The sequence below is a fragment of the Rhinolophus hipposideros genome (genome assembly GCF_964194185.1).
Source record: "Rhinolophus hipposideros genome assembly, chromosome: X".
Classification (NCBI taxonomy): Eukaryota; Metazoa; Chordata; class Mammalia; order Chiroptera; family Rhinolophidae; genus Rhinolophus; species Rhinolophus hipposideros.
In genome coordinates this window covers 36,644,534-36,788,712 of record NC_138046.1, presented here as the reverse complement: position 1 = coordinate 36,788,712, position 144,179 = coordinate 36,644,534, and the positions used below count along the sequence as shown (strand labels likewise).

At 39.6% G+C, this 144,179-nt stretch overlaps 2 protein-coding genes across 2 annotated transcripts; one reads left to right on the top strand and one right to left on the bottom strand.

The window, feature by feature from the left end:
• The first annotated feature begins 81,661 nt into the window (after window positions 1-81,661).
• Window positions 81,662-89,614, top strand: PGRMC1 (progesterone receptor membrane component 1). Its single transcript, XM_081042626.1, has 3 exons — window positions 81,662-82,207; window positions 85,506-85,661; window positions 88,319-89,614. The coding sequence occupies exons 1-3, from the start codon at window positions 81,883-81,885 to the stop codon at window positions 88,420-88,422; spliced, it is 585 nt and encodes a 194-aa protein (XP_080898752.1). The 5' UTR covers window positions 81,662-81,882; the 3' UTR covers window positions 88,423-89,614.
• Window positions 89,615-93,002: 3,388 nt separating this feature from the next.
• On the bottom strand, window positions 93,003-135,955 carry LOC308494706 (A-kinase anchor protein 17B-like). The gene is made up of 5 exons (XM_081042625.1): window positions 135,614-135,955; window positions 101,481-102,249; window positions 100,287-100,417; window positions 98,471-98,699; window positions 93,003-96,670 (listed from the first exon to the last, which is right to left on the bottom strand). Exons 2-5 carry the CDS (start codon window positions 102,231-102,233, stop codon window positions 95,048-95,050), a joined length of 2,736 nt encoding a protein of 911 aa, XP_080898751.1. The 5' UTR covers window positions 102,234-102,249; window positions 135,614-135,955; the 3' UTR covers window positions 93,003-95,047.
• Window positions 135,956-144,179: the final 8,224 nt, after the last annotated feature.

Genomic DNA, 144,179 nt, shown 5'->3' with positions numbered 1-144,179 from the left:
AAGCAACAAGAGAAAAGCAGTTAGTTACCTACAAGGTAGTTCCCATAAGACTGTCAGCTGATTTGTCAACAGAAACTTTGCAGGACAGAAGGGATTGGCAGAAAATATTGAAAGTGATGAAAAGCAAGACGTCATTAAAATGGCGGCATGAGGTGAGCCTATGTGAAGCTCCCCTTAAATTTACAACTAATCGAACAACAATAACTCCACAAAAAACTCCCTGCACAGCAGACAGGCAAGACCAACAGGCCCACTACTGAATTCACCTAAAGGTGGGAGAATCGCGCGAGCAGGGGAGGAGGGAAGGGAGAAGGGCAGACACGGAACTGCGTGGGCGCAGGACACAGACCTCGCTCAGTGCTCTGAGCTCGCTTCATCCCGGAACGACCGCAGCTGCGGGAGAGAGAAGAACTTGGACTGCTAGGGATCCGCTTATGGCCCACAGGGCTGAGGGGCAGGATATAACACGGCTGAAACCAACGCTCACAGTAGAGACCTCAGAGAAAAGACTGAGGGAAGAAAGCTAAAAATGGTGGTTTAAGCCCTCACTGACGAGCAGAGAACGGAAGCCTTAGGCACTGAGACTAGCCACCCCCACCCTATCCTTCAGAGCTCACCCCACCCTCACCTGCCTGGTGCTAGAAGCGGAACAGTAGCACTGTCAGATCAAAAGAACAGAATATTTGCTGTACTGAGAACTGTGGTACACATACATAGATTCGCAGCCCAACTAATTCCGGCAAACTGGAGGGAACTGTGGAAGCAGGACCAGCTGTGGTGGTGGTCGCCGCAATAGCTCTAAAACACCTCTCACAATTCACCCCGCCCCTAGCCCCACCTATGTGGGCGGATCTCTGCAGGAGTAAACAGAACTGCTGAAACATACAGGCTCTGAATCTGGTGCAGAAAGAGCTTTGAAACGTCAAAAGCTCTCCGCATCCCCACAGGGACGTGGCTTCCTATGACCCAGGCGAACTTTTAACAGAGGAGAAGCCCATTTACCAGGTAATCCACCCATTGTGTGAGAAGCTGGATAGGGCAGAGAAAACATAGCACTACTGTGTGAGAGAGGAATAAAGAGGCTGCAGTCGGAGAGAAAATAAAACATTCTACCAACAAGTATTGGAAAACAAAAGAAAGACCTCTTCCGATCAACCTGTTGCAGAAGCCACTCCTGTAGATGTCTAGGAAGAGAAATAATAAATCAGTAATTGCCATGAATAACCAAGGCAACAAGACAGCTCAGAAAGAAAGTGAAAAGTATCCAGAAAAGGAACTTAAAGAAATGGAAATATGTGACATAAATGACAGAGAATTTAAGATTGCAGTTCTGAAAAAACTCAACGAGATGCAACAAAACACAGAAAGGCAATTTAATGAACTCAGAAACGCAATCAAGCCACAACATGAGCGTTTTACGAAAGATATTGAAATTTTAAAAAAGAACCAAATGGAATTTCTGGAGATTAAGAACGCAATAGAAGAAATTAAGAATGAAATAACCAGCTTAGTTAGTAGAGTTGACCAGATGGAGGAAAGAATCAGTGACATCGAAGATAGAAACCTGGAAATTACACAGATGGAAGAAGAAAGAGACTTGAGACTTAAAGAAATGAAAACACTCTATAAGAACTTTCTGACTCTATCAGAAAGAGCAATATAAGAATAATGGGCATACCAGAAGGAGAAGAAAGAGAGAAGGGAACAGAGAACATATTCAAACAAATTGTTGATGAGAACTTCCCAAACTTGTGGGCAGAACTGGATCCTCGAATCCAAGAAGCAAATAGAACACCTAATTAGCTCAATCCCAACAGGCCTTCACCAAGGCATATTGTATTGAAGCTGTCTAAAATCAATGCCAAAGAAAGAATCCTCAAGGTAGCCAGGAAAAAGAAGACGGTAACCTACAAAGGAAAGCCCATTAGAATATCATCAGAATCATTAGGAGAAAGTCTACAAGGCAGGAGGGAGTGGAATAAAATATTCAAACTATTGAAGAGAGAAATTATGAGCCAAGAATAATATATCCAGCAAAGATATCCTTTAGATATGAAGGAAGAATAAAGACCTTTGCAGACATAGAGAAGCTGAGGGAATTTTCTAATATACGACCTGCGCTATAAGAAATTCTAAAAGAGGCTATTCGACCACCATCAACAGGGACAATTTGTGGCAAGATTAAAAGGGGGAGCGTAAAGGCCTGAACCGGAGTATGGGAATGGAGAAAGTAAGCGTGCTGAAGAAACTGGAATATTCTAAATATCAAACTTTCTTTTACATAAACTGAAGGGTAACCACTCAAGAATAATCCAGAACTGAATTACATACTGTAATGAAACAAGAAACAGAGGGAAACATCATAGAATACCACCACACAGAAATAATAGACAACAACAAAAAGGCAAAGAAACAATGGAGACAAAGTCTTACCAGAAAGCTAAAGATAGAATGACAGGAAATCCTGATGTATCAATAATCACACTAAATATAAATTCACTGAACTCACCAATAAAAAGACACAGAGTAGCAGATTGGATCAGAAAACTAAACCCAACCATATGCTGTCTCCAAGAGACACATCTCAGCTACCAAGGACAAGCATAGACTCAAAGTGAAACAGTGGAAATTGACAATCCAAGCAAATGGTACCCAGAGAAAATCAGGTGTAGCCATAATAATGTAAGATGAAACAGACCTCAGGGTGAAAAAGGTAACAAGAGACAAAGATGGACATTTCATAATGGTAAAGGGGACTATACAACAAGAAGACATAACAGTCATCAATATTTATGCTCTGAATCAGGGAGCACCAAAATATACCAAGCAACTACTAACAGAACCAAAGGGAGAAATTGACCAAAACACAATTACTCTTGGGGACTTAAATACATCATTGACAGCTATGGATAGATCATCCAAACAGAAAATAAACAACAAAATAGCACCCCTAAATGACACATTAGATGAAACGGACATAATTGACATATATAGAGCACTTCATTTTAAATCATCAGACTATTAATTCTTTTCAAGTGTACATGAAATATTCTCAAGGATAGACCATATATTGGGACATAAAACTAACCTCAGCAATTTTAAGAAGATTGGAATCATACAAAGCATATTCTCTGATCACAAGGGTTTGAAATTGGATATCAACTGCAAAAAGGAAGCAGGAAAAAGCACAAATACATGGAAGTTAAACAACATACTTTTAAAGAATGACTGGGTCAAAGAAGAAATTAGAGGAGAGATCAAAGATACATAGAAACAAATGACAATGAAAATACATCCTACCAAAATTTTGGTTATGCAGCGAAAGCAGTTTTAAGAGGGAAATTTATATCATTACAGGCCTATCTCTAAGAAACAAGAAATATCCCAAATAAATAACCTCATGTTACGCCTTAAAGAACTAGAAAAAGAACAAGTGAAACCCAACGTCAACAGAAGAAAGGAAATAACAAAAATCAGAGCAGAACTAAATGAAATAGAGAACAAAAAGACAATAGAAATAATTAATGTGACAAAGAGCTGGTTCTTTGAAACGATTAACAAAATTGACAAAACCTTGGCTAGACTCACCAAGATAAAAAGAGAGAAGACACTAATTAAGAAAATCAGAAATGAAAAAGGGGAAGTTATCACAGACACCACAGAAATTCAAAGGATCATGCAAGAATACTATGAAGGACTATATGCCACCAAATTCAATAACCTAGAAGAAATGGACAAGTTCTTAGAAACATATAGCCTTCCTAGGCCGAACCATGAAGAACTGGAAAATCTAAACAGACCAATCACCAGTAACAAAATTGAATCAGTCATCCAAAACCTTCCCAGAAGCAAAAGTCTGTGACAAGATGGCTTCACTAGTGAATTCTACCAAACCTTCAAAGAGGACCTAATACCAATCCTGCTCAAACTCTACAAAAAAATTGAAGAAGAGGCAGTACTCCCTAACTCATTTTACGAGGCCAACATTACGCAGATAGCAAAACCTGGTAAGGACAACACAAAAAAAGAAAACTTCCGACTAATATCTCTGATGAATACTGATGCAAAAATCCTAAAGAAAACTCTAGTAAATCGAATACAACAATGCATTAAGAAGATTAGTCATCACGACCAAGTGTGGTTCATCCCCGGGGTACAAGGATGGTTCAGCATCCACAAATCCATCAATGTGATACATCACATAAAGAAAATAAAGGACAAAAATCATATGATTATATCAATTGATGCAGAAAAAGCATTTGACAAGATACAACATCCATTTATGATTAAAACATTGAATAAAATAGGTATAGATGGAAAATACCTTAATATAACAATGCCCATATATGGCAAGCCCTCAGCTAATCTCATAATTAATCATGAAAAACTGAAGCCCTCTACTTTATGTTCAGGAACACGAAAGGGCTGCCGCCTATCACCTCTGCTTTTCAACATAGTGTTGGAAGTCCTTGCCAGAGCCATCAAGCAAGAGAAAGAAATAAGTCATCCAAATTGGGAATGAAGAAGTTAAATTACCACTCTTTGCAGATGACATGATGCTATATATAGAAAACCTTAAAGACTCCATCAAAAAGCTGTTAGAAACAATCAACGAATACAGTAAAGTTGCTGGCTACAAAATCAACATACAAAGTCCATTGCATTCCTATATACTAACAATGAAATCTCAGAAAAGAAATACAAAAAACAATTCCCTTCACAATTGCAGCAAAATTATAAAATACCTAGGAATAAACTTAACCAAGGATGTCAAGGACCTATATGCTGAAAACTATGAGATATTTTTGAAAGAAATTGAAGAAGACACAAAGAAATGGAAAGACATTCCGTGCTCATGGATTGGAAGAATCAACATAGTTAAAATGGCCATATTACCCAAAGCAATATATAAATTTAATGCAATCCCCATAAAAATCCCAATGGCATTTTTTATTTTATTTTATTTTTATTTATTTATTTATTAGTTTCAGGTGTACAAGACAAGGTAATACTTAGACGTTCAGCATTTATATCCCTCACACTGTGAACCCCCCTCCCCCCATCCACTATCCCTCCGACCTCACACTGAACCATCACATTATATATATAAAATTATAGTTGGCATTCATTAATGTTTAGCTTCTGGTGTACAATGCCATGATCAGGTATCCACAGTATCCCTGAGGTGGTCTCCCAAATAGGACGCATGTCCATCGGATACCCAACAAAATCTTTACAACATTATTGAATAACTTCCCCAAATTAATTTTCAAAAAAACCCTGAGGCCATCTTGTGGTTACCAGCTGCTCCCAAATCCCTTCACCTTTCCCCTTATCCCCAACCCCCCCCTACACCCATCTAACAACTCTCGGTTTTTTCTTTGTGTCCCCAAAACTGTTTCTGATTAGTTCATTCACATAGTCTTTTCTTTAGATTCCATATATAAGTGAGATCATATGGTACTTGTCTTTCGCTTTCTGACTTATTTCACTTAACATAATGTTCTCTAGATCCATCCATGTTGCTGCAAATGGTAAGATTTCTTTCTTCTTTATGGCTGCGTAATACTCCATTGTATAAATGTACCACAGCTTCTTAATCCAGTCATCTACCGATGGGCATTTCGGTTGTTTCCATATCTTGGCTATTGTGTAAAGTGCTGCAATAAACATAGGCGTGCATACAGATTTTTGAATTGGAGTTTTGGATTTCTCTGGGTAGATGCCTAGGAGTGGAATTACTGGATCATAGGGTAGTTCCATTTTCAAATTCCTGAGATACCTCCATACTGTTTTCCATAGTGGCTGCACTAATCTGCAATCCCACCAACAGTGCACTAGCGTTTTCTTTTCTCCACATCCACGCCAGCATTTGTTGTTTGTTGATTTATTGATGATAGCCCCAATGGCATTTTTTAAAGAAATAGAACAAAAAAATCATCAGATATGTTTGGAACCACAAAAGACCCCAAATACCCAAAGCAATCTTAAGAAAAAAGAACAATACTGGAGGTATGGCACTCCGTGACTTTAGCTTGTAACTCAGGGCTACAATAATCAAAACAGCATGGCATTGGCAGAAAAACAGACACATAGACCAATGGAATAGAATTGAGAACCCAGAAATAAAACCACATAAATATGGACAGATAATTTTTGACAAAGAAGCTAAAAACATACAATGGAGGAAAGACAGCCTCTTCAATAAATGGTGCTGGGAGAATTGGTTAGTCATGTGCAAAAGAATTAAACTGGACTGTTATCTGTCACCATATACCAAAATTAATTCAAAATGGATCAAAGACTTAAGCATAAACCTGACACAATAAACTGCATAGAAGAAAATTAGGTACTAAACTTATGGACCTTGGGTTCATAGAGCATTTATGAATTTGACTCCAAAGGCAATGGAAGTAAAAGCTAAAATAAACGAATGGGATTATATGAAACTTAAATCTTCTTCTGCAGAGCAAAAGAAATCATCGACGAAATAAAGAGGCAACATAGTGAATGGGAGAAGATTTTTGCGAACAGTGCCTCCGATAAGTGGGTAATATCCAAAATATACAAGGAACACATGAAGCTAAACAACAAAAAATCAAACAACCCAATTGAAAAATGGGCAGAGGACCTGAAGAGACATTTCTCCAAAGAGGAAATACAAATGGCAAATAGACATATGAAAAACTGCTCCACATCACTAATCATCAGAGAAATGCAAATAAAAACCACAATGAGATATCACCTCACCCCAGTCAGAATGGCTATCAGCAACAAGACAAATAGTAACAAGTGTTGGAGAGGCTGTGGAGAAAAAGGAACCCTCATACACTGTTGGTGGGAATGCAGACTGGTGCAGCTGTTATGGAAGGCAGTGTGGAGGTTCCTCAAAAAATTACGAATAGAATTACCATATGACCCAGGAATCCCTCTCTTGGGTATCTACCCAAAAAAAATTGAAAACATTTATACATAAAGACAGGTGTGCTCCAATGTTCACTACAGCTTTGTTTACGGTGGCCTAGACATGGAAACAACCAAAATGTCCTTCGATAGATGAATGGGTAAAGAAGTTGTGGTATATATACACTATGGAATACTATTCAGCGGTAAGAAAAGATGATATAGGAACATTTGTGACAATATGGATGGATCTTGAGAGTATAATGCTAAGTGAAATAAGTCAGACAGAAAAAGCAGAGAACCATGTGATTTCATTGATATGTGGTATATAAACCAAAACAACAAAAGAACAAGACAAACAAATGAGAAACAAAACTCATAGACACAGACAATAGTTTAGTGGTTACCAGAGGGCAATGGGGTTGGGGCATGGGTGATGAGGGTAAGGGGGATCAAATATATGGTGATGGAAGCAGAACTGATACTGGGCGGTGAACACACAATGAGATTTATATATGATGTAATACAGAATTGTACACCTGAAATCTATGTAATTTTACTAACAAATGTGACCCCAATAAATTAGAAAAAAGCAATTGAAAAAAATTTCTTCAAATCAGGATTTCATCCGTATCAGAAAAATTATGACCCCATCACAGAGAGTTTCTTTCGTCCTCCAACTCTGAATAAGCAAACAGAGGCCATTTGTGCATGAAATAAGGTCTTTGGATCACTAACATTTGGCTTCTGGAACCACAGGCACAGAAGAAATAAACATTCCTTCCACATAAAATAAAATCATGTCCTTCAAAATTAGGTGATGGAAGTTTAGTGGGGATTTTTCCCTACCTCATTCCCTTAAAAGGCTTTTGGAGACCCTGTCCAAATATTACAAATGAATAGTGAACCAATGTAGAAACTTCTGTCCCTATGCTTTATGCAAACTCACAAGAGTAGACTTTGCATGCTCAAAATTTGGGCAGGCAGATGTGCCTGGGCTCCAGGACCTTTTCCTTTCCCCAATCCCCATGGGTCTCAGAAGTCTCCGTTTGACCACTTTTCTCTCCATTTTTCCAGGATATTTAGGTTTATGTAAAGGGAGATCTGAAAGCCAAAAGGAAGGGGACGTTACATAACCCACAATTTATTGGATGGATGTGCTGGTCCTTGGCCCATGAGGTTCCCAACTCAGGAAATAAGATGTAATGACCTTGTTGATATAAAAATGCGACATGACTTCACTAGTTTTTAATAGCAATCTTTTCTGAAATAATAGTGTCTACATTTGTTTCTTTTTTAAAAAAAAAATCATATCTGGACTTTCCCTTGTATCTCTTCCTCCTCTTTTATTTCCATTCCTCAGTTTGAACATCTCCCTTGTATGCCATAGTAGATAACTGAATTATATTGTTATAATTCGTTGTGTTTGTAATAAGGAATATAGTTCCAAATGTTCAAAATTAGATGAGTAAAATGTTTTATGTTTCTACTATCAAAAAAAGTCAAGTAAGTTAATTTAACAATATGGGGCCCTTTGTTAATTATTTTCCCATTTAGCCTTGGCCCCAATGGATACAACTCTTTCTCTCCCTAAAGGCTCTGAGTCTTTCAAGGACTAAGTCTTCTAACTAGTGAAGATCTTCACAAGCTGTGTGAACTTGGACAGATCATATAATTTCTTCTTTTTAATTTTGTTTAAATTTTTAAATTACAGTTGACATTCAATATTATATTAATTTCAGGTATACAACATAGTGGTTAAACATTTATAAATGTGATCCTCCACTAGTCTAGTACCCATCTGGCACTATATGTAGTTATTACCATATTATTCACTATATTCCCTATACTGTACTTTACATCCCTGTGACTATTTTGTAACTACCAATTTGTATTTCTTACTCCTTCACCTTTTTCACCCTGGTCCCCAAACCCCCTGCTGTCTACACCCTGATAAATCTAGTACCCATCTGACACTATACATAATTATCACAATATTATTGATTATATTCCTTATGCTATATACCTTACATCATCGTGACTACTTTGTAACAAACAATTTGTACTTCTTAATCATTTCATCTTTTTCATGCAGCCCCCCAAACCTCTCCCATCTGGCAACCATCAGTTTCTCCTCTGTATCTATGAGTCTGTGTCTGTTTTGTTTGTTCATTTATTTTATTTTTTAGATTCCACATATAAGTAAGATCTTATGGTATTTGTCTTTCTCTGTGTGACTTATTTCACTTAGCATAATTCCCTCTGGGTCTATCCATGTTGTCATACATAGTAAGATTTTATTTTTTATGGCCAAGTAGTATTCCTTTGTATATATGTACCACATCTTCTTGATGGGCACTTAGGTTGCTTCTGTATCTAATCTATTGTCAATAGTACTGCAATGAACGTAGGGGTGCATATGACTTTTTGAAATACTTTTTTGGATTTCCTTGGATAAAGTCCCAGAAGTGGAATTGCTGAGTCATAAAGTAGTTCTTTTTAAAATTTTTCGAGGAGCCTCCAAACTGTTTTCCACAGTGGCTTCACCAATTTGCAGTCCCACCAATAGTGCACGAGGGTTCCCTTTTCAAAGAACCAGCTCTTTGTCACATTAATTTTTTCTATTGTCTTTTTGTTCTCTATTTCATTTAGTTCTGCTCTGATTTTTGTTATTTCCTTTTTTCTGCTGACCTTGGGTTGCACTTGTTCTTCTTTTTCTAGTTCTTTAAGGTGTAACATGAGGTTATTTATTTGGGATTTTTCTTGTTTCTTCAGATAGGCCTGTAACGATATAAATTTCCCTCTTAAAACTGCTTTCACTGCATCCCAAATATTTGGTAGGATGTATTTTCATTGTCACTTGTTTCTATGTGTGTGTGTGTGTGTGTGTAGTTACAATGTGTATATATATGTAGTTACAATATGTATGTGTATATATATATATATATATACATATATATATATATATATATGTATATATATATATATACACATATACATACATATCTTTTTAGTGTAAGGCACTTTCCAGTTTATTTTTTTCAAAATACTTTTTATTGAGGTGAGATTCACATAAACATAAAAATAACCATTTTAAAGTGAACAATTCAGTGGCACTCAGTGCGTTTACAGCATTGTGCAGTCACCATATCTATGTAATTCCCAAAGATTTTCATCACACCCAAAAGAGACCCCAGACCCATTAGGCAGCTGACCCCCATTCCCCTCCCCTCTTGCCCGTTAACCACTGATATGTCTCTCTGGATTTATCTTCTTTGGGTATTTCACATAAATGGACTCATAGATTACATTTCATGTCTGGCTTCTCTCACACAGCATAATGCTTTTGAGGATCATTCATGTGGAGGCTGTGTCAGTGCTTCACTCCTTTTGATGAGTAATATTCCATGTACATATATTACACACTTTGTGTGTCGTTTCACCCACTAATGGCCATCTGGGCTGTTTCGGCCTTTTGCCAATTGCAAAAAGTGCTGCTAGAAACATTTGTGTATAAGTCTTCATTTGAACATCTGTCACAAATTCTTTTGGGTATATATTTAAGAGCATTTACTGAGTCACATGTAATTCTATGTTTAACTTGTTAGGAACCATCAAAATGCTTTCCACAATTGGCTGCACCGTTTTACATTCTCACCAGCAATGTATAAGGGTTCTCATTTCTTCACATTCTTGTCTACATTTGTTATTTTTGGTTTTGATTATGATGATTCTAGTGGGTGGGAAGTGGTATCTAATTGTGGTTTCGGCTTACATTCCCAAAGGACTAAATATGAGAATCTTTTCATGTGCTTTTTGGCCATTTGTGTATCTTCTTTGGGGAAATGTCTCTACAAATCCTTTGCCTGTTTTTAAAATTTTTTTCTTTTTGTTGTTGAGCTATTGTGGGGACAAAACCCCCCAAAAAAACAGTTTCCAGGCTCTCGGCCTCACATAGAAAGGTGCTGGCTCGGGTAGTAAATGGCCATCAACTGTGATCAGATGGCCAGCAGCTGTGGCTAGTTGGCCGTCAGCTGTAACCCGTAGGCCATTGGCCACTAATATAACGGCTGTGGCTACGCTAGCAGAGAGGAATGGGGGCTAGCAAGAAGATGATGGCTGGCAAGCGCGGACTGCTGTTAGGCAGATTATGTAGATCCTGCTTCCTGTGTCTCCAGCCCAGCCGCCAGCGAGAATATATTGGTTTGACTCCCCTATCTATGGCTCCGTGGGTGTTCCTTGTTGGCCTTACCGTGTCCTGCGTTCTTGGGCGGGGAGCGGGAGCAGAGACCCTGCACGACAAATGGCGCTGTGAGCAGGATACCCCGCGTGACAGCTATACAAGTTCTTTATGTATTCTGGATACTTATCAGATATATTTGCAAATATTCTCCCATTTTGTAGGTTTTTCCACTCTCTTGATAGTGTCCTTCGATGCACAGTTTGATGAAGTCCAATTTTTTTCTTTTGTTGCTCATGCTTTTGATGTCATTTCTAAGGATCCAAAGTCATGAAGCTTTCCTCCTAAGTATTCTTCTGTTTTATGGTTTTAGCTCTTCTATTTAGGTTGTTGACCCACTTTGAGTTTACTTCTTACACGATGAGAGATAGGAGTCCAACTTCATTCTTTTGCATGTGGACATTCAGTCATTCCAGCACCATTTGTCTCACCATTGGGCTCCAGAGCCAATCGGTTTCAACTGCTGGTAGCGTTTTAGGACAGTGAAAGTTGAGTCTGCCACTTGCACACTGTAAAACTGACTATCACATTTACTGTCACTCATGATGTAGTGTCATGTAATACTACAAACGCTGGTCAGTCAGATTCCTCGCCTCCCACCGTCGGGCCAGGGGAGGGAGCGAGCAGGCAGACTGCAGGCGCTGGCGGCTCTTGACCTGGGCTCAGCCGGCCACCCCGCCCGCTCCACCCCGCCGCCACAGTGGGTGTCAGGGGCGCCAGGCGATTCAACCCTTCTGGTCTGGCTCCCTTCGCCCCCTCTATGTATATTTTGATCTCTCCTCTAATTTCTTCTTTGACCCAGTAGTTCTTTAAAAGTATGTTGTTTAATCTCCATGTATTTGTGTTTTTTCCTGCTTTCTTTTTGCAGTTGATATCCAATTTCAAAGTCTTGTGATCAGAGAATATGCTTGGTATGATTTCAACCTTCTGAAATTTGCTGAGGCTGATTTTATTTCCCAATATATGGTCTATCCTTGAGAACGTTCCATGTACACTCCAAAACAATGTATAGTCTGATGTTTTAGGATGAAGTGCTCTATAAATGTCAGTTATGTTCATTTCATCTCATGTGTCATTTAGGGCTGCTACTTCGTTATTTTCTATTTGGATGATCTACACATAGTTGTCACTGATGTATTTAGGTCCCCTAGTATAATTGTGTTTTGGTCAATTTCTCCCTTTAGTTATGTTAGTAGTTCCTTGGTATATTTCGGTGTTCCTTGATTGGGGGCATAAATATTGATGACTGTTATGTCTTCTTGTTGTATAGTCCCCTTTACCATTATGAAATGCCCATCTTTGTCTCTTGTTATCTTTTTCACCCTGAAGTCTGTTTCATCTGATATCATTATGGCTACACCTGGTTTTCTGTGGGTACCATTTGCTTGGAGTGTCAACTTCCACCCTTTCACTTTGAGTCTATGCTTGTCCTTGTAGCTGAGATGTGTCTCTTGGAGACAGCATATGGTTGGGTTTAGTGTTTTGATCCAATCTGCTACTCTGTGCTTTTTTATTGGTGAGTTCAGTCCATTTATATTTAGGGTGATTATTGATACGTGAGGATTTCCTGTCATCCTATCTTTAGTTTTCTGGTAAGGCTGTGTCTCTATTGTTTCTTTGCATTTTGTTGTTGTCTATTATTTCTATGTGGTGGTATTCTATGATGTTTCCCTCTGTTTCTTCTTTTACTACAGTATGTATTTCAGTTCTGGATTTTTTTTGAGTGGTTACACTTATGTTTATGTAAAAGAAAGTTTGATATTTAGAGTATTCCATTTTCTTCAGCACACTTACTTTCTCCATTCCCGTATTCTGGTTCACGCCTTTACTCTCCTGCTTTTTATGTTTCGGTTGCCACACATTGTCCCTGTTGATGGTGGTCGAATAGCCTCTTTTAGTATTTCTTGTAGCGCAGGTCGTGTATTAGAAAATTCCCTCAGGTTCTGTATGTCTGAAAAGGTCTTTATTCATCCTTCATATCTAAAGGATATATTTGCTGGATATATTATTCTTGGCTCATAATTTCTCTTTCAATAATTTGAATATTTGGTTCCACTCCCTCCTGGCTTGTAGATTTTCTGCTGAAAAATCTGATGATACTCTAATGAGCTTTCCTTTCTAGGATACTGTATTCTTTTCCCTGGCTGCCTTGAGGATTCTTTCTTTGTCGTTGATTTTAGACAGTTTCAATACAATGTGCCTTGGAGAAGGCATGTTGGGATTGAGGTGATAAGGTGTTCTATTTGCTTCTTGGATTGGAGGATCCAGTTCTGTCCACAAGATTGGGTAGTTCTCATCAACAATTTGTTTGAATATATTCTGTGTTCCCTTCTCTCTTTCTTCTCCTTCTGGTGTGCCCATTATTCTTATACTGCTCTTTCTGATGGAATCAGAAAGTTCTTGTAGCATTCCTTCAATTTTTAAGTCTCAAGTCTCTTTCTTCTTCAATCTGTGTAATTTCCAGGTTTCTATCTTTGATTTCACTGATTCTTTCCTCCATCTGGTCAACTCTACTACCTAAGATGGTTATTTCATTCTTAATTTCTTCTATTGAGTTCTTAATCTCCAGAAATTCTATTTGGTTCTTTTTTAAAAATTTCAATCTTTTTCATAAAATGCTCATGTTGTTCTTTGATTGTGTTTCTGAGTTCATTAAACTGCCTTTCTGTGTTTTCTTGCATCTCGTTGAGTTTTTTCAGAACTGCAATCTTGAATTCTATGTCATTTATGTTACATATTTCCATATTAATAAGTTCCTTTTCTGGAGACTTTTCACTTTCTTTCTGAGCTTTCTTGTTGCCTTGGTTATTCTTGGCAATTACTGATTTATTATTTCTCTTCCTAGACATCTACAGGAGTGGATTCTGCAACAGGTTGATAGAAAGAGGTCTTTCTTTTGTTTTCCAGTACTTGTTGGTAGAATGTTTTATTTTCTCTCCGACTGCAGCCTTTGTTTCTCTCTCACACGGTAGTGCTATGTTTTCTCTGCACTATTCCAGATTCTCACACAATGGGGGGATTCCCTGGGAGACGGGCTTCTCCTCTTTTAATAGTTTGCCTGGGTCATAGGGTGCAGTGTCTGTGTGGGTATGCAGAGAGCTTTTGAAGTCCAAAGCTCTTCCTGCACCAGATTTGGAACCCGTATGTTTCAGCAGTTCTATTTACTCCTGCAGGGATCCGCCCAAATATGTGGGGCCAAGGGCGGGGTGAGTTGTGAGATGTGGCCTAGAGCGATGGCAGCAACCACCACCACAGCTGGTCCTGCTTCCTGAGTTCTCTCCCCTTTGCCAGAACTAGTTGTCTACGAATCTGTGTCTGTGGTCCACAGTTCTCAGAACAGCAAATATGGTGTTCTTTCGATCTCACACTCCTACTGTTCCACTTCCAGCACCGGGCAGGTGGGAGCGGGGCGAGCTCTGGGTCGGTAGGGAGGGGACGACTAGTCTCAGTGCCTAAGGCTTCCGTTCTCTGCTCGGCAGTGAGGGCTTAAACCACTGTTTTCAGCCTTCTTCCCTCAGTCTTTTCTCCAAGGGTCTCTGCCGTGAGCCTTGGGTTCAGCCGTGTTATATGCTGCGCCCTCAGCCCTGTGGGCCATAAGCAGAGCCCTAGCAGTCCGAGTTCTTCCCTCTCCTGCAGCTGTGGTAGTTCCGGGATGCAGCGAGCTCGGAGCACTGAGCTAGGTCTGCATCCTGCGCCTGCCTGGGTCCATCTCCACACTTCTCCCTTCCCTCCTCCCCGACTTGTGCAATTCACCCACCTTTAGGTGAATTCAGTATTGGACCTCTTTCTCTTGCCTGTCTGCTGTGCAGGGAGTCCTTTGTGGAGTTATTGTTTGATTAGTTGTAAATTCCAGGGGAGCTTTACAGAGGCTCACCTCTCGCCACCATTTTGATGATGTTAGAACTCTACCTTGAATTTAAAGTCAGGATACCTTGAAGCTCTGATCTTAATCTGCTTTGTGACCTTGGTCAAACTGCTTAGCCTCTCTGAGATTCCATATCATTACCTGTAATATATGAATATATGATATATGAATACCATATATCTCAAAATATGAAGATTAATTAAAATGTTGTGGGGACAAAGCCCCAAAAAGCATTTTCCAGGATCTCGGCCTCACATAGAAAGGTGCTGGCTCGGGTAGTAAATGGCCATTAACTGTGATCAGATAGCCAGCAGCTGTGGCTAGTTGGCCATCAGCTGTAACCCGTAAGCCATTGGCCACTAATATAATGGCTGTGGCTACACTAGCAGAAAAGATGGGGGCTAGCAAGAGCAGATTGCAGAGAGGCAGATGCTGGCAGTGAGAATATAGTGATATGACTCCCCTACTTATGGCTCCGTGGGTGTTCCTTTTTGGCCTCACCATGTCCTGTGTTCTTATGTGGGCAGAGGGAGATGAGACCCCGCAGGCCTCCCCGCACGACAAATGTGGCAACACTTTATTTAATAAATTGTAAAGCAATACACAAAGTAAAGTCTTCTTCCCTCTCTTACTCCTTTCTTGTCCTCATTATCTCAGTTGAAGGAAGGCGCTGTGTCCTAGGACTTCTTGTATCCTAATGGCTTAGCCCTGGCCTAGTAGGTTCTTAGGAAGTGCTTGTTAGTACTGATAATGGCAGAATGCTTAAAACCGAGGTTGGCTCTAAAGAGAGACAAGGAAGTTTCAGCCCCCAGCAGGACAGAGGTCTTTGCTCAGGGAGACTTCGAGGAGCCCTTTGCAGTAGCCTTCCATGTAGATAGCTCCTGGCTTGGGGATAACTCCACTCAGGAACGTTGTCGTGCAAGGTGTCAGGCAGGGTCTCAGCTCCCGCTCCCCACATAAGAACGCAGGACATGGTGAGGCCAAACAGGAACACCCACGGAGCCATAGATAGGGGAATCAAACCAATATATTCTCGCTGGCGGCTGGGCTGGAGACACAGGAAGCAGGATCTACATAATCTGCCTAACAGCAGTCCACGCTTGCCAGCCACCATCTTCTTGCTAGCCCCCATTCTTTCTGCTAGCGTAGCCACAACCGTTATATTAGTGGCCAATGGCTTACGGGTTACAGCTGACAGCCAACTAGCCACAGCTGCTGGCCATCTGATCACAGTTGATGGCCATTTACTACCCGAGCCAGCACCTTTCTATTGTGAGGCCGAGAGCCTGGAAACTGTTTTTTGGGGCTTTGTTCCAAAAAATGGAATGGAAGCCGAAGCCAAGGCCCATGGAACAGGCCAGCTGCCAGTTTGAGAGACCAGAGAGTACTGCAGTAAAGAAAAGCATCTCAATTTTACAAGAGGTTTCCTCTCCATTATCACCTTTGCTCCTCACTGCCCTCCTGAGGCAGGCATAGCAGGGAGCAGCCGTGGTCCACATTTGTAAACCCAGGCCTGAGACCTGTCCAAGGTTCACACAGTGAGTGAGTCAGTGGCACTGCTGGGGTCAGACTTGTGGGCCAGACATTTCCACAGCTCGGAGAGTGTCCAAAAGGAAAAGTGAAGACAAACAAAATGCAGCTCTTCCTTGCAACAACCTGGAACCTCTCCTGAGGAAATTGTGACCAGGTCCCATCATGCCTTTCCACACAACTTCCTATGTGAAAGACCTATTGTCACAGCAGGTCTGGCAGTCTCCATGGGGTGCTGCCTCGGGAGATGGCTTCCCTCCCTTTCTGCTCTGAGTGTTCAATGACCTACTTAAAGGCAGAGAAACCAGTTCAGGGTTTGAGTCTCTCCCAAGTCTCTCTCCTGGAGTTGGCTCTCCAGAGCCTTCCTAGGCACCTCTTCCAGCCTCTCCTCAGTAGGGACAGCTGGAGGTGGAGTGGGGAAGGTGCTTTCTTCTTACCTATCCCACAAGCCCAGAGTTTCGTGGGAGGCTCACTCAGAGACAGAAGAGAAGCAAGTCAGGACTTCCTCGGAAAGCAGGCTGAAGAGGAGGTAGCCGCCCCCCACCCACCCCCACAATCCCAGGCCATCCACTCAACCTTCCACCCAGCGTCTGGATGTTTTCCCCTTCAGGGTCCCATCTCTTCACAGCTGACCCCCCCAGGTCTCTGATAAATAAGACCGAAATGTGAGAATACACATGCTGCTTGGGAGAGGGAGTACTGGAAGCCATTTGCTTGGATTAGTTCATCCATTTGCAATGCACTCTGCCAACTTGGAAAGCAGAGAGCAGCTGTATGGCCAGTAAATGTTGAATGGGAGAGAGGTTGCATGGTGTAGGCAGCTGTTGAGCAGTCAGCAAGTCATTCAGCAAGTGCTGAATGGCCCCATGTATCTGGCCCCATGCTGTGCCCCCAGGGCCACTGTGCCTGCCCTCCGGTTACTCCCAGTCTAGCATGAGGAGACAGAGCTCTTAGGGAAGTGGTATGAGGACAACAGCATATGCTCAGGCCAGTCAGTTTTGGCTTCTGGTTAGCCTGTGAACCTTCAGCAACTCACCTAACCATTCATTTATTCATTCATTCACTCATTAACCATTCCTTCACTTAATAAATGCTCATAAAGTAACTATTATGTGCTGGGCACTAGGGATACAGTGGTGAACAGGACAAGCTCTCTGCCCTTCTGGAGTTTATAGCCTAATGGGGGAGAAAGAGGAAGGTGGGTCTTTAGATAGGGTAGTTAAAAGAGGTCTTCATTACCATGAGGCCACAAGCTACCTCTTAAAGACCCACAGATGCTTTCCAGTTAGTGCTGCCAAGCCTGAAATCTAAATGTTTTGAAGAAACTGCCAACATTTTGCAGACATATAAGACTCAAAAATGGGTCCCTAGCACCTCATAAAAACCTTCTCCCTTCACAGGGCCTCTCACCCATAAAGGAAGGTTTGAAGAGGGAAGAAAGAGGAGGGTGAGTTTGCAGTGAGGCCTCTGGAACATCCAGCTTTTCAGTCAGTGTCTCATTTGGTAACCCCTTCCTCCCAATAGCTCCATAAAGTTCTTCCCTGTCTTTTAAAGTCACAATAACTTATGACTAGTTGGTTCTACTTTCCTTCATTCATGTACTCAAGAAGAATCCACTGAGCAGCCACAAAAAGCTGACATTTCTCTGGGAGCTGGAGATTTAAGGATGAACTAGATAGCAATGGCCTCTTGGGGAGCCTAGAGTGTAATCACTGGGAGTGACAGAGATTTAATTAATTTCATAGATAACTAATTAATTACAATTGTGCTAAATGCTTTGAAAGAGACTATAATAGGGAGGACCCGATCAATGGAGGAGTCAGGGTAGGCTTTACTGAGGAGGTGACATTTCAAGCTGAAACCTGAAGGATGAGCAGGATTTGGCTAGGTGGGAAGGCAGGAGAGGGAGAAGTGCCGTCTTACAGAGGACACAGCAAGTGAAAGCCCAGAGGCCAGATGGTGTGGTACTTTCAAAGAATGGAAAGCAGTCCAAGGTTTGGGGAAAAGTGAAGTTAAAAGAGAGGCTCTTAGTGCAGCCACTATGGAAAACAGTATGGAGATATCTCAGGAATCTGAAAATGGAACTACCCTATGATCCAGTAATTCCACTCCTAGGCATCTACCCGGAGAAATCCAAAACTCCAATTCAAAAATCTGTATGCACTCCTATGTTTATTGCAGCACTTTACACAATTGCCAAGATATGGAAACAACCGAAATGCCCATCGGTAGATGACTGGATTAAGAAGCTGTGGTACATTTATACAATGGAGTATTACGCAGCCATAAAGAAGAAAGAAATCTTATCATTTGCAGCAACATGGATGGATCTAGAGAACATTTTGTTAAGCGAAATAAGTCAGAAAGCGAAAGACAAGTACCATATGATCTCACTTATATGTGGAATCTAAAGAAAAGAATATGTGAATGAACTAATCAGAAACAGTTTTGGGGACACAAAGAAAAAACTGAGAGTTGTTAGATGGGTGTGTGGGGGGGGGGTTGGGGATAAGGGGAAAGGTGAAGGGATTTGGAAGCAGCTGGTAACCACAAGATGGCCTCAGGGTTTTTTGAAAATTAATTTGGGGAAGGTATTCAATAATGTTGTAAAGATTTTGTTGGGTATCCGATGGACATGCGTCCTATTTGGGAGACCACCTCAGGGATACTGTGGATGCCTGATCATGGCATTGTACACCAGAAGCTAAACATTAATGAATGCCAACTATAATTTTATATATATAATGTGATGGCTCAGTGTGAGGTCGGAGGGATAGTGGATGGGGGGAGGGGGGTTCACAGTGTGAGGGATATAAATGATGAACGTCTAAGTATTACCTTGTCTTGTACACCTGAAACTAATAAAAATAAATAAATAAAAAAAAGAGAGGCTCAATATGAGTTCGTGGGAGATAGGCAAGGAGGGACCAGACAGATGGGGCCTCACAGGCTTTGAGAAGGTTTTGGGTTGCAGTTGAAGAACTTTGGGGAGCCACTAAAGGGCTTCTGGCAGAAGACAGGACCAGGTTTGCATTGGTTTTGGTTTGGAGGGACAGCCAAGAGTGGAAACGGGGAGACAGTTGGAAAGCTGCTACCGGTGGGAGATAATGATGGTAACCTCGATTAGTGGGGCGTGGTGTAGATGGAGAGCAGTGGACAGAATCCAGACACATTTAGGAAGTGGAATCAATAGGACATCTGTTGGATTAGCTGTGGAGCTTCAGGGAAAGGAAGATTCATTCTCATTCTCTAAAGTCAAGGGTGAGAACACATAAGAGAAAATCTTCAGAACCTTGGGTTTGATAAATTTCTTAGACATACCAAAGTACTCTCCTTAAATGAAAAAATAATCAAACTATCAATGCATGCAATGACTTGAATGGACATCAAAGGCATTATGCTCAGGAAAAAAAAACTCTAAAATTTATGTACTGTATGATTCCATGTGTATAATGTTCTTGAAGTGACAAAATTAGAGAGAGAGAACAGATTAGTAGTTTCCAGGGGTTAGGCATGCATGCAGTGGTGAGTGGATATGACTATATAGGGATAGCTGGAGGGAGATTTTTGTGGCAATGGCATAGTTCTGTGTCTTGATTTTGGTGGTAGGTACACATGTGATAAAATTACATAGAACTACATACACATATAACCATGTCAATTTCCTGGGTTTGATATTGTACTATAGTAACATAAGATTTAACCAATGGGGCAAACTGGATGAAGAATACACAGGAAATCTCTGTATGATATTCACAACTTCCTGTGAATCTATACTAATTTCAAATTTTTTTAATTAGAAAAAAAGAGAGACAAAATACAGTGCCTACCATGTAGAGTTTGATGAAATGAAGCTACTATTAAAACCAGGTATTGCCCCCGTCCCATTTTCAGGAAGCCTCTAGCTCAGCCCTGTGGGCAGAGAACTAAAAGGGCCTATGGGTAGGGTGACATTCATGAATCTGGGAGACTTAGGCTTTGCTAAATAAAGGGGAGAAGGAGAGAGGGTAAGGGCATCTAAAAGGGCTTTTTTTAATTAAAAGCACAAAATAGCCAAATTAGAAGTTAAGATTACAGAAGAAGTACCCTTTAAAGTTCTTCAGAATACCAGCCTGCATTTATGAATTCATTTACACACATTAATGCTTTAATGAAAAGTCTGAGGAGTGAAAGCCAGGGAAGTCTTAGCATAATAAGCCCTCTTGGTGACATGTCAGTTGAAATGACCATGTCATAGTAGGACCATGTTACTTCTTTAATAACTTCTGCTGGCCAAAACTCACTTTTTTTCTTTCATGTGGAATGGGCTAGGATTTGGGGGACACAGAGGTGAATCTTCTTCATCCAGTTCTTTCCCATGCATTGGTTGTTACTTGGTGTTTCCCCTTAAAGTTCCAGTCCATCTGCTTAAGACCAGACTTCCTGTTACAACCCTAATCTTACCTAAATGTAGATTTTGATAGGGGCAGACTATGACAGCACTCAGCTAAGGGAAGAAGGGAACAGAGGATATGGGTCAGAAGGGAGAATTCTTCCCTTCGTGGCCTTTGTGGACAACTCATCTTGTCAAGGCACGTTCCCTGCCCTTCTTTTTCATTGCTGAGAGCTCAGTTCAGTAGGGCAGAGCAAGCAGTCCGATGATGATGATGATGATGATGATGATGATGATGATACGAGCTACCACATTTTAAGTACCTACTATGTACTAGGAACTATACCTACATTTTCTGTAATTTTCACAACAAATCTTACAAAGAAGGTACTATTTTTAGCACCTCTTTAAAAATAAAGAAACAGCTTCAGAGAGGCCAAGAAACTTGGTATAGCCAGGTTAGGAACCCAGGTCTATTGTGACTCCAAAGCACTGTTTTGAAAGAGACTATAGTAGGGAAGACTTCACCCAGTGGAGGGGTCAGGGTAGGCTCTCCAGAGGAAGAGTCCAAAGGACTCTTCTCCACATACCACCTCCACATTCAGGAGCCAGCCAGAACTTGCTCAGCCACGGCTATTAGTCTCCAATTTCACTAGTTACCTGCTATATGATGGAGATCAGATAAAGAGCCAGGGAATGAACAGGACCCCAACTAAGTCACATGTTTGGTTTCAAACCTCTTGAGTTATCAAGTTGGGCATCCCCCAACCGTCACCCAGAAACCCATGTGACCTAAAATCTCAGCAGTATAATTTCAGGGTGCCTACCCCTCCCCTCATTTGCTAAACCTGAACTTCCATCCTGCCTTTAGCTTAGGGCACCCCTTTTTCCTACGTGGAGTAGGGAACCAGCTTGGTCCCCTCAACTGCCAAAATGTAACCCCGCCCCCTTGAGAGTACATCTTCTATGGTGTTCTCACAGTGAATCCCAAGTGAATCTCAAGTAGAAAAAAGCTTTTGATGGATGTGGAGATGAAGAGAGGTGGGCCAACTTGGAAGGGAGTAAGACCATGCTTGGATGAGGGTAGCCTCAATGGTGATGGTGGTGTGCTAATGAAGGTATTAACTTTATGGATGTCTCAGAGGGGAAAATCAGTGTCTCCAAAAGTAGCCAAATAGTAGGCTTAAGGTCTTTATGCAACGAAAACCAACAAATGAAAACCTGGGCATTGAAGACCACTAACCTTAATAGTAGTTGACTCTGGGATAGAGGAGTATGGAGATATATATATATATGTATATATACATATACATATATATATATAGTACACACATTTTAAGAAAGAAAAAACTGTGTTAAAATTGTAATACTCAATATATACCGATAACAAAAGATGAATACAAGTCATGTTTGACTTCTGCAATTACAAGAGGTTCTCAAAGTGGTTACCATCAGTGTCCAGACACTTTTGATTACAGAGAGCTGACTGCTTGAGCAATGCTGGCCAAAGTGTCCACTTGTATCGCTGCGCATGCCATTTCAATTTCTTCCCAAAGTACCACCATTGTAGCTGGTTTTCTATAGTACACCACATGCTTTAACATCTCCCATAGGTAGAAGTCAAGGGGTGTTAAGTCAGGAGAACATGGGGAAAACGTAACCGCACCTCTTTGTCCTAACCATTGTCCTGGCAAATTCTCATTGAGGTAAGCTGTCATGTCTCAGTGGTCTTGTGGTCCTTGAATGACAACCATGCTTCTCCATTTTCTTTGATTTTCCTGCCTGTGGCATGATGACACTAGCATGCATTTGATAATGCCATCTTTTTAGCAAATGTCATACTACACATTGTTGCCATAATTCAATTCAACTTCAAAAAGTAATACACAGATAACATCTCTTAAAATGTATATACATTTTTGGTGCCCCTAGTGTGTGTGTGTGTATAATTGTACTATAATATGAGGATTATATTATATGAAGATTAATATAAATTGACTGAGAAGCATCCTCTGTTTAATATATGAAGATTATAATATAATGTAACATAATATAATATTATAATGTAAATTGACAAAGAGAGAAGCATCACCTGCCATCCAGGAGCTGGCCTGGCACTATCAGTTAGGCCTTGTTGTAGCTAGCACCTGGCCCTGCACTCACAGGTGGGCCTTGGTGTTCTGTTGAATATAAGCAATTTCCAAAGTAGCAACTTCAGACAAAACCACTCTGTGACAGAGTAGCAAAGGCAAAAATAAAACTTCTCCTTAATCATGTCTGAACCCAGATAAAGCGCACATTGTCCAAGCCACAAAAATGACGAAACATTCCCCTTTCCTGGCTAATATGAGTAGCTGCTGCTTCTTTACCAATTATCTTTGGCTACACCCCAAGGCGCCCTCCTTCTAAATAAGATTTATTGCAATACCCAGTCATAGAATTCCTCTGCTTCCTGATGGTATCCAATTCTAGAGCAAACCCTACTCCCTTAAATGTTCCCAAAATCACAGAACACAAGTCCAAATCCCATAAGTACATTCTACTTTCCACCCTCTTCCTTGAGATGGCCACAATTCCCTATAGTTTACATTATTCCTTTCTGCCTCACTGTTAGAGAATATTGAGTGAGTGAGTGAGTGAGTGTGTGTGTGTGTGTGTGTGTGTGTGCACGTTAGACATGTTTAAACAAATATAACTGTATCTTTGGTCTTAGTCCTAAACTTTTCACTTAACATTAAAATGGAGCCTGGGTTGGACATCAGACAAACAGTGAAATCTCGTTAATGGAAAGAGCCATAATTCACTAGGAATAATCTTAACAAAATATGAGGAGGACCTTTACAGTGAAAATTATAAGACATTATTAAAAGAAATTGAAGAAAACATAAAGAAATAGAAAGATATTCCATGTTCATGGATTGGAAGAATCAATGTAGTTAAAATAGCCACATTACCCAAAACAATATACAGATTGAATGCACTCCCCATCAAAATCCCAATAGCATTTTTTGAAAAAGTAGAAACAAAAAAAAAAATCATCATATTTGTATGGAATCACAAAAGACCCTGAATAGCCAAAGCAAGCCTAAGAAAAAAGAACAAGGCTGGAGGTATCATGCTTTCTGACTTCGATTTATATACTACAAAGTGACAATAATCAAAACAGCATGGTATTGGCAGAAAAACAAACACATAGACCAATGGAACAGAATTGAGAACCCAGAAATAAACCGATATATATATGACAGATAATTTTTGACAAAGGAGCTAAAAACATACAATGGAGAAAAGAAAGCCTCTTCAAAAAATGGTGCTGGGAAAATTGAAAAGCCACAAGCAAAAGAATGAAAATGGACTGCATTTGTCACCATGTACCAAAATTAATTCAAAATGGATCAAAGACCTAAACATAAGACCTGAAACAATAAATCACATAGAAGTAAGTATAGGTACCAAACTTATGGACCTTGGGTTCAGAGAAGATTTTATGAATTTGACCTAAAAGGTAAGGGAAGTAAAAGCAAAAATAAATGAGTGGGATTATATCAAACTAAAAAGCCTCTGCACAGCAAAAGAAACCATAAACAAAACAAAGAGGCAACCAACCGAATGGGAGAAGATATTTGCAAACAACCAGTAAGGGGCTAACATTGAAAATATATAAAGAACTCATATTACTCAACAACAAACAATCCAATTGAAAAAAATGGGCAGAGGACCTGAACAGACACATCTCCCGAAATGACATACAAATAGCCAAAAGATGTATGAAAAAATGCTCAACTTCACTCTTAAGGAAATACAAACCAAAACCACAATGAGATACCACCTCACACCTGTTAGAATGGCTATAATCAACAAGAGAAGTAATGACAAGTGTTGGAGAGGTTGAAAAAGCTCTCCGCATACCAACATGGACACTGCTTCCTGTGACCTAGGCGAACTATTAACAGAAGAGAAGCCTGTCTCCCAGGGAATCCCCCCATTGTGTGGGCAGCTTGAATAGTGCAGAGAAAACATAGCACTACCATGTGAGAGAGACAGAAAAAAAGGCTGCAATCAGAGAAAAAATAAAACATTCTACCAACAAGTATTGGAAAACAAAAGAAAGACCACTTCCTATCAACCTGTTGCAGAAGTCACTCCTGTACATGTCTAGGAAGAGAAATAGTAAATCAGTAATTGCCATGACTAACCAAAGAAACAAGACAGCTGAGAAAGAAAGTGAAAAGTCTCCAAAAAAGGAACTTAAAGATATGGAAATCTGCGATTTAAATGACAGAGAATTCAAGATTGCAGTTCTCAAAAAACTCAACGAGATGCAAAAAAACATAGAAAGGCAGTGTAATGAACTCAGAAACACAATCAAAGAACACCATGAGCATTTTATGAAAGAGATTGAAATTTTAAAATAGAACCAAATGGAATTTCTGGAGATTAAGAAGGCAATAGAATAAATGAAGAATGAAATAACCACCTTAGGCAGTAGAGTTGACAAGATGGAGGAAAGAATCAGTGACATCGAAGATATAAACCTGGAAATTACACAGATGGAAGAAGAAAGAGACTTGAGACTTGAAAGAAATGAAACAACTCTACAAGAAATTTCTGATTTCATCAGGAAGAATAAGATAAAATAATAGGCATACCAGAAGGAGAAGAAAGAGAGAAAGGAACAGAGAATAGATTCAAACATATTGTCGATGAGAACTCCCCAAACTTGTGGACAGAACTGGATCCTCGAATCCAACAAGCAAATAGAACACCTAATTACCTCAATCCCAACAGGCCTTCTCCGAAGGACATTGTATTGAAGATGTCTAAAATCAACGACAAAGAAAGAATCCTCAAGGCAGCCAAGGAAAAGAAAACGATAACCTACAAAAAAAAGCCCATTAGATTACCATCATATTTTTCAGCAGAAACTCTAAAACCAAGGAGGGCATGGAACCAAATATTCAAACTGTTGAAAGAGAGAAATGATGAGTCAAGAATAATATATTGAGCAAAGATATGCTTTAGATATGAAGGAGGAATAAAGACCTTTGCAGACATACTGAAGCTAAGGGAATTTTCTAATACACGACCTGCACTACAAGAAATACTAAAGGAGACTATTCATCCACCATCAAGAGGGACGATTTGTGGCAACCAAACCATAAAAAGGAGAGTAAAGGCCTGAACCAGAATATGGGAATAGAGAAACTAAGTGTGCTGAAGAAAATGGAATACTCTAAATATCAAACTTTCTTTTACATAAACTTAAGGGTAACTGCTCAAAAAAAAAATCCAGAACTGAAATATACTCTGTAATAATATCAGAAACAGAGGGAAACATCATAGAATACCACCACACAGAAATAATAGACAACAACAAAAAGGAAAAGAAACAATGGAGACACAGCCTTACCAGAAAACTAAAGATAGAATGACAGAAAATCCTCACATATCAATAATCACCCTAAATGTAAATGGACTGAACTCACCAATAAAAAGGCACAGAGTAGCAGATTGGATCAAAAAACTAAACCTAACCATATGCTGTCCCCAAGAAACACATCTCAGCTACAAGCACAAGCATAGACTCAAAGTGAAAGGGTAGAAATTGACAATCCAAGCAAATGGTACCCACAGAAAATCAGGTGTAGCCATAATGATATCAGATGAAACAGATTTCAGGTTGAAAAAAATAACGAGACAAAGATGGGCATTTCATAATGGTAAAGGGGACTATACAACAAGAAGACATAACAGTCATCAATATTTATGCCCCCAATCAGGGAGTACCGACATATACCAAGGAACTACTAACAGAACTAAAGGGAGAAATTGACCAAAACACAATTATTCTAGGGGACTTAAATACATCATTGACAGCTATGGATAGATATTCCAAACAGAAAATAAATAACGAAATATCAGCCCTAAATGAGATGAAATGGACACATGAGATGAAATGGGCATAAATGACATATATAGAGCACTTCATCCTAAAAAATCAGATTTTACATTCTTTTTGACTGTACATGGAACATTCTCAAGGAGAGACCATATATTGGAATATAAAATCAGCCTCAGCAAATTTAAGAAGATGAAATCATACCAAGCATATTCTGTGATCACAAGGCTAAGAAATTGGATATCAACTGCAAAAAGAAAGCAGGAAAAAACACAAATACATGGAGAGAAAACAACATACTTTTAAAGAACTACTGGGTCAAGAAGAAATTAGAAGAGAAATCAAAATATACATAAAAACAAATGACAATGAAAATACATCCTGTCAAAATTTTGGGGATGCAGTGAAAGCAGTATTAAGAGGGAAATTTATATCCTTACAGGCCTATCTGAAGAAACAAGAAAAATCACAAATAAATAACCTCATGTTACGCCTTAAAGAACTAGAAAAAGAACAAATGAACCCCAATGTCAGCAGAAGAAAAAAAATAACAAAAATCAGAGCAGAACTAAATGAAATAGAGAACAAAAAGACAATAGAAATAATTAATGTGACAAAGAGCTGGTTCTTTGAAAAGATTAACAAAATCGACAAACCTTTGGCTAGAATCACTAAGATAAAAAGAGAGAAGAGACTAACAAAATCAGAAATGAAAAAGAGAAACTTATCACGGACACCACAGAGAAGGATCATCCAAGAATACTATGAAGGACTATATGCGACGAAATTCAATAATCTAGAAGAAATGGACAAGGTCTAACAAACATATAGAGTTTCAAGGCTGAACCACGAATAACTGGAATATCTAAACAGACCGATCACCAGTAACGAAATTGAATCAGTCATCCAAAACCTTCCCAAAAGCAAAAGTCCTGGACAAGACAGTTTCACTAGTGAATTCTACCAAACCTTCAAACAGGATCTAATACCAATCCTGCTCAAATTCTTACAAAAAATTGAAGAATAGACAGTACTCCCTAACTCATTTTATGAGGCCAGCATTACCCCGATAACAAAACCTGGTAAGGACAACACAAAAAAAGAAAACTACAGACCAATATCTCTGATGAATACTGATGCAAAAATCCTAAACAAAATTCTAGCAAATCGAATACAACAATGCATTAAAAAGATTATTCATCACGACCAAGTGGGGTTCATCCCCGGGGCACAAGGATGGTTCAACATTCGCAAATCCACCAATGTGATACATCACATAAACAAAATAAAGGACAAAAATCATATGATTATATCAATTGATGCAGAAAATGCATTTGACAAGATACAACATCCATTTATGATTAAAACATTTAATAAAATAGGTACAGAAGGAAAATACCTTAACATAATAAAGGCCATATATGACAAGCCCTCAGCTAATCTCATAATTAATGGTGAAAAACTGAAGGCCTTTGCTCTACGTTCAGGAAAACGAAAAGTTTGTCCCCTATCACCTCTGCTTCTCAACATAGTGTTGGAAGTCCTTGCCAGAGCGATCAGGCAAGAGAAAGAAATAAAACGCATCCAAATTGGGAATGAAGAACTTAAATTATCACTCTTTGCAAACGACATGATGCTATGTATAGAAAACCTTAAAGACTCCACCAAAAAGCTGTTAGAAACAATCAACGAATACAGTAAAGTTGCTGGCTACAAAAATCAATGTACAAAAGTCCATTGCATTCCTATATACTAACAATGAAATCTCAGAAAAGAAATACAAAAAACAATTCCCTTCACAATTGAAGCAAAATTATAAAATACCTAGGAATAAACTTAACCAAGGATGTGAAGGACCTATATGCTGAAAACTGTAAGACATTTTTGAAAGAAATTGAAGAAGACACAAAGAAATGGAAAGACATTCCGTGCTGATGGATTGGAAGAATCAACATAGTTAAAATGGCCATATTACCCAAAGCAATATACAGATTTAATGCAATCCCCATCAAAATCCCAATGGCATTTTTTAAAGAAATAGAACAAAAAATCATCAGATTTGTTTGGAAACACAAAAGACCCCGAATAGCCAAAGCATTCTTAAGAAAAAAGAACAAACAATACTGGAAGTATCACACTCCCTGACTTTAGCTTGTACTATAGGGCTACAATAATCAAAACAGCATGGTATTGGCTGAAAAACAGACACATAGACCAACGGAATAGAATTGAGAACCCAGAAATAAAACCACATAAATATGGACAGAAAATTTTTGACAAAGATGCTAAAAAACATACAATGGAGGAAAGACAGCCTCTTCAATAAATGGTGCTGGCAGAGTTGGATAGCCATGTGCAAAATAATGAAACTGGACTGCTATCTGTCACCATGTACCAAAATTAATTCAAAATGGATCAAAGACTTAAACATAAGACCTGACACAATAAACTACATAGAAGAAAACATAGGTACTAAACTTATGGACCTTGGGTTCAAAGAGCATTTTATGAATTTGACCCCAAAGACAATGGAAGTAAAAGCTAAAATAAACTAATGGGATTATATTAAACTTAAAAGCATCTGTGCAGCAAAAGAAACTATAGACAAAATTAAGAGGCACCCAACTAAATGGGAGAAGATATTTGCAAACAGTGCCTCCGATAAGGGGCTAACATCTGAAATATACAAGGAACTCATGAAGCTCCACACCAAAAAAACAAACAACCCAATTGAAAAATGGGCAGAGGACCTGAAGAGACATTTCTTCAAAGAGGACATACAAATGGCAAATAGACATATGAAAAAATGCTCAACATCACTAATCATAGGAGAAATGCAACTGAAAACCACAATGAGATATCACCTCACCCCAGTCAGAATGGCTATCATCAACAAGACAAGTAGTAACAAGTGTTGGAGAGGCTGTGGAGAAAAAGGAACCCTCATACACTGTTCGAATGCACTGTTGTTGCCGTTATGAAAGGCAGTGTGGAGGTTCCTCAAAAAATTACGAATAGAATCACCACATGACCCAGCAATCGCTCTCCTGGGTATCTACCAAAAAAATCTGAAAACATTCATACATAAAGACACGTGTGCTCCAATGTTCATTGCAGCTTTGTTTACGGTAGCCAAGACATGGAAACAACCAAAATGTCCTTTGATAGATGAATGGGTAAAGAAGTTGTGGTATATATTCACAATGAAATACTATTCGGCAGTAAGAAAAGATGATATAGGAACATTTGTGACAACATGGATGGATCTTGAGAGCATAATGCTAAGCGAAATAAGTCAGACAGAAAAAGCAGAGAACTCTATGATTTCACTGACATGTGGTATACAAACCAAAAACAACAAAAGAACAACACAAACAAATGAGAAGCAAAAACTCATAGACACAGACAATAGTTTAGTGGTTACCAGAGGTCAAAGGGGTTGGGGGGTGGGAGATGAGGGTGAGGGGGATCAACTATATGGTGATGGAAGGAGAACTGACTCTGGGTGGTGAACACACAATGGGAATCATAGATGATTAAAAGTGTTGGAGAGGTTGTAGAGAAAAAAAAAACCTTCATACACTGTTCGTTGGAGTGTACATTGGTACAGCTACTACGGAAACAGCATGGACGTTCCTCAAAAAGCTAAGAATAGAATTACCATACGACTAGCAATCCCTCTTCTGGGTATCTACCTAAAAAAGTCTGAAAACATTTATCTATAAAGATATATGTACCCCCATGTTCACTGCAGTATTATTCAAAATGGTCAAGACATAGAAACAACCAAAGTGTCCTTTGATAGATGATTGGGTAAAGAAGATTTGGTACACATACACAATGGAGTATTACTCAGACATGAGAAAAGATGAAATAGTGCCATTTGCGATGACATGGATGGATCTTGAGATTATCATGCTAAGTCAAATTAGTCAGACAGAAAAAGTCAAGAACCATATGACCTCACTCATATGTGGCGTATAAAACTGAAAGCAACAAATGGACAAGACAAACAAAGAAACAAAAACTCATAGACACAGACAACAATTTAGTGGTTACAGAGGCTAAGGGGAGAGGGGAGTGCTAGAAGAGGGAAAAGGAAGTGAAACAAATGACAATGGAAGGAAAAGTGACTCTGGGTGGGGAACACACAATGCAATATAAAGATGATGTATTATAGAAATGTACACTTTAAACCTATAGCATTTTATTATCCAATGTCACCCCAATAAATTTACTAAGGATAAAAGTGTATAAAAATTTAACAATTCAGATGAAACATTCCAATTCCTTGAAAATCACAAACTACTCAAACTCACCCAAGAAGAATTAGTTAACCTTAATAGTGTTATAATTACTAAAGTACTTGGATTAGTAACTTAAAACATTCTACAAAGAAAATTCTACCAAACATTTAAAGAAGAAATAAAACCAATTCTACATAATTTCTTTCAGAAAATAGAAAAGAAGGAACACTTCTTAACTCATTTTATAAGACCAGCATCAGCCTGATACCAAAACCAAAGACAGTTCAAAATTCAGTCAAATTATAGACCATCATCCCTCATGAACATAGACTCAAAAATCCTCAACAATGTGTTAGCAGATAGAATTCAGGAAGTGAGGTTATCCAGTAATGTAATGTCAGACAGATTCTATATTTGAAAACCATTCAATGTAATTCACCATATTAACAGTCTAAAGAAGAAAATGTAGATTTATGGATCTCAATTCAGGCCAGATGAATCAGCATCTTTGGGAACAGGGGTAGGAAATCTGCTTTTTAATAAGTTCCCTGTGCGTTTCTGGTGTGTTTCAAGTACTACAATTCTTCAGGGTAAAGAATGCCCTTCTTTAGTTAATATATGTAATGTGATCAAGAACTATGGTGAATGTTTAAATTTAAAAAATTATTACAGGAAAAGACACATTGCCATTAATCCCCCTCAAAATACTCCCCCTCATTTTGAACACACTTATCCCATCATCCTTGCCACTTCTGAAGCAGTTCTGGAAGTCCTCTTTCATGAGTGTCTTTAGTTGTGTTGTCATGGCTGCCTCAAAGTCCTGAATCATTTTGACTTTGGGGAAGAGCCAGAAGTCGAAAGGCGCCAGATCCAGTAAATAAGGTGGAAGAGAACACACCATAACGTTTTTATTTGACATAAACTTCCATACCAGAAGTGATGTGTGACACTGAACCTTTCCATTGTGATCAAGAAATACTGTAAATGCTGCTGCTGAGTACCATCCAAAGGAAAGGCAGGGATATTCAATATGGGAAGTGGAACGTGGAACCTTAGTAACAGTGTGTGACAAGTTTCAACTTTTTTGGCGCAGTCAGTCTGGTGTGAGCTATGGTTGAAAGAAGGTGTGTTTTAAAGTGTGCCGTAAATCATCCTCTATCATGACAACACTCCATGTCACACAACAATTCTGGTGTGTGGCAATTTCTGTCAAATAAAAACATTACGATGTGTCCTCATCCACCTTATTCACTGGATCTCGCACCGTGTGACTTCTGGCTTTTCCCCAAAGTCAAACTGATTCAGGATCCCGAGGCAGCTATGACAGCACAACTAAAGACACTCACGAAAGAGGATTTCCAGAACTGCTTCAGAAAGTGGCAAGAACAATGGGATAACTGTGTTTGAAGCAACGGGGAGTATTTTGAGGGGGATTAATTGTAATGTGTCTTTTACTGTAATAATTTTTTTAATTTAAATATTCACCGTATTGTTTGGTCACACGTAGTACTTGGCCCTTCATGAGCAGGCCTCTACCTACCACTCTGTCCTTATCTTTTATGTCTCTTTTTCTGAAACTGGAGAAATACTCAACAATTTGGTGTTACCATTACCCTCCACACACAGGCCATACTATCCCATCCATCTCTTCTAGATTCTTCTCTGGTCTTAGCCTAGCCCAACTCAATCCAGCCTAGCCTTTGTCTTCCTAATTTCCATTGTTTTTTCATTACTAGCTCAAACCATCACCTTCTCTGGGGCCCCTTTCCTGACCTCCCAGGCTGGGCAAGGTGCCCTTCTTAGGGATCCCAGATTCCTTGGGCTTTCCCCTCTCAAATCCCCACTCAAATTATATTTGGATTGTCGGTTACTTGTTCACCTGAACCATCTCTTCAACTCAGGGCCAAAGTAGGGGCCCAGTACTGAACACTTAGACAGCTGGGAGGCAAGGGGTGCCTCCTACAATTGTAAGGCAAAGGGAGTTAAGCACTGGGCACCTCTAGAAATCCCTCAAAGGGCCTGTAACAGATGGACATCTGAAAACCCTTCCAATCCACGAACATGGAATATCTTTCCATTTCTTTGTGTGTTCTTCAATTTCTTTTAATAATGTCTTATAGTTTTCTGTGTATAGGTCCTTCACATCCTTGGTTAAGTTTATTCCTAGGTATTTTATTATTTTAGTTGCAGATGCAAAAGGAATTATTTTTTATTTCTTTTTCAGAAATTTCATGGTTGATATATAGGAACACAATGGATTTTTGTACACTGATTTTGTATCCTGCAAATTTACTGCATTTGTTTATTGTTTCTAACAGTTTTATGGTGGAGTATTTAGGGTTTTCTATGTAAAGCATCGTGTCATCTGCAAAAAGTGACAATTTAACTTCTTCATCCCCAATTTGGATGCCTTTTATTTCTTTCTCTTGCCTGAATGCTTCAGCTAGGATTTCCAATACTATGTTGAATAAAAGTGATGATAGGGGACATACCCGTCTTCTTCCTGATTTCAGAGGAAAAGCTTTCAGTTTTTCACCATTAAGTATATTAGCTGAGGGCTTGTCATATACAAGTTCTGACAATTAAGATCTCGAACTTGTCCTAAAAAAAGTGCTACATACCTCATTGCTGAATATCACTATGGTCACCTTCAAAGTACACCCGTTGGGAAGCTATGCACTAATGCCAGTGCCTCGTCCATGCTTCAAAGCAATTTTGGAACTATTTTTCTGGAGTGGCCATCAGAGCTGTCATCGTATTGCTCTTGATGACCTGAATGTCATCAAAATGTCTTCCTTTCAATATTTCTTTTATCTTTGGGTAAAGAAAGAAGTCGTTGGGGGCCAGGTCATGTGAGTATGGAGGGTGTTCCAATGCAGTTATTTGTTTACTGGCTGAAAACTCCCTCACAGACAATGCCATGTGAGCTGGTGCATTGTCGTGATGCAACAGCCATGAATTGGTGAAAAGTTCAGGTCGTTTTCATCTTTTTTATGCAGACTTTTCAGCACTTCCAAATAGTAAACTTGGTTAACTGTCCAGTTGGTACAAATTCATAATAAATAATCTCTGTGCTATCAAAAAAAGGTTAGCAACATCATTGCAACAAGTTCACGAACTTAATTGTCAAACTTCGTACAGTAGTCCTTTTTCTTCAGCCTGCATCCTGTCTAAGTTCCCCTTTAAAAATTCAGGACTTACCCCTCCTTTTATGTTTTTGTTGTCTCAAATTATCCGTATTTATGCTGTAAGTTAATTTCTGAATTTCAGTAGCAAATTGTCTTCTCTTTTTCTAAATCTCCTTTATCCTCTATTTTATGTTTAAGTGTATAGTCCCTATTCTGAGTATAGGTTAGTCATTTCCTGCTTCTGTCTGTTAGTAATCTTACTCATAGTTTTGTAACCTTTTGTCTTTTTGTTGCAGGTAGAATAATCTCCTTCAGTGTTTCCTGTAATGCAGGCCTTGTGGTGGAAAATTCTCTCACCTTCTGCATATCTGGAAAGGTCTTTATTCTTCCTTCATATCTAAAGAATAACTTTGTTGGATATATTATTCTTGGCTCATAGTTTCTCTCTTTCAATAATTTGAATATTTGATTCCACTCTCTCCTGGCTTGTAGAGTTTCTGCTGAAAAATTTTATGATAATCTAATGACCTTTCCTTTGTACGTTACCGTCTTCTTTTTCCCTGGCTGCCTTTAGGATTCTTTCTTGTCATTAATTTTTGAAAGCTTCAATACAATATGCCTTGGAGAGGGCCTGCTAGGATTGAGGTAATTAGATGTTCTGTTTGTTTCTTGGATTCGAGAATCTGGTTCTCTCCATAGGTTTGGGAAGTTCTTTTCAGCTATTTGTTTGAATAGGTTCTCTGTGTTCTTCTCCCTCTCTTCTCCTTCTGGTATGTCCATTATTCTTATTGCTCTTTCCGATGGAGTCAGATAGTTGTAGAGTTCTTTCATTTCTTTTAACTCTCAAGTCTCTCTCTTTTTTCGTCTATGTCATTTTCAGATTTCTATCTTCAATATCACTAATTCTTTCCTTCATCTGGTCAGCTGTATTTCCTAAACTCACTATTTCATTCTTCATCTCTTTCATTGAGTTCTTCATCCACAAAATTTCTATTTGGTTCTTTTCTTAAAATTTCAATCTCTTTGGGCCAGCCCAATGTCTCGGGCGGTTGGAGCTCCGTGCTCCGAACGCCGAAGGCTGCCAGTTAAATTCCCACATTGGAGTGTGGGCTCTCAACCACAATGTTGCGTGTTCGACTCCTCGACTCGCACAAGGGATGGTGGGCTTCACTCCCTGCAACTAAGATTGAACATTGGACCTTGAGCCAAGCTGCCGCTGAGCTCCCAGATGGCTCAGTTGGTTGGAGTGTGGGCTCTCAACTACAAGATTGCCTGTTTGACTCCTCGATTCCCACAAGGGATGGTGGGCTGCGCCCCCTGCAACTAACAATGGCAACTGGACCTGGAGCTGAGCTGCACCCTCCACAACTAAGATTGAACAACAACTTGACTTGGAAAAATTCCTGGAAGTATACACAATGTTCCCCAATAAAGTCCTGTAATAAAAAAATTTCAATCACTTTGATAACATTTTCATTTTGTTCATTGATTGTATTTCTGATTTCATTAAAGTTCCTGTCTGAGTTTTCTTGCATTTCATTGAGTTTCTTCAGCAATCTCCAGTTCTCTGTCATTTAAGTCACATAATTTCATGTCTTTAAGTTTATTTTCTGAAGATTTTTCATTTTCTTTCTAAGCTGCCTTGTTACCTTGGTTATACATGGTAATTGATGAATTATTTCTCTTCCTGGGCATTTACGGGAATGAATTCTACAGCAAGTTGATATGAAGAGATCTTTCTTTTGTTTTCCAGTAGGTAGCACTGGAACATTTTATTTTCTCTTGCCCTGTTCCAGCTTCTCACAGTGAAAGAAATCCTGATGCTGTGGGCATCTCCTCTGTGACTAGGTCATCTCAGTCTTAGGGCACCACCCCCATGGGAGGATGTGGTGGGTGATGGGGTTCTGAACCCCTGAAATCCCAGTGCTGACCCTGTAGCCCGATGCAGAGCTGTGTGTCTCAGCAGCCCTGTGTGCCTCCGCTGGGATCAGCTGCAAAAGGTGAAGGTAGGGTGGGCTCAGAGAAGCAGCTAGTGTGTTTGTGTCTTTGTTTTCCTCCCAGTAATTGTGACTGCCAGGCCACAGCTGCCTCGCCCCTATATCTCCTCCCTTGTCACTGGGACTAGCCACAGTGTGCATCTCCTGCTCAGGAACTGTCTTTCCAGGTTTCAGGGATGTAGATATTCTGCTCTTTAATCCAACACTGCTACAGTTTTTTCTGGGCCTGCAGCTAACACTGAGAGGGTGGGGGGAGGTGAGCTCTGGGAGGGTGTGGGGAGGAAGCCAGGTCCGTGGCTTTGTTTTCTATCTGGCAGTGAGGGCTGTTAGACCCTGTGGTAGCAGTTCTATGTTCAGTCTTTGCCCCGGGGCCTCTGCCCCAATCGCTGGGTTCAGCCATATTATATGCTGATCACTCAGACAGGATTGTTCAGGGCCCCAGAGAGTGCACCTGCAGTCTCAGTGCTTGCTTCTCCCAGGCCCACAGTGAACTCCAGTCTGCATTGGAGGCGTCTGTCTCTGCACTTCTCTCTTCCCTTCTCTTCTGTTCAGCTGATTTGTCCACCTTCAGATGTTTTGATGAGTGGATCTCTCAGACATGTTTGTGTGTTGAGTAGGGAATCCTTTGTTGAATTATAGCTGTTCAACTTGTAACTTCAAGGGGAGAGATCAAGGGAGACCCTTCATGCCACCATGTTTCTGACGTCACTCCTCTAAATTGTCAAATTTATGTGTAGAGTTGTTGGAAGTATTCCCTTATTATTCCTTTGATGTCTGCAGTGTCTGCATTAATATCCTCTGTTTCATTCCTGATATTAGTAATTCTTGTCTCCTTTGTTTCCCTTTATCCGTCTTGCTAGAGGTCTGTCATTCTCATTGATTTTTTTCAAAAAACTATTTTTGGTTTTAATGCTTTTTTCTTATTCTTTTTCTGTTTTCAATTTCATTGATTTCTACTCTTCGTTACTTCCTTGTTTCTGCTTGCTTTGGATTTATTTTGTTCTTTTTGTAATTTCTTGAGATGGAACTTTAAATTATCAATCTTAGACATTTGTTCTTTTCTTATGTAAGAATTTAATCCTGTAAGTTTCCCTCAACATGGCCGTGGCTGCATCCCACAAATTTTGATATGTTGTACTTCAATTTTCGTTGAGTTCAAAGTATTCTAATTTGCCTTGAGTCTTCCTCATTGATCCATGGATTACTTAGAAATCTGTTGTTTAGTTTCCAAATATTTAGAAATTTTCAGGGCCGGCCTGGTGGCTCAGATGGTTGGAGTGTTGTGCTCCTAATGCTGAGGTCACCGGTTCGATTCCCACATGGGCCAGTGAGCTGCACCCTCTACAGCTAAGATTGTGAACAACGGCTCTTCCTGGAGCGTGGCTGCCATGAGCAGCCGGAGATCAGCGTGAGCTGCCACAGGCTGCTGTCTGCTGCCATGAGTGGCCGGTGGCTAGCATGAGTAGCTAGCAGCCAATGTGAGTGACTAGCAGACAATGTGAGTGACTGGCAGCCAGAGTGAGTGGCCGGCAGCATGAGCTTCTGTGAGCGGCCTACTGACGACTGACTGCCTCAGTGGGGTGGGGGGAGCACAAGGCTCATAATACCAGTATGGGCCAGGGAGCTATGTCCTACACAACTAGACTGAGAAACAACGGCTTGAACTGGAGTTGGGGGGAAGGAGGCGGAAGAAGGAGGGAAAAAAGAAATTTTCCTCATATCTTTCTGTTACTGATTTCTAGTTTGTTTCTGTTACCGGGAACAGTGATTTCCTTGGTTCTTGTCTTCTGGAGAGAAATAATTCAGTCAAGAGACTAGAGTGAAGCAAGCAGCAGACAGCAAAGTTGATTTGCCAAGCAAGTACACTCCGAGCATGCAGCAGGCTGACCCGAGGGTGGGCAGCAGGCCAACGTGTCTGGTACCCTGGCCTTATATCCTATAGATGGGTTATATTCCTCCTCCCCTTTTCTGGCTTTTCTCCTCCTTCTGCACCTCCTCTTCATCCTAGTGTGTTTGCATTAGCCCAAGTCTCTGTTCTGGCTACTCACTTCAGTGGGTTTGTAACAGGATGCTGATGACATCACTGGGTTACCTGTGGGGGCCTCCTAGTTCCTCCACCTCCTGCTCATGTCCACCTTCCTACCTACTCTGTCAATTCTGTTGTAGTCAGAGAACATACTGTGTATGAAGTCAATTATTTTAAATTTGTTGAGGTTTATTTTATGGGCCATCTCAGTGAATGTTCTGTATACACTTGAAAAAATATGTGTCTTACTGGAGTGGGTGGAGTGTCCTAGAAATGTCAATTAAATCTAGTTGGTCAGTGATGCTGTTAAGTTCTTCTATACTCTTGTTGATTTTTGTCTCAAACATCTACATTTTCAACCAAATTTGGGAAAGTGAAGCCCGCACTTGAAACCCATTGCTCTGGGGACTGAGTAAGGAATGGTGAAAATCTGATTTAAAGGGCACCAGGAATATAGGACTCCCTTACCCCATATGTTTCCCACACAGGTGCAGAATGGGAGGGTTTTCACTGACTTAAAGCTCCATTTTCCATGGGACAAAGCATCTGAGATTTGATACATTTAGCTGATTAAGTGTTTTCCACTCACAGAGCAGGATGTTGAGATTGGTTAGTCTGCAAGGGAGTTTTGATTGGGGAGAGGGGGCACAAGCTGATGAAGTACTATACTAGAGTTTCTATTACAATTGTTTCTATTACAACTTTGCCCAAGGCCTGCTCCCTGTCTCTGTGAGCCTTTAGGAGCCTAGTGTAAAGGCCCTCAGAATGTCGGCAGCTACCATAGGGCATGTGGGAATGAAAAAAGCCTTGATGTTCCTCAATTGGCCTGGCCTGGCCTGGGCCTTCACCCCAGGATGGTCCTGCCCAGCCCAATGCCCATGCTCATCTGGGCCCAGTTATCCAAAGTGCAGGTAACCAAGAAGATCAAAGCCAAAGGATCAAAGACAGCACCTTACTTCCTTTTTTCCTTAGGGCAGCATCAATTAGGGCCACAATTTCACCCTAGCATGCTCTGTTTGGTTGCTCTAGCCTGGAGAAGCACACTGCCCTCTCCTCTTGTCAGAACATAGGCCCCATAAGACCCCAGCCCCAAACTCCTGGCTATAATTTTCCCTGGGAGCAGCAGGGTTGGGATGAAAGTGTGAGGAATTAGTGGACCAAAGTGTCCACTAATATACTGTATATACCAGGGGTGCCAAAAAATGTGTACAAGTGGACAATGTGGTCAATGTTGCTCAAGCAGTAGTTCACCATATTCAGAAGTATCTGGACGCTCGCTGATGGTAACCACTTTGAGCACCCCTTGTAATTGCAGAAGTCAAAAGTGACTTGTATTGGGCAGGCCCAGTGGCTCAGGCGGTTGGAGCTCTGTGCTCCTATCTCCGAAGGCTGCCGGTTCAATTCCCACATGGGCCAGTGGGCTCTCAACCACAAGGTTGCCAGTTCAATTCCTCGAGTCCCGCAAGGGATGGTGGGCAGCGCCCCCTGCAACTAAAACTAAACACGGCACATTGAGCTGAGTTGCCGCGGAGCTCCCGGATGGCTCACTTGGTTGGAATGCGTCCTCTCAACCACAAGGTTTGCGGTTCGACTCCTGCAAGGGATGGTGGGCAGCGCCCCCTGCAACTAGAAAATGGCAACTGGACCTGGAGCTGAGCTGCATCCTCCACAACTAAGACTGAAAGGACAACAACTTGAGCAACTTGACTTGGAAACAAGTCCTGGAAGTACACACTGTTCCCCAATAAAGTCCTGTTCACCTTCCCCAATAAAATCTTTTAAAAAAATGACTTGTATTGATCTTTTGTTATCGGTATATATTGAGTATTACAATTTAATACAGTTTTCCTTTCTTAAAATGTGTATACAGTTTTTTGGCACCCTCTATATATTCATACCGTGTTTCCCCAAAAATAAAACCTAGCCGGACCATCAGCTTTAATGCGTCTCATGGAGCAAAAATTAATATAAGACCCAGTATTATATTATATTATATTATATTATATTATATTATACTATATTATATTAGGCCAGGTCTTATATTATAGTAAAATAAAACTGGTTTTTATATTAATTTTTGCTCCACAAGACGCATTAAAGCTGTTGGTCTGGCTAGGTCTTATTTTCAGGGAAACACAGTATATAGTCACAGGATGTGAAGTACAGTGTAGGGAACATAGTCAATGGAAATGTAACAGGTGTATATGATGTGAGAGGGGCAGTAGACTTGCTGGAGTCATCACTCTGTAAGGGGTGTAACTGTCTAATCGTTATGTTGTTTTGTACACCTGAAACTAGTAATAAAAAATAAATAAAATTTTAAAAAATGACTCCTCTATAAAAGGTGCAGACCGGAAGTAGGAGTGCCTGTGTGATAATGGGAGGCTTTTGATTACTGATAAAATCTCTATTTGTTTTAGTTCTATTCAACTCTTCTGTTTTTTCTTGAGTTAATTTTGGTAATATGTGTTTCTGGGAATTTTCCATTTCACCTAAATTATCTAATTTATTTTGATACATTTTCTTAAATGTGTCAGTAAAAGTCCTTTGTAAGCATCATTTTGATGGCTGCATAACATCCTATTGTACACTTGTCCCATAATTTGTTTAACCATTTTCTTAATGGCTCTCCTCAGATTATTCACAGGGCTAAAAAGAATGTCTTTGTACAAAAATCTCTATCTGTATTCCTATTTCCTTAAGACAAACTCATAGACATGGGAATTCTGGAACAAAAGACCTGAGCTTGCTTGCAATTTCAGTCTCTTAATGTATTCTGCCAAATTGCCATCCAGAAAGGTCAGACCAATTTGTCCTCCTCATCAGTACATGAAAGGACTTTAAAATGTTAGGGGTTATGACTTTCAAAACATCTTTGCTGACTTGATAGATGGGAAATGCCATATTATTTTTACTTGTCATTTTAAAATTTCAAGTGAGAACAAAGTTTATTGATATTTTATTACATATTTGTATTTCTTCATATATGATTCATCTGTTCAGTTCTTTGTCCATTTGTCATTTGCTTTTTTAGTGTCTTTCTTATTGATATACATCATCTCTTTATCAACTGTGTATATTTATTGCAAGAATTTTCAGTGGTTTTGTTTTTGCCTTTTATTTTCTTTATGCTATTTCTTTTTTTTAAATTTATTTATTGGGGTGACAATTGTTAATGAAATTACATAATTTCAGGTGTACAATTCTGTATTACATCATCTATAAATCCTTTATGCTATTTCTTGATGTTCAGAAGGTTTAACTTTTATGTAAGCATATCAGTCAATTTCTTCCTTTGTTATCTTTTTTATCATATGTATTCCAAAAAAAGCACTTCTCCATCCAGAAATCAGATGGATAATTTTGCTTCTGCCTTTTAAAATTTTATCTTTTATACATGTGGAATTTATTTCAGTGTATGATGTGATTATTTTTCCCAAATCACAAATCATTCTAGTGCTGTTTATTGAGTAACCCATCCCTTCTCCATCACTCTGTGATCTTTCCTTTACCTTATACATTCATATATTTGTATATATACATAGGTACATACACACATATTGTTTTGTTTTGTTTTTCTGGGATTTCTATTCTGTTGCATTGATATGTCTCTTCTTGCACCACTATCACACTGTTTTAAATGTTGTGGTTTTATAATATATTTTGATAGCATTACTCCTCTGACTCAAACTTTTCTTAGGTATTTAAATATTACAATCATTTTGTCAGGAGAGCTAGTTCTGTCCCAGAGCCTACGTAAGTCCCATTTGGGGGGTGTCTAATTCACTTCTTTGGCTCATTAGACAACATCCTCAGAATGAACAACACAAAAACCCAGAAGAGTCAGGCTCCAAAAATGCCTTTAGCTTTCATACCTTCTTTAGCTCCTAGAGAGAGGGAACTAAAGAGGGAGAATATTTTGGCCACACTTCTCTGAAGAGCTGAAATGTAAAGGAATGGTTTACCATGCCAACCACTTTCAAAGTCCATTTTTCCCTCTCCCCAAAGTGGAATTAGTCTCTCAGGTGACAAATGTTGTTTTTTATTTAATGTACTTTAATTTTATTATTAACATTATGGACATATTTACAGACACTGTTGGATTTGTCCCTGTCTATGGAATATGAACTAGTTACTTAGCCTCTGAGTCTCAGTTCCCTCATCCTTAAAATGGCAATAATGACCTCATTATGCAACATGCCTGGCTCAGAATCTGGCTCAGAGTAGTCAATCAGTAAATGGCCACTGTAGCATAATTGTGAGAGGTAGTAGAGCATATGAGTTAAGACTACAGGCTCTGGGACCAGACTTCTTGGGCTCAAATCTTATCTTCACCACTAATTAATTTTCCGATCTTGGACAAGTTACTTAATCTAAACATGCTTTAGTTGCCTCTTCTGCAAAACGTGGATAATGCTTTATTGGGTGTAAGGAATGAGTTCATCCTATAAAACACTTAGAACAGTTTCTGGCACATGTTAGGCACTCAATTAACGTTAGCTAGTCTTATTAACAGTGCCTCTGGTGGTGGTGGTATTGAAAGTGTTGTTCTTTTTGCTGCAATTGCAAAAGGAATTGTTTTTTCTATTTCTTTTTCTGAGATTTCATTGTTGGTATATAGGAAAGCAATGGACTTTTGTACGTTGATTTTGTAGCCAGCAACTTTACTGTATTCGTTGATTGTTTCTAATAGCTTTTTTTTTCTAAGACTCTAAGGGGTGCCAAAACCAGACATCATTTGATACTTTTATTACTTATTAGGCAAACATTAATATCAATGGAAGCAAAAAAAGATTCACCCATACATAGTTCAGGCTCCCTAACAAACTAATAGGCTGTTTTCACTTTTCCTTGTTCCTTTCTAGCCCTTGTTCAAATCTATAAATCCATAAACATGATAATAATTGTGGATTAGATACAATGATATATTCTACATGTGTTCCAGTGACATGCTTCTTTGTCAGGGGCTTCACTGCCAGAGGCATAAATAACACAGGCAGAACAGGGTGTGTCTCACTGGCCTGCCAACATCTTCCACTGGACTGTCAGTTTACAGGCCTGAAGGGGCTGTTGTCACAGTGCCCTGGTTTTGACTACTGCTATACTTAACATCATTCTGAGTATGTATCTGGGTCTAATAGCTTTTTGGTGGAGTCTTTAGGGCAAACAGGCCTGTTCCTGTCACTTCCACCAGGCGGGTGGAAGAGGACGGTGGGCAGAAGACTCACCAGTAAGGGAGAGTGTTGTGGCCACCACTGCTGCCCCCTGCAGGTCACCTGAGAGCTCTCCAAGGTGACCTGGGAGGGATGCCTGCAAGAAGGGAAACCTAGCAAGTATCCCATTCCCTAGAAGGACAGCTCCATGAGCAGCCAGTGACATCCCCCCAAACCATTTGAACAGGACATCGGGGAAGAGGAATGAGTGGAAAGGGAGAAAAGGCTTTTCTCCTAAGGGGTGTAGTTCTGACACACCGAGAGTAGGATGCCCCGGGGAACGTTACCCCATCCTGGGGCAGGCTTGAGCTTTCTTTAGGGGTGCTCCTGGGTCTCTGCACCATCTGGAACCTGACAGAGGAGATGCCTTCTTGTGTGGCTCCTTCCAACCCCAGCTCCTCGTGCTGCCGGGGTCCCTTTGCTTCTGAGGGCTCTGGAAGGCTCCTGTGTCTACTCTCGGTAAACACACATCTTTGCCAAATGGTGCGAGGCAGGCTGTCCCTTCTCTCTGCCAGCTGTCTGTCTCCAATGTTTTTCTCCTTCTCAATAAATTGAGGACCCATTCCAGAAAGTCAATGTGCAAATTGTAGGTCATGTGAAGGATAAAAACAGGACAGTAATTATTCAATCATAATAGCCAAAAAGTAGAAAGAACCCAAGTGTCCATTAAACAACGAATAGATAAACAAAATGTGGTCTATCCATACAATGGAATAGTATTCAGCCATAAAAAAAATGAAGTACTGACACATGCTACAACAGGGATGAACTTGGGAAACATAATGCCAAGCAAAAGAAGCCAGACACAGAACACCACATGTTGTATGGTCCCATTTACATGAAATGTCCAGAATAAACATATCTATAGAAACAGAAAGTAAGTTAGTGGTTGCCTATGGAGGAATTCGGGAGGGTAACAGCTAAGAGGTAAGGGGTTTCTTTTTGGGAGTAATAAAAATATTCTAAAATTGATTGTGCTGGTGGTTGCACAACTCTGTGAGTCTACTAACAGCCATTGAACTATACGCTTTAAATGGGTGAATTGTGTGGTGTGTGAATTATAGCTCAATAAAGCTGTTCTTTAAAAAAAAAAAAAAGAAAGTGTTAAACCTAGTTATCTGGGCACACAATCAAGAATATATTACCTCATAGCACCATCTAGTGCTTATTTTGGGAAATTCCAAATCTATCCTTCAAGAAACAGTCATTGGGTTGAGAGAACATCTTTAAAAACAATAAGAAGATCCATTTTTAGGAACGCAAAAAAAAATGGTGGAAATATCATGATTCCAATTTTTCTTTCATCTATCTGTGCTTATATTTATAGCAGTTAGGGTTCTTGGTTGAAAACAACAGAAACTGTTTCTGGCTGAATTAAGCAAATTATTGACCATTTCACAGAATCAACAGGAAAGCAGATGAACCAGGCTAGGAAAATGGTCAAGAAACAAGGGAAGCTTAGCAGTGGGAATTCCAGTTAAGGTCATGCCCTAGAACTACTTTCGTTACTATGTCAGCACAGGTAACAGCTACCTCCACCTCCTCTAGATATCACCACCAAAAATCACTGCTGCCTCTGGACTCCATGGATCCAATATTGGCTACTGGGGACTCTGCTAAATACAGTTCCTATGAATGAACTCAAAACTGCCACTTTTTGTATAAATCTGTCAAGATTCAACGTATTTAATGAGAGCCTGGATCTCCTATTGGCGCACTAACCACCCAGGGCACGTGAAGAAGCAATATGTGCTTCCCTTAGATTCCATGCTAGGAGGTGAGTCTTTGCCTTCCAAATTCACAATGAAGGATTATCTCAAAAAAAAAAGAGAGTTTGGATATTCACTTCAGTAAGGTTACCAGGTAAAATACAGGACACACAGTTAAATTTGAATTTCAGAAAAACAACGAATTTTTTTAATTTATTGCGGTGACAATTGTTAGTGAAATTACATAGATTTCAGGTGTACAATTCTGTATTACATCATCTATAAAACCCATTGTGTGTTCACCACCCAGAGTCAGCTATCCTTCCATCACCATATAGTTGATAACCCTTACGCTCATCTCCCATCCCCCACCCCCCTTACCTTCTCGTAACCACTAAACTATTGTCTAAGTCTATGAGTTCTTGTTTCTCATTTGTTTCTTTTGTTGTTTTTGGTTTATATATCACATATCAGTGAAATCATAGGGTTCTCTACTTTCTCTGTCTGACTTATTTCGCTTAGCATTATACTCTCAAGATCCATCCATGTTGTCACAAATGTTCCTATATCATCTTTTCTTAAGACTGAATAGTATTCCATTGTGTATATATACCACAAATTCTTTATCCATTCATCTATCGAAGGACATTTTGGATGTTTCCATGTCTTGGCCACTGTAAACAAAGCTGTAATGAACATTGGAGCACACGTGTCTTTATGGATAAATGTTTTCAAATTTTGGGGGTAGATACCCAGGAGAGGGATTGCTGGGTCATGTGGTAATTCTATTCGTAATTTTTTTAAGGAACCACCACACTGCCTTCCATAGCGGCTGCACCAGTCTGCATTCCCACCAAAAGTGTATGAGGGTTCCTTTTCTCCACAGCCACTCCAAAACTTGTTACTATTTGTCTTGTTGATGATAGCGGTTCTGACAGGGGTGAGGTGATATCTCATTGTGGTTTTCATTTGCATTTCTCTGATGATTAGTGATGTTGAGCATTTTTTCATATGACTATTTGCCATTTGTATGTCCTCTTTGGAGAAATGTCTCTTCAGGTCCTCTGTCCATTTTTCAATTGGGTTGTTTTTTTGTTGTTGAGCTTCATGAGTTCCTTGTATATTTTGGATATTAGCCCCTTATCGGAGGCACTGTTTGCAAAAATCTTCTCCCATTCAGTTAGTGCCTCTTTATTTTGTCGATGGTTTCTTTTGCTGTGCAGAAACTTTTAAGTTTCATATAGACACATTCGTTTATGTCAGCTTTTACTTCCATTCCCTTTGGAGTCAAATTCATAAAATGCTCTTTGAAACCCCAATAAATTTTTTAAAAAATGAAAAAATAAAAAACAAAATGCTCTTTGAAACCAACGTCCATAAGTTTAGTACCTATGTTTTCTTCTATACAGTTTATTATGGCAGGACTTATGCTTAAGTCTTTGATCCATTTTGAATTAATTTTGGTACATAGTGACAGACAGCAGTCCACTTTCATTCTTTTACACGTGGCTATCCAATTCTTCCAGGACCATTTATTCAACAGGCTATCTTTCCTCCATTGTATGTTTTTAGCTTCTTTGTCAAAAATTATCTGTCCATATTTATGTGGTTTTATTTCTGGGTTCTCAATTCTATTCCATTGGTCTATGTGTCTGTCTTGCCAATACCATGCTGTTTTGATTATTGTAGCCCTGTAGTACAAGCTAAAGCCAGGCACTGCGATAGCTCCAGTATTGTTCTTTTTTCTTAAGATTGCTTTAGCTATTCGGGGTCTTTTGTGGTTCCAAACAAATCTGATGATTTCTGTACTAATTCTTTAAAAAATGCCATTGGGATTTTGAGGGGGATTGCATTAAATCTGTATATTGCTTTGGGTAATATGGCCATTTTAACTATGTTGATTCTTCCAATCCATCAGCACGGAATGTCTTTCCATTTCTTTGTGTCTTCTTCAATTTCTTTCAAAAATGTCTTATAGATTTCAGCATATAAATCTTTCTCATCCTTGGTTAAGTTTATTCCTAGGTATTTTATAATTTTGCTGCAATTGTGAAGGGAATTGTTTTTTTGTATTTCTTTTCTGAGATTTCATTGTTAGTATATAAGAATGCAATGGACTTTTGTACGTTGATTTTTGTAGCCAGCAACTTTACTGTATTCCTTGAATGTTTCTAACAGCTTTTTGGGGGCGTCTTTACGGTTTTCTATATATAGCATCATGTCATCTGCAAAGAGTGATAATTTAACTTCCTCATTCCCAATTTGGATGCCGTTTATTACTTTCTGTTGCCTGATGGCTCTGGCAAGGACTTCCAACACTATGTTGAAAAGCAGAGGTGATAGGGGACAGCCCTGTCGTGTTCCTGAACGTAGAGCAAAGGGCTTCAGTTTTCACCACTAATTATGAGATTAGCAGAGAGCTTGTCATATATGGTCTTTATTATCTTAAGGTATTTTCCTATTTTATTAAGTGTTTTAATTGTAAATGGATGTTGTATCTTGTCAAATGCATTTTCTGCATCAATTGATATAATCATATGATTTTTATCCTTTATTTTGATTATGTGATGTATCACACTGATGGATTTGTGGATGTTGAACCATCCCTGTGCCCCGGGGATGAATCCCACTTGGTCATGGTGAGTAATCTTTTTAATGCATGGTTGTATTCGATTTGCTAGAATTTTGTTTAGGATTTTTGCATCAGTATTCATCAGAGATGTTGGTCTGTAGTTTTCTTTTTTTTCTGTTGTCCTTACCAGGTTTTGGTATCAGGGTAATGCTGGCCTCATAAAATGAGTTAGGTGTACTGCCTCTTCTTCAATTTTTTGGAAGAGTTTGAGCAGGATTGGTATTAGATCCTCTTTGAAGGTTTGGTAGAATTCACTAGTGAAACCATCTGGTCCAGGACTTTTGTTTTTGGGAAGGTTTTGGATGACTGATTCAATTTCGTTACTGGTGATCGGTCTGTTTAGATTTTCCAGTTCTTCATAATTCGGCCTAGGAAGACTATATGTTTCTAAGAACTTGTCCATTTCTTCTAGGTTATTGAATTTGGTGGCATGTAGTCCTTCATAGTATTCTTGCATGATCCTTTGTATTTCTGTTGTGTCCGTGATAACTTCCCCTTTTTCATTTCTGATTTTCTTAATTAGTGTCTTCTCTCTTTTTATCTTGGTGAGTCTAGCCAAGGGTTTGTCAATTTTGTTAATCTTTTCAAAGAACCAGCTCTTTGTCACATTAATTTTTCCTATTGTCTTTTTGTTCTCTATTTCATTTAGTTCTGCTCTGATTTTTGTGATTTGCTTTCTTCTGCTGACCTTGGGTTTCACTTGTTCTTCTTTTCCTAGTTTTTAAGGTATAACGTAAGGTTATTTATTTAGGATTTTTCTTGTTTCTTGAATTAGGCCTGTAATGATATAAATTTCCCTCTTAAAACTGCTTTCGCGGCATCCCAAAATTTTGGTAGGATGTATTTCCACAGTCATTTGTTTCTATGTATCTTTTGATCTCACCTCTAATTTCTTCTTTGCCCCAATCATTCTTTATAAGTATGTTGTTTAATCTCCATGTATTTGTGTTTTTTTCCGTCTTTCTTTTCACAGTTGATATCCAATTTCAAAGCCTTGTGATCAGAGAATATGCTTGGTATGATTTCAATCTTCTTAAATTTGCTGAGGCTGATTTTATGTCCCAATATATGGTCTATCCTTGAGAATGTTCCATGTACACTCGAAAAGAATGTAAAGTCTGATGTTTTAGAATGAAGTGCTCTATATATGTCAATGATGTCCATTTCATCTAATGTGTCATTTAGGGCTGCTATTTCGTTATTTATTTTCTGTTTGGATGATCTATCCATAGCTGCTGTGGGGACAAAGCCCCAAAAACCTGTTTTCAGGCTCTCGGCGTCACATAGAAAGGTGCTGGCGCGGGTAGTAAATGGCCATTAACTGTGATTTGATGGCCATCAGCTGTGGCTAGTTGGCCGTCAGCTGTAACCCGTAAGCCATTGGCCACTAATATAACTGCTGTGGCTACACTAGCAGAAATAAAATGGGGGCTCGCAAGAGCGGATTGCAGAGAGGTGGATGCCACCGGTGAGAATATAGTGATATGACTCCCCTAATTATGGCTCCGTGGGTGTTCCTTTTTGGCCTCAACGTGTCCTGCGTTCTTATGTGGGGAGTGGGAGCTGAGACCCCGCCAGATGCCCTGCATGACAAATGGCGCAGCGAGCAGGGTCCTCTGCGTGACACATGGAGTAGTCGGCAGGACACGGTGCTGGCCAAAGCTTTCCGAAGGGCAGTGAAACAGTTTGTGCATATGAACACTCGGTCTGGAAAAGAACAGGAGGAGCGGCTACCAGAGAGCTGGACCCCCGTGGAGAGGTGGAAAGACGTGGACGGTTCCCCAACCATCAGACGCCGGAGAAAGCGAAGGTTGTTGTTGCCCTGTGGGCCGGGAAGTGCTTGCTGAGGCTGTCCAGATGCAGGACTTGTCCCGGGAGGAAACACTTGCTGAGTCCTCCGGTGGAGACGAGGGTGAGGTCAAGGTCGTCCCTCACCCCCAGGACAACCCTGGCGAATGACTATGGACTATGAGGAATTGCCTTCTATCCCTGATTTAATGGTCGCTTGACTATTTGGGAACATACCACCATGTAGTGGAACTGGTGGATGTTTGCTTTTGTGTCTTGACCAGCAGCCATCAAGAATATGTAAGCGCCTTGACTGTGAGTTGCTGTTGTTACAGCACGGTACCCCGAGAGGCCAATGATGTATTTAAGTCACCTAGTATAATTGTGTTTGGGTCAATTTCTCCCTTTAGTTCTGTTAGTAGTTGCTTGGTATATTTTGGTGCTCCCTGATTGGGGCATAAATATTGATGACTGTTATGTCTTCTTGTTGTATAGTCCACTTTACCATGCTGAAATGTCCACCTTTGTCTCTGGTTATCTTTTTCACCCTGAAGTCTGTTTCATCTTATATCATTATGGCTGCACGTGATTTTCTCTGGGTACGATTTGCTTGGAGTGTCAATTTCTACCTTTTCACTTTGAGTCTATGTTTGTCCTTGTAGCTGAGATGTGTTTCTTGGGGACAGTATATGGTTGGGTTTAGTTTTTTGATCCAGTCTGCTACTCTGTGCCTTTTTATTTGTGAGTTCAGTCCTTTTTGTTGTTGTCTGTTATTTCTGTGTGGTAGTATTCTATGATGTTTCCCTCTGTTTCTTCTTTTATTACAGTATATATTTCAGTTCTGGATTTTTTTGAGTGGTTACCCTTAGGTTTATGTAAAGGAAAGTGTGATATTTAGAGTATTCCATTTTCTTCAGCACGTTTACTTTTTCCATTCCCGTATTCCGGTTCAGGCCTTTACTCTCCCCCTTTTTATGTTGCCACAAATTGTCCCTGTTGATGGTGGTCGAATAGCCTCCTTTAGTATTTGTTGTAGTGCAGGTCGTGTATTAGAAAATTCCCTCAGCTTCTGTATGTCTGCAAAGGTCCTTATTCCTCCTTCATATCTAAAGGATATTTTTGCTGGGTATGTTATTCTTGGCTCATAATTTTTCTCTTTCAATAGTTTGAATATTTAGTTCCACTCCCTCCTGACTTGTAGAGTTTCTGCTGAGAAATCTGATGATTATCTAATGGGCTTTACTTTGTAGGTTACTGTCTTCTTTTCCCTGGCTGCCTTGAGGATTCTTTCTTTGTCGTTGATTTTAGACAGGTTCAATGCAATGTGCTTTGGAGAAGGCCTGTTGGGATTGAGGTAATTAGGTGTTCTATTTGCTTCTTGGATTAGAGGATCCAGTTCTGCCCACAAGTTTGGGAAGTTCTCATCAACAATTTGTTTTAATATATTCTCTGTTCCCTTCTCTCCTTCTTCTCCTTCTGGTATGCCCATTATTCTTATATTGTTCTTTCTGATAGAGTGTGAAAGTTCTTGTAGAGTTCTTTCATTTCTTTTAAGTCTCTTTCTTCTTCCATCTGTGTAATTTCCAGGTTTTATTTTCGATGTCACTGATTCTTTCCTCCATCTGGTCAACTCTACTAACTAAGCTGGTTATTTAATTCTTAATTTCTTCTATTGAGTTCTTAATCTACCGAAATTCTCTTTGGTTCTTTTAAAATTTCAATCTCTTTCGTAAAATGCTCATGTTGTTGTTTCATTGCGTTTATGAGTTCATTAAATTGCCTTTCTGTGTTTTCTTACATCTCGTTAATTTTTTTAAGAACTGCAGTCTTGAATTCTCTGTCATTTAAGTCACATATTTCCATATGTTTAAGTTCCTTTTCTGGAGACTTTTCACTTTCTTTCTTAGCTGTCTTGTTGCCTTGGTTATTCATGGCAATTACTGATTTATTATTTCTCTTCCTAGACATCTACAGGAGTGGCTTCTGCAACATGTTGATAGGAAGAGGTCTTTCTTTTGTTTTCCAATACTTGTTGGTAGAATGCTGTATTTTCTCTCCGACTGCAGCCTTTATTTCCTCTCTTACACAGTAGTGCTATGTTTTCTCTGCATTATTCCAGCTTTTCACACAATGGGGGGGATTCCCTGGGAAACGGGCTTCTCCTCTGTTAATAGTTCGCCTGAGTCATAGAGTCATAGAGTCTCTGTGGGAATGCGGAGAGCTTTTGAAGTTCCAAAGCTCTTCCTGCACCAAATTCAGAGCCCGTATGTTTCAGCAGTTCTGTTTACTCCTGCAGCGATCCGCCCAGATAGGTGGGGCCAAAGGCAGGGTGAGTTATGAGAGGTGGCCCAGAGCAATGGCAGCGACCACCACCACAGCCGGTCCCACTTCCACAGCTCCCTCCCCTTTGCAGGAAGTAGTTGGGCTGCGAATCTGTGTCTGTGTTCCACAGTTCTCAGAACAGCAAATATCGTGTCCTTTTGATATGACACTGCTACTGTTCCATTTCTAGCACCAGGCAGGTGGGTGGGGCGAGCTCTGGGAGGGGAGGGAGGGGGCAGCTAGTCTCAGTGCCTAAGGCTTCCGTTCTCTGCTCAGCAGTGAGAGCTTAAACCACCATTTTCAGCCTTCTTCCCTCAGTGTTTGCTCCGAGGTCTCTGCCGTGAGCTTTGTGTTCAGCCGTGTTATATGCTGCCCCTCAGCCCTGTGGGTCATAAGCAGAGCCTAGCAGTCCGAGTTCTTCCCTCTCCCGCAGCTGCGGTAGTTCCGGGATGCAGCGAGCTCCGAGCACTGGGCGAAGTATGTGTCCTGCGCCCACGCGGCTTCGTCTCCGCACTTCTCCCTTCCCTCCTCCCCCGCTCACGCGATTCCTCCACCTTTTAGGTGAATTCAGTAGTGGGCCTGTTCATCTTACCTGTCTGCTGTGCAGGGAGTCCTTTGTGTAGTTATTGTTGTTCAATTAGTTGTAAATTCCAGGGGAGCTTTACAGAGGCTCACCTCATGCCGCCATTTTGATGACGTCTCTCCGAATTTTTTAATATATTGCAAATGTTGCATGGAACATACTTACAAGTGTGATAAAAAAAAATATGATGAATGCTACTGCCAAGTGCCATCCAACAGAAAGGTGATGTTAATTGTGTTTTTTCACCTTGACGGAATTGTGAGAGCTGGGTTCGTACCCAGGAACAATACAGTGGGCTCTGAATATTATAAATGCTTATCAGAGTGTTTAAGAAATTATGTGCATACAAAGCAGCCAGAGAAATGGGCAAACAGTGTCATCCTCCATCATGACAATGCTCTGTGTCACACATCACTTCTGGTATGGCAATTTCCATCAAATAAATACATTACAGTGTGTCCTCATCTACCTTACTCACTGGATCTGGCACCGTACGACTTCTGGTGCTTCCCCAAAGTCAAAATGACCACAAAAAGTAAACGTTTTGAATTAATTGATTCTGGACATTGAGGCAACCATGACAGCGCAACTAAAGACACTCATAAAAGAGGACTTCCAGAACTGCTTCAGAAAGTGGCAAGAATGATGGCATAAGTGTGTTTGAAGCAAGGGGGGATATTTTGAGGGGGATTAATAGCAATGTGTCTTTTACTGTAACAATTTTTTTATTTGAACATTCGCCATATTTTATGATAACACCTTGTATATGTATTTCAAGCCAAAACTTGAAAAGGCAACCATGCCTAGTTTAGGTGAGGAAGGCACAGTGAAATGAATACTCTCAAATATTGCCAGTTGGTATATCCATTAGTATACCCAAGTGTATTAGGCAGAGTTCTCCAGAGAAACAGAACGAATAGGAGATAATCATAAAAGGAGATTTAGTATAGGAATTGGCTCACATGATCATGGAGGCTGAGAGGTCCTATGATTGGCCATCTGCAAGCTGGAAAGCCAGTGGTGTAGTTTAGTCTGAGTCCAGAGAAGGCCTGAGAATCAGCAGAGCCTATGGGTTAAATCTCAGTCCAAGGGCAGGAGACCAATGTCCCAGCTCAGCCAGCAGAAAAGAAGGGGTGGGTAAATCCTCTCTTCCTCGACTTCATGTTCTATTCAGGCCTTTTATGGATTGGATCATGCCCACCAACATTGGGGAGGGTCATCTACTTTACTGAGTCCACCAATTTAAAAGCTACTCTCATCTAGCAATACCCTTACATACACATTCAGAAATAATGTTTAATCTAGGCATCTTGTGGCCCAGTCAGGTTGATACATAAAAATCAACTGTCACACCAAGTGCACTAAAAATATTCACAACTTCTGACCCAATAATTCTAGTTTTAGAAATCAGATAGTCTTTGATCCAGGAGTTGAATTTTAAGGAGTTTATTCTAAGGAAATTATCAGAAAGAGGAAAAAAAATTGCATACATAGTGCTCATTGCACAGTTATTGTTCATAAGAAATGGAAATAAGCCTAAATATGCAAATAGGGGAATGGTCTAATAAATTATAGTTGATACATATGATGGTGTCTTATGGAGTCATTAAAATTATGTTTATGAAAAATTTTATTTACATAGAAAACTCTAACAAAGGAATGTTCAGAGGTAAAAGCAAAGCAGAAGAAACACTAGAACATGTTTATTTGCACATAGGTATGATCAAGTAAAGAGGATGGTATTGATATCCAGTAGAGAGAAGGGATAACTGTACAAACAGGTCTCAAGAGTATATGAGGCAAATGGATGCAGAGTCAAAGGGGAAGGGCCTTGAAAGGACAATGCACTGTACCAAGAAGAAAAACAGAGTATGTAGATAGAGATAGGGGTTGGTGGATTTGTTGGTGGGAAGATGAGGGAGTTTCCATCTAATTGCTTCTATTTTCTTAATGAATAAAATGCAAGATCATTTTGAGAGTGAGAATAGAAAGGAGATATTGGAGGTTTGAAAAGAATGCAGATAGTATGATAGAGTGCTCCCAGAGAAGAAGAGAGGAGAGAGAATGGAATGTGTGGGATAGCACTGTCCATTTGTGAATTATGGTCAAAATTTTTCAAGCAAGCCCCTCCTTGTCCCCTATCCCCAGATAGCCACTGATCTGTTTTCTGTCCTTATAGATTAGATTGCATTTTCTGGAGAGATATATCAATGGAATTATATAATATGTATACCTTTTTGTCCCTAAGTAGTTCATATTTTCAATGCTATCGTAAACGGTATCTTTTTCATTTCAATTTTTGAGTGTTCATTGCTATTACATAGAAATAAAATTGATATTTATATGTCAATCTTGTATCCTTCAACCTAGCTAAACTCACTGATTAGTTCTCATAGCTTATCTGTAGAATTCATTGGATTTTCTATATAAATGATCATGTCATCTGCGAACGAAAATGTTTTACTTCTTTTCCCCAAAAAAAAAAAAATTTTTTTTTCAAGTGAAATCAGCCAGTAGAGTACTGTGCTTTCTGCTACAATGTTCAATTGTTTAGGTGCGGTTAGGAAATGGGGGACAGCTGGGTGTAACCAGGGTTGGCGTTTTGACAAGGTCTAATGTGTGATCAAGAGAGAGGGTGGCCAATGTGGGGTAGAGAAAAAGATGATTGGAGATGAAGACGGGCAGCGTGTGGGATGTGTCATCTATGTGGATATTAAAGTTGCCAGGAATGATGAACCAGCATTAGCTTGGGGTGGATAATGGAGTCTGGAGGAAAAGGATCCCTCAGTAGAGTTTATACATTTGCTCTGGTCTTCTGGGGTGTGGATGGACCCAGGGCATAAATCCCAGACACTGTGCAACTCTGCCTCCCTCCCCAATATATGCCTATGCTCAGGTGACCAGCACTCGCTGGGGCTGGTCCACACTCCACTCCTCCTGGCCTGAGAGGCCTCCACTCTCAGACAATCCAAGTCTAAACTCTCAATAACCTAAACTTTTTGGAAACATAGGCCTCTTTACTGTCCTCCTGGGGCAAGTAGAGTTTGGACCTCCATATCACAAGCCTTGGCCACTATTTATGGTAAAATTGAGTAAGGGAGAAAAAAATAAATTTTATTTAATGACGAATCTATAGCAGAGAAAACAGGTGATAGCTAATTAGATTATCCTGCCACATAGAAAAAAAAATCAAAGAAGGAATAATTCCAGCATTTTAACCCTAGACATTTCTGTTTGGTGGGGTAGTGGGATCACACCTATACACATGCAGAGATATGAAGTGTGTGTGTGTGTCTGTCTGTCTGTCTGTCTGTCTGTCTGCCTCTGGACATGTACAAACACAAGGAGATAGGGGAAATTTGTCTTTGACACCTTACTGCCTGCCATTTACTTGATTCCTCCCATTTTATTTTAGTCTCTTGTCCCAGGAGTACACATACCCCCATCTTCTCATTAGGCTACAGTGGATGCCCACTGTGTGCCCTATAAAGCAGAATTGTCTCTATTTCCACCCCTACTCAACAATTTTCTTTTAGGTGGCAACAAATATGAATGAGTTAATAAGTTTAAAAACAACCTACTAATGCTTTACTAAAGCACTGAGTTCCCTAAGCAACATAATTTCTCCTGCTTCTTCCTGTTTCTAAATGCTCCTATGGGAGGAATGGTGAAAATATTAACCTTGGCCAGCATTCAAGGACCTGCTCTACCCCTACCCCTCCCCAACTCTACTCCTCCAGCAGTTGACCTTGCCTCCTACTTCATGGAAAACATTGAGGCTGTCAGTGTGAGTTCCCTCAACCTTGAAATCCCCACATCTCTCTCCCTCTCCTCCTAAAGGAAAAGGTATGATTCCTCTGTCTGTCCTTTGGATTTCATTCTCTCCTGTCTCACTTCCTGCCCCAGGGTTGGTTAATATCTCTTCTCTTCTGTATTTTCAAACCTTTAAGTATCTACTGGTTGTGTCGCTGCAGCCTGAATCTATTATAGCTTTCCTAAAAACAAATCAAACCAAGAAATCCAACTTCCCTATCCTGCATTCCTTCTCCCTTTAGTTGAGTTTCTCAAGCTTATTGTTTGAGAGCTCATCCTCCTCAGTCCTCACATCCCACTCACTTTCTGGGCCTTTTTGGAACCAGGCTCCAGTCAGTCATTCTCACATCACACCAAAAGGAATCTGGCATAGGTAACCCAGGACTTCCAAATGGTCTAGTCCAATTTATTCTTTAGTTTTCACCTTTCTAGACCCCTCTGCAGCAATCAACACTGTGAACCTCTCCTTCCTGGAAACTCTCTCCTTCCTTTGCTTCTGTCAGACTACACTCCCCCAGTCATCTTTCAATTGCCGGGGGATTTTTATTCTCAATCTCCGGGGTGGGTTCCTCTTCCTCTACCTATCCCTACAATGTTAATCTCCTCCCAAGATTGTATCTTGGCCCTCTTTTTCTGTCTACAATCAGCTAGCAACCTATAGATGCTAGGCAAGTAACATGAATAAATAATGCACGGATGGTAGATGCTTTCTCCCCTCCGCCTTTTTGAAGCAGTAACCCTCTTCTCTATCTTTCATTTACCAATTTCAATAGGGTAATGGGTACAAAAAAACATTTGACAATCCTCTTTACTATTAACAAAAAAAGAACAAATATGATAAAAGACAACTGATATTTGGTCTCAGCATTGGGGAATACAGCAGAGTGAAGAGGGCCTCCTTTAGGTATGCCCTATGAAGGCAATCAAAGCTGCCAATCAGTTTTGACCAGTTGCTGACATACAAGGATATAATGCTTTTAAGACAAGTCAGAAATATGGACTTTATGTAAAAATCTTTTAGTTAATTGTTTACATCTAATATTTTTAATTAACATAATATGAAAATAAGATGAACATGTATTCGAACCAGTTCTTATCATCAGGGCCAATAATTCTTAACCTTGGCTTATAAGGCACATTATGCAATGAGCCTTGGTAAGACCTCTGTCCTATATTCTCCCTGGTGATCTTATTCAATGCCAGTGATTTCAATCACCACTCACAGGTTGATAGCTCCTGTCTTTATCATTGCAGCCTAGACCTCTATCCCAGGCCACAAGCCCAGTATCCAACTGGACACATTACTGGATATCTCCACCAGGTTGTTCCTATGCCTGTCTTTTTCAAACATGAATGTGCATGTGACTAATGTGGGGGTCTTTTTAAAGTGGAGATTCTGATTCAGTAGGTCTGGGATGCTGCCCAAGATCATGCATTTTTAACAAGCTCCCAGCACGAGCCACACTTTAAGACACAACTCCCATTTGATTACAAGGTCTTTTCTGCAAGTTTGCTCTCCCCTGTTTACCTCCTCTTGGTAGAAGATACACCATCCACCCAGTCACCCAAACAAGGGCTTGGGCATAAAGTGGATGTAGAGGGAATGAGAGAAGTATAAGAGGCACCCTAAACCCTGTCCCATACAACACCTTAACATACATTCTATTCATCCATGCCTTTATGTCCTCACTAGCACAACCTTGATTTAAGCCCTCATTTTCTTCTACAGTAGGATCCTCGTTGGTGTCCCTGCTGCAGCATCCACCCCTCCAATGCATCCTCAGTGTTCCTACCAGCATGATACTTTTATTTTTTAAGACTTTTATTAAAATACAGCTAACAAAAAAAAAAATACAGCTAACATACTGTACTACATTAGTTTCAGGTATACATCATAGTTATTCAATATTTACGTACGTAAAGAAGTGATCACCATGGTAAGTCCAGCAACCATCTGACACTGAACCACACTATCATAATATTCTTGACTATATTCCCCATGCTGTATGCTATATCCCCATGACTTACTTGTTTTATACCTGGAAATTTAGATCACTTATTCCCCTTCACCTTTTTCCTCCCTTTAAAAATTTATCAATTACCGCTGACATTCAATATTATTTTATATTAATTTCGATGTACAGCATAGTGGTGAGACATTTATATAATTTGAGAAATGATTCCCCTGACGACTCTAGTACTCACTTGGCACTATACATAGTTATTACCATATCATTGACTATATTCCCTATGCTTTACTTTACATCCCCATGACTAGTTTTTAGTTATAGTTGATATTCAATATTATTTTATATTACTTTCACATGTACAGTGCAGTAGTTAGACATTTATATATTTTATGAAGTGATACCCCCAATAGGTCTAGTAACCAGCTGACACTATACAAAGTTTTAATAATATTATTGACTATGTACCCCATACTATACTTTATATCCCCGTGACTGTTTTGTAACTACCAATTTGTACTTCTTAATCCCTTGACCTCTTTCACCCACTCCCAATCCCCGTCCCATCTGGCAACCATCAAAATGTTCTGTGTATCTATGAGTTTGTTCCTGTTTGTTTGTTTGTTTGTTTGGTTCTTTAGATTCCACATATAAGCAAAATCACATTGCATCTGTCTTTGTCTGACATATCCACTCAACACAATTCCCTCCACGTCCATCCATGCCACAGATGGCAAGAATCCATTCCTTTCCCTGCATATATGTACCACTTCCTCTTTATCCATTCATCCATCGACGGACACCCAGTCTGCCTCCACATCTTGGCCATTGTAAACAACATGGCAGTGAACATATGGATGCACACGTCCCCTTGAAGTAGCATTTTGTATTTCTTTGGATAAATACCCAGAAATGGAATTACTGGATCCTTTGTCTCTTGAGGTTATTTTTGTTTGTTTGTTTGTTTGTTTTAGTTTCAGGTGTATAAAACAACATAGTGGATAGACATTTATATGAGTATACCTCACACAGTGATAACCCCAGTAAATCTATTACCCATCTGACACCATACATAGCTATTACAATACCATTGACTTTATTCCTTATGCTGTACTTTATATCCCTGTGACTATATTTTATTTGTAGTTTACATTCAGTATTATTTTATATTAGTTTCAGATGTACCACATAGTGGTTACACAAGTATATATTTTATGAAGCAATCCCCCCCAAAAGTCTAATACCCATCTGACACTATACATAATTTTTACAATATTGTTGACTGTTTCCCATACTATATATCCTCATTACCATTTTATAACTTTATAACTATCAATAAGTACTTCTTAATGCCTTGCTCATCCAGCACCCCAACCCCCCTCCCATCTGACAACCATCAAAATGTTCCGTTGTATATATGTACCACCTCTTCTTTATCCAATCATCCATTGATGGGAAATGTTTCCATATCTTGGCTATTGTGAATAGTGCTGCAGTAAACATAGGGGTGCATACATTTTGTTTTCGAATTAGTGTTTTGGATTTCATTTGGATAAATACCCAGGAGTGAAATTGCTGGGTCATAAGGTAGTTCTATTTTTTAATTTTTTGAGGACCCTCCATACCGTTTTCTATAGTGGCTCCAACAATTTGCAATACCACCAACAGAGCACAAGTGTTCCCGTTTCGCCACATCCTCACCAATACTTGTTTGTTGATTTATTGATGATAGCCATTCTGACAGGTGTGATGTGAGATCTCATTGTGGTTTTAATTTGCATTTGTCTGATGATTAGTGACACCAAGCATCTTTTCATATATCTATTGACAATCTGTATGCCCTCTTTGGAGAAATACCTGTTCAGGTCCTCTGCCCACATTTTAATTGGATTATTTGGGGTTTATTTTGATGCTGAGTTGTAATATTATATAGATAGATAGATAGATAGATAGATAGATAGATAGATAGATAGATAGATAGATAGATATAGATATAGATATATAGATATATAATATATATATGTATGTATGTATGTAAATTTTAGATATTAAACCCTTATCAGGTGTTTCATTGGCAAATATCTTCTCTCATTCAGTAGGATGACTTTTCCTTTTGTTGATGGTTTCCTTTGTTGTGCAAAAACTTTTTAGTTTGATGTAGTCCCATTGTTTATTTTTTCTTTTGTTTCCCTTGCCCAAGGAGATATATCAGGAAAAAAATATCACTAAGGGTAATGTCTGAGAGTTTACTGCCTATGTTTTCTTATAAGAATTTTATGGTTTTGGATCTTCCATTTAAGTCTTTAACTTATTTTGACTTTATTCGTCCACATGAAGTAAGAAGGGGGTCCAGTTTCACTTTTTTCCATGTATCTGTCCAGTTTACCCAGCACCATTTATTGAATAAATTGTCTTTACTACCCCAATGTATATTCTTGCTTCTTTTGTCATATATTAAGTGACCATATAGGCATGGATTTATTAGGTTAGTGCAAAAGTAATTGCGACTTAAAAGGTTAAAAAGAATTGCAAAAACCGCAATTACTTTTGCACCAGCCTAATATTTCTGGGTTCTCTATTCTATTCTATTGATCTATGTGTCTGTTTTTATACCAGTACCATGCTGTTTTGATTACTATGGACTTGTATTATTGTTTTGTTTTGTTTTGTTTTGTTTTGTTTTGTTTTGTTTTGTTTTAAGGAGGGTGCAGCTCACAGAAGCCCATGAGGGCATCGAACCAGCAACCTTGGCTATCATCACCACTCTCTAACCAACTGAGCTAACGGGCCACCCCGTAGTTTGATATCAGGTAGCATGATACATCCATCTTTGTTCTACTTTCTCAAGATTCTCATGGCTATTCGGGATGTCTTATGTCTCCATATAATTTTGAGGATTATTTGTTCTAGTTCTGCGAAAAATGCCATTGGTATTTTGATAGGGATTGCATTGAATCCGTAGATTGCTTTGGGTAATATGGACATTTTCACTGTAATAATTCTTCCTATCCATGAGCATGGTACATGCTTCCTTTTCTTTGTATTTTTTTAAATTTCTCTCTTCAATGTCATAATTTTCTGAGTACAGAGTCTTTTAATTCCATGGTTAAATTTAATCCTAGGTATATTTTTATGCAATTGTACATGGGATTGTTTCTTAATTTCTCTTTCTGATAATTTGCTATTGGTGTATAAAAATGCAACCAATTTCTGAGTATTAATTTTGAATGTTGCTACTTTACAACATTCATTTATCAGTTCCAATTGATTTTTGGTGGAATCTTTGGGGTTTTCTATATATAGTATAGTGTCATCTGCAAATAATGACAGTTTTATTTCTTTTTCTTTCCTTGGATGCCTTTTATTCCTTTTCTTTTCTTTTTTGTTTCCTTTTCTTTATTTTTTGTCTGCTTACTATCACTAGGACTTTCAGTACTATGTTGAATAAAAGTGGTGAAACTGGACATCCTTGCCTTGTTCTTGATCTTAAGGAGAATGCTTTTAGCTTTTTCCCATTCAGTATGATGTTAGTTGTGAGTTTCTTTTATATGGCCTTTATTATGTTGAGATATGTTCCCTCTATTCCTACTTTACTGAGATTTTTATCATAAATGGATGCTGGATTTTGTGAAACAGTTTTTCTTCTATTCATATAACCATGTGATTTTTATTTTTCATTATGTGTGATGTATCACATTAACTAATTTGCTGATATTGAATCAACCTTGCATGCCAGGAATTAATCTCACTTTGTTGGGTGTAGGATTATTTTTGTGTGTGTGTGCCAACATATTTTTGCTTTTTAAAAATTTTTATTTTCTAAATTTTTTTAAATTTACTGGGGTGACAATTGTTAGGAAAATTACATAGATTTCAGGTGTACAATTCTGTATTACATCATCTATAAATCTCATTGTGTGTTCACCACCCAGAATCAGTTCTCCTTCCATCACCATATATTTGATCTACCTTACACTTATCTCCCACCGACACACACCTTACCCTCTGGTAACCACTAAACTATTGTCTGTGTCTATGAGTTTTTGTTTCTCATTTGCTTGTCTTGTTCTTTTGTTGTTTTTGGTTTATATACCACATATCAGTGAAATCATAGGGTTCTCTGCTTTTTCTGTCTGACTTATTTCACTTAGCATTATACTCTCAAGATCCATTCATGTTGTCACAAATGGTCCTATATCATCTTCCTTACTACTGAATAGCATTCCATTGTGTATATGTACCACAACTTCTTTATCCATTCATCTATCGAAGGACATTTTGGTTGTTTTCATGTCTTGGCCACCTTAAACAAAGCTGCAATGAACATTGGAGCACACGTGTCTTTATGGATAAACGTTTTCAGATTTTTTGGGTAGATACCCAGGAGAGGGATTGCTGGGTCATACGGTACTTCTATTTGTAATTTTTTGAGGAGCCTCCACACTGCCTTCCATAGCGGCTGCACCATTCTGCATTCCCACCAACAGTGTATGAGGGTTCCTTTTTCTCCACAGCCTCTCCAAAACTTCTTACTATTTGTCTTGTTGATGATAGCCATTCTGACTGGGGTGAGGTGATATATCATTGTGGTTTTTATATGCATTTCTCTGATGATTAGTGATGTTAAGCATTTTTTCATACGTCTATTTGCCATTTGTATGTCCTCTTTAGAGAAATGTCTCTTCAGGTCCTCTGCCCGTTTTTCAATTGGGTTGTTTGTTTTTTTGTTGTTGAGTTGCATGTGTTCCTTGTATATTTTGGATATTAGCCCCTTATCAGAGACACTGCAAAAATGGTCTCCCATTCAGTTGGTTGCCTCTTTACTTTGTCGATGATTTCTTTTTCTGTGCAGAAGCTTTTAAGTTTGATATACTCCCATTCATTTATTTTAACTTTTACTTCCCTTGACTTTGGAGTCAAATTCATAAAATGCTCTTTGACCCCAAGGTCGATAAGTTTACTACCTATGTTTTATTCTATGCAGTTTATTCTTTCAGGTCTTATGATTCAGTCTTTGATCCATTTTGAATTAATTTTGGTACATGGTGACAGATAGCAGTCCACTTTCATTCTTTGGACATGGCTTTCCAATTCTCCCAGCACCATTTATTGAAGAGGTTGTCTTTTCTCCATTGTATGTTTTTTGCTTCTTTGTCAAAAATTATCTGTCCATATTTGTGTGGTTTTATTTCTGAGTTCTCAGTTCTATTCAATTGGTCTATGTGACTGTTTTTCTGCCAATACCATGCTGTTTTCATTACTGTACAAGCAGTAATTACTGCACAGTAATTACTGTACTGTGCAGTACAAGCTAAAGTCAAGCAGTGTGATACCTCCAGCATTGTTCTTTTTTCTTAAAATTGCTTTGGCTATTTGGGGTCTTTTGTGGTTCCAAACAAATCTAATGATTTTTTGTTCTATTTCTTTAAAATATGCCATTGGGATTTTGATGAGGATTTCATTAAATCTATATATTGCTTTTGGTAATATGGCCATTTTTTTTATTTTTTTTATTTTTTTTTAATTAATTTATTTATTTATTAGTTTCAGGTGTACAAAACAAGGTAATACTTAGACGTTCATCATTTATGTCCCTCATACTGTGAACCCCCCACCCCCCATCCACTATCCCTCCGACCTCACACTGAACCATCACATTATATATATATAAAATTATAGTTGGCATTCATTAATGTTTAGCTTCTGGTGTACAATGCCATGATCAGGTATCCACAGTATCCCTGAGGTGGTCTCCCAAATAGGACGCATGTCCATCGGATACCCAACAAAATCTTTACATTATAGAATACCTTCCCCAAATTAATTTTCAAAAAAACCCTGAGGCCATCTTGTGGTTACCAGCTGCTTCCAAATCCCTTCACCTTTCCCCTTATCCCCAACCCCCTCCCACACACCCATCTAACCACTCTCGGTTTTTTCTCTGCATCCCCAAAACTGTCTCTGATTAGTTCATTCACATAGTCTTTTCTTTAGATTCCATATATAAGTGAGATCATATGGTACTTGTCTTTCTCTTTCTGACTTATTTCACTTAACATAATGTTCTCAAGATCCATCCATGTTGCTGCAAATGATAAGATTTCTTTCTTCTTTATGGCTGCGTAATACTCCATTGTATAAATGTACCACAGCTTCTTAATCCAGTCATCTACCGTAATATGGCCATTTTAACTATGCTGATTCTTCCAATCCATGAGCACGGAATGTCTTTCCATTTCTTTGTGTCTTCTTCAATTTCTTGCAAAAATGTCTTATAGTTTTCAGCATATAGGTCTTTCACATCCTTGGCTAAGTTTATTCCTGGGTATTTTATTCTTTTTGCTGTATTTGCAACAGTAATTGTTTTTTCTTTATTTCTTTTTCTGAGATTTTATTGTCAGTATGTAGAAATGCAATGGACTTTTGGATGTTCATTTTGTAGCCTGCCACATTACTGTATTCATTGATTGTTTCTAATAGCTTTTTGGTGGAGTCTTTAGGGTTTCCTATATATAACATCATGTCATCAACAAAGAGTGACAACTTAACTTCTTCATATCCAGTTGGATGCCTTTTATTTCTTTTTCTTGCCTGATGGATCTGGCAAGGACTTCCAACACTATGTTGAAAAGCAGAGGTGATAGGGGACAACCCTCTTGTGTTCTTAAACGTAGAGCAAAGAGCTTCAGGTTTTCACCATTAATTATGAGATTAGCTGAGAGTTGTCATATATGGCCTTTATTATGTTAAAGTATTTTCCTTCTATAACTACTTTATTCAGTGTTTTAATCATAAATGGATGTTTTGTCTTGTCAAATACTTTTTCTGCATCAATTGATATAATCATATGATTTTGTCCTTTATTTTGTTTATGTGACGTATCACATTGATAGATTTGCGGATGTTGAACTATCCTTGTGCCCCAGGGATGAACCCCACTTGGTCGTGATGAATAATCTTTTTAATGCATTGTTGCATTCGATTTGCTAGAATTTTGTTTAGAATTCTTGTATCCCTATTCTTCAGAGATATTGGTCTGTAATTTTCCTTTTTTATATTGTCCTTACCAGGTTTTGGTATCAGGGTAATATAGGCCTCATAAAATGAGTTAGGGAGCACTGTCTCTTCTTCAATTTTTTGCAAGAGTTTGAGCAGAATTGGTATTAGATCCTCTTTGAAGGTTTGGTAGAATTCATTAGTGAAGCCATCTTGTCCAGGACTTTTGCTTTTGGGAAGGTTTTGGATGACTGATTCAATTTTGTTACTGGTGATCAGTCTGTTTACATTTTCCAGTTCTTTTGGTTCAGCCATAGAAGGCTGTATGTTTCTAAGAACTTGTCCATTTCTTCTAGGTTATTGAATTTGGTGGCATATACACCTTCATAGTATTCTTGGATGATCCTTTGTATTTCTCTGGTGTCCGTGATAAGTTTCCTTTTTCATTTCTGATTTTCTAATTAGTGTCTTCTCTCTTATCTTAGTGAGTCTAGGCAAGGGTTTGTCAATTCTGTTAATCTTTTCAAAGAACCAGCTCTTTGTCCCATTAATTTTTTCCAATTTTAGTATATGTGCTGCCGAAGCGAGCACCATTAATTTTTTCTATTGCCTTTTCGTTCTCGATTTCATTTAGTTCTTCTCTGATTTTTGTTATTTGCTTTCTTCTGCTGACCTTGGATTTCACTTGTTCTTCTTTTTCTAGTTCTTTAAGGTGTAACATGAGGTTATTTATTTGGGATTTTTCTTGTTTCTTGAGATAGGCCTGTAATGATATAAATTTCCCTCTTAAAACTGCTTTCTTTTTTTAAAAATTTATTGGGGTGGCAATTGTCAGTGAAATTACATAGATTTCAGGTGTACCAATAAATTAAAAAAAAAAACTGCTTTCACTGCATCTCCAAAATTTTGGTTGGGTGTATTTTTTGTCGTTTGTTTCTCTGTATCTTTTGATCTCTCCTCTAATTTCTTCTTTGACCCAGTCGTTCTTTAAAAGTATGTTGTTTGATCTCCATGTATTTGAGTTTTTTCCTGCTTTCTTTTTGCAGTTGATGTCCAATTTCAAAGCCTTGTGATCTGAGAATATGCTTGGTATGATTTCAATCTTCTTAAATTTGCGGAGGCTGATTTTATGTCCCAATATACAGTCTATCCTGAGAATGTTTCATGTACACTACAAAAAATGTATAGTCTGATGTTTTAGGATGAAGTGCTCTACATATTTCAATTATGTCCATTTCATCTAATGTGTCATTTAGGGCTGCTATTTCGTTATTTATTTTCTGTTTGGATGATCAATCCATAGCTGTCAATGATGCATTTTAGTCCACTAGTATCATTGTGCTTTGGTCAATTTCTCCCTTGGGCATAAATATTGATGACTGTTATATCTTCTTGTGGTATAGTCCCCTTTACCATTATGAAATGTCCCTCTTTGTCTCTGGTTACCTTTTTCAACCTGAAGTCTGTTTTATCTGATATCAGTATGGTTACACCTGATTTCTCTGGATACCATTTGCTTGGAGTGTCAATTTCCACCCTTTCACTTTGACTCTGTGCTTGTCCTTGTAGCTGAGCTATGTCTCTTGGAGACAGCATATGATTAGGTTTAGTATTTTGATCCATTCTGCTACTCTGCCTTTTTATCGGTGAGTTCAGTCCATTTATATTTAGGGTGAGTATTGATATGTGAGGATATCCTATCCTCCTGTCTTTAGTTTTCTTCTAAGGTTGTGTCTTTATTGTTTCTTTGCTTTTTTGTTGTTGTCCATTATTTCTGTGTAGTGGTATTCTATGATATTTTCCCTCTATTTCTTCTTTTATTACAGTACATATTTCTGTTCAGGATTTTTTTTTTGAGTGGTTATCCTTAAGATTTTGTAAAAGAAAGTTTGGTATTTAGAGTATACCATTTTCTTCAGCACGCTTACTTTCTCCATTCCCATATTCCGGTTCAGGCCTTTACTCTCCCCCTTTTTATGTTTTGTTTGCCACAAATTGTCCCTGTTGCTGGTGGTCGAATAGCATCCTTTAGTATTTCTTGTAGTGCAGGTCGTGTATTAGAAAATTCCCTCAGCTTCTGTGTGTCTGGACAAGTCTTTTTTCCTCCTTTATATTTTAAGGATATTTTTGCTGGGTATATTATTCTTGGCTAATAATTTCTCTCTTTCAACATTTTGAATATTTGGTTCCACTCCCTCCTGGCTTGTAGAGTTTCTGCTGAAAAAACTGATGATAATCTAATTGGCTTTCCTTTATAGGTTACCGTCTTCTTTTCCCTGGCTGTCTTGAGGATTCTTTCTTTGTCATTGATTTTAGACAGCTTCAATACAATGTGCCTTGGAGAAGACCTGTTGGGTGTGAGGTAATTAGGTGTTCTATTTGCTTCTTGGATTCAAGGATCCAGTTATTTCCACAAGTTTGATATGTTCTCATTGACTATTTGTTTGAATATATTCTCTGTTCCCTTCTCTCTTTCTTCTCCTTCTAGTAGGCACATTATTCCTATATTGCTCTTTCTGATGGAGTGGAAAATTCTTGTAGAGTTCTTTCATTTCTCTTAAGTCTCAAGTCTCTTTCTTCTTCCATTCGTGTAATTTCCAGATTTCTATCTTCGATGTCACTGATTCTTTCCTCCATCTGGTCAACATTACTACCTAAACTGGCTATTTCATTCTTAATTTCTTCTATTGATCTCTTAATCTCCAGGAATTCTATCTGGTTTTTTTTTACAAATTTCAATCTCTTTCATAAAATGCTCATGTTGTTCTTTGATTGTGTTTCTGAGTTCATTAAATTGCCTTTCTGTGTTTTCTTGCATCTCAGTGAGTTTTTCAGAACTGCAATCTTGAATTCTCTGTCATTTAAGTCACATATTTCCATATCTTTAAGTTCATTTTCTGGACATTTTTTACTTGCTTTCTGAGCTGTCTTGTTGTCTTGGTTATTCATGGCAATTACTGATTTATTATTTCTCTTCCTAGATATCTACAGGAGTGGGTTCTGCAGCAGGTTGATAGGAAAAGTTCTTTCTTTTGTTTTCCAGTCCATGTTGGTAAAATGTTTTATTTTCTCTCTGACTGCAGCCCTTTTTTCTCTTTCACACTGTAGTGTTATGTTTTCTCTGCACTATTCCAGTTTCTCACACAATTGGGGAATTCCCTGGAAGGCGAGCTTCTCCTCTGTTAACAATTCTGTTGAGTCATAGGGCGCCATGTCCCTGTGGGGATGCAGAGAGCTTTTGAAGTGCCAAAGCTCTTCCTGCACCAGATTCAGAGCCCGTATGTTTCAGCAGTTCTGTTTCCTCTGCAGGGATCCGCCCACATAGGTAGGGACAAGGAAAGGGTTTGTTGTGAGAGGTCACCCAGAGCAATGGCGGCGACCACCACCACAGCCAATCCTGCGTCCACAGCTCCCTCCTCTTTGCCGGAACTAGTTGGCCTGCAAATCTGTGTCTGCGGAACACAGTTCTCAGAACAGCAAATATTCTGTTCTTTTAATCTGGTACTGTTCCACCTCTAGCACTGGACAGGTGGGAACGGGGCGAGCTCTGGAAGGTTAGGGAGGGGGTGGCTAGTCTCAGTGCCTATGGTTTCCGTTCTTTGCTTGGCAGTGAGGGCTTAAACCACCATTTTCAACCTTCTTCCCTCAGTCTTTGCTCCGAGGTCTCTGCCCTGAGCGTTGGGTTCAGCCGTGTTATATGCTGTCCCCTCAGCCCTGTGGGCCATTAACGGAGCCCTAGCAGTCCGGGTTTTTCCTTCTCCTGCAGCTCTAGTAGTTCCGGTATACAGTGTGCTCGAAGCACTGAGCTAGGTCCCTGTTTCCACACTTTTGTTTCCCTCCTGCCCTGTTCGTGCAATTTGCCCAGCTTTAGGTGAATTCAGTAGTGAGCCTCTTCACCTTGCCTGTCTGCTGTGCAGGGAGTCCTTTGTGAAGTTATAGCTGTTTAATTTGTTGTAAATTCCGTGGAAGATTTCCAGAGGCTTACCTCATGCCTCCATTTTGATGACGTCTCGGGTCATTGTGTTTTCATTTTCATTTGTTTCATGGTATCTTTTGATTTCTTCTTTGATCTCATTGTTACCCATTCATTGTTTAGTTGCATGTTATTTAGCCTCCAAGTGTTCGTGTGTTTTTCGGGTGTTTTTTGTTTGTTTGTTTGTTTGCTTGCTTGCTTGTTTTAATTGATTTCTAGTTTAATACTATTGTGGTAGGAGAAGATGCTTTATATGATTTCAATCTTCTTAAATTTATTGAGACTTGTTTTGTGGCCTAACTTGTGGCTTATGTTGGAAAATGTTCCATGTGCCCTTGAAAAGAATGCATATTTTGCTTCTTTGGGGTGAAATGCTCTAAAAATATCAATTAAATCTTTCTGGTCTAGTTTATCATTTAAGATTTTTTTCCTTGTTAATTTTCTGTCTGTAAGATCTGTCCATTGGTGTCAATGGAGAGTTAAAGTCCCCTGCTATGATTGTGTTACTGTGAATCTCTCCTTATATGTCAGTCAATATTTGTTTTATATATTTAGTTGCTCCTATGTTGGGCATGTAGATGTTTTCTAGTGTTATGTCCTCTTGTTGGATCGATTCCTTTATCATTATGTGATGTCCTTCTTTGTGTCTTATTGTAGTCTTCATTTTAAAGTCTATTTTGCCTGATATAAGTATTGCTACCCCAGTTTTTTTTTCTCATTTCATTTGCATAAAATATCTTTTACCATCACTTTACTTTCAGTCTGTGTGTGTATTTCGATCTGAGGTGAGTCTCTTGTAGACAACATATGAATAAGAAAACATTGTTTTCTTATTCATTCATTAGCCTATGTCTTTTGATGGGAGCATTTAATCCCTTTACATTTAAAATGATTATTGATAGGTACATGGTTATTGCCATTTTATTATTCATATTTTTGATCTTCTTTTGTTAGTTTTTCCCCTTATTCTCTTCTTTTAAAAGTCCCTTTAACATTTCTTGTAATACTGGTGTGGTGGTAATAAATTTCTTTAGCCTTTCCTTGTCTGGATAACTGTTTAACTTTCCTTCGATTCTAAATGATAGCTTTTCTGGGTAGAGTACTCTTGGTTATAGGTTCTTTCTTTTCATCACTTTGAATATTTCCTGCCAATCCCTTCTGTCCTGCAAAGTTTCTGTTGAGAAATCAGCTGACAGTCGTATGGGAACTCCCTTGTAGCTAACTAACTGCTTTTAAGATTCTCTCTTTGTCTTTAACCTTTGGCATTTTAATTATAATGTCACTTGATGTGGGCCTCTTTTGGTTCATTTTGTTTCAGACTCCCTGTACTTCTTGGGCTCATGTGTCTATTTCCTTCACCAGGTTAGGGAAGTTTTCTATTATTATTTCTTTAAATAAGTTTTCAATTCCTTTCTCTTTCTCTTCTCCTTCTGGAACCCTTATGATGTGAATGATGGTATATTTAATGTCATCCCAGAGGCCCTTTAAACTCTCCTCATTTTTTTGGATTATTTTTTTCTTTTTGCTATTCTGGTTGGGTATTTTATGCTACCTCAGGTTCTAAATTGCTGATTCATTTATTTGTTTCATCTAATCTACTGTTGATTTCCTCTAATGTATTGTTCATTTCACTTATTCTATTGTTCATTTCTTACTGGTTCTTTTTTATGTTTTCTATCTCCATTTTTATGTTTCCTATCTCTTTGTTGAAGTTCTCCCTGAGATCATTGAGCATCCAGTGTTTTGACCTTTGCATCTTGTAAATTGCTTGTCTCCATTTTGTTTAGTTCTTCTTCTGGAGCTTTGTTTTGTTCTTTTATTTAGGACATGTTTCTTTGTCTCCCCATTTTGGCTTCCTCCCTGTGCTTGTTTCTATGCATTAGGCAGGGCTGCTATGTCACCCAGTCTTAGTAGAGTGGCCTTATGTAGTAGATGTCCTGTGGGGCCCAGTGGTACAATCTCCCTGGTCACTTGAAATGGATGCTTCAGGTATATCCCTGTGTGAGTTGTGTGTGCCCTCCTAATGTAGTTGATCCATGGTTGCTATTTCCATGTCAATGTGAGAGATTGACCGTTGGGCTGATTGCGTATGAGGTCTGGCTGTAACTGCAGTGAAGGAGCTGTTTTGCAGATTCTCACTCTGTATAGTAAAATTTTCTTTAGTGCCTGCCGTTTGTCCTTTGGGTGTGTCATCCTCAGAGGCAGGTGGGTGGTGTTCCAGCTCTATCTGAAGGTGGAAACTGGGCATGACAGCCCCTGGGTCACCTGGGAGGAGCTTCACCACAGGTCAAGTTCAGCTGCAGCCTGTGCCCTGACCAGAGCCACCTGATAAGAGCCACAAAGCAATCCATAGATGGTTGTCACCTGCTCTGGACTTGAAGGTGCCTTGAGAGGCAAACCCTTGAACCGGGGCTGGCTGCCACTGGTGCCAGGCTTGGGGTTGCTCAGCAAGTGGTAGGGGACATGCTACAGCCAGATGCTGTTTGTTTGAGTTTTATGAATCTCTGAGAGATTTTAGGAAAGTCTGAAGCACAAGCCAAGACAGGCTATTTGTATGGAAAAGCCACTGGAAGTGGCTTGGGTGTGCCCGAAAATTGTGTGGGCTGTAGTCTCAGGGATTCAGCAGGGAAGGATGAACAAACAGTGTTAGCCAGATTGATGGAGACTCAGATATGGTAGCCACTGTGGTCTGCACACCAGGAGGGTGGAAGGCTCAAAAAAGAAACAATGGATTATACCAGCACTTCTGTCTGGGAGAAAGCTGCCTTTCCAGCTCTCATCCTGAAGCCAGACAACTCAGTTCCTCCCCCATGTATCCTCAGAGCCTTTCAAGCTACTGTCCCAGTGCTGGAGCTCAGAGTGAGTGAGTCTGTAAGTGAGTAAGTTTGTGTGCAGACCCTTTAAGAGGAGCCCCTAGAACTGCAGCCATCCTCCATTTCACTCAGCCACAGTCTCTTCTGGTTTTCACAGCCAGATATTGTGGGGACTTCTCTCCAGCACTTAAACCATGCACCGGGGAGCCTAGTGTGAGTCTGGCACCCCTTGCTCCACAGGGAGACCTCCACAGCTGAGATACCTCTCACCATTTTTAACATGTGGGAGTGGAACCAGCCCATTCTCCATCTCCATCCCTCCTACCAGTCTCCACATGGCTTCTTCTGTACATCCTTAGTTACAGGACTTCTGTTCAGTTAAACTTCAGACAATTCTCAATGATGATTCTTCTGTAGTATAGTGGTAATTTTGATGTGGTCATGAGAGGAGGCAAGCACAGTGTTTAACTACTCTGCCTTCTTGACTGGAATTCCTAGCATGATACTTTTAAAAAGTAAAGTGATGTCATGTAAAGCCTGAGCCTCTGAAACTAGACATCTGGGTTTAAATCCCAGCTCTGCCTCTTACTAGCTGTGTGGCTTTGGCCAAGTAACTTAACCTCTCTGTGTATCAGTTTCCTCATCTATAAAAAAGATGATAGTAGAACCTAACTCACTGTGAAATAAATGAGGCAATATATGTAAAGTGTTTGTAGCACTCAATAAATACACAATAGCTATGGTGCTGGCCTTGTCACTCCCAGCTTTGGGATAGTTGGAGTGTTGGAAGTAAGGAAGAAGTAGAAAGAGATAAAGCTGGACAAGTAGGCTGAGGCCATATCATGGAAGGTTAGAGTACTGGGTTGGGCTTCCTGGGAAAACAAACTGTGCAATGGAAGTTAGTATGTAGGAATTTTTGGGGGGAGTGCTCTTGGGATCTACACCTGAAGGTAAAGCAAGGAAGCAGAGTCCGGTAATGGGAGAGGCTGAGCTACAGTGCAGTCATAACACTTCAGTCAATCCCACTGGGAGCTCTAAGGCTGGGTTTGCCCCATAGAGCCATCCTCAGTTGGGGCAATGGAGACAGGACTTTATACTCTTGTATTGATCATTCATTGCCAGCAGGGTCCCTTAAGAAGGAGGTGTGACTTTGAATCAGGAAGCTCTCTTTGGCCCCGTGTGATCTCAGGAGGATGATTTGTTGCAAGCTGTTAGCCACTAACACTTTCAGCTGTTAGGGAGCAGGGGACCTGAGTTAGTGCTTGAGTCTCAGAAGTGGCAGTAGGAGGTGAAATCGGAGTAGCCTGCCACTGTGATAAACCATACTAAGAACCCTGGACTTAACTTCACTGACAATGGGGAGTCATTAAAGTGTTTCCACAGAATGGGGCATGCTGTTTGGCACCACGATGCCTTTGCTCGGATTGCTTCCTCTATCTTTAGTGTTTCTTTTCTGGATTAGAATCACCTGGGGTGCTTGTGCACTTGTTCGAACAAGAGATGAAATAGCTAAATACTGAGAAGCCAAGTGTTGGAGCCACACTGACTACATTTGCGTTCTGACATTGCCACCTTACTAACTCTGTGACAGTGGGCAAGTTCCTTAACTTCTCTATACATAAGTTTCTTCAGCTGTGAACTGGGAATAACATAACCAATTGCCTCACAGTGTTTTATGAAGCATACATGAGTTATTCCATACAAAGGGCTTATTTAATTTTTTATTCAAATATATTTGACATACCAACATTGTGAATATTTAAAATATACAAGATGTTAATTTGATAAATTTATATATGTAATATGATTGCCATTTTGTAGTGATAGTACCTCTATCACATAGCATGATTATCATTTCTTTTTAGTGGTTGGGATAATTAAGGTCTTGTCTCTTAGCCAGTTTGATCATAATACAATATTGTTCTCGATATTCACTGTACTGTTCATTAAATCTCTAGGGCTTATTTACTACTCTTGGCGAGTTCGTACTCTTAAACAACATCTGTCATACTCCCCACGTCCCATCCCCTGGTAACCACCATTTTACTCTGTTTTTCGACGTTTGGCTTTTTCAGATTCCACATATGAGTGATATCATACAGTATGCATCTTTCTCTGTCTGATTTATCTCACTTATCATAATCCCTGGCACATAATAAGTGCTCAAACAATGATAGCTACTTTCAGGCTTTACTTTAGACTCAATGGATCAGAATCTTTGATGGCTTATCCTAGGAATAGACATTTTAATAAGTACCCTCCCCACTCCAGATTATTATGATCCTCACTAAAGTTTGAGAACCATTGGTTTCCCTAGAAAACTCATCCCTTTTTTGTCCACCTGGTCAAGATTTTAAAGACTCAGCTCAAATGTTACCTCCTATTCCTAGATCAGACCCCCCCCCATCCTTCCTTTGCTTACTTCTCCCTGGCCGTGTGCAGACCTCAACCACAGCATCTATTACCTTTGACTGTCTGTCTCCTCTTGCTACATGGTGAGGTTCTTCCTTGAAGGGCAAGACTTTACATCCCTAGTATCTGCCAAAGAGCCTAGTATGGAGCTCAATAGAGGACAGTCAAGTGGATGTGGATGGACAGGCTCCTTTTGAGTCTCTTTAAAATCTCATTACCAAGCGTTGTCTACTCTAGTCTCTGAAATTGAAAATATGAAGTCCATATACTTCTATTGTTTGAGACATAGTTGGCAACTTTAGTGTTTTGTTTTTTTATCCTTTAAAAGTTTGAACTTTGTATTTCTTTTTACAATAATAAAAGTAATATATGCTCACTGTATAAAAAAAATACCCATAATCATACAACCCAGAGATAACTGATATTAGCTTTTAGGTGTATTTCCTTCAGATTTTTTCTATGCATGTCTATTTAACATAATGGTTTTTCATATTCTAATCAATTCAAGTCCACAAGTATTTATTGAACACCTAATATATGCCATCCAGTATTCTAAGTACAGAGGATATAGCAGTGAGTGCAACAGACAAAATCTCTGTTCTCTTACAGCTTATATTCAAGTTGGAGGAGATAACCCAAAAGTGAGGAAATGATACTGTATATTAAGAAGACATATTAATGGCCAACAGACATATAAAAAAATGCTCAACCTCACTAATCATTAGAGAAATGCAAATAAAAACCACAATGAGATACCACCTCACTCTGATCAGAATGGCTATCATCAATAAATCAGCAAACAACAAGTGCTGGCGAGGATGTGGAGAAAAGGGAACCTTTGTGCACTGTTGGTGGGCTTGCAGATTGGTGTGGCCACTATGGAAAACAGTATGGAGTTATCTCAAAAAACTGAAAATGGAACTACTTTATGACCCAGCCATTCCACTCATAGGTATCTATCCAGAGAATTCCAAAATGTTAATTCAAAAAAATATATGCACCCCTATGTTTATCGCAGTGCTATTCACAATAACCAAAGCATGGAAACAACTGAAATGCCCGTTGTTAGACGACTGGATTAAGAAACTGTGCTACATTTATACAATGGAGTATTACTCAGCAATAAAGAAAAATGATATCTTACCATTTGCAATGATATGGATGGACCTAGAGAATATTATGCTAAGTGAAATAAGTCAGACGGAGAAAGGCAAATACCATAGGATCTCACTTATATGTGGAACCTAAGGAACAGAATAAATGAGCACACTAAACAGAAATAGTCTTAGAGATATAGAGAAAAAACTGAGGGTTGCTAGATGGGAGGGGTCAGGGATGGGGGAGAAGGTGAGGGGATTAGAAATACAAATTGGTAGCCACAATATTGCCATGAGGATATGAAAGACAGTTTGGGGAATATAATCAATAATGTTGTAAAGATTCCACAAGTGTAATGGGCACTTGTCTTATTAGAGAGACCACTTCATGGATGGTGTAGATACCTGACCACTGTGCTGTATACCTGAAGCTGAAGCTGAATAATACGGTATGTCAACTATAATTATATATATATATATATATATATATATATATATATATATATATATATATATATATATATATATTCATTCACAGGATGTGGAGTACAGCATGGGGAATAGAGTCAATGGAATTATAACAACTATATATGATGTCAGACAGGTAGTACATTGTGGTAGGGGAGTTATCACTTTTTGAGGGGTGTAAATGTCTAATTATTACATTGTTTTGTTCACCTAAAACTAATTTTTTTATAAAGCAGCACTGTAAAAGAAAAAAGCAGCAGTAAATGCAATGAGAAAAAAAAGCTGGGGAAAGGAATGGAGAGTAGGGGGAGGATGTTTTGAGATTTGAAAGCAGTGAGAGAATGATACATACGAATATTTGGGGAAGAACATTCCAACAAAAGAAATCACAGGTACAGAGGAACTGGAAAATACCTGATTGTTCAAAGGCCAGCAAGGAGGTCACTGTGACTAGACTAGTATAGTAATGGAATGAAGTGGGAAACAAGGTCCTAGAGTCCTAAAGGTAAGGGTAGGGTGGGGTGGATCAAATCCTGTAGGGCCTTGTAGGACTTTGGGCTTTTACTATGAGTGAGATGGGGAGCATCCTTGGAAACTTTGGTGGTTTCCAGGTTTTTGCTATTATAGCATGCTTTGTGATTTTTCTATACAAATCTCTGTTTATATCCCTGAGTGCTTCCCTAGCAAAAATTTCTGGAAGTTAGATTCCTTGGTCACGTGTTATGAATAATTTAAGACTCTTAATGTATGTTGCTGGAAGGACCCACTCACAACGTACTTTAATTCAACGAATATTTATGGGTCACCTACTACATGGCAGACATGGTCTAGGGGCTTAAATAAATTGGTGAACAAAATGAATCTTTCATTCTAGCAATTTGGCTCTCACCAGCATTGTGTCAGAGTGCTTGTCTTGTTACATACTTCCCAACACCAAGTATCACCTTTCTTAAAATGCTTTAAGAAGTCAAAGGCAAAAAGAACACTTCAGTAATTTGAATGATGAAAATGGTATATTGATTGCTATTATGTTCCTTTGGATTTATTTGATTACTAGGGAGGTTGAATTACTTCCCACACATTTTCTAGCTAATCAGCCAATTGTGCTATTTCTCCTTAAAAGCTCTTTAAAATCTTTGAAAATAATTTAAAGGAGGCAGGAAGTTTGGAAACATTGAAAGAGTTAACATACATATCTTGGGAAATAAGTAGTCCTCAGGTCAAGTATACAGGCTTTCGAAATTGATTTGAAGCCAAAGAACATGCACTTTCATGTTCTGAAGAGGATTTGTTTAGTCGGGAGCACCTTGCTTACTTCCAGAGAACTTGAGAACTATCATTATGGACAAGACCTTTCCACCCAATATTCTGACATGAGCCAGGCTAGTGGGATCCCTTTTTTCAACAATCTCAACATCGCAGTGTTACCTAAGATCCCACTTTACTTAACATCAAGTCTGGTTTTAAAGCATTTATACAAGGTCTAACAATTAATTTCATGAACTCATCCCAGAAAAAGTGCTATATCACTCATTGCTGAATATCACTACAGTCAACTTCGAAGTACTCCCCTTGGGAAGCTATGCAACAACACCAGAGCCTAGTCTACCCTTCAAAACAATTTTGGAACTCTTTTTCTGGAGTGGCCATCAGAGCTGTCATCATATTACCCTTGATGTCCTGAATGTCATCAAAATGTCTTCCTTTCAATATTTCCTTATCTTCAGGTAAAGAAAAAAGTCATTGGGGGCCAGATCAGGTGAGTAGGGAGAGTGTCCCAATACAGTTATTTGTTTACTGGCTAAAAACTCCCTCATAGATAGTGCCATGTGAGCTGGTGCATTGTCGTGATGCAAAAGCCATGAATTGTTGGTGAAAAGTTCAGGTCTTTTTCATCTAACTTTTTTATGCAGCCTTTTTAGCACTTCCAAATAGTAAACTTGGATAACTGTTTGTCCAGTTGGTACTAATTCATAATGAAAATCCCTCCAATATTAAAAAATGTTAGCAACATCGTTTTGACTCTTGATTTGGACTGACAGAAGTTTTTTGGTCGTGGAAAATTGGCTGATTTCCCTTGTGCACTTTGATGCTTTGTTTCAGGGTCTTATTGCTACACCCATGGTTCATCACCAGTGATAACATGGCCCAAAACATCATCTTGCCTCACCAAAAGGTCTTGGCAAACTTCGACTCTCCTTTGCTTTTGTTCATCGGTGAGCTCCTTTGAGATCAATTTTACACACACCTTTCTTATGCCAAGATTTTCAGTTAAGATTTTCCTGTTTCTCGATCGATGTTTATGTAGTCTGCTATGCTTCTCACAGTCAGCTGACGATTTTGATGCACAATTCGATGACTTTTTGCTATGTTTTTGTCAGTTCTGTTCGTTACTGGCTGCTGTGACCTCTCTTCATCAGTGACTCATTCTCTCCTCTCAGAAAAACATTTAATCCATTGGTACACTGCCGTTGTCTTCATGGCATTATTCCCATAAACTTGGACTAATATATTCCTGATTTCACTTCCACTCTTGCCAAGTTTAGCAAGAAATTTAATGTTTGTTCATTGTTCTAATTCAAGCTCAGACATTCTCGCGACAGCACACAAAAACACGCAACTACAATAATGAACGCCACTCAGCAAGACACTGCCACACATCAACATAAACACAGCTGTGAGACACTGACATACCAAAGTTATGAAACCTTATTGAGCTATTTGTACAGTGCTGCCAATGTAAGCACACGGTGGCAAGTTTGCGAACTTAATTGTCAGACCTCGTACAAGAGCTATCATATAGTATTTGTCTCTGTCTGACATATCCCCCACTTTTAATAGTGGTTACCTTTGAGGAGAGAGAATCAGGGGTGTGGATAGGGGCTTTAATTTACCTTTTGTATCTTCCCATAGTTTGAATTTTTTTTTACCTTAAATGAATATGACTTTTAAAAAATTCCAACAGGGGTTATCTGGGTGGGAGCTAATGGCTTATTCTTATTTTTTACTTTGTATCTCTTTATTAGAAAAAAACAGATGAATAATTTATTATTTTAAGTACAGCATAGGGAAGGTAGTCAATAATATTTTTATAACTAGGTATGGTGCCAGATGGATACTAGACTTATTGGGTGGACCACATTATAAGTCTAACGACTTATTATAATGTCTAACGACTAAGATATATACCTGAAACGAATATAATACTGAATGTCAACTGTAATTGAAAAATAAAAATAAAGAATTCCCCAGTGTTATAAGTCAAAATCTGTGTGCGTGCATGTGTGTGTGTCTGTGTCTGTGTTTCATATGTCTACAGGAATATAAACCAAACTGCTAATGTGCGGGCCGGATCTAAAATTGTTTGGGGAGATGAGAGAGGGAGATGAGTTTCATTTTTTACTTTATACACGTACATATTAAGTTTGTTATAGTAAACATGTATTACCATTCTACATTTTTTTTCAGAAAAGGAATAATAAACCATTTTCCTCCCTGAAGTTAAAAGGGCATGTGCTTATTGTGGAAAATGTGGAAAAGAATAAACAATGGACTAACAATCCCAACAGTTAACATTTTAGCATGTTTCCTTTCATGCTACCCCTTACTTGTTTTTTTGTGGGGTTTTTTAGATAGTTGAGTTCATACTGTATATAGTTTTGTATCCCGTTTTGCTGCTTGAGATTAAAATATAAGTACACATACTTTCCCATGTCATGATAATACTTGGATGACTGTATAATACACCATTTTATAGTTCTGTCACAATTGAAGTTGACTAATTAGCTATTTCTTGAAATTGAACATTCATGGTATTTCCAGTTTTTCCATATTAAAAATAATTCTCTGATGAGCATCTCAGTAATAAAATTTTTGTCTGTATTTCTAAGTGTTCCCTTAGGATAGATTCCTAGAATTGGAATTACTGGATGAAAGAGCAGACTTCTAGAGGTGGGATTAATTGATAGAAAATATTTTTATGGATAACAAAAGGTTATACCAATTTTTACTCCTCCCAACGGTGTGACAAGAGTCTCACCACTCACTTGCCAGCATTGTATATCATCCTTTTTTTTTTCTTTTATCTTTCCTATAGTAACGTTGACCATGACAGCGGTATCTCCATTTTTTATTGCTAGTGAGACTTAACACTTCTCATATACTTATCCACCATTAGTATCCCCTCCACTGTGTACTACTTATTTCAATTTTTGCCCATTTATTAACTAGAGTCTTCTGGATTTTCTTGTCAATTAAAATGAGGTCTTAAAAGATATCAACCCTTTGTCTATTATATTGGTTACAAATGAAAATATTTTTCACAAGTTTGTTGGTTTGTAAAACTGTCTTGGCCATACAATTTTTTAAAAAGTTAATTAGATCCCAAGTACAGCCGATTTTGAGCCTGTTTTCCCTTGATTAAACTGAAGAGGTTTGGCAAATGATCTAAAACGACCATTTCGGCTTATCGTAAATTTAGATCTGTGAAAAAAAATGTGTGGGCAGATTTAAAGATTGTTCAGCTCACATGCATTTTTAAAGAATTTAAGAAGATGGGATGGGGGCAGGGATGGAAGCAGTTTGTGCCAGAAATTTTCAGAATTCTGAAGTAAGAAGCCTGCGTGTTCGGAGGGGGAGTAAGTTATGTGCAAGCGAACAGAATTGCTCACGGAAAAATACAGCTCTGGGCTGCAGATGTGGGCATGGCTTGGTTTTAATTATTCCCCCCCACCTCCTTTTCTTCGGCTCCCCTCCCCCTGCCATAATAAAGAGAGAAGCCAGATTAAGACTCTAGAGGGTATAGACAGCCCTTTCTCCATAAGACCTGCTCCTGTGCAGCCGGCTAGCACATCAAAGGCTGGATGAAATACCTAGGAAAGAAAGGAACCAAATCTACTAGGATCCTTCCAAACTCCCGCCTTCGTCTGGGCTTCAGCACAGGGTTATTATGACTGCCAAGCGTAGTTCCACAGACTTCAAACAGAAAGCTGTCAAAGAAACTTTCTCATTATGCTGAGAGGGAAAAAAAGCACAACAGAATGTTGTTTGCTGATGCATTGGGACTGAGCAAATCAGTGATTGCAAAAGGATTTAGTTTTCTGAGAAAGAACCCATAGTAAATCGCGCGATCTGATCGTTTCTCCAGGTTTGGGGGGAGTTGTCAGACGGGGGGCTGTACACTGACTTTAGCTATCCCGGGGGTGTTCGCCCCAGAGTCTGGGGGGGGGGCGAGATTGGAGAATTGTCGTCATGAGAGCGAATAGGGGTTCCTCAGGTGAAAATGGGTAGGCTGGGTCTCAACGGCGGAAAAAGGAGCTCAAGGAGTAAATTTCCTGTCTTCCAAGAAAGCCTCGAGGCCTTGGGGTATGGCTGGGGAAAGATGAGGCGACAGAGAAGCCTGAAGCAAGAGAAATGGAGTCGGTGTTTGGTGCGCATGAAGTGACAGAGGGTCTCAGACAGAGCTTAGCAAAACCAAGGCTCTCCAAGGGGGTCTGTGCGCCAGGAGCAAGCGGGGTGCGGAGGAGGGCTACGCCCTGCGTTGCGGTGAGCTAGTTGGCGTGAGGATTACGTCTAGTAGGGACCTGGGCCAAGCAGGTGGAACTGAGCGGTGGACTCCGCGATGTCTCCGGCTGGAAGGCCGGATCCGGCGGGGGGGGGGCGGTGCTACGAGCTACAGGAAGATGGGCGGGGCGGGGCGGGCTCAGCCGGGCCGCGCGCAACAGCGGCCTCGGGAGAGGAGGGACTGGAGGCTCCGCCCATTTCCCCGCCTCCTCCCCTGACTAGTCCTTGTCCGCAGATCCTCAGGCGCCACGAGCTCTCGGAGAAGGAGGAGAAAGCAGCGAGTTCCGGAGCCCTCCCCACCCAGCTCCAACCTTTGCTTCAGTGATCATGGCTGCCGAGGATGTGGTGGCGACGGGCGCTGACCCGAACGAGCTGGAGGGCGGGCTGCTGAACGAGATTTTCATGTCGCCGCTCAACCTGCTGCTGCTCGGCCTCTGCATCTTCCTGCTTTACAAGATCGTGCGCGGGGACCAGCCGGCGGCCAGCAGCGACAGCGACGACGACGAGCCGCCCCCGCTGCCCCGCCTTAAGCGGCGCGACTTCACCCCTGCCGAGCTGCGGCGCTTTGACGGCGTCCAGGACCCGCGCATACTCATGGCCATCAACGGCAAGGTGTTCGATGTGACCAAAGGTCGCAAGTTCTACGGGCCCGGTACGGCGGCCCGCCCTGGGGACGCGGAGACAAAGGAAGGGGCCCCGGCACGGGGCAAGATCCGGGAGGTTTGAGGGGGGAGCAGAGCGCCCCCGGGGGGAAGAATGGCGACGAGCCAGTGAGGGCGGGCAAGCTGTGATGGCCCGACGGCTCCCACGGCGGGCGGGGGGCAAGGGACGCTCTAGAAAGGCTGCGGACCAGTGGGTGACGCCGATTCCCGGCCTCGCGCCGCTAGCGCGGGGATAAGAGACGGAGAGTCTGATACCCTTAAGCCGGGGTGGGTGGATCGCAAGGCCGGAAACGTTTAGGGGGCACAGCAGAACGCAGTGTTGGGGGAGTTTCGAAGGTATTAGCTTTGAGGTTGCCTGAAAGGAGGAGGCGGTGTTGGGCTGAAGAAAGGAAATGTGGGTGTCTTGAGGGAGGCATGGGTGGAGGACTGGAGGAGGGAGGTCCAGCCTTGGAGAGGACGTGAAGGCCGATGACGCCAGGAGTAGCCTTGGTCGAATTTGAGGGTGTGGGAGAAGGAAAGGGAGATGGGATTACCAGCACGTAGACGCATCGTGCGTGGGGGTGAATGTGAGTGTGCGCTCTGTGTGCATTGTCAGTGTATGTGGCTTGTCAGGCAGTGTGTGCGTGCGCGCGTGCTTGGAATGTGGCATGTGTCAGGTATGTGTGTGGCATGTGTGTGCGCGCTGTGTGTGGCGGACTGGGAAAAGATGGAAGTTGAACAAGGGAGGTTCGGTAGGAGGAAGGCAGCTGGTTGAAGGAAGAATAAAGGCTGGATGTGGTGGACAATGGGAATGTAGCAACATGAGGAGGTAATATAGTATTTTAGACTACATCAGGAGAGAAAGGACTAGAAGCCAAAAAAAAAAATTAAAATGGAGGGAGGGAGAAGTGGGAGGATCCCGAGAAACAAAAGGGGTAGGGCTCTGAAGGCTGCTGGGTGTGGGGATTCAGGATAAGCCAGCCAGAAGGGAAATGAGGGGTGGATGGGTGACTGCTGAGCTGTTGGAGGAGGCAGGCTTGAAGGGGCCTTAGTGATGTGGCTTTTTTTTAAGCCTGGTTGGATCAGAATAACCTGATGCAAATGAGTTAACATATTGATTCTGGCCTAATCACCGTAACAACGGAAGAGTCTCTGGGGGAGATTACCTGGAATCTGCACTTTTAACCTGCCTCCCCAGGCCATCGCGGCCAGGTTTGGAAAGCCCTGCTTTAAAGAGTATTTGCAGAGGAGGTGGAAGACATTTTATTTTAACTCTTCCAATATGGACTCTTCTAAAATCAGGGAGCTCAGGGAATGTGTCCACATTGACTGCGTTCTCTTCCCTGCTGCTCTGGAAGAGTATAGAAGGCAGCAATCTGGCCATTCCCACTTCTGCTTTGTCTTACTCTCCCAGTCTGACTCATCAAAATCAGATATGTTAAAATTCTTAAGGAACTCTCCCACTTAGCAGTTTTTCCTTGTGGATTATTTAGAAGACCTACTTAATGCAGACATGTAACTGTCAAAATAATTTTAAAACCACACCTGTATTGTCACTTACAGCGGCACACCTAAAGGCATTATCAATAAACATAATCGTGTAAATACCTGTTATTACTGAGCTACATCATAAAGTTGTCAAAACACATGCATGGGGCATCATCATATGATTGTAGTTTGCAAAGTCATTGAGAGGAATGTAGGCCTGTGCACAGAGCACAACACTGGGAGTGAGGCAACCTGGGTTCGAGCCCTTGTTGGATCATTGACTAGCTGTGTGACCCAATGCAAAGCGTTGTTCTCTGTGGGCCTTACTGTGTTTCCCCTAAAATAAGACTCAGCCAGACCATCAGTTCTAATGTGTCTTTTGGAGCAAAAATTAGTATTGCTCTTATATTAATAAAATAAGACTGGGTATATAATATAATACCAGGTCTTATATTAATTTTTGCTCCAAAGGACACATTAGAGCTGATGGTCCATCTAGGTCTTATTTTCGGGGAAACACAGTAGTTGTCCTTCTTTAAAATCATAAGGATGGCCCACTCTTAGTCTCTCCCCTGCACTATCCTGTGATACCATGAATATATGACATCACGTGGAAAGGATACTTCATGTTACAAAGGATTCCTAAGAATTATACATTTGAGTGCCTATTCTATGCGTGGCACTTTTGTAGGTGCTGGGGCTATGGCAGTGAACAACAACAAAAAACAAATCTCTGCTCATGGAGTTTACATTCTAGTGAATATTCTGGTGATAACATTTAAAAGTTGATCTTAAATTTAATCTAATTTGAAAAAAGCCTGGTGGATTGAGGTTGCAGGTGACCAGGCAATATTGAAACTTGACCCATGCTCATACTTGGCATAGTGGTTACCTACAAACTTTTTAATGTCAGGGTTGCTACTCAGTCAACCTTTGGGGAAACACATTGTTTAAAGTACACTGGATTCTTTTCATGTATTTGTGCAATATTTAAATAAGTATAAACATCCACTTTAAGTACCTACGGAATAAGTCACTGTTCTCTTAGACAAAAGTTCAGTATAATATATGTAATAGCATTCTAATGTTTTATAGAATTAGTTTGGGATATTGATTGAGCCTTTATTTCCCATGATAGTTTTAGGATTTTTAGTCTTCTTTTCTTCAAGGCCACCAAAAACAGTGATAGAGCTGATCTCTGTGCTGTTTATTGACAGTGAAGATTATGTAACATGTGGATAGATTTCTGATACTCTTATAAAATGATTTCTCCTGCAGGTGCCACATGTTAATGTTTAATACAGTCTCACACCCAGAACTCTCTATATGATACGTTTGACTCATTAAAACATATTAGAGTACATTTAGAAGGAAATGGTCTCATTTACTAAAACCTTAGTGTTTATTATCTTAAGAAACCATAACTTTCCCTGGTGTAGCCCAGGTGCCCAGAACAGAGCCAGGCTTTGGGTTCAATGTCCTAAAACTGAATTCTGACCTGTGGACCCATTATTACCTGGATGGGTGCGATAGTCTTTTATGGCATTTTTATTAGCTATTTGAACATCACAGGAAGTTAATGATAATGTATAACTTTTTGATTTAGTTTTAGTTATTTAAAAGTTTAATAACAACAGATCTTTTACTATCCACTACATAATCATTAAAGTATCAACATCACTTACGGTTTCCAAATAGAATTGGATATTCCAGAAAAAGGGCTATGTTGATGGGTAAGGAAGCTATTTTCTGTGCATGAACAACAGAGAACTTGACTGTCTAATAAAGAATTGGTCTTTGGCTTTGTTTTGTCTTTAAAAGAGGGGCCGTATGGGGTCTTTGCGGGGAGAGATGCATCCAGGGGCCTCGCCACATTTTGCCTGGATAAGGAAGCACTGAAGGATGAGTACGATGACCTTTCTGACCTCACTGCTGCCCAGCAGGAGACCCTGAGTGACTGGGACTCTCAGTTCACATGTAAGCATTTTTAAAAATTGTGTCTAGATCAAATTTTGACCAGTAATGTGATTCACGGCAGTCCAATAGTTATTACCAAACTGCCTGAAACTTGGGAGTACTTTCATTGGCTTCTGAATCTTAGATCAAGTTCATGGCTTGAAGTAATTGCAGAAGTGCTGAGTCACTTGCCATGACTGCATACCAATTTTTCGCTCATCCTCTATGAAAACTTGGATTTGAGAGGTTTGCATAGATTCCACACTAGGATTTGGTGCTTGATGCGAGGGGGAAAGAGAGTGGCCATCTTAGCTACAGAAAAGGGTTTTCATAAGTCCTTACTTGTAGAACTTGCCGTTTATAAACACCCCACATTTTTATTGAAGAATGGGAGACTTGTAGTCTACAGAACAGCTTCTCTGAATTTAATTGAGCCTAACTATAGACTTCATCTACAAATGATGCTTATAATCTTCCCAGCAACAATGGTGTCTGCATTTTTAAAAAGAGAAAAAAAGGAGACACTTGTTTCCTGCCGTATGCTATGGGCTGAGGTCGTTAGGGGTAAGTAAGGATGGAGGTTAATTTCAAAGTCTGAGTAACTGGCTTTTGTCAAACCCAAGTGTTTATCCCTTTAGCAATATTTCATTGCTAAGAATTTGAATGATAATCTTTCCCAGCTTTGAAATAGTATATAAAAACCACGATCATTTCTTTGAGGAAGATTTTTCATTCAAAATGTGGTTTTCTATTTGCTGTTCCCTATAATCAGTTAAATATTACTTTTGGGTAAATTCAACCATTTTCCTTGAAATTAACACTTACTTCAGAGAGAGTTCTGGGTTAATAATTAGGCGGAGATGGCTCTACCTTTAGAGTTTGGATCCTACGCAGACTATAGCATTCAAGTCTAGAGGCAAGTCTTTTTAGTTGAAAAACATAATCAGCTATCTAACATAGTCCCTCATTTTTTGCATCCTCAAGATGCCTTTGTAACAATAGAGTCTTCTATATGAAACCAATGAGTTGTAACTTACAACTTACGAAGCTCTATTTTCTAGGGCTTGCCTTCATCATGGGGTAAAAAGTGGGTTTTCCCTGCTTAGACTAAGGCTAGCCCCAAACACTGCTGTGAAACTTCAGCTACACTCAGGGCTGGTGTGGATTCCCCTTAAGGCAGGTTTCTCAGGCACCATGGCTTTTATTTGTCTAGCATAGTCCCGAGCGCCCTTAGGGACCTTTATAATATGTTCAGATACGGAAGTTTCCATTGTTTCTGGAGATTATTTCACACAAAAGCCACTCTGGTTACCTGGTTAGACAGGTTGCAAACTCCTCTAATTCCCACCCATACTGGGAAAGAGGAGGCTCTGCCCTCTTTGGCTTCTGACACTGAGATTATTAACCCTGCAGTAGCTTGGCCGCAGTGATACAAACCATTTTGGTGGTGGTTTGCTAGCTCCATCCCTTCTCAAGTCTTGCATTCTGGTTTATTCTCTTAAATCTGTTTTCCCCAATATCTCCAGTGCTCTCCTGCCTCCTTTACCACTTCCTTTAATTATATGTAACTTTTTCCTCATGTTGGAGAAAAATTTCATCTGCTATCTATCCTCTCCATCCACTAGATTATTATCATTCCTCCCTTCTCACTGTCAAATAATCACCTAGTAAGTGGTTGTTCTATCCACTGCTTCGTTTCCTCTCTATACCTCCTTCTTCCCTACAATATGGTTTCTAGAAGACCCACAATTCAATTGAACTTTCTAAAAGGTTTCCAGGGACCTGCTTCTTCCCAATACTAACTTCACTTCTGTCCTTGTACTAAAACTTGTCATGTTCCCCTCCAGAGTGGCTCCCTCTCCTGAGACCCCGTTTCAGTCCATGTAATCTCCAGTTTTCACTTCATTAACTCTTGTTTTCAGTTCTTTAAATTATTTCATATTCTTCCTTTCCAATCCCACAGATACCCCCCTACTCCTGGCTCTCGTTCCTTCGCATGTGGATCTGCCCATCAGCCTCCTGGTCACTCTGTTCCTGCTCTCTCCTTACTGTAATCTGCCCTCAATACCACAGTGATACCATCGTTGCCGAAGCACTATTTTACCTTGTCATTCCTTTGTCATAAACCTTCAGTGCTCTTTGCCACCTATAGGATAAGTCCAAATTTCTCAGGCTGGCTTTCCACATCTTTTTTATTTCCCCACGCTGCTCAGCCAACCTTATTCTTACTCTACTCCTACCAACGTGGGCTCTTTAATTGCTCCCCAGATACATTCAGTTTCACCTGCATGCTTTTGTGTGTGGTGTTTTCATTTTCTGGAAATCCGCCCCCCCCCGCCCAATCCTTCTACACATTTTCCAAAGCATATCCTTCTTTCATGAAGTGTTCTGCAACCCTTCTCACTAACTCATAACAAGCCCTTGCTCTTCTAAACTTAAACACAAACACAGCTCGTCTGGACACTCGGTGCATACTCATTGTCAGACATCACTACCGTGTTTCCCAAAAAATAAGACCTAGCCAGACAAATCAGCCCTAATGCATCTTTTGGAGCAAAAATCAAAACTCAAACCCAACACATTGCTGTATAGATTGTAGGCCTCAAATGCTTTAACATGAAATGTGATTTCCTGTCAAGCATGAGAATGATCATTTGTGTTTTCCTCTCTACTTCTAGTCAAGTATCATCACGTGGGCAAACTGCTGAAGGAGGGGGAGGAGCCCACTGTGTACTCAGATGAGGACGAACCAAAAGATGAGAATGCTCGGAAAAATGATTAAAGCATTCAGTGGAAGCATATCTATTTTTGTATTTTGCAGAATCATTTGTAACATTCCAGTCTGTCTTTAAAACATGGTGATTTCAATATTTAGAAAAGTTTTGAACTTGCTGTAAATTTTTAAAATTAACATCACTAGTGACCCTGATAAAATTAACTTCTGTCTTAGAATGCATGATATGTTTGTGTCACAAATCCAGAAAAGTGAACTGCAGTGCCGTAATACAAATGTTAGTACTGTTTTTCTTCTATCTGTAGTTATTACAGGCTGAATTTAAATTTGTTTTCCTGAGAGACAGGTAAGACTTGGGTATTTCCCCAAAACAGATAAAAATGTAAAATGTGCAAAGTCCTTCAAGCACCAAGAACAACGGATCAACTTTTAGTCATGATATTCTCAAAAGACAGCAAATTCCTTATTTCTCAATTGACTTAGCTGCGTGATTTCTGTTTTATCTACCTCTAAAACAAATCTGCAGTATCCCAAAGGCTTTAGTATTGATTAAACAAAGGTGTCCAGTAACAAAATGAAATTTCAAAGCTGGGCTTAGTTGGAAGAAATACATTAAATGTTTTGAGACAGCAGCATTGTCCTTCAGACCCTCAGACACTCCCACTAACATAGTAACCGGTAGTAAGGATTAAAACCAGATCTGAACATTCAAAAGAAAGCCTTGGGGGAAAATCAACTGGCTTGCCTAAAAACCTAAATACATGAAGATTGTAGGACTATCTTCCCAATCCCCATGTTCATGGTGGGGAAATGGTTATTTTGCACGATCTGACATGAGAGGGGCATGTAGAACAGGTGTTTGCTCTCCTGAGAACCTTCACAGACACCCCTGAAGACAAGAAGCAGTACACATCACTAGCCAAGTGGTTTTTGAAGAAGTGAAGTATATTCATAAGGTAGCAGTTGTCTTTGTTGTCACAAAACTATAGCCACTGCAAGAGTAGTAGTCAAGTGTCTAGGTCTTTGATATTGGTCTTTTGATTAACAATAAACTTAGCTTAAGTAGACTGTACAGTTATATGAATTTGTAAAAGTATATGAACAACTAGTGAGGTTACAAACTCTTGTAGTTGAATAATATTTTCATTGTATTTTCTTGTGAACCGTGTTTAATGGTTTTACCTCAAATCAGAAAACAAAATGAAGTGCTTTGGTCAGTTAATAAAATGGTTTTACCCAGTGTAGTGTGGTGGGTTTTATTTTAAAACCTTAATCTAAGAACCAGTTTCAATCATTTTACTTTATCTTAATACTGAGTTTTACTTTTGAGTGATTTTTGTATTCCAAAAGAAACTTCAGAGGCCTCACACTACAAACCAGATACCAGCTTGTCTTGTTAAGAAATGGTGAATTGGGACGGACAGGTGGCTCAGTTGTTTAGAGGACAAACTCTGGGTAACGGAGCTGCCGGTTCGATTCCCACATGGGCCAGCGAGCTGCACCCTCAGCAACTAGAATGAAGTCAGTGAGCTGCCGCTCAGCTGCCCGGTGGCCAGATGGCTCAATTGGAGGGTGGGCTCTCAACTACAAGGTTGCTGGTTCGACTCCTGCAAGGGATGGTGGGCTGCACCCCGTACAACTAAGATTAAACTCGGCACCTTGAGCTGAGCTGCCGCTGAGCTCCCGGATGGCTCGGTTGGAGCGCGTCCTCTCAACCACAAGGTTGCCGGTTCCACTCCCTCAAAAGATGGTGGGCTGCGCCCCCTGCAACTAACAACAGCAACTGGACCTGGAGCTGAGCTGCGCCCTCCACGACTAAGATTGAAAGGGCAACAAACGACTTGGAAGAGTCCCAGAAGTACACACTGTTCCCCAATAAAGTCCTGTTCCCTTACCCCCTCCCAAAAAAATTTTTTAAAAAAAGAAATGGTGAATTGAATTGACTTTCTGTGACTAGTCAAATTCTGCCTCTTTAAATCAGAACTTTCTAAACTCAGAGGCAGACCTCCACTTTTGAGGTCTATATATAGCAAGGATTTTAAGGGGTAATTTTACAGAAGGCATTGTTAGCAAGTACCAAGGCAGGGTTTTGTTGTGGGTTTGTTTTGTTTTCAATGTATCTGATCAGGAAAGTATTCAGGAAACCTTAGAGTAGCAAAGTTAATTCACTTCATGTTAAAAGGAGGATACCAGATTTGCATATAGCAGTGGTATGAACACAGACATCTCATTCTGAATGTTAAGAGTTTTGCCTTTTTATTGTTGGCAGTTTTCTGACAAGAGATGTACTCCCTGAACCAAAGAGGCCTCACAGCTTTGCCCGTGTTTTATGTTTTTAAACCATATTATTCCTTGGTTTTGTTTTTAAACATGCCCCTTTCCCCAAGTAGGTTTAATTCAACAAATATTCGAGTTGTCTGTCTTGTGCCAAACAATCTGTTATGCATTATCTTCCTCGTATGCTTTGGGGGAGGGGTGGGAGAGAGAGCTTGGGCCACATTTGCTGCCTGAAACCTCATTTAGATGTGAAGATTAGACTACTCCTTTTAGAAAGTTAAACAGATTTCCTCTGATGCCAAGAAGAAAACATCCAGAGCCTAGTTAAAGCTTCTATTCCAAATACCCTGATTTCCCTCCACTCAGAACTATATCAACATTGTGTTGACTGTATGTAAAAGGATATTACTGTGAGGCAGGACCTTGCTCTAAAAAACTTCACAAATCCAGCTCACATATTTGTAAGCCATTTTACATAAAAGGCATCATTCAAGAAGATGAGGGAAGGGTTGTTCCAACCACCTTGGGCCAGTGGGGAGGTGTCAGATTATGTTTGCTCCCCACCTGATTTCATCCAGCCCCTGCAGAGACACTTCTCAGTACCAGCATCTCTGGGTCCTAAGCATTTCAGTGTCTCTCCAAATCTGTGGCTTCTCTACATAATGTCACATTCACCTTACCTTAGAGGGCCACTTATACAAGTCTGAAATCCAGAAAAAGCATTCATATAGTACTTGCTGTTTCAGAAAGAGCTCTTTGAACCCGACAAGGATCCTTTCAGCTTTCAAGTGCCCAAATTGGACTTTAAGGTACAGTCTGCCTTCGTTTCTGTTCATTTAGACGCAGTTTCTGTACATTCCATGTAAAAATATAGTTAATTCACGAATGGTCAAAGACTGATTACTGAGGCCCTTAACTTCTCTAGCTAGACTCCCCATCCCACACCCACATTGTTTTGGGACACTATATCTTTAATACTTCCACCAAGGGCTGAAAGGAAGGAGATTCTATGGAGTCCATCCATCTCTGCTACCTTTCCATAGTCCTGGTAAAGCCTTGGCTGAAGGGAGAAGAGACTTATGTCCCAATATCATAATTTCAATTGATCAAAAATGAAAATAAAACTGGTTTCATGATCTCTGTCAATTCCCATAAATTAGCATCATCAAGGGAAAAGTTGCATAGAAACAATATTGAAACGACATGTTTCATAGAAAATGCTATAGTAGATGTCCTACATTCCAGCCATTAATATGGTTAATGAATCAAGACTATCCACTATGGCAATTTTATTTTCAATCTATCTGAAAAATTAAATATGTATTATTTTTCCAACAACACATGAGAAAAAGGATCAGCAAGGTTAGTGCAAGGCAGTATATTACAGGTAGAAACTTACCCTCTCCTACTGTGGAATCAACAGCATTTATATTTAAAAGTTAACATTTTAAAACACTTTTGCAACAAGTAAAAATACACTTATTTGGTTCTTATTTTCAAAATTACCAGTTTACATGGCTTTCTACCTGAGAAATTCAAACAAAATGAACAAAAACACATTGATAAATTTCAAGCTTTTTAAAAACACTATCAGCAGCTGCACAAAGAAAAACATGAAAACACCTACTTAAAAAGACAAAGTTTAAAGTTCAGGCGCTTACTTAATAGGACAGAAAAAAAGTATGAGAAAATACTTTTGCCCTACTTAAATAACAGCGCAACAAAGAATAACAATGTTAACAGAAAGTGTTGACAATATTTTCAGTTGTATTTCATCCCTTACTAAGCCATTCACTTGAAAAGTATGGGATAAATTGTTCTTTTCCTCCTTTAAATCCTACACACACAAAAAAGAGGTTTAGTCAAACCTAGAATGTGTTACCATAAGACATAAAAATCCAAAGTTGTACAGAAAGTACACATAAAATTACAGTATTTTTACTTTCTTCTGGGTCCCAGGATGGTATTTAGTTAGCAAACAAACAAACAAACAAAGAAATATATATAGATATATCTATCTATATATCTATCTATATATCTATATCTATATCAAAATGATATAGATATCTATCTATAATAGATATATAGATAGATAGATATAGATGTAGATGTAGATTATATAGATATAGATATAGATATAGATATAGATATAGATAGAGATAGAGATAGAGATATAGATATAGATATAGATATATCTAGAGATCTATATAGATGTTACTTAGCACCAGTTTTATTGTACCAAAAAAAGAGCACATGCTGTTTTCGGCAATTCATTTTTTATGTCTGGTTACTGAGCAGCAAATTGTTTCCATGCTTAACATCTCTACAAAAAAAGACTGTCAAATGACAGAAGAAAATGAGATTTTTATTTCAAAACAAGTATAGCTGCTTTCATTACAAACCCATAATGTTCGTTGTTTCAATGGCATGAAACATAAAAAAAAAATAAGGAGGCAGGGTCTCATTGGAAGAGAATGATACCTAGTTGCCTGAAAGTTGTCTGACAAAATACAAGCTGTTGGTAGTTTGCTGCTCTGGACAACAGTACTTTGAACATTAATAGTCATTGCTAGTCCTCAGAAGAGAAAAGGCACTCACCCCATGGGCAATTTTTCAGATTTGACAAGCCAAACTTAGTTTCCATGGCACAGTCACTGGCTTGAAAGTGGAATTGAAGACAGGAGAGCCAAGAAATCAGTTGTTGGTTATTATCTTATAAATAATAAACAATCTGCTACATTACGTTCATTTCTTAACTTTTGCATGTACTAACATACCTCTACTAAATGTGATTAGAAGAGATCAATGAGACAATATGTGGTTCTCACTTTAGATAAATTAGATTTTTTAGCCTCTTCAGATATCAGGTTGCTCAAGAGGCTGGTTATGAGCATACATCATGCCTTTTCATTCTGGGCAACCACACTAGCTGGCATCCTACCTTGGCTGTACCAGCTGACTGGTACTTTTCTATCAAGTTAGGATTATTGGAAATGAATCACGTCACATGGAAATGTTGCCTTCCACTACTTCTGTGGATTAAAATCACCTTTTCCTGCTGCAGGTAGTCTAATCCCATTAATGTCTTCAATTGCCAAGTCAGGTACAGCTTTGTTGGGGGAAAAAGTTCACCTACTGCCCCTGAGGTCCTAAATACAATATAAGGCAGAATGAATCAGCCAAGCTTTCAATAGATGATGCACTGCATTAAGATGTGAGTCTTTATGAATCTGTAAAATATCTTAGTTTAAAAACATATTCAATAAGTCCAAAACCAGTAGGTAAAAAGATAAATTGTTTATGTCAAGAGTTTACAAATTCTGCATACATATGACTTTCCCCAGCTAGAAAACTATGGGTGTTGCCTTTGACTCTTCCTAACTCCACGGCATTATTGAGGATTGAGGAGGCACTTGTTAATGTTTAATAAAAGTCAGTTTGGGGATAGTCAGTGGCTTTTCATAAACTAATGTCACCCAACCCTGAGTGAAAGGATTACATAACCTAAAATGGAATACTGTCATGTCCTCTCTTGCCAAGTGCCATTATTTATTGGTGCCCCAGTATCTCTCAATATTTCCTTTTGCAAATCCCACTGGTTGCATCACTTCATTCCTGTTGCTTTTCTAGGCTGGAATGACATGGGGTTCTTCAAAAACAACTCTGCTAATGGTCCACTGTCTGTTTAAGCCTTGATAATCTGAGCCCCTTCAAGACTCTTCTTCCAAGACTTTGTTTCTAAAAGGACAACTCTTTGAGTACTATGAACATATTAATAAGATTAATTTCCTTCTGATGGGTGCTCATGAAACCTTCAAAAGTCATGAAGAAGTCTATTATATGTTCTAGCTGTTGTCTCTCTTTTTTTATCTGTAGGTATTTCCAGATGAAAACTTAGGAAAGTTTGTTGTACATGGTGTTCTGAGCATATCAGAGAACATGTAAAAAGATCCTTATCTATTCACTGTTGTCCACTTTGAAGATAAATGACACTAAATGATGAACTGATGACAGCTAAAAGGCCATAGAGGGCTATCTCAACACCTCTCAATGTTAATTTGCTCCTTTGTTGTACCAAATTAAAATTGCAGTTGAACTGTAGAAACGTCTGTCTTTGGATCAAGAAGTTTTGTGATTACATTGTTTTACCAAGCTTCAGAAAGTAGATGTTTTACATTTCCAAAGCTTGCCAACACACCTGCAGTGATTTTAACCTAGGTGTTATACTTTGGCAAGAGAAACAAGGTTTTTTATTTGACTTTGCTCAAGCTTTTAAATGTTGCTCTCTTGCTCTTGTCGCTGTTAACAACATAGCTGTATTTGGCTTTAAATGCTATTTTTGAAAATTGTTTATTGTGAATAAAGATGTTCCTGATCTAAGAGAACTTCAAAACATTTAAAAATGTAAAGAAGTAGTGTAGCTGTGTCTTAAATAACTTCCATAGTCAGTGAGCTCCTGACTGTTATGTCTAATATAATTACCAGAAGTCAGCATGAAATCTGTAGAATTCTCACGTCTTTGAAGCCTTCTTGCATCCTTATTATATTCTGACTTCCACAGAGTCTCTCTTCTTTGGGGAAAATGCCCCAAATAGAAAGCATTAGCGCATCTTGATGGTGTTATTGGCACATGAGAAGACGTATAGTTCACTTTCTGGTCAAATATATTATCACTAATCCTCCTCCTCTTTCTTGTGATACGGTCTAATAGGTCATTAGAACTGGATTTGTGGTAGTAGCCTTCATCAAACAAGTATCTGGGGGCTAGTATTTCCCTTTTTTTGCTGTTCCTCTTCTCATCTCTCATGGAATTTTTATCTTTAAGCCATGAACATCTCAATTCATACTTGGACCTCTTTCCTGGTTTCCTAAGCTGGTATTTAGAATATTTCTCCTTCCTATCATGTTTCCACTTTGAATACAAGGTCTGCTGACTTGACCTAATTTCTTGATTGCGAATGATGATTTCATCAGCATCAAGAGATCCTTTTTCTGGGGAACTTTTGTATGGGGCCATAGATTTCTCTTTCTCCTCTTGGTTTATGCTGAGGGTTTCACTGAAGCATTCTGAATCACTACTAATGTCCTCTAAAAAATCTGTCAACTCCAAATCTGAGCCTGCTGACCTGTTGGGTGAGGAAACTTGGCTTTGACTTCTGGATTTGGAATCTTTGACCTGGTAAGCATGGGTCTGTTCCAACAGATAGCCCTTTCCATGAGTTGGGGTCAGCTGATCACCAGCTTCATTGGCTGTGCCCTTGCAATGATATTTAAACTCCTTCATACATTCTTTGGTATAAGTCACTTTTTCTCTCTTTTGTGATTTATGCACAGGATGCTGAGCACAAATCTTTGTCGAGTAATCATCTTCTTGAACTTGTTCTCTCCTTTCCAGGTTTTGCATTTGGCTCAACCCGGTTGAGTGACACTTACGCTTTCTCAAATTGATTTGAAATCCATGTCCCTTGGCATGGACAGACCTCTGCCACTGACATGTGCTTGTTGTGTGACTTGGTTCTAGGCAGACAGAGGCATATTTTGGAGTCTTATAGTAGTAATAGTTTAATAGGTAGTCAATAAATTCATCTGTTTCATAGATCTTCTGTTTCTTGCTATGGTCTCTCTCAGATAATTTGGAAGGATAGGATTTATTAGAACTGAGATAATCTTTTTTCTCAAGAAGCTGACCTTGAATTAATGTAGTTAGCAAGGAATCCTGGTCAGAGACAAAACTGTGACTATATTCATCAGTTAATAATTTTCTAGTTTTCTCTTTTCTAGCTGAATATCTTTTTTGTTTTTGCTGATGGTGGTTGGGAGGTTTATGTAAGTGAGCTCTACTTCGTTTCTTCATTTTTTGTTTTTGCTTATTGTCTGAATTGACAACCTGATATTTTGGCATTTCCTCCTGATTTTGAAGATACTGAGTATTTAACTCTTTTTTCTTCAGAGTTTCCGACGTGTTTCCCAGATCATGATAGGCTTCACGGCCTGCAACATCTACCTCCTGTGTGGATTCCTTCCAAAAAAAAAGATTAAAATTTTTACATGAAAAACCAAACAGATTAAAAATTTCAAAAAAAATTTGGATTTATGACACTGTTGTGAAGAGATGTCTAATAATACCTAGAATAGATGCAAATTAGGAACAATATTGCACTGAGGAAACAGGAGGTATAAAATTAAATGTGTCAGTCTAATACGAGCTGCTGTTACTAGGTCTGTGCCCATCCTTATGTTAGAAGGCACCACAGTTTATACACCTTCAAAGCACATGACCCTTTTTTAATTTGTTCACAAACTGGGGATATGAATAGGAATAAGAAATGCTCTATACAGAGAACCCTATGATTTCACTGATATGTGGTATGTAAACCAAAAACAGCAAAAGAACAAGACAAACAAATGAGAAACAAAAACTCATAGACACAGACAGTAATTTAGTGGTTACCAGAGGGTAAGGGGGTGGGGGGTGGGTTATGAGGGTAAGGGGGATCAAATATATGGTGATGGAGGGAGAACTGACTCTGGGTGGTGAACACACAATGGGATTTATAGATGATATAATACAGAATTGTACACCTGAAATCTTTGTAAATTTACTAACAATTGTCACCCCAATAAATCTAATTAATTAAAAAAAATAAAATAAAATAAATAAAATGCAAATGTAAAAAAAAAAAAAGAAAGAAAGAAATGCTCTATAGTCCTCCCAGAATATCCTAGAACAAGAAAAGATTGGTGGGTGAAATGTGTGTCTATAAGAGAGTCAACTGGCTTAAAAGATAACCTGCCTTTCTGTTTTTCATTCCAGCTTCCGTGGATTGCATGTGAGAGTGTCTCTGCCTGCCCTCAGTCAGAAGCAACACGTTAAGTAGAAAATGTGGCCGTGACAACGGTTCTATATGTGGTGCTGTCTGCTTTGCACAGCCACGGGGCAGGTGAAAGGTGCTGCCTGCAGTCCCTTTCTGCTGGGAGAGTTTGTATGGTACTCCCACTGACACCTGGCACAAATCAGAGCACAGTATTTACTCATTACCTGGGATTAGGATGTGGGGACTGCATAATCAGTATAAGGTATCAACGGGACCAAGAATTAGGCATCAAACACATTTAAAGAGATAATTTTTTTAAAAGGAATCACCCTCGGTGGTCATTAAAGTAAACTAAAAAAGATCCAGCTAGCCTTGTTATAAGTGGAAATGTGAGGTTTTCCTGATCCTCATTTCACTATATTTATTTGTCTACACTAATGAGAAAATGACCGAGACTACAAATAAACATTAAGTCAGCTCTATGTAATACTAATACCATTTATTCTTTGTATTAAAAAACACTGAATACGGATTTGTAAATGAACAGTTTGGGAGCCTTTTCGACCTTCACTCCAGGACATCTGCTGAGTCTGGTGATCTTTAGAAGATCAGTAAGTGGAGGGGGGGGACTTCCAAAACTGGAACTTTCCAAACACCTACACCATCCATTTCCCCTCTGGCATTTTCTGTTACATGCATTAGGAACTTAGAAAAGTAGATACACTAGCTAAACTGCCCTGGGTAAAACTGTCATGAAGTTTAGCAACACAAAGTGTACACTAGATGGCAAGGGTGAGAGAAAACTCCCTGAGAGAATTTGGGTACCCCTTTTGTGAACCCATAATTGGGGTTATTGAAGATCAGCCTATTGAAAATAAACCCCAATGAATGTGTCTTCCATGGAGTTGATTTTAAATAGGCGACTACTTAAATTGAAGGCTTTTGTCTCAGAAAGGTCAGTACCTACCAAAACTGAAAAATGAACAAATGGGAAAGAGCCTTACTGTAATTTTCCTCAGGAGCACCTGTAGCAACCGAAAGGCCTCCACATGCCTCTGAACCAGCAGGAACTTTCTCTCCTCCCATTCCTCCGAAGAGTTGGGCTCCTGAGGCGCCTCTACTTTGACTCTGTCCCGCCTCCTTCGTCGGTGTCTGTCCCTTTCCTTCAGGGCTCGCCTCCTGACCCTGGCCTTCCTTCTCTTTTCCTGGGCTTTCCTCTCCTCTTTCCTTTTTCTGGACAATGATTAAAGGTGAACCTTTCAGAAGGTATTTATTAGGCATTTGTTCTTCTCCCCACTCTTTAACCACTGCCAGGCAGAGAGGGAGGGGCAGGGGTATGACATTGACAAACAACAGATCATTTAGGTTTCCATGACTGTCACTGCTAACCCCAGGGCCTGACAGAGACAACTGATGATAAAAGAAATTGTGCCACATCCATCAAAGGGGAAAGACACATAACTGAGTTGGTCAATTAGAAGCATGTACAGGAGACCTTATACAGAGAGTATGAAAAAAAGACTACAGAATTCAAAGGATGGCCTCTAGCCCTCACTTTCTCAAATCACAAGCAGGGACTACTGGATCAACTTTCACAGTGATGATTTCATTTTTCTTGAGATCAAAACCTTCCATGAGTTGTTTTCACATAGACAAACAAAGGTAAGTCAAGGCACTAGAAAATTTTAAGGGTGAAAACTAATCCTTGGTACATATTACTTAACACAGTACACTATCATACTCGCTTAGAAGAATAGGGGCCTTTTTTAACCAGTTTGCTGAAAATCCAAACTGTTTTGGTTAGGCCCTTGTAGAAACATGGGGAAGGGAGAAAAAAGGACAATTACCTGAGTGAGGACTTAGCCAAAAGCTGGAGGATTATCTAAACTGCATGTTCAGTCTAGAAATGTGGGGGGAATAGTTACATTGACTGGGCTCAACTTCTGGCCAAGTTTCACAGGTGTAACCTCAAGTTACTCCCATCACCTTGCCAGCCAAAAAAGGGAGAGGCACAGTAAGGGTACTCTTTATCTCCCTTTTTGAATGGCTATAATTTACATGAAAGACTGTAAGAATAAACATACAAGGGGAAGGTCCAGGAGATAAAACTGGTTTTCAGAGCCCTGTAGTTCTGGCCCATTTGTATCCTCATGGAAAACCTTTGACAATCCAATAGCCTTTCCTAGTCTCAAGCACCTAAATTGGGAAACAATGATAAGCTCAAAGACATAAACATGGACACTCTCTAAATTCAAAAAAAAAAAGAACTTAAGCCAATGAGAAAAATAGTCCCAAGTAATCCATGCCTTCTTGCCTGTGGGTTGGTTTGAATATTAACCATTCTATGGAAGAAAGCCTTTTTTAGACCTAAAATGATTTAATTTTACATTTTAGATCGGCAGGCTAGGTGACATTTGATAAATTTTAAGTAAATTGGTTTGTTTTTTTTTAATTTAGTAGGCCAGAATTTTCACTATAAAAGTTTCTGGTCCTTTTATTTTATTATTATTCATTTCTTCCCAGACAGCTAAATCTGGCTAGTACCATTATTTCTCATTACTTGTCCTCCCTCACAAGAACACTTTCTTTTAAAGTTTCTTGTTTCCAACTGCTTTTGTTTTGTAACAAAATAAAACAAAAAAATTTGGTTTTGTAACAGCACAGTTGAAAGATTGGAGGCTTCCATGGAGTTCTCCAATCTGAACTAATTCCTGCCCCCTCCCAACCTCAATGTTATCTGTCAAGTTTAGCCATTCACCCAAATGGATAAATCCATAAATCAAACGTAAGAAACCTCTTCGTTAAAGGTGGACTCCTTACCTTTCAGCCTCTTCCTCGTCTCTCTTCTTTTCTTTTTTCCTTTCTTCTTCCAGCTCTTGTAATTTTAGCCTTTCTTGATCTCTCCTCTTTATAGCTCCTTCACTGAAGTGTTTGGTTGTATCAAACATAACCTGCCCCCAAACAATTCAAAGTTTCATTAGAAAAGTTTGCCAGCTGGCTGGGTATGTCCCAGGCCAGAGAGATAAAACTAATATGGACATATAAATTCAAAACCAAATGAATTAAAAATGTTCTCTTTGTATCCTAGTACCCATACTGTACTACTGCTTCTCATTAACCTTCCAAACAGTTCTGTGGGCTCCAGAATTTTCTTTGGCAGAACCTTGAGGAGCTCACTTTATAGTCATAGGTGACATCACAAAGCCATGATGGGCACAGGCTCTTATGGGCACAAGCTGGGCAGTGGTATATGGGTTGTCATTATAGTACTTGTTATATCTCCTGTCTGACTCAATAGCTCATAATTTTAAAATGTCCATTTTAACATAAATAGCTTCACACATAACATATACACATACACAATCATGCACAGGAAGCTACTTAAACTGAAAGTCCAAATTCATGCTAAAGACTGATTTAGAGAAAAAGGAGGGTTTAGCAATATCTTTTCCTCTGCTGGATTAAGACTTCAAGAAGGAGATAACTAAGCATTCAGATATCAATGAGGTGACATGACTGGACAGCCAGGCTGATTTTGAAAAAAGAGGATCCAAGTTCGTTGGGATTATGTTTTAGCAATTTACCTGATAAACATCCTGAAATACAAGTTGTGATCCCAATAATAAAGAGGGAATAAACTGTTCTTGCAATTTCAAACTGCATGTATTCTTCTCTCTCTCAGCAAGTTGGCAAGTACAAAAGCATCTAAGATACTTTCATAAGGACCATGAAGCATCCTTTAATACCCTCAAGAAGTTAAGGCAGAGCCCCAGATTATCACAACCATCACTTTAAAACCACAGCTGGCAGCAAGCCTGATTGCAGAAGAATGCCGAAGTCAGGATTATTTTTCTTCCTAAACATCCATTTATTAATGACAACACAAATATTTACATTAGTTATTGATCAGATCCTACTGGGGTCTATGGAAATTTATTCTAGGTGCTTCCTTCTAGCTTTTACTTAGGACAACCTGAACAGTGGGAAATAAAAGAAACTCTCGCTACTTCTTACCTTAATATTACATGCTAGAGCTTTGCCATCCGCCCCTTTAAGCATCAGCTTCATCCCTCGAAGAGACTCCATGGCTTTTATGAAGTCAGTTGACTCCTGGTACTGTATAAAAGCCTCAAATGTCTGCAAGCCGAAGCTAAAACCCCCAAAGCTCCCACCAGTCATCGCATCTCTGTAGGGGTCAAGCATAGGGATATCTACATTCTTGATCTTCCCAAAACATTCAAAGACCACCCGAAGAATCTCTTCACATGGCTTCTCTCCACTGGAACCTTTAGGTGCAAACCACTTGCAGGGCAAGCCTTCAAAATATATGGAATCTGGGCTCTTATTATGGTCCTGCTCATCAGTCCCATCACTTGATGGGGTCTCCTGTTCCTTGGAGCAGTGCTCCCACTCTCCTTGGGCATCTGAAGCCATTACTTTTAAGTCTGTTTTCAAACCATTCAGCTTGATGATCTTCCCATGTAACTTTGCCTTCAGGATCTGAATCAAACTTCGGGTTTCAACCTCCCCCTCAAATCGGATGAAGTCTTTCGTACTCTTGGAAACCCGAACTGTGGTGAACTGATCAGGGCAAATCAGGTTCTTCAGCTGGTCAAGAACTTCCCAGTTGGAGAAAGGCCTCGTAGGTTCTGTATTCTCTGGGAGTAAAACACTGATCATCAGTTTTGCTATGGGCTTCAGGTAGAGATGTTGAGCTGCACAGAGCTCTGTTGCCTCAGAGTTATCATACACCACGGTTACCGTCATTGTATTCTCAGGAAACCTTGGAGGGAAAAAGAGAACATTTTCATACAAATGGAGCAAAACATAGATTTGGATTTTGAATGGCGCTAGCATTTGCTGAACTTAGGTCAAATTGAGAGGGGAAAGGATACTACAGGGAGAATTACAACAATAGCTTATATTTGTTTAATGTGTTTTAGGTTTCCAAGTTTCCATACACTGTGTCTCAGTTTCCTTAACTATAAAATAGAAATAGTACGGTTTCAGGGAGGATGAAATGAGTGAGTACATGTAAAATCTTTAGAACAGTGCCTGGCACACAGGAATTTCTCAATAAACATAACCTATAATTATCATTTATATTAATTTATCTAATTTGATTCATGAAGCAACCTGTGAGTAGGTATTTTTCATGCTTATTTTATTGATGGGGAAATTCAGATGGATTCAGGAAAATTAAACAAGTTGCCATATATTGGGACCCCAAGATTCCAAATCTCCAATCTATTGTATAACTGATCTCAAATACAAAGTCCCATAAAAACCTGCTGGGGGAGGCACAGAAACAGGGCAAGGGTAAAATACATGTAGCACTTTTGTGAACATGCACCCACCTGATAGTTCTAACCCATGCACCTGACTTAGCATCCTTTGTTCAGGTTGTTTCAAAGTCTTACATGGATATATCTACTCTTATTCGTCCAGTGTATTGACTTTAACTAAATTGAACTTTAAGTTCAAGTGAAGAGGAGACAATCTCTTCTAAAAGAGACAAAGTGAATTTGTACTCTACTTTTAGACTAGAAAAACCCCAAAACATGAGTGTTTCCTGGCATTTCATATTAACAAACTCTTTTAAGTTGTCCTAAGGTGAGTGAGATCACTAATATTTGGAATTAGTGATTTCTGCTCCTATTTGCTGACTTGAAGTAGCACTTCCCAGTAAAAGAGTTTACTTTTTCTAAAAGTGAATGTATTCAGAATCTACATCACCTGAATTTCACATTAATGTCAAATTAGGGGAGATTTATGCCCAAACATATATGGCCAGATAATGGAAATTCTAACACAATATTTACTGTTAAATCTTGGTTAACATTATAGGTATATATTTCTTTAATAACTGTCCCTGAAGGACAACCCAAGTCCTTTAGGAAAAAAAGTTTGTATAAACTTTTTTAAAAGGCCATCAAAAGCAGAATCTAAGATATTAGGTTCTAGAAATCCTTAAGATAGCAACACTGACTGAGATGACATGAGCATATGTTTTCTTTCTCCAAAAACATTATCTAAATAGCAAAATGGAGAAAAAAATTCCAGTAAGTTTGCTGCAATTTGCAACATAAGTAAGACTCAACACTAAGCTCCTTTAGGAGAAAAATTCATTTGAAATTCAATTAAGATATGTTGAACCCCAAAATTTATCTATTGTCAAGAGGTATAAAGCAATGTGTTTTTTTAAATATTCCAGAAAAAGCACATACAAAATAATTAATCACTTCAAGGTAATCAGGTTTGTCATGCTCTCCATTAATTCCAGTGATACTGCCTTTCTTTTAAACATTTTAGAATGCTTCTTCTGGATTGATCTCAAAGTCTGGGTTACATTCTTTTAAATAACCTTGATGAAGGCCAGTTCCAAAATTCTTTAATCCTGAATTTGATATTTAGAAATCATCTAGAATGAAGAATACTGGCTAAAATAGATGACTACAAACAACAAATTTCTTAATTGACTTAGTATAACCTCTCATAGGAGGATATTCCAAGAAAGACTCTAATTAATTATTTTATTTTACTTTTCTCTTTTTATTAGTTTCAGGTATACAAAGCCAACATAATAGTTAGACATTTATACCCCTCACAAAGTGATAACCCCCCTAATTAATTTTTTAATTAGTGGGTACATTGTTGGAATGGGCACAGAGCTATGAAAGATGACAACTTGAAGGACAACATTCATTTCAATGTTATGGTACAACAGTTGCAAAAATGATCCCGATTTTCCACTCCTTCCTGTACCTACAGCCTTTATAATGTGACTTTCAGTTATCTCTGTCAAGAGATAGAATATATTTATTCCCCAGCCCTGAATGTGAGATGGTTGGTTGGTTTTTTCATTTTTGCCAACAGAACGTGGCAGCAGTGACCAAATGCCACACCCAAGCCTACGTATCAAGTGGTTCTTACTCTCCTGCAATCCTGCCATGCCATGGAGACAAACCTGGGCTAGCCTGTTGGAGGCTGAGAGGCACATAAAGAGCCCACTTGTGACAGATGGCCATCCCAGACCAGCCAGCCACCAGCCAACAAACCATGTCATCAGTGACACATGAGCAAGCCCAGCCAATATCAGCTGGAGCCCTCACAGATCAGGAAAACAGTCCTGAGAACCTACAGATTTTTGACAACTAATAAATGCCTATTGCTTAAGTCACTAAGTTTGGGGATGGTTTGTAATACAACAATAGCTAACTGATGATAGAAACACCTAAATGTTAATCCATTTCAAGATATATAATTCAGGGACTTGTGATCAAACTGGCAGTGTGATGTGAGCCTCAGATAATCTCCTCTGCAATTTACAATAAATCAAACAACTATAACTCCACAAAGGACTCCCTGTACAGCAGACAAGTAAGACAAATTCACTACTGAATTCACTTAAAGGTGGGCAAATTGCACGAGGAGGGGAGGAGGAAAGAGAGAAGTGCGAAGACAGAGACACGTGGCGCAGGACACAAACCTAGCTCAGTGCTCCGAGCTCAATGCATCCCGAATTACCACAGCTGCAGGAGAGAGAAATGGGACTACTAGGGCTCTGCTTATGGCCCACAGGGCTGAGGGGACAGCATATAACAGAGATGAAGCCAACGCTCACGGCAGAGACCTCAGAGCAAAGACGGAGGGAAGAAGGCTGAAAACGGTGGTTTAAGACCTCACTGCCACAGAGAACCAAAGACTTAAGCACTGAGAGTGGCCACCAACTCCCTACCAACCCAGAGCACACCCTGCCCCCACTTGCCCAGTGCTAGAAGCGGAGCAGTAGCAGTGTCAGATAAAAAGAACAAAATATTTGTAGTTCTGAGAATGGTGGTCCACAGATATAGATTCACAGCCTAACTAATTCTGGCAAAGGGGAGGGAGCTGTGGAAGCAGCACAGGAGGTGGTGGTGGTGGCTGCCATTGCTCTGAGCCACCTCTTACAACCCAACCCACCACTGTCCCCTCCTATCTGGGCAGATTCCTGCAGGAGTACACAGAACTGCTGAAACACATGGACTCTGAATCTGGTGCAGGAAGAGCTTTGGAACTTCACAAGATCTCCGCATACTTAAAAAGATGTGGCACCCATGACCCAGGTGAACTGTTAACAGAGAAGAAACCCATCTTTCAGGGAATATCCCCACTGTGTGAGAAGCTGGAATAGTGCAGAGAAAATATAACATTACAGTGTGAGAGAGAAAAAAGGGCTGCAGTCAAAGAGAAAATAAAACGTTCTACCAACACGTACTGTAAAACAAAACAGAGACCTATTCCTATCAACCTGTGGCAGAAGCCACCCCTGTAGACGTCTAGGAAGAGAAATAATCAATCATTAACAGCCATTAATAACCAAGGCAACAAGACACCTCAGAAAGAAAATGAAAAGTGTCCAGTAAATGAACTTAAACATATGAAACTATGTGAGTTAAACGACAGAGAATTCAAGATTGCAGTACTGAAAACACTCAATGAGATGCAAGAAAACACAGAAAGGCAGTTTAATGAACTCAGAAACACAATCAAACAACAAAATGAACATTTTACTAGAGACATTGAAATTTTTAGAAAGAACCAAATAGAATTTCTGGAGATTAAGAACTCAATAGAAAAAATTAAGAATGAAATATCCAGCTTAGGTAGTAGAGTTGACCAGATGGAGGAAAGAATCAGTGACATTGAAGATAGAAACCTGGAAATGACACAGATGGAAAAAGAAATAGACGTGAGACTTAAAAGAAGTTAAAGAACTCTACAAGAACTTTCTGACTCCATCAGAAGAGCAATATAAGTATAATAGGCATACCAGCAGGAGAAGAAATAGAGAAGGGAACAGAGAATATATTCAAACAAATCGTCGATGAGAACTTCCCAAACTTGTTTAAAGAACTGGATCCTCGAATACAAGAAGCAAATAGAACACCTAATTACCTCAATCCCAACAGACCTTCACCAAGGCACATTGTATTGAAGCTGTCTAAAATCAATGACAAAAAAAGAATCCTCAAGGCAGCCAGGAAAAAGAAGAAGGTAACCTACAAAGGAAAGCCCATTAGATGATCATCAGTTTTTTCAGCAGAAACTTTACAAGATAGGAGGGAATGGAACCAAATATTCAAACTATTGAAAGAGAGAAATCATGAGCCAAGAATAATATACCCAGCAAAGATCTCCTTTAGATATGAAGGAGGAATAAAGACCTTTCCAGACATCCAGAAGGTGAGGGAATTTTCTAATGCATGACCTGCACTACAAGAAACACTAAAGGAGGCTATTAGACCACCAACAACAGGGACAACTTGTGGCAACCAAAACATAAAAAGGGGGAGAATAAAGGCATGAACTGGAATATGGGAATAGAGAGAGAAAGCATGCTGAAGAAACTGGAATACTCTAAATATCAAAGTTTCTTCTACATAAACTTAAGGGTAACCACTCAAAAAACATCCAGAACTGAAATACATACTGTAATAAAAGAAGAAACAGAGTGAAACATCATAGAATACCACCACACAGAAATAACAGACAACAACAAAAAGGCAAAGAAACAATTGAGACACAGCCTTACCAGAAAACTAAAGATAGAATGACAGGAAATCCTCTTATATCAATAATCACCCTAAATGTAAATGGACTGAACTCACCAATAAAGAGACACAGAGTAGCAGATTGGATCAAAACACTAAACCAAACCATATGCTGTCTATAAGAGAAACATCTCAGCTACAAGGACAAGCATAGACTCAAAGTGAAAGGGTGGAAATTGACACTCCAAGCAAAACGTACCCAGAGAAAATCAGGTGGAGCCATAATGATAAAAAATGAAACAGACTTCAGGGTGAAAAAAATAACAAGAGACAAAGATGGACATTTTATAATGGTAAAGGGGACTATACAACAAGAAGACATAACAGTCATCAATATTTATGCCCCCAATCAGGGAGCACCGAAATATACCAAGCAACTACTAACAGAACTAAAGGGAGAAATTGACCAAACACAATTATACTAGGGGACTTAAATACATCATTGACAGCTATGGATAGATCATCCAAACCGAAGATAAATGACACATTAGATGAAATGGACATAATTGACATGTATAGAGCACTTCATCCTAAAACATCAGACTATACATTCTTTTATAGTGTACATGGAACATTCTCAAGGATAGACCATATAGTGGGACAGAAAATTAGCCTCAGCAAATTTAAGAAGATTGAAATCATACCAAGCATATTCTCTGATCACAAGGCTTTGAAATTGGATATCAACTGCAAAAAGAAAGCAGGAAAAAACACAAATACATGGAGAATAAACAACATACTTTTAAAGAACGACTGGGTCAAAAAGAAATTAGAGGAGATATCAAAAGATACATAGAAACAAATGACAATGAAAATACATCCTACCAAAATTTTTGGTATGCAGCGAAAGCAGTTTTAAGAGGGAAATTTATACCATTACAGGCCTATCTCAAGAAACAAGAAAAATCCCAAATAAATAACCTCATGTTACACCTTAAAGAACTAGAAAAAGAAGAACAATTGAAACCCAAGGTCAGCAGAAGAAAGGAGATAACAAAAATCAGAGCAGAACTAAATGAAATAGAGAACACAAAGACAATAGAAATAATTAATGTGACAAAGCGCTGGTTGTTTGAAAAAATTAATAAAATTGACAAACCCTTGGCTAGACTCACTAAGATAAAGAAAGAGAAGACACTAATTAAGAAAATCAGAAATGAAAAAGGGGAAGTTATCACGGACACCACAGAAATACAAAAGATCATTCAAGAATACTATGAAGGACTATATGCCACCAAATTCATTAACCTAGAAGAAATGGACAAGTTCTTAGAAACATATAGCCTTCCAAAGGCTGAATCATGAAGAACTGGAAAATCTAAACAGACAGATCAGCAGTAAATAAATTGAATCAGTCATCCAAAACCTTCCCAAAAGCAAAAGTCTTGGACCAGATGGCTTCACTAGTGAATTCTACCAAACCTTCAAACGCGATGTAATATCAATCCTGCTCAAACTCTTCCAAAAAATTGAAGAAGAGACATTACTCTCTAAATCATTTTATGAGGCCAAGATTACCCTGATACCAAAATCGGGTAAGGACAACACAAAAAAAGAAAACTACAGACCAATATCTCTGATGAATACAGATGATAAAATCCTAAACAAAATTCTAGCAAATCGAATACAACAATGCATTAAAAAGATTATTCATCATGACCAAGTGGGGTTCATCCCCGGGGCACAAGGATAGTTCAACATTCGCAAATCCATCAATGTGATACATCACATAAACAAAATAAAGGACAAAAACCATATGATTCTATCAATTGATGCAGAAAAAGCATTTGATAAGATACAACATCCATTTATGATTAAAACACTTAATAAAATTGGTGTAGAAGGAAAATACCTCAACATGATAAAGGGCATATACGACAAGCCCTCAGCTAATCTCATAATTAATGGTGAAAAGCTGAAGCCCTTTGCTCTACGTTCAGGAACACGACAAAGTTGTCCCCTATCTCCTCTGCTTTTCAACATAGTGTTGGAAGTCCTTGCTAGAGCAATCAGGCAAGAGAAAGAAATAAAAGGCATCCAAATTGGGAATGAAGAAGTTAAATTGTCACTCTTTGCAGATGACATGATGCTATATATAGAAAACCTTAAAGACTCCACCTAAGAGCTATTAGATACAATCAATGAATACAGTAAAGTTGCTGGCTACAAAATCAACGTACAAAAGTCCATTGCTTTCCTATATACCAACAATGAAATCTCAGAAAAAGAGATAGAAAAAACAATTCCTTTTGCAATTGCAGCAAAAAGAATAAAATACCTAGGAATAAACTTAACCAAGGATGTGAAAGACCTATGTGCTAAAAACTATAAGACATTTTTGAAAGAAATTGAAGAAGACACAAAGAAATGGAAAGACATTCCATGCTCACGGATTGGAAGAATCAACATAGTGAAAATGGCCATATTACCCAAAGCCATATACAGATTTAATGCAATCCCCATCAAAATCTCAATGGCATTTTTTAAAGAAATAGAACCAAAAATCATCAGATTTCTTTGGAACCACAAAAGACGCGGAATAGCCAAAGCAATATTTTAAAAAAAGAACAATACTGTAGGTATCACACTCCATGATTTTTGCTTGTACTACAGGGCTACAATAATCAAAACAGCTTGGTATTGGCGGAAAAACAGACACATAGACCAATGGAATAGAATTGAGAACCCAGAAATAAAACCACATAAATATGGACAAATAAGTTTTGACAAAGAAGCTAAAAACATACAATGGAGGAAAGACAGCCTCTTCAATAAATGATGCTGGCAGAATTGGATAGTTACGTGCAAAAGAATGAAACTGGACTGCTATCTATCACCATGTACCAAAATTAATTCAAAATGGATCAAAGACTTAAGCATAAGACCTGACACAATAAACTTCATTGAAGAAAACATAGGTACTAAACTTATGGACCTTGGATTCAAAGAGCATTTCATGAATTTGACTCCAAACGCAATGGAAGTAAAAACTGAAATAAACGAATGGGATTATGTGAAACTTAAAAGTTTCTGAACAGCAAAAGAAACTATTGGCAAAATAATGAGGCAACCAATTGAATGGGAGAAGATTTTTGCAAACAGTGCCTCTGATAAGGGGCTAATATCCAAAATATACAAGGAACTCATGAAACTCAACAACAAAAAAACAAACAATCCAATTGAAAAATGGACAGAGGACCTGAAGAGACATTTCTCCAAAGAGGATATACAAATGGCAAATAGACATATGAAAAAATGCTCAACATCGCTAATCATCAGAGAAATGCAAATGAAAACCACAATGAGATATCACCTCACCCCAGTCAGAATAGTTATCATCAACAAGACAAATAGTAACAATTGTTGGAGAGGCTGTGGAGAAAAAGGAACCCTCATGCACTGTTGGTGGGAATGCAGACTGGTGCAGCCTTTATGGAAGGCAGTGTGGAGGTTTCTCAAGAAATTACGAATAGAATTTCCATATGACCCAGCAATCGCTCTCCTGGGTATCTACCAAAAAAATCTGAAAGCATTTCTCTATAGAGACACGTGTACTCCAATGTTCATTGCAGCTTTGTTTACGGTGGCCAAGACATTGAAACAACTAAAATGTCCTTCGATACATGAATGGATAAAGAAGTTGTGGTATATATACACAATGGAATACTATTTGGTGTTAAGGAAAGATGATATAGGAGCATTTGTGACAACATGGATGGATCTTGAGAGTATAATGCTAAGTGAAATAAGTCAGACAGAAAAAGCAGAGAACCCTATGGTTTCACTGATATGTGGTATATAAACCAAAAACAACAAAAGAACAAGACAAACAAATGAGAAAGAAAAACTCATAGACACAGACAATAATTTAGTGGTTACCAGAGGGTAAGGGGGTGGGGTGTGGGTGATGAGGGTAAGGGGGATCAAATATATGGTGACGGAAGGAGAACTGACTCTGGGTGGTGAACACACAATGGGATTTATAGATGATGTAATACAGAATTGTACACCTGAAATCTATGTAAATTTACTACCAATTTTCACACCAATAAATTTAATTAAAAAATAGATAAAATCCTGTAGGTCCACCCATGTTGTTGCAATTGGTAAGATTTCATTCTTTTTTATGGCAGAGTAATAGTCCATTGTATAAATGTACCATAATTTCTTTATCTAATCATCTATTCATGGGCATTTCAATTGTTTCCACATCTTAGCTATTGTAAATAGTGCTGCAATAAATATAGGGGTGCATATGTTTTTTTTGAATTAGTGTTTTGGATTTCTTTGGATAAATACTGATAAAAGCGAACTGGCACTTTGAGAAAACTGACCAAGGTGCTGGGAAGTCTGTGGATGGAGCTAGGCTTCCCGTTACTCTGTAGTCCTGACTGCCTGTTAAAACTTTATGGTTCTAACTTCCTGCAGTAGGGGGAGGGAATATATATAGCGGCCATCTTGGCAGAGAGGTGGAACATTGCATGTGCGCAGCTGACCAGAGATGCTGGTTCTCACACTGCTGCAGTAGTTTTGCTTTTTCCTTTTCCTGAATAAATCCTTTTTGGCAGACTACCTGGAAAATTATTTTGTCCTGTAAACAATACCCAGGAGTGGAATTACTGGGTCATAAGGTAGTTCTATTTTTAATTTTTTGAGGAACCACCATACTGTTTTCCATAGTGGCTGCTAAATAATCTATTTTAAATTAGATATATTATTTAGTACATATAGTCCTGCATTTTATATATTTTATATATATTAATAAAAACATATCTACCAAAACAGGTGGAAATACTAAGATCAAGTTATTAGACTACAACTTAAAATTAATTATTTAGAACAACCTAATTTGGCCTCTAAATTCCCTTTTAATATATATGTGCTTCAGTTGATAACAATGGTAGAATTCATTAACAATGTTCCCATCATTTTCACCAATTGCTGTCATATACGTAGATTACTTTATTCAACAAAGGTTTAAGAGCCTAGTATAAACCAAGCCCTGATGGCAAGGAACACCATAGTTATAACCTTCATAAATTATCAAAAAGTAAAATTTAGTAAAGATTTTTAACTATTCCTATGTTCTATTATGCTCCGCCATGACCTCCCCATTCCCCCCCACCATATACACACATCTTTCTTCTCATCTGATTAAAAGCAACACTATTGAAACCACTTCTCTGTTTAATACCTTTGCAGCGGCGAATAAGAGCTCCTCTAACTTCAAAAAATTAGGTATTCAATAACATTTACACAGTGTGAATTCCAGCAGTATCGTGCGCACATAGCTTTACCAAAGCATTTCACTCAACATGCTTCCCATGCCAGAACATTTCTAGTGGACTCAAGAGAACCTGGCTGCTCTCTCCAGTCATCTGTCCACCTCATCTTCCTTGCCTCTGTACCTAGTATCAAAGCTGACTGAATAACAGTAGAATAAGAGAAGAGAGAAAAGGAAACAGTCTTGAGATGTTCTTCCAAACTTAAAATGATTGTTTTAACCTGCAGTGAATATTCAATACATTCTGTAGGGTCTGAAATTCAGTCACTCCAATACTTCTTTTCATTTCAGAAGACACTAGAGAAATTCCTACTACACCTCCAGTTCTGTTTTTGTTTTTGTTTTATCAGAAATATAACTTTAAAACTTTAAAAGCACTTGAGTTATTATCAAAGTATCCATCATTCATTCTCTTTCACTTTTCCTCACTCTCATAAATATTTGTTGTAAAGGACATTTGAATGAGGCACTTTTTTAAGAAGTGAAAAAATAGGACCATTTATAAAACTCAATATCATCTTTCAAAGTAGTTATTTGCTGCCTTTCTTTTTGTCTCCAGGCTTTTGAACTTTAAAATCAGTCATTTTGAAAGTATTTAAAATTATACCAACATATTTATAGTCAGTTACCAAGGCAGCCAAAATGTATTTGGTTTAAATCAACCTAGCCAATTGCCAATTTCCTGGCTAGTACAGAAGCCCAGTAAGTCTTGACCAAATAGAATTATTCCCTGACTCTTCACTCAAGAAGTCATGGATGAACATTCATGTGTTTTAACACATCACTAACCTAAACAACAATTTTAAAACTGAGGCTGACCATATGATCTTGAAAAATTTTTAAATCACATCATTAAAATGAGCAACCCTCCGTGCTGCAATAGGAATATGGCCAATACAGGACCTACCAGATGGCTAAATTCCCAAATTGAAATGGTCCTTAAGGGCTTAGCAGAGCACTGGGAGCTTTCAGGACAGAAAGTAAGGGACTTTTGGAGATCCACAGCCATTCAGCAATGATAAATTTGTTACCAGGAAGTACGAGTGTCCTACTGAAAGAGAATCTCTTCTACCACTGCTCAAAGAAAATCTGATCTAAGGGAGACTTTGGCATGGAAACTGTTGATCTTGAAATGAAGAAAACCGAATTCATGTTGATTCATCTCCTTTGGCAACTTAATTTCCTGTTTTTACTTCCCTATTTTAAAAGATTGTATTTCCTTTATGTGATAATGTTTGTGAAAGCAAAGTGTTTCTAAGGCTAATAAAATAAATTAACCTAAAGAAAGATTTGTGTTAGGCCTTTCTGTGCAAATGCATTTACATAACTCAGTGAGTATGGGAGTCATTCCATGATGGCAAGGGAGGGAGCAATTTTTTAAAATATGCACAGGGCAGTCGCAGACCCATATGACCAGTCTTGGTCTTTTGCCCCTTCTTTAGCACCAGGAAAGTTTTTGTTATAGAACACGACTCCCCAGACATTTCCTACCAGGAATACTGCTTTATACTTTGGATTAATTTACTATAATGCTACTAAAGTAGACTCATTGCTTTCTCTTCTTCATATTAAAAAAAAATGCTATCAGGGATTTAAAGGAATGTGGCTGAGTATCTTACATACTTTAGTCTCACTCACCAAATAGAGTATTATTTGTGGGAAATGCATATCATGAAGTCGCCAGTGTTTTACTTCTCTGTTTTCTTCGCAATCTGAAAATTACCAGCAAACTTCCTACCCACGAGTCGCCACCTACAGGGCAAAAGCAGTCTTTACATGAAGCCGTGCTAGGAGCTAGTAGTAAGTAGTTTCTGAAAGCAGCAGTATTTTCCCAACCTTTTTAAAATCCCAAGGTAAACTTATTTGAATACAGATCCTGCAGAATAGGATACTACTCAATACCTTATGGCGAAAATGTAATCAAGGGAGGAAAGGCTTGAGAAACCACCATTCACGTGAACTCTTGATGGTGGACCACTGTGTTATAGCATCCTGACCAGGGAACACTGTCAGAGTGAAAGAGGTGTGAAGGCAAAAGTGGATGCAATGGCTAAAAACCTAAGACAACTATATATTTACAATTTTCTGCATGAATAATATATGAGATTTACATGGTTGTAGTTAGAGACCATCATGATTTGGGTTTTGAACCTATTTAATAACAATCTCAGATAATGATATGATCAACACATTTCTCACTTTTCATGCCTATAGCAAACTTCTGTAATAGTTCCATATATAAAACAGAAATTCTACAGAAACTCTACAGAGTTCCTACATATTTGGTTAGATATTCCCCCTTCATGGGGATTTGCATTTTCCAATTAGTTTTTACACCTGAAGCTGAAGTAGAATAATATTGAATGTCAACTATATGTATAGTCACAGATGTGGAGTACAGCATAGGAAATACAGTCAATGGAATTGTAACAGCTATATATGATGTCAGAGAGGCAGTAGATTGGGGGATTATCACTTTGTGAGGGGTGTAAATCTCTAGTAAATTGCTCTGTACATCTGAAACTAATAAAAAAGAAAAAAAGAAAAAAAAAAGAGCACTACTCTTTCCAAAAAAGCATCACTACTACTCTGTACTACTAGTACGAGAAAGGGCACCACAATGAAAATCATTGTCCAAATCTTTTTTAAAATGACTTCCTCAAAATATATTACACCAAAGGATAGGAACAAGTTCATATGGCTCATTACATATTGCAAATTGTTCTCCTGAATGATTAAGTCAACTTATCATGCCATCACAGTATTAACATGCCCAATTCCCATGCACCCCGTGCAGCCCTGCTTACATTGGATCATTATCATTTTTATTTCTGCTACATTTATCAGTTTATAATGGCAACTTAAAGTAGCTTTAATTTGCATTTAATTTTTATGTAGGCTAAAGCTCCAGCCAACCTTTACATTGACATTCAACTGCCTATTCAATATGTCCAACTTGAATGTTTCATTAGCATCTCAACCTAACAAGTGCAACAGAACTCTTGGGAGTCCCCCAGTTATTCCCATCTCCCTAATAGAGCCACCATCCACCCAGGTGCTCAAGTTCTTCCCTTCCCCCTAGGTTCAACCCTTCAGCAAGTCATTTTGACTCCACCTTTACCACACATTCCAAATCCATCCAGCCAAAATGCTTTAAAAATTAAAAAAATACTTTAAGTCAGATCCTGTTACTCCTTTGTTCAAAATCCTCCAGTGGCTTCCCATCATGCTTTGAACAAAATCCAGACTACTTATCCCCAAAATATAGCCGCTACCCATCTCTTTCAACTCATTTTGTCCCTTTGTGACCTACTGCCCTTGATCTCTCCATGACTGTCACACTGGCCTTTTTTACTGCACCTTAAATGCATCAAGTTCACTCCTCAGAGCATTTGCACTTCTGTTTCCCTACAGCTGAAGTGCTCTCTTCCTCAAGATTTTCTCATGGTTGCCTCCTTCTCATTATTCAGATGTGGCTCAGAGAAACCTTCCCTGAACACTAGCTTGAACAGCACTGCTCACACCACTGTCACGTTGTAGCATATCAACCCATTTTAGTTTCATGGTAACACTGAAATGATCAAATAATCATGTGCATTTGTTAACATGTGTGTTTTTTTTTTAATCTGCACCAACCCCCACCCCCTACTCTGCAAGTTTCATAACGGCAGGGACTGCATGTATATGGTTCACCATTTTATCTTCAGAGCCTAGAAGGAAAGGTGCCTGGCACAGAGGAGGAACTTGATAATCATAAATTTTAATGGTAGACATCATCAAAATGGCGGCGTGAGGTGAGCCTCTGTAAAGCTCCCCTGGAATTTACAACTAATCGGACAACAATAACTCCACAAAGGACTCCCTGCAGAGCAGACAGGCAAGACAAAGAGGCCCACTACTGAATTCACCTCCAGGTGGGTGAATCACGCAAGCGCAGGAGGAGGGAAGGGAGAAGTGCAGGGACTGAGCCGCACGGGCGCAGGATGCAGACCTAGCTCAGGGCTCCGAGCTCGCTGCATCCTGGAACTACCGCAGCTGCGGGAGAGGAAAGAACTCAGAATGCTAGGGCTCTGCCTATGGCCCACAGGGCTGAGGGGGCAGCATACAACACAGCTGAACCCAACGATCACAGCAGTGACCTCGGAGCAAAGACTGAGGGAAGAAGGCTGAAAACGGTGGTTTAAGCCCTCACTGCTGAGCGGAGAACAGAAGAATTAGGCACTGAAACTAGCCGCCCCCTCCCTACACTCCCAGAGCTTGCCCCACCCCCAACTGCCCCATGCTAGAAGCGATAAAGTAGCAGTGTCAGATCAAAAGGACAGGATATTTGCTATTCTCAGAAATCTGGACTGCATAACAGATTCACAGCCCAACTAGTTCCGGCAAAGGGGAGGGAGCTGTGGAAGCAGGACTGCTGTGGTAGTGGTCGCCGCCATTGTCTGGGCCACCTCTCATAACTCACACCTTCCTTGGCCCCACCTATCTGGGCGGATCCCAGTAGGAGTAAACAGCATTGCTGAAACATACGGGGTCTGAATCGAGTGCAGAAAGAGCCTTGGAACTTCAAAAGCTCTCCGCACCCACACAGGGATGTGGCACCCTATGACCAAGGTGAACTATTAACAGAGGAGAGGCCCGTCTCCCAAGGAATCCCCCCATTGTGTGAGAAGCTGGAATAGTGCAGAGAAAACATAACACTACTGTTTCAGAGAGAAAAAAACAGGCTGCAGTCAGAGAGAAAATAAAACATTATACCAACAAGTATTGGAAAACAAAAGAAAGATGTCTTCCTATCAACGTGTTGCAGAAGCCACTCCTGTAGAGGTCTAGGAAGAGAAATAATAAATCAGTAATTGCCATGAGTAACCAAGGCAACAAGATAGCTCAGAAAGAAAGTGAAAAGTCTCCAGAAAAGGAACTTAAACATATGGAAATATGTGACTTAAATGATAGAGAATTCAAGATTGCTGTTCTAAAAAACCTCAAAGAGATGCAAGAAAACACAGAAAGGCAATTTAATGAACTCAGAAATGCAATCAAAGAACAACATGAGCATTTTACGAAAGAGATAGAAATTTTAAAAAAGAACCAAATGGAATTTCTGGAGATTAAGAACTCAATAGAAGGAATTAAGAATGAAATAACCAGCTTAGGTAGTAGAGTTGACCAGATGGAGGAAAGAATCTGTGAAATCGAAGATAGAAACCTGGAAATTACACACATGGAAAAAGAAAGAGACTTGACACTTAAAAGAAATGAAAGAACTCTACAAGAAAGTTCTGACTCTATCAGAAAGAGCAATATAAGAATAATGGGCATACAAGAAGGAGAAGAAAGGCAGAAGGGAACAGAGAATATATTCAAAGAAATTGTCAATGAGAACTTCCCAAATTTGTGGACAGAATAGGATCCTCGAATCCAAGAAGCAAATAGAACACCTAATTACCTCAATCCCAACAGGCCTTCTCCAAGGAACATTGTATTGAAGCTGTCTAAAATTAACAACAAAGACAGAGTCCTCAAGGCAGCCAGGGAAAAGAAGACGGTAACCTACAAAGGAAAGCCCATTAGATTATCATCAGATTTTTCAGCAGAATCTCTACAAGCCAGGAGGGAGTGGAAACAAATATTCAAACTATTGAAAGAGAAATCATGAGCCAAGCATAATATATCCAGCAAAGATATCCTTTAGATATGAAGAAGGAATAAAGACCTTTCCAGACATCCAGAAGCTGAGGGAATTTTCTAATACACGACCTGCACTACGAGAAATACTAAAGGACGCTATTCGACCACCATCAACAGGGACAACTTGTGGCAACAGAAATATAAAAAGGGGGAGACTAAAGGCATGAACCGGAATATGGGAATGGAGAAAGTAAGCGGGCTGAAGAAAATGGATTACAATAAATATCAAAATTTTTTTTACATAATCGTATGCGTAACCACTCAAAAAAAAAATCCAGAGCTGAAATATATACTGTAATAAAAGAAGAAACAGACGGAAACATCATAGAATACCACCTCACAGAAATAACAGAAAACAACAAAAAGGCAAAGAAACAATGGACACACAGCCTTACCAGAAAAACTAAAGAAAGAATGATAGAAAATCCTCACGTATCAATAATCACCCTAAATGAAAATGGACTGAACTCACCAATAAAAACGCACAGAGTGGCAGATTGGATCAAAAAACTAAACCCAACCATATGCTGTCTCCAAGAGACACATCTCAGCTACAAGGACAAGAATAGACTCAAAATGAAAGGGTGGAAATTGGCACTCCAAGCAAATGGTACCCAAAGAAAATCAGGTGTGGCCATAATGATATCAGATGAAACAGACTTCAGGGTGAAAAAGATAACAAGAGACAAAGATGGACTTTCATAATGGTAAAGGGGACTATACAACAAGAAGACATAACAGTCATCAATATTTATGCCCCCAATCAGGGAGCACCGAAATATACCAAGCAACTACTAACAGAACTAAAGGGAGAAATTGACCAAAACACAATTATACTAGGGGACTTAAATACATCATTGACAGCTATGGATAGATCATCCAAACGGAAAATAAATAACGAAATTGCAGCCCTAAATGACACATTAGATGAAATGGACATCATTGACATATATAGAGCACTTCATCCTAAAACATCAGACTATACATTCTTTTCGAGTGAACATAAAACATTCTCAAGGATAGACCATATATTGGGGCATGAAAGCAGCCTCAGCAACTTTAAGAATATTGAAATCATACCAAGCATATTCTCTTATCACAAGGCTTACAAATTGGATATCAACCACGAAACAAAAGCAGAAAAAACACAAATACATGGAGATTAAACACCATACTAGTAAATAACGACTGGATCGAACAAGAAATTAGAGGAGAGATCAAAAGATGCATAGAAACAAATGACAATGAAACTACATCCTACCAAAATATTTGGGATGCAGTGAAAGCATTTTAAGAGGGAAATTTATATCATTGCAAGCATATATCAAGAAACAAGAAAAATCCCAAATAGATAACCTCATGTTACACCTTAAAGAACTAGAAAAAGAAGAACAAGTGAAACCCAAGGTCACCAAAAGAAAAGAAATAACAAAAATCAGAGCAGAGCTCAATGAAATAGAGAACAAAAAGAAAATAGAAAAAATTAATGTGACAAAGCACTGGTTCTTTGAAAAATATAATACAATCAACAAACCCTTGGCTAGAATCACGAAGATAAAGAGAAAGAAGACAATAATTAACAAAATCAGACATGAAAAAGGGGAAGTTATCATGGACACCACAGAAATACAAAGGATCATTCAAGAATACTATGAAGGTCTATATGCCACCAAATTCATTAACCTAGAAGAAATGGACAAGTTCTTAGAAACATATAGCCTTCCAAGGCTAACCATGAAGAACTGGAAAATCTAAACAGACCAATCACCAGTAAACAAATTGAATCAGTCATCCAAAAGCTTCCCAAAAGCAAAAGTCCGGGACCAGATGGTTTCACTAGTGAATTCTACCAAACCTTTAAACAGGATCTAATACCAATCCTGCTCAAACTCTTCCAAAAAATTGAAGAAGAGACATTACTCTCTAAATCATTTTATGAGGCCAAGATTACCCTGATACCAAAACCGGGTAAAAACAACACAAAAAAAAGAAAACTACAGACCTATATCTCTGATGAATACTGATGCAAAAATCCTAAACAAAATTCTAGCAAATCAAATACAACAATGCATTAAAAAGATTATTTATCATGACCCAGTGGGTCATTCCTAGGGCACAAGGATGGTTCAACATCTGCAAATCCATCAATGTGATACAACACATAAACAAAATGAAGGACAAAAATAATTTGATTATATCAATAGATGCAGAAAAAGCATTTGACCAGATACACCATCCAATTATGATTAAATCACTTAATAAAATAGGTATAGAAGGAAAATACCTTAACATAATAAAGGCCATCTATGACAAGCCCTCAGCTAATCTCGTAATTTTAGGTGAAAAACTGAAGCCCTTTGCTCTACATTCGGGAACACGACAGGGCTGTCCCCTATCACCTCTGCTTTTCAACATAGTGTTGGAAGTCCTTGCCAGAGCAATCAGGCAAGAGAAAGAAATAAAAGGCATCAAATTGGGAATGAAGAAGCTAAATTTGCACTCTTTGCAGATTGCATGATGCTGTATATTTAAAACCCTAAAGACTCCACCAAAAAGCAGTTAGAAACAATCAATGAATACAGTAAAGTTGCTGGCTGCAAAATCAATGTACAAAAGTCCATTGCATTTCTATATACTAACAATGAAATCTCAGAAAAAGAAATACAAAAAACAATTCCTATTGCAATTACAGCAAAAAGAATAAAATACCTAGGAATAAACTTAACCAAGGATGTGAAGTATTTATATGCTGAAAACTATAAGAAATTGAAGAAGACACAAAGAAATGGAAAGACATGACAAAATGGATGGATCTTGAGAGTATAATACTAAGTGAAATAAGTCAGACAGACAAAGCAGAGAACCCTATGATTTCACTGATATGTTGTATATAAACCAAAAAGAACAAGACAAACAAATGAGAAAGAAAAACTCATACACACAGACAATAATTTAGTGGTTACCAGAGGGTAAGGGGGTGGGGGGTGGGTGATGAGGGTAAAGAGGATCAAATATATGGTGATGGAAGGAGAACTGACTCTGGGTGGTGAACACACAATGGGATTTATAGATGATGTAATACAGAATTGTACACCTGAAATCTATGTAAATTTACTTATAATTGTCACCCCAATAAATTTAATTAAAAAAAAGAGAAATGGAACGACATTCCATTCTCATGGATTGGAAGAATCAACATAGTTAAAATGGCCATATTCCCCAAAGCAATATACAGATTTAATGCAATCCCCATCAAAATCCCAATGGCATTTTTTTAAAGAAATAGGGGAAAAAAAATCATCAGATTTGTTTGGAACCACAAAAGACCCCGAATAGCCAAAGCAATCTTTAAAAGAACAATGCTGGCGGTATCACACTGCCTGACTTTAGCTTGTACTACAGGACTACAATAATCAAAACAGCATGGTATTGGCAGAAAAACAGACATATAGAACAATGGAATGGAATTGAGAACCCAGAAATAAAACCACATAAATATGGACAGATAAGTTTTGACAAAGAAGCTAAAAACATACAATGGAGGAAAGACAGCCTCTTCAATAAATGGTGCTGGGAGAATTGGATAGCCACGTGCCAAAGAATGAAACTGGACTGTTGTCTGTCACCATGTACCAAAATTAATTCAAAATGGAACAAAGACTTAAGCATAAGACCTGACACAATAAACTGCATAGAAGAAAATATAGGTACTAAACTTATGGACCTTGGATTCAAAGAGCATTTCATGAATTTGACTCCAAAGGCAATGGAAGTAAAAGCTAAAATAAACAAATGGGACTATATGAAACTTAAAAGTTTCTGCACAGCAAAAGAAACCATCGACAAAATAAAGAGGCAACCGATTAAATGGGAGAAGATTTTTGCAAACAGCTTCTCCGATAAGGGTCTAATATCCAAAATATACAAGGAACTCATGAAACTCAACAACAAAAAAACAAACAACCCAATAGAAAAATGGGCAGAGGACCTGAAGAGACATTTCTTCAAAGAGGACTTACAAATGGCAAATAGACATATGAAAAAATGCTCAACATCACTAATCATCAGAGAAATGAAAATAAAAACCACAATGAGGAAAAATGGCGGCGTGAGGTGAGCCTCTGTAAAGCTCTCCTGGAATTTACAACTAATGGGACAACAATAACTCCACAAAGGACTCCCTGCACAGCAGACAGGCAAGAGGAAGAGGTCCACTACTGAATTCACCTCCAGGTAGGTGAATCGCGTGAGAGGGGGAGGAGGGAAGGGAGAAGTGCGGAGACGGAGCCGCGCGGGCGCAGGACGCAGACCTAGCTCAGTGCTCCGAGCTCGCTGCATCCCGGAACTACCTCAGCTGCAGGAGAGGGAAGGACTCGGACTGCTAGGGCTCCGCTTACGGCCCACATGGCTGAGGGGGCAGCATATAACACAGCTGAACCCAACGTTCACAGCAGAGACTGAGGGAAGAAGGCTGAAAACCGTGGTTAAAGCCCTCACTGCCAAGCAGAGAACTGAAGCCTTAGGCACTGAGACTAGCCGCCCCTCCCTACGCTCCCAGAGCTCGCCCCGCCCCCACCTGGCTGGTGCTAGAAGCGATAAAGTAGCAGTGTCGGATCAAAGGACAGAATATTTGCTGCTCTGAGAACTGTGGACCGAAGAAACAGATTCGCAGCCCAACTAGTTCCGGCAAAGGGGAGGGAGCTGTGGAAGCAGGACTGGCTGTGGTGGTGGTCGCCGCAATTGCTCTGGGCCACATCTCACAACTCACCCCGCCCCTGGCCCCACCTATCTGGGTGGATCCCTGCAGGAGTAAACAGAACTGCTGAAACATACGGGCTCTGAATGAGGGGCAGAGGAGCTTTAAAACTTCAAAAGCTCTCCGCACCTTCACAGGGACGTGGCGCCCTATGACCCAGGTGAACTGTTAACAGAGGAGAGGCCCGTCTCCAAGGGAATCCCCCCATTGTGTCAGAAGCTGGAAAAGTGCAGAGAAAATATAGCACTACTGTGTCAGAGAGACCTCTTCCTATCAACCTGTTGAAGAAGCCTCTCCTGTAGATGTCTAGGAAAAGAAATAATAAATCAGTAATTGCCATGAATAACCAAGGCAACAAGACAGCTCAAAAAGAAAGTTAAAAGTCTCCAGTAAAGGAATTTAGAGATATGGAAATATGTGACTTAAATGATAGAGAATTCAAGATTGCAGTTCTGAAAAACCTCAAAGAGATGCAAGAAAACACAGAAAGGCAATTTAATGAACTCAGAAACGCAATCAAAGAACAACATGAGCATTTTACGAAAGAGATTGAAATTTTTAAAAAGAACCAAATGGAATTTCTGGAGATTAAGAACTCAATAGAAGAAATTAAGAATGATTAACCACCTTAGGTAGTAGAGTTGACCAGATGGAAGAAAGAATCAGTGACATCGAAGATAGAAACCTGGAAATTACACAGATGAAAGAAGAAAGAGACTTGAGACTTAAAAGAAACGAAAGAACTCTACAAGAACTTTCTGACTCCATCAGAAAGAGCAATATAAGAATAATGGGCATACCAGAAAAAGAAGAAAGAGAGAAGGGAACAGAGAATATACTCAAAGAAATTGTCAATGAGAACTTCCCAAATTTGTAGACAGAACTGGATTCTCGAATCCAAGAAGCAAATAGAACACCTAATTACCTCAATCCCAACAGGACTTGTCCAAGACACATTGTATTGAAGCTGTCTAAAATTAACTCCAAAGAAAGAATCCTCAAGGCAGCCAAGGAAAAGAAGACGATAACCTACAAAGGAAAGCCCATTAGATTATCATCCGATTTTTCAGCAGAAACTCTACAAGCCAGGAGGGAGTGGAACCAAATATTCAAACTATTGAGAGAGAGAAATCATGAGCCAAGAATAATATATCCAGCAAAGATATCCTTTAGATATGAAGGAGGAATAAAGACCTTTCCAGACATACAGAAGCTGAGGGAATTTTCTAATACACGACCTGCACTACAAGAAATACTAAAGGAGGCTATTCGACCACCATCAACAGGGACAATTTGTGGCAACCGAAAAAGGGGGAGCGTAAAGGCCTGAACCGGAATATGGGAATGGAGAAAGTAAGCGTGCCGAAGAAAATGGAATACTCTAAATATCAAACTTTCTTTTACATAATCTTAAGGGTAACCACTCAAAAAAAATCCAGAACTGAAATATGTACTGTAATAAAAGAAGAAACAGAGGGAAACATCATAGAATACCACCACACAGAAATAATAGACAACAAAAAGGCAAAGAAATAATGGAGTCACAGTCTTACCAGAAAACTAAAGATAGAATGACAGGAAATCCTCACGTATCAATAATCACCCTAAATGTAAATGGACTGAAGTCACCAATAAAAAGGCAAAGAGTAGCAGATTGGATCAAAAAACTAAACCCAACCATATGCTGTCTCCAAGAGACACATCTCAGCTACAAGGACAAGCATAGACTCAAAATGAAAGGGTGGAAATTGTCACGCCAAGCAAATGGTACCCAGAGAAAATCAGGTGTGGCCATAATGATATCAGATGAAACAGACTTCAGGGTGAAAAAGATAACAAGAGACAAAGATGGACTTTCATAATGGTAAAGGGACTATACAACAAGAAGACATAACAGTCATCAATATTTATGCCCCCAATCAGGGAGCACCAAAATATACCAAGCAACTACTAACAGAACTAAAGGGAGAAATTGACCAAAACACAATTATACTAGGGGACTTAAATACATCATTGACAGCTATGAATAGATCATCCAAACAGAAAATAAATAACGAAATTGCAGCCCTAAATGACACATTAGATGAAATGGACATCATTGAAATATATAGAGCAATTCATCCTAAAACATCAGACTATACATTCTTATCGAGGGAACATAAAACATTCTCAAGGATAGACCATATATTGGGGCATGAAAGCAGCCTCAGCAACTTTAAGAATATTGAAATCATACCAAGCATATTCTCTGATCACAAGCCTTCAAATTGGATATCAACCACGAAAGGAAAGCAGAAAAAACACAAATACATGGAGATTAAACACCATACTAGCAAAGAACGACTGGATCAAAGAAGAAATTAGAGGAGAGATCAAAAGATACATAGAACCAAATGACAATGAAAGTACATCCTACCAAAGTTTTTGGGATGCGGCGAAAGCAGTTTTAAGAGGGAAATTTATATCGTTACACGCCTATCTCAAGAAACAAAAAAAATCCCAAATAAATAACCTCATGTTATACCCCAAAGAACTAGAAAAAGAAGAACAAGTGAAATCCAAGGTCAGCAGAAGAAAGGAAATAACAAAAATCAGAGCAGAGCTAAATGAAATAGAGAACAAAAAGGCAATAGAAAAAATTAATGTGACAAAGAGCTGGTTCTTTGAAAAAATTAATAAAATCGACAAACCCTTGGCTAGACTCACTAATAAAAAGAGAGAAGACACTAATTAACAAAATCAGAAATGAGAAATGGGAAGTTATCACGGACACCACAGAAATACAAAGGATCATCCAAAAATACTCTAAAGGACTATGTGCCACCAAATTCAATAACCTAGAAGAAATGGACAAGTTCTGAGAAACATATAGCCTTCCAAGGCTGAACCATGAAGAACTGGAAAATCTAAACAGACCGATCACCAGTAACAAAATTGAATCAGTCATCCAAAACCTTCCCAAAAGCAAAAGTCCGGGACCAGATGGCTTCACTAGTGAATTCTACCAAACCTTCAAACAGGATCTAATACCAATCCTGCACAAACTCTTCCAAAAAATTGAAGAAGAGTTAGTACTCCCTAACTCATTTTATGAGGCCAACATTACCCTGATACCAAAACCTGGTAAGGACAACACAAAAAAAGAAAACTACAGACCTATATCTCTGATGAATACTGATGCAAAAATCCTAAAGAAAATGTAGGAAATCGAATACAACAATGCATTAAAAAGATTATTCATCATGACCAAGTGAGGTTCATCCCTGAGGCACAAGGATGGTTCAACATTCGCAAATCCATCAATGTGATACATCACATAAACAAAATAAAGGACAAAAATCATATGATTATATTAATTGATGCAGAAAAAGCATTTGATAAGATACAACATCCATTTATGATTAAAACACTTAATAAAATAGGTATAGAAGGAAAATACCTCAACATAATAAAGGCCATGTATGACAAGCCCTCAGCTAATCTCATAATTAATGGTGAAAAACTGAAGCCCTTTGCTCTACGTTCAGGAACACGACAGGGCTGTCCCATATCACCTCTGCTTTTCAACATAGTGTTGGAAGTCCTCGCCAGAGCCATCAGGCAAGAGAAAGAAATAAAAGGCGTCCAAATTGGGAATGAAGAAGTTAAAATATCACTCTTTGCAGATGATATGATGCTATATATAGAAAACCCTAAAGACTCCACCAAAAAGCTGTTAGAAACAATCAATGTATACAGTAAAGTTGCTGGCTACAAAATCAACGTACAAAAGTCCATTGCTTTCCTATATACCAACAATGAAATCTCAGAAAAAGAAATACAAAAAAACAATTCCCTTTGCAATTGCAGCAAAAAGAATAAAATACCTAGGAATAAATTTAACCAAGGATGTGAAGGATTTATATGCTGAAAACTATAAGACATTTTTGAAAGAAACTGAAGGTGACACAAAGAAATGGAAGGACATTCCGTGCTCATGGCTTGGAAGAATCAACATAGTTAAAATGGCCATATTACCCAAAGCAATATACAAATTTAATGCAATCCCCATCAAAATCCCAATGGCATTTTTTAAAGAAATAGAACCAAAAATCACCAGATTTCTTTGAAACCACAAAAGACCCCGAATAGTCAAAGCAATCTTAAGAAAAAAGAACAGTGCTGGAGGTATCACACTGCCTGACTTTAGCTTGTACTACAGGGCTACAATAATCAAAACAGCATGGTATTGGCGGAAAAACAGACACATAGACCAATGGAATAGAATTGAGAACCCAGAAATAAAACCACATAAATATGGACAGATAATTTTTGACAAAGAAGCTAAAAACATACAATGGAGAAAAGACAGCCTCTTCAATAAATGGTGCTGTCAGAATTGGATACCAACGTGCAAAAGAATGAAACTAGACTGTTATCTGTCACCATGTACCAAAATTAATTCAAAATGGATCAAAGACTTAAGCATAAGACCAGACACAATAAACTGCATAGAAGAAAACCAAGGCACTAAACTTATGGACCTTGGGTTCAAAGAGCATTTTATTAATTTGACTCCAAAGGCAATGGAAGTAAACGATAAAATAAATAAATGGGACTATATGAAACTTAAAAGTTTCTGCACAGCAAAAGAAACCATCGACAAAATAAAGAGGCAACCGATTAAATGGGAGAAGATTTTTGCAAATAGTTCCTCCGATAAGGGTCTAATATCCAAAATATACAAGGAACTCATGAAACTCAACAACAAAAAAACAAACAACCCAATTGAAAAATGGGCAGAGGATCTAAAGAGACATTTCTCTAAAGAGGACTTACAAATGGCAAATAGACATATGAAAAAATGCTCAACATCACTAATCATCAGAGAAATGCAAATAAAAACCACAATGAGATATCACCTCACCCCAGTCAGAATGGCTATCATCAACAAGACAAATAGCAACAAGTGTTGGAGAGGCTGTGGAGAAAAAGGAACCCTCATACACTGTTGGTGGGAATGCAGACTGGTGCAGCCGCTATGGAAGGTAGTGTGGAGGTTCCTCAAAAAACTACAAATAGAATTTCCATATGACCCAGCAATCCCTCTCCTGGGTATCTACCCAAAGAATCTGAAATCATTTATACATAAAGACACGTGTGCTCCAATGTTCATTGCAGCTTTGTTTACGGTGGCCAAGACATGGCAACAAACAAAATGTCCTTCGATAGATGAATGGATAAAGAAGTTGTGGTATATATACACAATGGAATACTATTCAGCGTTAAGGAAAGATGATATAGGAACATTTGTGACAACATGGATGGATCTTGAGAATATAATGTTAAGCGAAATAAGTCAGACAGAAAAAGCAGAGAACCCTATGATTTCACTGATATGTGGTATATAAACGAAAAACAAGACAAACAAATGAGAAAAAAAAACTCATAGACACAGACATAGTTTAGTGGTTACCAGAGGGTAAGGGGGGTGGGAAGAGGGAGATGAGGGTAAGGAAGATCAAATATATGGTGATGGAAGGAGAACTGACTCTGGGTGGTGATCACACAATGGGATTTATTGATGATGTAATACGGAATTGTACACCTGAAATTATGTAATTTCATTAACAATTGTCACCCCAATAAATAAATTAAAAAAAAAAACCACAATGAGATATCACCTCATCGCAGTCAGAATGTCTATCATCAACAAGACAAATAGCAAAGTGTTGGAGAGGCTGTGGAGAAAAAGGAACACTCATACACTTTTGGTGGGAATGCAGACTGGTGCAGCCACTATGGAAGGCAGTGTGGATGTTCTTCAAAAAATTACAAATAGAATTACCATGTTACCCAGCAATCCCTCTCCTGGGTATCTATCTAAAGAATTTGAAATCATTTATACATAAAGACACGTGTGCTCCAATGTATATTGCAGCTTTGTTTACCGTGGCCAAGACATGGAAAAAACCAAAATGTCCTTCGATAGATGGATGGATAAAGAAGTTGTGGTATACATACACTATGGAATACTATTCAGCGTTAAGGAAAGATGATATAGGAGCATTTGTGACAACATGGATGGATCTTGAGAGTATAATGCTAAGCGAAATAAGTCAGACAGAAAAAGCAGAGAACCATATGGTTTCACTGATATGTGGTATATAAACCAAAAACAACAAAAGAACAAGACAAACAAATGAGAAACAAAAACTCATAGACACAGACAATAGTTTAGTGGTTACCAGAGTGTAAGGGAGGTGGTGGTTGGGAGTTGAGGGTAAGGGGGATCAAATATATGGTGATGGAAGGAGAACTGTTTCTGGGTTGTGAACACACAATGAGATTTATAGATGATGTAATACAGAATTGTACACCTGAAATTATGTAATTTTATTAACAATTGTCACCCTAATATATTTAAAAAAGCAAAAGAAATTACCTGAACAATAGAATTTGCTTAGCAACTATATTTAAAAGGTGTTGCTTCCATAGTGAAAATACTAATAATAGCACCTAGAGACGAATTGTGAAATGCTAATGTAGACTTCCTTATTCTTTCACGCTCCTAGAGCTATCAACATTAATCAGTGAACTGGGAGATCAATCAATTGTACACCAAGCATCTACTCAGTATAAAACACTTTGGAAGTAAAATTATCATTATATGCAGATGATATGATACTATATAGAGAGAACCCTAAACACTCCACCAAGAAACTATTAGAACTGATAGATGAATTTAGTCAATGTAGCAGGATACAAAATTAATATTCAGAAATCAGTTGCATTTGTATATACGAATAATAAAACATCAGAAGAAGAAATTTTTAAAAACTCCCATTTACAATTGCTCCAAAGTCTCCAAATTATAAGACACTGAAGGAAGAAATGAAGGAAGATATAAACACATTCCATGTTCATGGATAGGAAGAATTAATATAGTTAAAATGTCCATACTGCCTAAGGCAATATACATATTCAACGCAATTCCTATCAAGCTACCAATGACGTTTTTCACAGAAATAGAACATATAATCCTAAAATTTATATGGGACCATAAAAGACCCCGGATAGCCTCTGCAATCTTGAGAAACAAGAACAAAGTGGGAGATATAACAATACCTGACTTCAAATTATACTACAAGGCTACAGTAATCAAAACAGCATGGTACTGGCATAAAAACAAACACATAGATCAATGGAACAGAATAGAGAGTCCAGAAATAAATCCATGCCTATATTGCCATTTAATCAATGACAATGGAAGCAAGAATGTACGATGGGGTAAAGACAGTCTGTTCAATAAGTGCTGTTGGGAAACCTGGACAGACACATGCAAAGAAATGAAGCTGGACCACCTCCTTACACCATATACAAAAATAAACTCAAAATGGCTTAAAGATTTAAATGTAAGATCTGAAACCATAAAATTCCTAGAAGAAAATATAGGAAGAAACTTCACAGACATTACCCAGAGTAGGATTTTTACTGATATATCCCCTCGAGCTAGGGAAGTAAGAGAAAAAATAAACATGTGGGATTACATCAAACTAAAAAGTTTTTTTTTTACAGCAAAGGAAACCATCAATAAAACAAAAAGGGATCCTACTGAATGGGAAGATACTTGCCAATGATATATCTGATAAGGGATTAATATCACAAATCTATAAAAAACTTACGCAACTCAACTCCAAAAAAACAAACAACCCAATTAAAAAATGGGCAGAGCAACTAGTTCCGGCAAAGGGGAGGGAGCTGTGGAAGCAGGACTGCCTGTGGTGGTGGTGGTTGCCACCATTGCTCTGGGCCACCTCTCACAACTCACCCCGCGCCTGGCCCCACCTATCTGGGCAGATCCCTGCAGGAGTAAACAGAACTGCTGAAACATACGGGCTCTGAATCTGGTGCAGAAAGAGCTTTGGAACTTCAAAAGCTCTCTGCATATCAACACGGGACACTGCGCCCTATGACCTAGGTGAACTGTTAACAGAGGTGAAGCCCGTCTCCCAGGGAATCCCCCCATTGTGTGAGAAGCCTGAATAGTGCAGAGAAAACAGCACTACTGTGTGAGCGAGAAAAAATAAGGCTACATTTGGAGAGAAAATAAAACATTCTACCAACAAGCACTGTAAAACAAAAGAAAGACCTCTTCCTATCAACCTGTTGCAGAAGCCACTCCTGTAGATGTCTAGGAAGAGAAATAGTAAATCAGTGATTGCCATGAATAACCAAGGCAACAAGATAACTCAGAAAGAAAGTGAAAAGTCTCCAGAAAAGGAACTTAGAGATATGGAAATATGTGATTTAAATGACAGAATTCAAGATTGCAATTCTGAAAAAACTGAACAAGATGCAAGAAGACACAGAAAGGCAGTTTAATGAACTCAGAAACACAATCAAAGAACACCATGGAAAAAAAAATGGGCAGAAATCTTGAAGAGACATCTTCCTAGAGAGGACATACAGATGGCAAACAGACATATGAAGAAATGTTCAACCTCACTAACCATCAGAGAAATGCAAATAAAAACTACAATGAGATACCACCTCACCCCAGTCAAAATGGCTATCATCAATATATCAATAAAAAAATAATAATAAAAAAATAAATCAACAAGCAACAAGTGCTGGCGCGGATGTGGAGAAAAGGGACCGTTTCTGCACTGTTGGTGGGCTTGCAGATTGGTGTGCCCACTATTGAAAACAGTATGGCAGTATCTCAAAAATCTGAAAATGGAACTACCCTATGATCCAGTAATTCCACTCCTAGGTATCTATCCAGAGAAACCCAAAACCCCAATTCAAAAATCTGTATGCACTCCTATGTTTATTGCAGCACTATACACAATAGCCAAGACATGGAAACAACCGAAATGTCCATCGGTAGATGACTGGATTAAGAAACTGTGGTACATTTATACAATGGAGTATTACGCAGCCATAAAGAAGAAAGAAATCTTACCATTTGCAACAACATGGATGGACCTAGAAAACATTATGTTAAGTGAAATAAGTCAGACAGAGAAAGACAAGTACCATATGATCTCAGTTATATGTGGAATCTAAAGAAGAGAATAAGTGAATGAACTAATCAGAAACAGTTTTGGAGACAAAGAGGAAAAACTGAGGGTTGTTAGATGGGCGACGGGGTGGGGATAAGGAGGAAGGTGAGGGGATTAGAAAACAGTCGGTAACCACAAGCTGGCCACAGGGTTTTGAAAATTAATTTGGGGAACGTATTCAATAATGTTGTAAAGATTTTGTTGGGTATCTGATGGACATGCGTCCTATTTGGGAGACCACCTCAGGGATACTGTGGATACCTGATCATGGCATTGTACACCAGAAGCAAAACATTAATGAATGCCAACTATAATTTTATATATATAATGTGATGGCTCGGTGTGAGGTCGGAGGGATAGTGGATGGGGGGAGGGGGATTCACAGTATGAGGGATATAAATGATGAACATCTAAGTATTACCTTGTCTTGTACACCTGAAACTAATAAATTAAAATTTAAAAAACCCAAGAGTTAAAACTATATTTCCCCGAGACTAAGACCTAGCCAGATCATCAGCTCTAATGCGTCTTTTGGAGCGAAATTTAATGTAACGCCCGGTCTTATTTTAATATAATATAAGACAGGGTCTTTAAAATATAATATAATATAGTATAATATAATATAATATAATGTAATATAATATAATATAATATAATACCGGGTCTCTTATTAATTTTTGCTCCAAAAGATGCATTAGAGCTGATGGTCCGGCTAGGTCTTATTTTTGGGGAAACAAGGTTTAATGACAATTGGGCATGTTTCTCAAGAAAGAGTGAGACAGAGACAGGCTCAGGGACTCAGGTAGGGCACACCAAGTGATTGGTACTGGTCTTGCCATGCTTTTCCTTTCTCAAAAATTCTCGGGGCTGGCCTGGTGGCTCAGGCGGTTAGAGTTCCATGCTCCTAGCTCCGAAGGTTGCCTGTTTGATTCCCACATGGGCCAGTGGGCTCTCAACCACAAGGTTGCCAGTTCAATTCCTCGAGTCCCGCAAGGGATGGTGGGTAGCGCCCCCTGCAACTAAGATTGAACACGGCACCTTGAGCTGAGCTGCCCCTGAGCTCCCAAATGGCTCAGTTGGTTGGAACGCATCCTCTCAACCACAAGGTTGCCGGTTTGACTCCCACAAGGGATGGTGGGCTGTGCCCCCTGCAACTAGAAAATGGCAACTGGACCTGGAGAGCTGCGCCCTCCACAATTAAGACTGAAAGAACAACAACTTGAAGCTGAACGGCACCCTCCACAACTAAGATTGAAAGGACAACAACTTGACTTGGGGAAAAAAAAATTCTTAACATCTCCTTATTTCTCACTGCATGAAATAACAAGTTCTTTTCAAGGTTCTCCAAAAGGTGACCCTTCCCCTCCCCCATCAGCCTTATATTACATCATACCCCTGTGTCCATCCCGCAATCTAGCTAGGCCAGTCTTCCTTGAGTTCCTTCAAACATGTTGATCGCCTCAGCCAAATGTCTTCTATCCCTATATAAGTCCCACCCAATCTTCAAAGCCTTGCTCACATCCCACCTCTTTTATGAAACCTCTGTGACAGTAAATAGTAAAATGCTTTCAAGTTCAAGAGCTGGTGTCAAGCTGACCTAGGTTCAAATCCAACCTCTGCCATTGACCAGCTAGGTAATTCATCTAACCTCTTTGAGCTTCAGAAGATGATAATGATAAAGGCCTACGTTACAGAATTTTTGAAGGATTAAGGGAAATGATGCAAGTAAAATACTTAACCCTCAATAAGTACTCAATTAATATGAGCTCCTGTTATTGCTATGGCTGAATTTCCTCTCCTCCTTTAAGTGACCCAGCTTACACTGTCTCTGTTGAGTAAAGGCCTACTGGATTTCATGCGGTCTACCTTTGCTCAGACTGGGCTCCATGCATTAGTCTACATCAGCCCCCAGCTTGGCTTTAAAGCTTCTTAAAGTTCCAGGAGCATGTTGGATATAACACAGTACTCATATAGATCCAAGTGGACTCTAAATCAGAGAGTTGCACATGTACCGCCACCCTGGCTCTGAAACAATCGGCAAAAGTCCCTCTGCCTAGCAAAGGTAAGAATGCATGCTAGAAAGATAAACATGTAGCCAGTCTCTATGACAGACAGCTGCTTCAACATTTGAAGGAAATCTCTCTCTCTCTCTCTCTCTCTCTCTCTCTCTCTCTCTCTCTCTCTCTCTCACACACACACACACACACCCCACCACCACCACCACTGCCACCACCATAACCTTCACATTCCCAAACCTCTGTGCCTCACCTTTTCTTCTGATGCTGGAGATGACAAATGAAGCCACTCAAAGGCCACTTTTCTCCACAAGTGTATGATGGGAAACCCAAACAAATGGGCCACGCTACAGGTGTGATCTTTGGCTGGTACTACATGGAAAGCACATGACCCACCAAGATGGCTTGGGCTCACCCTGTCCCCCACAGTGTTACCTCCACCTCAAGTCAGGCCCCCCCATCATCCTCTGATATGCATAGCTGGGATTGCCTGGGCACCAGTGCCAGCAGGACTATTCCCCTTGTCACTTTTCTCTGTGCTTAACAAGAGTCAGAGTGAAAATACCCTCGTGCAAATTACTCCATGCTCTGAATGACTCTCTCCCAAACAAACAAACAAACCAAAAAAAAAAACAGGGCACAGAAAAAATGTGACTACTGGAATACCACACTCTTTAAAAAGCAAACAAAAAACAGAACTTGAGAGGTCCCAACTGCATTGTCCCAAAGAGTGGTTTTCTTAGCATTAAGACTGAGCCCTAACAATGCTGCTGCACAAGTTTACATTCTTTCAACAGCATGAAGTTCCAAAGTTAGATCAGAGGCAGGCAGGAAAACAATATAAATTTGGGAATGATATTTGATACCTCATTCTCAATCTAGAAAGGACAGAGAAAATGAAAAGGCCCAACGGGTAATTAGTCCTCATGCTGGAACCCAGTTTTCCAACACAAGTCACTCCTCAGAGTTGGCAGCAATGCAAAGTTCTCCGGTAGTGGTTGGCTTTAAATAAAATGGCAAAAAGCAGGAGGCCAAATATAAAGCAGACGTGGTCCCAAGGACTGAGACTCCATGATTCCCCCACGTTCAGGGATGGCATTTTCTCCTACAGCGTGGGTCTCTCCAACTTGCTTCTTCCCCTAGCCCCGCTGCCGCCCAACCCAGTTCAGGACCCCCTATCTCAGGCCTTGTGGGTGAGCCCTGCTTTTCCAGTCAGGAAACTGTCTGATTATACCCGCGCCAGAACAAGCCGAGATTCTTGACACTTCCCTGAAGCCAAGGACCAGATCATCAGTGGGGCAGGGGGAGGGCTGCTAATGATTAATTGGATGAGTGCAGCTGAAGCAGGGGGAAAGACGAGCGTCCTGGTGCCTGATATGGGAGTCTAACAGGAGAGCGCACCTTCAGTTACCACTAGCTGGATACCACTGCCAGCATACCCCAGGGGAGTGCCCCGAGTGACCTCGGCTGGAGCAGCGGCCGGAGCGCCCCCTAGTGCGGCCACTGCCGGAGGAGGTATGGCAAGGTCCATGATGAAGGGAGAGGACAAGGGGAAGAGCCTGGGCACATCTCTGGACAACCTGACTCTGCAGGGGTAGGTGGGGCGACCCAGATCTCCTGCGCATCTCCTTCCCAATCCCCACCGAAGGTCCAGAGTGGCCCTGTCTGCGAGGCCCCACAGCCCCCGTAGGCCAGGGCGGCCGGCCGGCCAAGCTGCAGCGGGACGCGGACGCCTTCTCTGTGAGCAGAGCTAGGGGCATTTACCGGGATCTTCAGGAGCCGCTGCGTCTCCGCTGGAGTAGCAGTCTGCTGCCTCCGCCTCCTTCTACCCGTCGCAGTCGCACCGGCAACGCTCCCAGTTGCTCCCTGCGACTGTGGCTGGCGTGGCCAGCTGTTGAAAGGCTGCGTCTCCAGCGCACCGGGCGCAAAAGCGTCCCCGCCGCATCCAAGTCAGCGACGCAAGCGCGTGCCTTGCTGCCAACGTCCCGTGCGGCCCTTGCTGCGGCTTCTTACCACCTCCCGGCTCCTGGCTGCGAGCTCGCAGGCTCACCTGCCTGCCCGCTCCAGTCAGTAGGCTCTCGCCTAGCCAATTGCCTCCCCGCGCGGGCTCCGCCCCCTCGCTGCCAACCCTCAACTTGCCCGCTGGACCAATGGCAACAGTGAACTAGTCCCGCCCCGTCGATTCCCGCGGGGCCAATTGCCTTCTCCTGAGGAGTCATTCAATAAGCCCCTCCCCGCTCGTGCGGCAAAGCGGGAGCCAAAGTTTATCCCAATGCTAGGTTGCTCCTGGCAATGGCCAGGCTTTACCCCGGCTCCCCAACCCCGCAAGAAGTTACGATGACTTAGAGGCTGCAACTTCCCTTGTCTGGCGACATCCAAGCGACTTATTTCCTTTGAACAAACGAGTATAAGGAAGCTAACGGAGAGGTACTGTTGTCCACCTCACCCCTGAGGAAGGACTTCTGAGAAATATACACCCACTTGGCCAGAATTTGTATATCACAGGGCCAGTAAGAGCCTCAGAGGTCATCCGCTGACTCTATCCACACTCGTTGCTTTGGGGTTTGGAGGTGTGTGTGTGTGTCCCTGCCCTCTAAGCTGGACAACTTCCAGTGACTCGCTAGCTCCTGGGACCGTGGCTTGGTTCTCTGCATCATAATTTGAGGCTGAGTGAAACTGGCCCCCCTGTGACTTCTGCCCCTTCCAGGCCACGCACAACCAACCTTGGCCTTCTTCCCATGGTGGTCCAACAATTTGAAGACAAATTTTCTGGCCCCGTAGTTTTTCCATGCTTTGTTGCTCCAATAACCTGGGGTCAAGTTTCTTTGAGTTTAAGACAATTCCTTTATATCTTTTGAAAGTGTAAGGCAGAATATGAGTCTATCCTACCCCGCTCCCCATGCCCCCAACTCTGGGGCACAAATCCTTCTGCCCAGAGCAGACCAGGACTCTCATGTTCTCTCTTGACTGCCATATCACAGATTTACTGTCATCTCACGTCTCGGCTATTGTTCATTGCTGCTGCTATCACAAGGCTCTGTTTTCTACTTGATTAATGGTAAATCTTATTGAGTTTTGTTGGAGGGGGTGCTAATTTCATTCTCTCTGTCAAGGTGCTAGCTTCTGTCTTCTATCACTATTTTGCCTGCTCATTCTTTCCTAAATAACATTCCATCCCTGCTTGTTACCATTGCCTTGCTCAGGTCCTCATCCTTTTGGCACAACTGCCAAAGGGCCTCCCAACCAGGTAACTTGCCTCCAGGCTTGCACCCTCCTGGCTGACTTCACAACGCTCCTCTCCTCATCCATTTTACACTAGAAGCCAGAGTTGTCTCTAAAAGTCAACTATAATCATGTCACCACACTCCAACTTAAAAGCCCACCCCAGCTTCAAACCCATTTCTACTTCCTTTCTGCCCCCACCCCCTTGATTTTCTGCCCCCAAACCCACAGCATGGCATCTAAAACCCTTGGTGATCAAGCCTCCTGCCCAGCCTCATTTCTAGCTGTTGCACTTCCATTACAGAGTACTCTATACTTCAGGTCAACTGAATTTCCTGTTGTTTCTCAAATGAGCCATGGTCTCTGACATTTCTAAGCTCTTGATACAAAATCTGGAATAACTGCCTCCCTGCCCTCTCATTCCTGACCTAGAACACACTGATGTTTTTTATTCATTCATTGAACACATCTAATGTAAATACCTACTATGCATGAAGTACTAGAGGTATAAAAATGTGATTTTTAAAATTTTTATCTGATCCTTAAGGTGCTCTTGAGTAGAGTGTAATGATTCTGCTTTCATTCACATTACCACACAAACATCAGGCAGCCAATTGGAATGGCTGGTTTGGACTTCAGATTCATCCAAATAACTGAAGGGTTGAGGGAAACTGACCCTGGAATTTTCTTCCTTATTGAGTGAAAGGAAGCAGAGTTTGCCACCCCCAAACATGCCTTTTTGGGACATTGATTATTTTAAGCTGGCTATTTTTAAGAAATAAAAGACTCACAGAGAGCCTTTTAACTTCCCCTCCTCCCCCGCCATGGGGCTGGCCTTGGGGCTCAGGTGGTTGGAGCTCTGTGCTCGTAAGGCGGAGGTGGCGGGTTTGATTTCCACATGGGCCAGTGAGGTGCCCCCTCTACAGCTAAGATTGTGAACAATAGCTCTCCCTGCAGCTAGGCTGGGTGAGCAACCGGAGGTTGGTGTGAGCTGCCACCGGCTGCCTGGAGCTGAGAGCTGCCTAGAGTGGCTGGTGAGCTGCCAAGCGCTGCTGTGAGTGGCCCACCAAAGACTGGCAGCACACTACCTGGTGGGGGGGAACCAGGGAGCGCGCAAGGGTCATAATACTGGCATGGGACAGGGCACTGTGTCCTACACAACTAGACTGAAAAACTACACTAGACTGAGAAACAAAGGCTTGAACCAGACTGGGGGGAGTGGAAGAAGGGGGGGAAATACCTTCCCCTTACCTGCCCTAAAGGAATCCAGATAGAAAAACCTACATAAAAGAAGGGAACTATCACCTTTGCATAACATTAACTAAGTGTGGCAGACAGAGGAGCCTAGCACTTTGTCTGTAGACTCCCCTTTGTGTCCCATTGTTTCTGAGTGGCCCAGAAAGAATTTGTTTACCACATATTTGCTCCTTCTCATCTACTTGTAAATTGCCTGCTTCCCCTCTGAAGTCCCAGACTCCTGCCTCCATCTTCATAGTCCAGAATGGCATATCAGCCTCAACTGCCCAATTTGTCCTGGGGTCCCATGTTCTTAGGGAACCCACATATGTACATACATAATAAATTTCATAATTCTCATCTGTTAATCTGTCTCACGTTAATTTGATTATTAGACCAGCCAAACAAACTTAGAAATGTAGAAGGAAAATAATTTTTTCCTCCTCCACATGAGTATATTGTTAAATAGTATTTAAAATCATTCCATTAATTTTGGCAATTGGAATGATTGGTTTGAAGGCCAGAGGCTATGGTCCTTTTCCTTCATGTTTAGTTTAATTTACAAAAATCCAACTTGTCAAAGTGTTCTGTGTATGTGTGTGTATATGCTTATCGTGTTAGTATGTTGGGTTCTTTTCCTCTTTATTTTTCCTTTTAGGATCAGGATAAATCAAACCAACACATTGTACACCTCAAATTTACACATAATGTTTCTGGATCTGAAGAGACAACACCTGAACAGAACTGTATGTTGTAAAATGAATCAATGAGATGCACACAATGACCGAACTTCAGTGTTAAATGGGACTTCAGAGAGACGTCATCAAAATGGCAGAATGAGGTGAGCCTATGTAATCTCCCCTGGAATTTACAACTAATCAAACAGCAAAAACTCAACAAAGGACTCCCTGCACAGCCGACAAGCAAGATGAAGAGGCCCACTACTGAATTCACCGAAAGGTGGGTGAATCACCCGAATGGGGTAGGAGGGAAGGGAGAAGTGCAGAGAAAGAGACACGTGGGCAAAGGATGCAGACCTACCTCAGTGCTCCGAGCTCGCTGCATCCCGGAACTACCACAGCTGCAGGAGAGGGAAGAACTCGGACTGCTAGGGCTCCGCTTATGGCCCACAGGGCTGAGGGGCCAGCATATAACATGGCTGAAACCAACGCTCACGGCAGAGACCTCAGACAAAAGACTGAGGGAAAAGGCTGAAAACTGTACTTTGAGCCATCACTGCTGAGCAGAGAATGGAGGCCTTAGGCACTGAGACTAGCCGCCCCCTCCCTACCCTCCCAGGGCTCGCCCCGCCCCACCTGCCCGGTGCTAGAAGCAGAACAGTAGCACTGTCAGATCAAAGAACAGAATATTTGCTGTTCTGAGAACTGTGGACTGCAGATACAGATTTGCAGCACAGCTGGTTCCGAGAAAGGGGAGTTAGCTATGGAGGCAGGACAGGCTATGGTGGTGGTCCCCGGAATTGCTCTAGGCCACCTCGCACAATTCACCCCGCCTCGGGCCCCACCCATCTGGGTGGATCCCTGCAGGAGTAAACAGAACTGCTGAAATATACGGGCTCTAAATCTGGTGCAGGAAGAGCTTAGGAACTTCAAAAGCTGTCCGAATACACACACGGACACTGCAACCCGTGACCCAGGCAAACTATTAACAGAGGAGATGCTTGTCTCCCAGGGAATCTCCCTATTGTGTGAGAAGCTGGAATAGTGCACAGAAAACAGCACTACCATGAGAGAGAGAAAAAAAGAAAGACTGCAGTCGGAGAGAAAATAAAACATTCTACCAACAAGTAATGGAAAACAAAAGAAAGACCTCTTCCTATCAACCTGTTGCAAAAGCCACTCCTGTAGATGTCTAAGATGAGAAATAATAAATCAGTAATTGCCATGAATAACCAAGGCAACAACACAGCTCAGAAAGAAACTGAAAATTCTCCAGAAAAGGAATTTAAGATATGGAAATATGTGACTTAAATGACAGAGAATTCAAGATTGCAGTTCTGAAAAAACTCAACGAGATGCAAGAAAACACAGAAAAGCAATTTAATGAACTCAGAAACACAATCAAAGAACAACATGAGCATTTTATGAAAGAGATCGAAATTTTAAAAAACGAACCAGAAGGGGTAAAAATGACGGAGTGAGGTGAGCTTCTGTAGCGCTCCCCTGGAATTTACAACGAATCGGACAACAATAACTCCACAAAGGACTCCCTGCACAGCAGACAGGCAAGACGAAGAGGGCCACTGCTGAATTCACCTCCAGGTGGGTGAATCGCGCGAGCGGGGGAGGAGGGAGAGGATAAGTGCGGAGACGGAGCCGCGGGGGCGCAGGACGCAGACCTAGCTCAGTGCTCCTTGCTCACTGCATCCCGGAACTACCGCAGCTGCAGCTGCGGGAGAGGGAAAGACTTGGACTGCTAGGGCTCTGCTTACGGCCCACAGGGCTGAGGGGGCAGAATACAAAATGGCTGAACCCAACGCTCGCTCACAGCAGATTTCGGAGCAAAGAATGAGAATAAAGGGCTGAAATCGGTGGTTTAAGCCCTCACTGCCCAGCGGAGAACGGAAGCCTGAGGCACGGAGACTAGCCGCCCCCTCCCTACTCTCCCAGAGCTCGCCCCGCCCCCACCTGCCCGGTGCTAGAAGCGATAAAGTAGCAGTGTCTGATCAAAGGGCAGAATTTTTGCTGCTCTGAGAACTGTGGACCGCAGACACAGATTCACAGCTCAACTAGTTCTGGCAAAGGGGAGGGAGCTGTGGAAGCAGGACTGGCTGTGGTGGTGGTCGCCACCATTGCTCTGGGCCACCTCTCACAACTCACCCCGCCCCTGTCCCCACCTATCTGGGCGGATCCCTGAAGGAGTAAACAGAACTGCTGAAACAAACGGGTTCTGAATCTGGTACAGAAAGAGAGTTGGAACTTCAAAAGCTCTTCGCATACCTATCAACCTGTTGCAGAAGCCACTCCTGTAGATGTCCAGGAAGAGAAATAGTAAATCAGTGATTGCCATGAATAACCAAGGCAACAAGACAGCTCAGAAAGAAAGTGAAAAGTCTCCAGAAAAGGAACTTAGAGATATGGAAATATGTGATTTAAATGACAGAGAATTCAAGATAGCAATTCTGAAAAAACTGAACAAGATGCAAGAAAACACAGAAAGGCAGTTTAATGAACTCAGAAACACAATCAAAGAACACCATGAGCATTTTACAAAAGAGATTGATATTTTGAAAAAGAACCAAAAAGAATTTCTGGAGATTATAAACTCAATAAAAGAAATTAACAATAAAATATCCACCTTAGGTAGTAGAGTTGACCAGATGTAGGAAAGAATCAGTGACATTGAAGATAGGAACCTGGAATTTACACAGATGGAAGAAGAAAGAGACTTGAGACTTAAAAGAAATGAAAGAACTCTACAAGAACTTTCTGACTCCATCAGAAAGAGCAATATAAGAATAATGGGCATACCAGAAGGAGAAGAAAGAGGGAAGGGAACAGAGAATATATTCAAACAAATTGTCGATGAGAACTTCCCAAACTTGTGGAAAGAACTGGATCCTCGAATCCAAGAAGCAAATAGAACACCTAATTACCTCAATCCCAACAGACCTTCACCAAGGCACATTGTATTGAAGCTGTCTAAAATCAATGACAAAGAAAGAATCCTCAAGGCAGCCAGGGAAAAGAAGACGGTAACTTACAAAGGAAAGCCCATTAGATTATCATCAGATTTTTCAGCAGAAACTCTACAAGCTAGGAGGGAATGGAACCAAATATTCAAACTATTGAAAGAGAGAAATCATGAGCCAAGAATAATATATCCAGCAAAGATCTCCTTTAGATATGAAGGAGGAATAAAGACCTTTCCAGACATACAGAAGCTGAGGGAATTTTCTAATACACGACCTGCACTACAAGAAATACTAAAGGAGGCTATTAGACCACCATCAACAGGGACAACTTGTGGCAACGGAAACATAAAAAGGGAGAGCGTAAAGTCCTGAACTGGAATATGGGAATAGAGAAAGTAAGCGTACTGAAGAAACTGGTAGACTCTAAATATCAAACTTTCTTTTACATAAACTTAAGGGTAACCACTCAAAAATCATCCATAACTGAAATACATACTGCAATAAAAGAAGAAACAGAGGGAAACATCATAGAATACCACCACACAGAAATAATAGACAACAACAAAAAGGCAAAGAAACAATGGAGACACAGCCTTACCAGAAAACTAAAGATAGAATGACAGGAAACCCTCACATATCAATAATCACCCTAAATGTAAATGGGCTGAACTCACCAATAAAGAGACACAGAGTAGCAGATTGGATCAAAAAACTAAACCCAAACATATGCTGTCTAAAAGAGACACATCTCAGCTACAAGGACAAGCATAGACTCAAAGTGAAAGGGTGGAAATTGACACTCCAAGCAAATGGTACCCAGAGAAAATCAGGTGTAGCCATAATGATTTCCGATGAAACAGACTTCAGGGTGAAAAAGATAACAAGACACAAAGATGGACATTTCATAATGGTAAAGGGGGCTATACAACAAGAAGACATAACAGTCATCAATATTTATGCCCCAATCAGGGAGCACCGAAATATACCAAGCAACTATTAACAGAACTAAAGGGAGAAATTGACCAAAACACATTTATACTAGGGGACTTAAATACATCATTGACAGCTATGGATAGATCATCCAAACAGAAGACAATTAACAAAATAGCAGCCCTAAATGACACATTAGATGAAATGGACATAATTGACATATTTAGAGCACTTCATCCTAAAACATCAGACTATACATTCTTTTCTAGTGTACATGGAACATTCTCAAGGATAGACCATATATTGGGACACAAAATCAGCCTCAGCAAATGTAAGAAGACTGAAATCATACAAAGCATATTCTCTGATCACAAAGCTTTGAAATTGGATATCAACTACAAAAAGAAAGCAGGAAAAAACACAAATACATGGAGATTAAACAACATACTTTTAAAGAATGACTGGTTCAAAGAAGAAATTAGAGGAGAGCAAAAAGATACATAGAAACAAAGGACAATGAAAATACATCCTACCAAAATTTTTGGGATGCCGCGAAAGCAGTTTTAAGAGGGAAATTTATATCATTACAGGCCTATGTCAAGAAACAAGAAAAATCCCAAATAAATAACCTCATGTGACACCTTAAAGAACTAGAAAAACAAGAACAAGCGAAACCCAAGGTCAGCAGAAGAAAGGAAATAACAAAAATCAGAGCAGAACTAAATGAAATGGAGAACAAAAAGACAATAGAAAAAGTTAATGTGACAAAGAGCTGGTTCTTTGAAAAGATTAACAAAATCGACAAACCCTTGGCGAGACTCACTAAGATAAAAAGAGAGAAGACACTAATTAACAAAATCAGAAATGAAAAAGGGGAAGTTATCACGGACACCACAGAAATACAAAGGATTATCCAAGAATACTATGAAGGACTATATGCCACAAAATTTAATAACTTAGAAGAAATGGACAAGTACTTAGAAACATATAGCCTTCCAAGACTGAATCATGAAGAACTGGAAAATCTAAACAGGCCGATCACCAGTAACGAAATTGAATCAGTCATCAAAAACCTTCCCAAAATCAAAAGTCCTGGACCAGATGGCTTCACCAGTGAATTCTACCAAACCTTCAAACAGGATCTAATACCAATCCTGCTCAAACTCTTCCAAAAAATTGAAGAAGTGTCAGTACTCCCTAACTCATTTTATGAGGCCAACATTACCTTGATACCAAAACCTGGTAAGGACAACACAAAAAAAGAAAACTACAGACCTATATCTCTGA

Excerpts from the sequence above, each read along its gene's own strand:
- PGRMC1 (XM_081042626.1), top strand. The coding sequence starts at position 81,883 with ATGGCTGCCGAGGATGTGGTGGCGACGGGCGCTGACCCGAACGAGCTG. Across the intron at positions 82,208-85,505 it reads TCGCAAGTTCTACGGGCCCG|AGGGGCCGTATGGGGTCTTT; the intron begins GTACGGCGGCCC and ends TGTCTTTAAAAG. Across the intron at positions 85,662-88,318 it reads CTGGGACTCTCAGTTCACAT|TCAAGTATCATCACGTGGGC; the intron begins GTAAGCATTTTT and ends CTCTACTTCTAG.
- LOC308494706 (XM_081042625.1), bottom strand. The coding sequence starts at position 102,233 with ATGACGGTAACCGTGGTGTATGATAACTCTGAGGCAACAGAGCTCTGT. Across the intron at positions 100,418-101,480 it reads CTCTAGCATGTAATATTAAG|GTTATGTTTGATACAACCAA; the intron begins GTAAGAAGTAGC and ends GTTTGGGGGCAG. Across the intron at positions 98,700-100,286 it reads GACGAGGAAGAGGCTGAAAG|AAAAAGGAAAGAGGAGAGGA; the intron begins GTAAGGAGTCCA and ends ATCATTGTCCAG.